General features: G+C 39.2%; 4 protein-coding genes and 1 long non-coding RNA gene across 15 annotated transcripts; 3 read left to right on the forward strand and 2 right to left on the reverse strand.

The window, feature by feature from the left end:
• The first annotated feature begins 1,465 nt into the window (after window positions 1-1,465).
• On the forward strand, window positions 1,466-3,711 carry LOC122884665. Its single transcript, XR_006379941.1, has 3 exons — window positions 1,466-1,572; window positions 3,118-3,248; window positions 3,365-3,711. It is a non-coding gene; the product is annotated as an uncharacterized LOC122884665 (long non-coding RNA).
• Window positions 3,712-11,277: 7,566 nt separating this feature from the next.
• On the forward strand, window positions 11,278-16,730 carry erlec1 (endoplasmic reticulum lectin 1). 2 transcript variants are annotated; one of them, XM_044214872.1, is made up of 14 exons: window positions 11,278-11,638; window positions 11,808-11,912; window positions 12,301-12,381; window positions 12,567-12,644; window positions 12,743-12,806; window positions 12,922-12,968; window positions 13,071-13,294; window positions 13,490-13,631; window positions 13,723-13,887; window positions 13,964-14,023; window positions 14,495-14,619; window positions 14,720-14,797; window positions 14,924-14,999; window positions 15,884-16,730. In XM_044214872.1, the coding sequence occupies exons 1-14, from the start codon at window positions 11,498-11,500 to the stop codon at window positions 15,953-15,955; spliced, it is 1,458 nt and encodes a 485-aa protein (XP_044070807.1). In that variant the 5' UTR covers window positions 11,278-11,497; the 3' UTR covers window positions 15,956-16,730. The 2 variants fall into 2 exon arrangements, with proteins under 2 accessions (XP_044070807.1, XP_044070808.1); XM_044214873.1 differs by lacking the exon at window positions 11,808-11,912 and having other exon boundaries at window positions 11,297-11,638.
• Window positions 16,731-17,538: 808 nt separating this feature from the next.
• gpr75 (G protein-coupled receptor 75) lies at window positions 17,539-21,271 on the reverse strand. Its single transcript, XM_044214193.1, has 2 exons — window positions 20,748-21,271; window positions 17,539-20,412 (listed from the first exon to the last, which is right to left on the reverse strand). Exon 2 carries the CDS (start codon window positions 20,303-20,305, stop codon window positions 18,647-18,649), a length of 1,659 nt encoding a protein of 552 aa, XP_044070128.1. The 5' UTR covers window positions 20,306-20,412; window positions 20,748-21,271; the 3' UTR covers window positions 17,539-18,646.
• A 493-nt stretch (window positions 21,272-21,764) lies between these two features.
• Window positions 21,765-50,329, reverse strand: psme4a (proteasome activator subunit 4a). Of its 4 annotated transcripts, none has more exons than XM_044214189.1 (48): window positions 49,572-50,329; window positions 48,214-48,354; window positions 47,880-47,996; window positions 46,591-46,647; window positions 44,998-45,042; window positions 43,720-43,869; window positions 42,782-42,845; window positions 42,622-42,696; window positions 42,094-42,216; window positions 41,910-42,002; window positions 39,225-39,490; window positions 38,880-39,066; window positions 38,675-38,764; window positions 38,511-38,575; window positions 37,674-37,824; window positions 37,460-37,558; window positions 37,084-37,153; window positions 36,924-36,991; window positions 36,601-36,816; window positions 34,523-34,680; window positions 34,270-34,365; window positions 33,759-33,814; window positions 33,586-33,642; window positions 33,367-33,422; window positions 32,853-32,951; window positions 32,625-32,687; window positions 32,447-32,542; window positions 32,158-32,289; window positions 31,817-32,026; window positions 31,273-31,409; window positions 30,919-30,972; window positions 30,704-30,833; window positions 30,521-30,602; window positions 30,256-30,436; window positions 30,091-30,160; window positions 29,853-29,978; window positions 29,609-29,761; window positions 29,283-29,387; window positions 29,083-29,174; window positions 28,871-29,002; window positions 28,546-28,754; window positions 28,324-28,409; window positions 28,050-28,178; window positions 27,281-27,436; window positions 24,263-24,425; window positions 24,027-24,160; window positions 23,696-23,836; window positions 21,765-22,866 (listed from the first exon to the last, which is right to left on the reverse strand). In XM_044214189.1, exons 1-47 carry the CDS (start codon window positions 49,766-49,768, stop codon window positions 23,702-23,704), a joined length of 5,571 nt encoding a protein of 1,856 aa, XP_044070124.1. In that variant the 5' UTR covers window positions 49,769-50,329; the 3' UTR covers window positions 21,765-22,866; window positions 23,696-23,701. The 4 variants fall into 4 exon arrangements, with proteins under 4 accessions (XP_044070124.1, XP_044070125.1, XP_044070126.1 ...); XM_044214190.1 differs by having other exon boundaries at window positions 30,256-30,409; window positions 49,572-50,328; XM_044214191.1 differs by lacking the exon at window positions 46,591-46,647.
• A 584-nt stretch (window positions 50,330-50,913) lies between these two features.
• wdr27 (WD repeat domain 27) lies at window positions 50,914-106,338 on the forward strand. 7 transcript variants are annotated; one of them, XM_044214675.1, is made up of 24 exons: window positions 50,914-51,476; window positions 51,695-51,850; window positions 52,121-52,245; window positions 52,464-52,577; window positions 52,730-52,781; window positions 53,130-53,200; window positions 53,300-53,387; window positions 53,552-53,654; window positions 55,562-55,653; window positions 61,916-61,980; window positions 64,316-64,428; window positions 65,453-65,526; window positions 69,929-69,998; window positions 71,822-71,890; window positions 71,975-72,078; window positions 72,708-72,797; window positions 73,616-73,737; window positions 75,590-75,723; window positions 78,445-78,542; window positions 79,648-79,769; window positions 82,322-82,419; window positions 91,076-91,178; window positions 94,221-94,319; window positions 105,436-106,338. In XM_044214675.1, exons 1-24 carry the CDS (start codon window positions 51,398-51,400, stop codon window positions 105,547-105,549), a joined length of 2,355 nt encoding a protein of 784 aa, XP_044070610.1. In that variant the 5' UTR covers window positions 50,914-51,397; the 3' UTR covers window positions 105,550-106,338. The 7 variants fall into 7 exon arrangements, with proteins under 7 accessions (XP_044070610.1, XP_044070608.1, XP_044070609.1 ...); XM_044214673.1 differs by having other exon boundaries at window positions 51,709-51,850; XM_044214674.1 differs by having other exon boundaries at window positions 51,709-51,850; window positions 71,978-72,078.
• Window positions 106,339-112,052: the final 5,714 nt, after the last annotated feature.

The raw sequence follows: 112,052 nt of genomic DNA on the forward strand, positions 1-112,052 counted from the left end.
GTAGTTTTGTGCTTTCTCGTCTCTCTCCTCTCTCCTGTCGCTTTCAGCAGCAAGCCATTTTCTGCACAACTGTAGCCAACTGTCCAAATTTGCCAAAACAAAATATGTACCTGCAAGGAGGCAGGACACAGTTTTATATGCATGTTAACAAATCCATAAGAGTGTTCTTTTCACCATGGTATTAGTACCTATGCGACACAATTTGCATCCCTTTCACCAAGTGTAAAGAAGACTTGTTCATTGGCTGAGGAGATGAGAAAGGCACAGTGCCACATGGCTTGCACTTGGCTAAGTGAATAGTGTCAGACCACTGTCGGCAGCCTTGGAGGAGGCAGCTGTCTTCCAGTCACTAAGGGAACAAATGTTCCTTCCAGATGTTCAGGTGCTCAGAGCTCAGTCTGAATAAAAGAAATTTGAATATGAATTGGACTGTAGTTGTTGGTAAGTTGGTTGATAATTGTCACATTGAAATTCAAGTATTTGCTTTCAATTTCAAATTGCTGTATTCAAGAAATTGAAATTCAGCTGCTCAATATAAGCTTGATCAATTCATATTTATGCAGTTCAAATTCAGTCTTTGCTCACACTGATCTCTGTTCATATTGAACAAAGTATAAAGTTGAATAAACCACATCATATCATATAAACAGACAGCATATTATTTAAACAGACAGCAGTATAATACAGGGGATTTTATGGCTGCTGTGTAGCGATTAATCTACATACGCAGCACCAGCCAGGATACATTCAGAATAAATGCAGTGCAATACACTTGAGAATTTGAATTAGTTAAGTCTTAATTGGCTTCAGTCTTAAAAAAAAATAATTAATTTAAAAAAATATATACTGTAAGAGAGCAAGAATGTTTCCAGTGAAGGAAGTGAGACTCTGAAATAGACCACAACATGACTTGTGGCTACATTATATTATGGATTTTTGTTTGTGGCTGTTGTCTGAATCTCCTCCTCTTCAACAATGGATTCCTGCCAGCATGACTGCTGAACAGTGGCGCAAATTGTGTTGAAAATGGGCATTTGGTCTTCCCTTTTATTTGGGTTTTCAAACATGGCATTTGCCATTTATAGTTTAAAGCATTTCTTTCATATTCCACTCCATTGCACATGGATGTTGCATATAATACCTTTTGTGGATGCTATTGTAACAAGATAAGGCTTTGTTTCAGTACCTTGTACATTATACTGTATGTTTGTGTAATGATGGGTGAATCATGAGCTAAAAGTATCCCCTCAGCAGGTCATCTGTCAGGGTTGCTGACAGTACCAGCTGGCCCGTTCTGGCTGCAAGGGGTACTGGCAGGTTAGAGGGTTGGCCTCCCACAATCATGGTTCTCCTTTCTATATCAGGGGCTGGAAACACAGCCAAGCCACAAGTTGTGGTGTGCCATCCTCCAGAACAGCAGCATAATTGATCCACAAAAAAAGAAAAACAACAGAAGGAAAGGAGGAGCAGATTGCCTACGCAGCCATTCATGTCCAGCACATTACTGCAGGTCCCGAGTTCAAACTGGGTCGAGGATGAAATAGCAGATTCACCAACGCTACAAGATCAAAGGTGTGCAAGTGTGTGTACTAGTGTGTGTGTGTGTGTGTGTGTGTGTGTGTGTGTGTGTGTGTGTGCGTATTAGCCAGTAAAGGTATTTTGTGGCAAAATGATAAAAGTGTTGAGAGATGATAATAAATTGAAAGCCTCCTAGACATTACTAGCAGGGCGAAAGATGAGTGTGTTTATGGGTGTTACCTGATTGGTTACCTGTGAATATGTCCTCAAATAGTCCCTGATATCAGCATGTGTGAGACAGCAGGACTAAACAAAGTTCACTGTTAAAGAGAGAAACAGGTCAAATAGAAAAAGAACTTTAATAAAATGAAAATACTTCACTTGTACTGCCACTTGACAAAGAAAAGTCATTTAAACACATATTAGCAAGTATAAGTAGATACTTTGCATCTCCCTTGATATACAGTTAAGCAATCACAAACATGAGTGTACTATTTTCAGTTTAGTCAAGAACTATTACAAGATTTCTTGAAATTTAAGTGAATTTACAAGCTAAATTTTGTTGTGTTTCTTTATTTGGTTTACCTTTTTTCATATTGTTTTGACTAAGATGTTTACTGATTTTAAGATGCTTAAAATTGATTCAAGAAATAGAATAAAATCTGGGAAATTTTCTTATTCACTTTCTTTCCGAGAGTTAGATGAGAAGATTGATACCACTCACACTTAGTACAAAGCTGGAGCCAGGAGGCCACTAGCTTAGCTTAGCTTAGTGTAAAGACTGGAAGCAGGGGGAAACAGCTAGCCGGGCTCTCTCCAAACTTTAAAAATACAAATGCCAGCCCCTCTAAATCAAATGTACATGTTATGTCTGTCAAAAAATGTTAAAATGATCATTTGTGGGTTTAGGAAGAGTTGCACGCTGTAATTTCCTGACAAACAACAGTGTTTGCTGGGGGACTGTGAAGACAATAAAGCATATAACTCCCCCTAAAATAACAAATTGTTGTTTCTACGCAGATTGTCTAGCTACTTCCCCTTGCTTCCAGTCTGTATGACAAACTAAGCCACTTAGCTGCGTTCTCAATCTTCTCACTTCACTCTTAATTGGAAATACATTTTCAACCATCAGCTATTAACCTATATTAAGTCAACATTTTCATCACAAATGTGCATGTTTGTGTGAGCACATTCATCTAACATCATGTAACCAGGCCTATAGGCAACAAATGAAAAATATATAGTGAAGAATCTAATTCATATCTCAGTGATATCCAAAAAAGATTCCTTCCCTCACAGAAATTAAATGTCATTGTAATGAGCCAAGGATGATAACCTAAAACCCTAGCAAGTCAAAATTACATCTTAAAAGCAGAAGTCACAGCCAAAGCTAACACCTTGAAGGAGGGCATGATTAAGTGTGTCCAAAAGTAAGGCTCTAATTTTCCAAGATAATTACCCGCCGTGAGACATTTTCTGGAAGATTGAAGGGCTGACAATTAACTTTGTGATGTAATGACTTCCTTCATTAGCTTTATCTGAGGATTCTCTCAACAGATAATTTTTAGAAATAGAATAATCATGTGAAGCACTTTATAGGTAAAACCTCCTGCAGAAGGTGAAATCAGTGAGCCGATCGGGGAGGCTGGAGTTTATTTTGGCAGCGTACCTCTGCATCCCAGCAGCGCTGAGGGTGAGAAGCCAAGCAGTCAGCTGTGAGGGGAGCCCAGGTAAAAACTACGGATGCATCATTAATTTATCCCAGTTTACATTGTGGCAGACACTTCAAGGATTGCTTTTTTGTTTCTCTGTGTGTGTTCTCTGTCTTCTCTCTGGCCCTGACCAGCCTGGCCTTTTGGACACTGGAGGCAGGTGAAGTAGCAGGTCAGGATAGAAAGACAAAGCACTGTGGATCCTACCAGTCACACAAGGCCCAGAAGACTGAGTGGCCAGGTCCTGCAGGACCAACTGGCAGATGGCTGCCTCGGGATAATGACCAGGTGACATCTGCAGAGTGAACAAGCCATCAGGCTAACAGACTCACCTTGACCCACCAGGGAAGCCAAGCTGCCCATTCTCAACCTCCTCTTCCTGCAATCCCCTCAGGTTACACCCACAAACTGTGGAGTATAACAGAAGTTTATTGATTTACTAAGTTTCTCAACTCCCCGAAAAAAGAGGTGTGAGAATGTCCTGAAAAAAACATTAACAGATTTTATGTGGGTGTTTGAATAGAATTTCCTTTTATTCACTAGAGATTCAGTCTCTGTCTCTATCAATGCTGAAGGACTGGGAGTAAATTTGTCTCTGAACTATTATTCTTTTTTTAATTCAAATTTTTTCTGTAATTGTAACCAAAACTCCTTAAGACACTAAATTATTACTCTTGGGAGCTGAATAACTTCTGGTAGTGGGAATATGATGAAGTCATAACATAATGCAAAATAAAATAGCTGTTTTTTTATTATTTTGCTCACAATGTTGCTATTGACAAGTGATTTTGAAATGCAAGATTTGTGCCTTGTCTAAAGACTCTAACTCACACACATTGACTACCTGATGCTGTGCACATAGGTCATGTTTTGACAGCGCTGAGATCATGAAAAGGTCAGATTCCTCGTGCCATTTGGAAAAGAGGCAGGGTGATACCAACCTGCCAATATAATTTCAGCATGTCTTTTTCATCTGAGTGTTAACACCATACATTGTTTACTAAATAGTTTACTGTGGCAGTATGACTGCCAGCACACTGATGTTAGAGATGAAGTTAGGAAAACTTTGAAGGCTGAAAAGAAAAAGGTGCAGTGTTGAAAATGAATTGAAAATAGCATTGCAGCAGCAACACTTGCACACACTAAGTGAAAATAAAACAGTGTCTGTGTTTTGTGTTCTAGCATTGAACAGAAAGTAAGTTAGAAAGTAAGTAAACATTGCATATGGTGAGAGAGAAAGAAGATTTATCAAAGGGGTTTTGGGCCCCTGGGGGGAGACCTTGAATAACTTACAACAGGCACAGTGCAAGACTGTATAATACTGGTATTTTGACTCTTATGAAGCCAAATACACCTGGATGAATATACAGAATGATGTACATTATGGACATTTTTTCGACTACCAACTTATTTTTTGTCAAGACACGAACCTCAATTTTTTATCAATTAGAGTCACTCTCTTAACTTGCAGTGGATATAAAGAACAGAACAAAGTGTAATAGAAGGGAATGTTCTGCACACTAAGCACAATGATCACTTATTGCCTACATTATTTTGTGACATGCATACAAATACATATTAAATGTGAAACCATCCCTAAGAGGAAATAATAATACATGCACCAGTGTAGTGCCCCGTGTGCTCAGTATTAGATAAGAATGCTTTGAACCCGGAGTCCTGATCCACACATTTTACAGTTGTATTTAAACATTGGAAGACATTTGTAATAATGAAGGTTACAAATATGCGCTGGCTTGCAATGCAACAACTACACTTTGTCTTCCTGGATGTTTTTATATTTTGGATGTTACCTTATATGAAGCATAGGGTTAGTTCAGACAATAACGTTGTGCTGCATTAGCTGTTTGGCATCAGCTGTTTCATTCATGCTTTACAATCATTGGCTCATTCATCAACTATTTGAGTATCAGCTGACTAGTAATGTCCAATCATATTAATGCAGCTCCCTGTTAGGTTAGATTAGGTTAGGCTGGTTCAATCATTTATGTTAAATTGTGTATTATGGCTGCTTTGCATATTTAGTATAAATAACTATTTAGTTGTAGCTTGTTTTTCATGATCTTTGAAGTATGAAATACACATTGTGAAGGTCAAATTCTATACATTAAACTATTGCCTTAACTTGTTTCTCTCAGTTGTCATCCATAGTGAATGTTTTACACATCAGCTAAGTGGTAGACAGTGTACTCATACATAAAATGTAAGAAGCCATCATCTCTCACATATCTCAGCAAATTAAACCCATCTGCGGTCCAATTTGGTGCCAAAGAAATCTTGTGACTGCATTCAAATGATGATGGATTGTGTAGGGTTTCTTTGCATCAATAACGCCAGAGCAGCCAATCAAATATAAATAATTCATTAAATGCAGTACATACTGTACTTCTCATCGGCAGGATAAAGAATTGTGTTATCACAGGAATTTGCTCTGTCAATAGTTTATGTGGCTTGTTGTGGACAGATCAGGATCATTATGTTAGATATGTGTTTGGAATAGTTTATTTTTTAGCAAATACCAACATGCGTTATAGAGTAGTAGTTGAACCTAATGTTAATGTTTTGTTTTAAGATTCCAATCAATATTAGCAGGATGTAGCATAATCTTTTTCACTTATCTGGCTTACTTTCTAATCCTGCTCAGATTTTCCTGCATACTGATATTGATCAAATATCCACAGAATCTCAGTTTCCATTCTCCGTCCAGTCCAACAAGAGCTCTGCTTCTTATCTTGCAGTATTTGTGCCGATCACTCTCAAACTGTGAAGAAACACTAAATGACTTTCACTCTCAAAGTCTCCCTAGCTTCCCTAAGCTCTTCTAGCTTATGCACACTGCTTAGGATGCATTTTCAAGTAGTTAACCCGCTTTCTGTTCTTGCTTATAGACAAAACGTACTTCTGGGGTTTCACAGACTTTTGTATTGAGTGTAGCGTCTCAAGACTCTCTGAAACAGCTTAAAGCTCAGACAATGCAAACAGTATTTACATAAACATTCATGGTCACCTTTGAGAATGGTCATGGTCAGATGGGCTGCTTTAGTTGTGATGAAGCTGTAATTGGAGGTTTCCCCAAGTTGTGAGCTTTTCAAGACAAAATATCACATCCAAATAACCAAGACCAAGTTTGTATTCATGTAAGGATCAACACACAAACACCCAAACATATACCCTAGAAGTATCGTAACCTAAACATTTGATTGCAATAAATCTTTAGCTACAGGTTTGTACTGTATACATTTAAGCATGGGCTCTGTGCCATTATGATGCATTCAGGGACTCAGGGGTGTTCTGTCTCCTTGACCCCCCTCAAATGTTCTCATATAAGAGCTAAGCCTCAATCACAGGAAAATATAGCGAGGACCAGCTCTGTTAATATCTGGAGCCTATCCAGATCCATCCAAACAAAAATACTCTCTCATTACCTTCTCTGCAGGGATGTGGAGAGCAGCACTCTGATCCACTGGCATGGTTAAATCCCATTTCTTTCATGTTTCACCGACTTTGTTGACTTTGTTTTGCTTCTTTGCATCATTTATTCAAACAGTAGCCCCCTCTATGGAGGACCAGAACTGTCAAATTCAAAAATAAATAAACAAATGACTCAATAAATTAATTAATATGCCATTAAATGCACCACAAATAATATTAAACTTAATTTAGGCATTAAATAATTTATAAAATGTGACAAAAAATGATATTTCTGTTTGAATTTGCTGTATTTATTTACATTTGTATTATTTCCCATATTTATTTACGCTCCCATTTAATTTCCCATTTAATTTATTTATTTGTTCATTTATGTATTTATTTATGTATGTATTATTTTCCCTTGGCATTTTCCCCCATTTATTTCCCCAAACTTATTTATTTCTGTCTCTTCTTTTTACATTTCTGTATGCATTTCTGCTTCATTATACAAATAATGGGGGGTTATGTGTCATGGGCTTAATTTTTCACTTATTGGATGATCGACATCAGAGTGTATAGATCGACTATACATGCCTTGCTGCCACAACGGTGGCTTCTGGCCACTGACAGTCGGCTCACAACTATCATACCGAAGAGATTTACAGCTAGTTCCGACAAGGACTCTGATCTGGATCATATTTTATGGAGGAAATATTTTCTGGTTTTCCCTTTGATGTCCTGCAGCTGCTCTGCCTCAACTCTCTGATTAATTTTAATATTATTTTTGGTGCATTTAATGGAATGTTGATTAATTTGAGTAATTTATTTATTTATGTTTTTTTTTTTTGGCAGTTCTGGTCCTCCATACCTTACAAGATTTGTTTAGCCTATACCACAGTGTATTAGTTTGACTAAAACACAACAGGTGCAGTGACAACTGCGTACATGCAGAACAGACAGAACTAGGAGAGTTTGCTCAAGCATGCTTTAAAATGCATATCAGGACACTTCAGTCCTTAGACTGTAAACTCATTTACCAGTTTGTTAAAGATTATTCAAATCAGAACACAAATTGAGTTTGTGTGATTTAGGCAGCAGAAAAAGGCATGATGTAATGTTAATAAGCTTGACACGTGTGCAGCATTAATGTGAACACTACAATGAACCATAACACCAAACACTTTTAGTAAGGGAAACCTAATGCTTCACCCAAATCAATATTGAATGTCATTAAGAAAATCTGGCAAAAGTGACAATATTCATCCAACATCTGATATATTCTATGTGTATTTTTGGGTGACAGCTCAGAAGATGTCTTAATCTCGCTCGAGACCTTCAAATGTCAAGATTCATTTCTCTCTGCTCTCTTTGGAATGATGTTATTATGGTTGGGGAGATGACAGTTGTATCAATTATGCATAAGGTGAGAGTGTGTGGAAGACATCTATGCAAATCAAGTTCACCCCATGGATGGCAGTGAAATAAATGAAAATGCTCATTTCAAAGTGGTGAGTTCAGGTAAGTTCCCACCAGTCAGGCTCTGGGAAAGTCTGAACAACCACAGAGGAAGAGACACTAAAGAAGTTTTGACTCACTTTGGCTGATTGTATCTCAAATACCCATTCTTTTTAGGTCTCAGGTCACTTATTATTGGCATTTTGAAGGACATTTGATACATAAAAACAGACAACAAAGATTTAACTGTGCTCTGCATGCTTTGGAAAATATGCAACATAAATAATTCATCATCTATTATTTGTAGCTATATGTAAACTGTAAAAATCAGTTTAAAGGAATAGTTCAACATTTGTGAAATACACTTATCTGCTTTCTTGTTGAGAGTTTGATGAGAAGATGGATACCACTCTCATGTCTGTACAGTAAATATGTAGCTGGAGCCAGAAGCCGGTTAGCTTAGCTTAGCATAAACAGGGGGAAACAGCTAACCTGGCTCAGTCCAAAGGTAACAAAATCCGCATATCAGCACCCCTAAAGCTCACAAATTAACACGTTATATCTTTTTTGTGTAATTAGTGCAACAACAGAAGTGTAAAAACTAAAATTAGCTATGTAACAGCACCAGACTAGCTGTTTCCCCCTGTTTATGCTAAGCTAAGCTAACTGGCTTCTGGCTCCAGCTACATATTTACTGTACAGACATGAGAGTGGTATCCATCTTCTCGGCAAGAAAATGAATAATCGTATTAAGCATGTATGTATTTCCAAAACGTTGACTATTGCTTTAACAAGAAAATCTCGACCCATGGTCCACTCACTAGCTTTTTTGAGAGCATTTCATGGTCTTCCTCAGCAGATGAAGTTTGCTCAGTTATTATGACAACTGACAACTGCGAGAACTGACAACTGAGCAAACTATGACAACTGAGAAACCTCAACTCCATCTGCTGTGGAAGACTGTGAGATGCTGTTGAAAGCCCCAGAATAAGCTAGTAAGTGAGGTAATATTTTTTTTTCTCAAACTACTTTCTAATTTTTCACACAAAATAAAAAATGTCTGGTTTTAAACACACTGTCTTAGAGGAATATGATCGCTCCCACCTACGTATGTTGTTTATCAGATAAACAAGAAACCATAACAGAAAAGGGGAAAAAAAACTGTTAGAATACATTATAATTCAAAATAATGGTTACCATGGAAACAAAATGTAGTCTGTCTATTTGTCTGTACTTACTTATTGATCTTATTTATCTAATCTATCTAGTCTAATCTATCTCACATACAGTACATATTATATGCACACAGGTACACATAAATATTTACATCCATATGTATTATGTACTTAGGAGACAGGTGTGAGTAGAAGATGTATGTATGTAAGCAGAGGGGAATGGTTGTAGAGGGTGGATGGTCTAATGGGACGTTCTCTTCCCTGTTCCTCCATATCCCTTTCTCCTCTTAATCCTCTCACTCTTTGTTTCAAAATCTCTGTTATAATCTCTCTCCTTTCTCCTGGCCCCTGTGCTGCACATTCTCATATCAACAGCTCCACCAACAGGTGGAAAAATGCCCATCTCAGGTTTACACTCTGTGTTTCCATCAGTCCAAGACGCTCTCTACATTTCCCCCCTGAATGCAACACCACATGTTTTCAAGGTCTATGTTCCTGTTAACTGAAAGCTGTTTCCATGTGAACTGTTCAGGTGTGTGTGTGTGTGTGTGTGTGTGGAGGGGGGGGTATTTATTGTCATTCAACACACAGCAGTGCTGAATCAACAGAGTCACAGGAAAAAATAGTAAGGACACTGCACATTGGCACAGAGCTGCTCTCCTCATTGCCTGTACACAAGTCAACCAACGTGATATCCAGAAAATGCTCAGTAAATCAGCTTCTCAGCTGTATCTTCATACTGCCTTTCATCTTCAGTTCTGCATGGAGTCCTTATAAAAATAATTGTGAGACACCCTAAAACATCAGCAATAAGTATTCAGCACACACACTGACACAATTAAACTTCCAAATCCATCCACTGGGAGGCAGAGATGAGGCAACCTGCCTTTATTTTGTGCTTACATGATCTGGAAACCTCTCTCAAGCATTTCGACTCTAAAGGAGCCAAATGCTTCAGGCAATCTGTGGTCTGCGTTCAATAACAGCTTTATGAGCACTGTTCTCAGCATATGAGGATGTGGTTAAGATTAGCAACGCATATCTTGTGTTTGGGATATTGTGTTTCACCGGTGAAAACAGTACAACAGAAGTAAATTTGCTTCTCAAAAGATCTCTGAAATATTTACAGTAATGACCTTCTTTATTGGTCACCTAGAGACATGATGATTTGTTTATGGTCCTTTTGCAAAACAGTCAGATGCCATTAATTGTTTTCGTTTTGGCCATCTACATCGAGTTGCCTTGTGTATTAATATGAATTTTGCCTTCATCGTCTCATACAATGTGGAATGATCTGCCATTCAAATTTGACACATATTTCTATACTGGCTTGTAACTGATACAAGTTATATTGTACTGTATTTACTATATTTTTGAATTAAATGCTTTATGGATGGAAAAAGCATCTGGTTCCACAAATTTAGCCTGACATATTTGATATTTTAGGACATTTTGGGATCTTCACTAGAATTTAAAATAAAGTTCTGTGGATTTGAACAATGATTGGCTTTGTAGCATGACTTTGTGTTGTACAATTACTTTGTAGCACTGCTTAACATGGATTGGCTGTTCAAATTACAACAGCTGTAACAAACAAATTAAAATGTCAGTGATTTTGCAAAGATTTTAGATACTACTGATAAGTAATATAGCCTGCACAGTAAAACATAGGCATTAAATAGCCAAGCTGAACTTTCATCGTAATTCACATAATTGATACAGAGTGAATGTAAGATTTATATTATATATGATTCCTAGGGGAAAACTTGTTGCCACATATTTGACTTGAGGCAGCATTGCCAAAGGATGATGGCACAACAAAACAACAATAATATATTACAACTGTTGTTTGATTAAAAAGTTTGTCTTAGTTCCGCTCCCATAACTTTCAAAGTTCAGTTTCAAGTCTTTAATTTGCTTTTGCTTTCCAGGTAGCAAACTGTCGTATCGCCACCAGGGGGCGCTGTTGTAATTTCAGCACGACGTGCGGGCGGAACACGACGTGGCAAGTAAACAGTTCACTTCCTGTATTTAGTCTGTATTGACATCAGTTTCACATACTCATATCTTACGTCTGTCATAACCAGACTTCCCCGGAATTTGCAGTAGCTTCGAGTCCATCACTCAGGCCAGTGTTAGTGTGAGGTGAGCAGGCTGTTATCTTACATGAGGAGCGGACTGTAGGAGCTCAGCAGCCGGACAGGAGAGATGACTGCTGAGGTGCTGATAGTGTTTCTGGGGGGGCTGCTGGAGGTCTGCAGCGGCGTCTCAGCAAACAGAGGGGGGTATCCCTCCTTTACAGATGAAATCCCTTTCAAAATCACCTGGCCAGGCGCTGAATTCACGCTGGTATGTTTCCTCCTTTAGTGACACCGTTTATTTAGGGGAACAAATGTACTGTGAGAGGTTGGGCAGATGTCAACTGTGTAGCTGTGAAGTGAACTTGCACTATGTTAACAGTTCTCTGTCTTTAATACCCGACGTTACAGTTAAAGTGACAAAGGTTTGTGCATTTCAGCCGACTTCAGGTGTACTTTACAAGGAAGATGACTTTGTCATCATGACAACAACAGAAAAGGAGAAGTATAAATGTCTCCTGCCTTCCCTGACATCTGGAGATGAGGTAAACAGGATTAACAATTGACGAAGAGTTTTACCCTTAATAGAGGTAGTCGTGAACGGTTTTTTATTGCTTCCACAGAAAATAATTACAAAGACATTACAGATATTATGTCACAAGTTATTAACACATCAGGCAACCCAGCTCAACGTGATCCCACTGGGTTAATGCTGTTAAATTATCTAAAGCATTTTCTCCCTGGTTTACATACTCTTACTTGCATACTCTTCAGGTGTATACATTCCAATGAATGTTATGTCATGTTACAAAAGATAATGAGAAACAACTCTGCTCCTTCATTCTTTAAACATTTCTGATAAGTGAACTCCTTGGACGCTGCCTTATCTCTCTCACCCTTCTTGCTTTTTTTTGGTGTCTTTTGTCGTCTTAGGATGATGATAAGGAGTACAGTGGGCTCAGTCCGGGCGAACTGCTGGAGCCACTGTTCAAACGAAGCAGCTGCTCCTACAGGGTGAGTCTTCTCAAGTTTCATTTTCATTAAATTTCCCTACTTCTCTGAAACCACGTTCAGATGGAGTTCACGCTATGTTAGCAGAGCATAACTAAACACTTTATTTTTCTGCTGTAGTGCTGAGGGTGTTTGGTGAACTCTAATGCATGACTCTAAACTTGCTCTTGTCTTGCATTACATTGCAGATTGAGTCATACTGGACATATGAAGTATGCCATGGAAAGCATATAAGACAGTATCATGAAGAGAAGGAGACTGGTCAGGTCAGTGTTCTGAGTGGGTAGAATCATCTTTAGATGACATGAATGAGAAGCCAGCGCTTACTGCAGTATGTACTGAAGGTAATCGTGTCTTTCCACAGAAAATTAGTGTTCAAGAGTACTTCCTGGGGAATATGGCACAGAAGAGTCAGTCGACAGAGACAGGTAAGTTTCTTTTTTGAATGTAATTTTCATGATATATTTTGTTTATGTTAGTATTTGTTATAGAGTGTATTAGTCTTTTCCTTATTGTGCTAAAGCTAGGAATTTATTCTTTCAGATAAAGTTGAAGAGGTAGAAAATGTCAAATCAGCAGCTGAAACAGAAGTAAGTATACTAATGAAACTTCAATAACCAAATTTGCTTGCTGTCAATTCTCACGTTCGTCGTCTCTTTTCTGCTTCCTTCACTCTTTCCGTTGGTGTCAAGGTGCCCACTAAGAATATAGAAGGTCAGCTGACTCCCTACTTCTCGTTGGAGATGGGGAATGGGACTCCTTGTGTGCTGAAACAGAACCAGGCTCGCTCCACATCTGTGCTGTACGTCTGTCATCCAGAGGCCAAGCATGAGATCTTGTCCATCGCTGAGGTCACTACCTGTGAATATGAGGTGGTGGTGTTGACACCGCTGCTATGTGCACACCCAAAATACAGGTAGATCTGTCAAACTGACTACATTTAGATATTGTGTTCAGAGGAGTACGCCTCAGTAGTAGAAGTATGTTGGAAATTTTGAAATGCTGTTTTAAGATTTCCTGTGTGTCAGGGTTCTACTGAAATGCATTTTCCAGCAGATGAGATTCCTGCTTAGATCTTACCGTTTCCAAACTTGACATATATTCCTTGCAGGTTCAAGTCCTCCCCGGTGAATGCCATCTTCTGCCAGGCTCTGGCAGGCTCCCCTCTGCGGCCTCAGCAGCTCGCCCAGTTGGACAAAGAACGAGAGGAGCAGCTTAAACCGCCTTTCAGCTCCACCTCCGAGCCCAGAGAGGTGAGACATGCACAGAAATGACAGAGGGGGAAAAATGGATACTGCGTATACTGACAACGCCTGGCTCAATTATATCTTTGACATGCTACAGGAGGAGGCACCACCACCAGTGAGAGAGGAAGCCTTCACCTCCACCCACAAACCCATGACTGTTGGAGGGCAGTCTCAGGTCACTGTCGGCACCACTCACATCTCTCGTTTGACAGATGACCAGCTAATCAAGGAGTTCCTCAGTGGCTCGTACTGTCTGCATGGGGTGAGACATGTTCTTCTACAACATCTGACCAGCGTTCAATAAACTATTCAGTGACATCCTATTCTGTGTGTTTCAGGGGGTAGGGTGGTGGAAATATGAATTCTGTTACGGAAAACATGTCCATCAGTACCATGAGGTAAGGGTCCCTCCTTGCTAAGTGTGAGCGTGTCTGTGTGGGAGCTGGGTCATTAATATGGAATATCTAAAAAATCAAATGTACTATAAGTATTAGTTTAAGCTGTTGAACTTGGCTGTAGGGGCTGCAACTAACAGTTATTTTCATTATCAATCAATCAATCTGCAAATTATTTTCCAGATTAATTGTTTGGTCCAAAACCCAAAGATATTAAGTTTATTGTTACATAAGAAAAGTAGCAAATCGTCACAATTGAGAAGCTGGAACTGGGAAACTTTTGCCATCTTTGCTTGAAAAATGACTGAAATGATTAATCATCCGCTAATTGATTTATGTTGTTGATGTTTCAGCTCTACTTGGCTGTCTAAAACGGGAAAGTTAGTTGACAGAAAATTTGTAATTGAGTATGTAAGAGTGTTGGTAGATTAGATTGCATTTGTACAGTGATGAAAATGTTCCTTGGTGCCCCAGGAAAAAGAGCAGGGAAAGAACATTGTGGTGGTCGGGAGCTGGAACGGCGAGGAGCATATTGATTGGGCCAAGAAGAACGTTGCCCGATCCTACCAGCTCAAAGACGATGGAGTGCAGAAAGTCAAGTAGGCCATTCATATTCTTGAACAACCCTAACCTGGACACAAATTAAACAGAGATTATTGTTGATTTTTCTCCCTGTTCATTTCCTCTGCTCCATGATAGGTTGGTTTCCCACTTTTATGGCCACGGGGATGTGTGTGATCTGACAGGGAAGCCCAGACAGGTCATTGTCAAGCTCAAGTGAGTGAACAGTCATTGGGGCAGTGAGTCATGTGTTTACTCACTGCCCTGAGTCAACACATGAGTAAGACAATAGCCCGTTTTCCCATTTGAATCAACCCATCTCATTTCTCTTCTCTCTGTCAGATGTAAGGAGTCTGAGTCTCCGCATGCTGTCACTGTCTATATGCTGGAGCCTCAGACTTGTCAGTACATCCTTGGGGTAAGTTCACTTGTAAAAGAAAAAACCACATGATTAGTAGCAGTGTATCAGGTATCAGGTCAAACGGAAGCTTAGCTAGAGTGCTAACCCCTACTTAAGTTTTGAGAGCTAAATACAAGGAAAGTGCTAAGTCAACTAATTTACATCTAGTTCAAGAGAAGAAAATGTGAAGTGAAACTTAAGTTGAATTGACCTTTTTCACAGCAATTTTAACTTGTCAAACACTGGTGTAACTAATAGCATTACTAATTGTTGCATTGCGTTGTTATAATTGCTGGAGCCAAGCCGTTAGTGTTTATTAGTTCCACTGGTGCGTTTTCCTGCATTACAAGTCAAAATGTCTTACTTGAAAAAGGTCTATGAATGTGATTTATTTATTTAAAGTTAGCAAGATTTAGGTTAGCAAAATGACGTACAATACAAGATGGACAGACGTTTCCACAAGGAAGAAAAAGAAAGACATGTCAGTCAAATCCACCATGTAAAAACTGGCTGTTTGGGCAAAGCTATTTTTTTTTATTTGTCCCCCAAAAACAAAAACAAAAAACATTTGAAAAGAAGCATGCAATTTGTTTTTTCTCCATTTATTTATTTAATACTCGTTTCTCCAGTACTGTTACTGATTGTGATCAACTGCTATCAATTTATGTGACATACATCTCTTTTGGCTCCTAAAGAGGGCGTGGGAGCAGTTTTGTCAAGTCTGTCTATCACACACAGTTTTTCATACCATATAACAATGAATGGCAAGAACTGCCTTGAAAATGAATAAAAGTGAGGAAGAGTAGAAGTTCTGATATCTAACTATACTGGCTGTGTGCAGACAGGAGGTCGGCCTAGATGATTAGCACCACATTTGAGGTGTTTTGTTTTTTTCCCCCCAGGTCGAGTCTCCGGTTATATGCAGGATTCTTGACACTGCTGATGAATATGGACTTCTGTCAGTCTCCAGCTAAACTGACAAAGATCACATGACAGCAACAGCGCGTGAAGGACAAGGAGAGGACAGACAGAGAGAGGTGTACTAGAAGAGAGAGGACACATCATAAGAGGAAGAGAAATTTCCATGACACTGTGCTAAAAGCCAAAATCGAGGTTAAACTGAGGTTAAACTTGATCCTGAGGCTGGACTTCATGTGGCCTAGGAGCACAGCCCCAGCCCCAGCCCATGCCCTGACCTGTGCAATGGGCAATGCTACATCACAGCGTAATTCAGCAGGCTAGCTCAGACTTTGTGAAAACACAGTAAAATGTGACCGACGCCTCACTCCACAAGGCAGTGGGTTTATTGCCTGTACTTCATATCTATGCTTCACTTTGTGTTGGTTAATTATAAGCAAAGGAGTAATGAATCAGGGGATTTGTTATCATCAGGGGAATCAACAATATTCATGGTGGTTTTATTGTCTTTAAGGTCTGTGTGTGTGCGTGCGTGCAATATGAAATATAAACTGCTTGACTGTGGCACTTGTAGATGGGGGGGGATAAAAATGTTTTGCAGCAGTGAGAATGTGTGTGGTGTTAATTTACAGGATGAGTGAGTGTAACTTATGCATTAGAGGGTGCTGTGGACTAGCAACAAAAGTGTGAATGTTTGAGTTTGTGGGATGTACAGAATGTCTGTGGTTTTATGAAGATGCACACTGGGATCCTGATCACTGCTGTATAACAGGGATAAAAAAAAAACCAATGCATTTGCAGCAAAGAATAAAACTAAAACATGAAACCTCAGTTATAGTGTTGCATTACCACACAGGAAAGAACATTTGGACTTGACTGAGATAAAAAGACATCATGGCAACAAATGTCTCTGGTTAATAATTATAGGGATATTTAATTAGTTGTCATCACCTTTTTTAAAAAAAAAATACGATTTTGATTTAGTGCTTTTCCTGTTATTCATTAAGTGACCTCACTTTTTAAAAACATAACGTTGGACTGAACCATGAGAAACACATGTAAAATAATAGGTATATTATTTCCCTCCTGGAAAGAACATAAAATATGTTGATCCTCCGTTGATGGACATCTACTGTATTAACCGGACAGTTCACCCCAAGTGCTGAGTTTCATGTAGGAACTATTTTCTTTCTACCGATAGTTCCTACATGAAACTGCTCACAACGATGTCTGTGGATTATCTTGAGTAACCGGGTCATGATTTGTGGAAAGAGATATTGCTGTTGAGTTTTTCAAATGTATTTTTTTGGTGCTTTAATCACCACAAGCTATAGTGTGCCATATAGTCCCATTATATTAAAAAAATGCAGACATCTCTACGGCCGATATCTCCAAAACTCGGCAACTCACACCAAAACAATCTCAATGGATAAATACCACTACAGGTAAGAGGAAAAATATGTATTTTTGATGTTGGGGTGAACTGTCCCTTTAAGCTGCTATGGTAAATTTAAGGCCACCAGAGGGTGCTGACACTATCTGTATTGTTTAATTTTAATAGTTTCCACTTATGAAAACCTCCCCCTCTGCGAAACTGTAACTTCACTGTATAATGTAAAGAATACAAGGTCAACACACATTTGAAATCTAAGCATGTGGATATATTCTGAAATGCTCTTTAAGGCAGATTTGCAGTTCAAATGCTTTTACATGAATATATCAAAATAAAATAATATTAGTGGTGAGACATAAAATGCCAATTCAAACTGTTTTGTTGCTCTGAGTTAACATCCCTTTATAGGTCTAAGATAACACAAGTGTGTTGTTTTCACATTCTTAATATCAGCACAATGACAGACATGAGGCCTGAGATACTGTCAAGCAACGAGCATCATTTCATTAGCCAATGACATTGCTGCCAATTAATGTTAAAACTAGGGCTGAAACTAATGATTATCATATTTTGCGAGCCCAAGGTGACTTCTTCAAATGTCTTATTTTGTCTGACCAACAGTAAAACCCAAAGACATTAAGTTTACCATCATATATGACAAAGAAAAGGATCAAAGTTCAAGTTTGACATTTTTGCTTGAAAAATTACAGAAACAATTCATCAATCACAACAGTTGCAGATTAATTTTCTGTCGATCGATTAATCATTTTATCTCTAGTTGAAAAAGTGAAAGCACAGATCCACTGCACTTGTCAAACATTTATTGTGTTGAAAAGTTTATGAGGTTCACAAATACATTTTTTTTCTTAAGAAGCAAAAGTCCATCAAAGTGCCATCCACATGCCATCAACAGCCATGTGTGGGCCTGTGTAGGGTTTCATAGCAGCCCAACACTACAGCAGCTGATATCAGTGCTCAGCAACCTCAGCCAGAGAGGAAGCAGAAGTGAAACCAGCAGCTGCAGTCTTTGGCTGCAATGAAAACCTACACAATCCTGGGTTATAATGGCACATGCGTGTGCAACACAGGGTCAGATTTATGTGAAAATGTCAGTAACCGTAAATAACTTTTTGGAACAGACACCTTCATTACAAATCTATTGCTTGTTCTTAGTATAATTCTGGTTCTTTCATTTTTCCACTCAAGAAAACTCAACATGTATTTCCAGTGTAGAAGAGAACAAAAGGTTAATACAGATTCCAAATACATAAAAATGGGCTGTTTTCATGTTCCTCTTTTGATTCACATTTGCTTTAAAGCCATGTCCAAACCTTGCTGCTTAGCAGCTCATTAATTAGACTGAGGGAATGGGAATCTGGTGCACTGAGGTGCTTTCAAAGTCCTGTAGTGCGTCTTGGTGAGTGTGGTAGTGCATGGCTACATAAGACTTAGCAAAAGCAAATGTCTGAGAGCTGACAGGCTGCAGGCTGGTGGGGGAGCTGGGTCCTGCAGAGGGACTGCTGTTGTATATACTGTAGTAGGGCTCGATGCGGGTGTTGATAGGTGTAGACGTACTCGGGGGGCGAGGTTTGCGCACACCCGTAGCCTTTGGACTACCAGCACAATCCCTGGAGTGACTGGGCCCGCAAGCCTGGTCCACCAGCCTCCTGTGTGGCTTGGGTGACAGTACATAGGCTGAGTTGGTCTCATGATGGGAGGATTTATTGCGATTGACTTCCAGGCTGCCCTTCCCCATCGCATGCAAGCGCGTCTTTTGCTTGCAACAGAGAAAGCCCAGTGCCGCCCACTGAATACAGCACAGCACACGGCGGCGAAGGCCTGCACTGTTGCGTGAGTACACAAAGGGATTGATGCCCGACTTGAGAAAAATGAGCACAAAGCAGCACAGTTCAAACTGGTAATGTGCAAAGCTACTTTCTGGTGACAAAACATCCTGTGCCAGTGAAACTCCCATTGGCAAGCAGCAAAGCAGCACAGAGAACACTATAACTACACAGGTGACAACTGCCTTAGAGTCTTTGGCTGTGGCCAAGTTGACTGTAGACACCAGCTGACAGCAGGTGGCTCCTTGGGCAGCCCCTGGAACCAGAGGCTGACTGGTCTTGTTGGCATAAGAGTGTGTCTGAACATTCTGCAGTTTGTTGTAAGTCTGGTTACGGTACAGAGAGGGGCCTTGAACAGCACACTGCATGCTCTCAAAGCCTGCTGCAATGAGAGGTGGTGGGGGTGGAGGGCACGTGGCATCTACAGTGATGATGGGACATTTCCTCACTTGTGCATTCTTCCTCAGTGTCTGAGCAATCATCAGATAGGACACAGACACCACAGCTACACAAAAAGCAAAGTCTGCCAGGTAGACATACAACACAACCCTGGCCTGTCCACCTCCTAGGCCAAAGTGGGGCAAGCAGGGTCCATCTCTACGTGGGTACGCTCGCATGGTAAGGAGGGCAGCCATGGTGAAGCTGGATGTCCACAGCAGGGCAGTGAGGGCCAGTGTGCAGGGGAAGGAGGCGGTGCGGTTGGGCTGCTGCCCCAAAACCATGCGCAGTCTGTGCAAAGCGATGACAGCTACCGTCTCCAGGGACATGATGATGAAGCCCGAGCTGGTCAAGTGGAAGGCAAAGCAGAAACTCTTTGACACGCCATCCCCTCCACCTGCATCCAGGAAAAGCACCAGTGCAAACATGGGAGCAGTCACACAGCAAATGAACAAGTCACAGAAGGATAGGTTGAGGATCATGAAGTCAAAGTTGGTGCGGAACTTGCGAAACACTGGGTCGAAAAAGGACAGGAACACTACAAGATTGCCATAAGAGCCCAGGAAGAAGATGAAGATGAGGAGGAGCGAGCAAAAGGTCAAGGTAGCAGTGTGGATCACAGCCCAACCTGATTGGGTCTGTGTGCCCAGGGTGCCATTGAAGTTCTGCTGTCTTGGCACATCCACCAGGTCTGATGGTGTAACAGTGGTGTTCATTGTATTATTAACCATTTATAAAGATCCCAAAGTCATCGATTTCAACATTATTCCTCAATGTAGGATTACATGATGATCCCAGTATCTGCTGCCTCCGCCATTGCTGCCACCTTGGTAGAGTGCTAGAAAGGATACAGTCATATATTAGCTATTATATTGTGCAGCAGATCACATTTAATACATTCATTTGATGCAAGGGAGCAATGAATAGTTAAATTACCATTGAGTATAAATATGTACATATTTAATAATAAGCTGTGATGCACTACATGTTAGACACAATCTACAGTAGGCTATAGCTATGCACCACTGCATTTGGCCAATTATACCTTACACCCCCCCCCCAACACACACACACAGCGTTTGCTGAAATCCAGAGGAAATATGTGTACATCATAGTTTTCCTAATGTGTCTAGATTGAAAAATTTATACTGGCGATGAGAAAATGTAACCTACCATATGTAATCGATCGTGCGCCCATCTTCATCATCATTTGATACAGCCAGTCTTCATTTTAAAGCAATGATTGTAAGTGAAGGCACCGCGGCTTTGAAAAAAAAAACGTATTTCAACAGCAAATCTTCAAAAGCAGAGCAGCCCTTTGACAAACATTGACATAAATACGTTTCCTTACATCTTTGTATTCATTTTTAACGCGTATGCGGCGCAAATGGATGATAGCATATTGGTTTTCTTGGCGATATATCCATTCTTATACAGGAGCGACGGCCACTGGACGTGCACTGAAAAATGAGTATGAAGTCACTGCCTACGTATCTGGGCATGAGCATAACCACTGCATTCAAGTAGTCCATCTGTAAAAACTCCCCTCACTTCTTACTACTTATAATAATTTAACAGAGTAAAAAAGGCCGTTTTTCCAGTTTTACTACAGTCAAAATATTTGAAAGAGACCGTTAGCAAACGTCATGGCAACAAACCGTAGTTTTTATGGAAAATGGTGGCCCCTATAGTATTTAAGCTGGACAGGGTGACTTAAGAGGGATGTTTACACTGATTTCACATCGGCTGAGGCGTTGTTCGGCATAATAAACTCGCAAAATAAAACAAATTTAATACTATTCCCCCCCCCCGCGTTTCACTGCCGTCCTTGGAAGCAGCAGGTCAACGTGGTTGCTAGGCGACACGTAGAGTGAGGATTCTCTTTGAACATTTAAAGCAGGGACAGTAATCATGTGTCATGATACGCGCTCAGCAGGTTTGTATTCATATGCTCTGATTTAGTGAAATAAATAATTTGTGAAAAATATCACCACATTGCAGTCAGTGTTTTCTGTAGTTTCTACGTTTGCAGTGTGACACAATTTTAAGTTGCAAAAGTTATCTTTGTCTGTTTTTATGATAGTCATTACTTTCAAAAATCTCTCCTGGAGAAAAAAAAAGTTGAATTAGGAGTTGGTCTATTTACTACATATAATATTTAATAATATTTAAGAAGAAAAACATCAAATGCAAGTTTTGTTACAAACAATTTATTGTCATCTCATTCAATAAGCAAACAGTACATCTAAAAAAAAAAAAAAAAAAAAAAAAAAATCACTGCAGTTTTGGCACTACACTATACATAAGTGAGGTACTAAATGCTTCAATGCTTAGACTGATTTCAAGTCATCAGGGGAAAACATACGCAAAACAAAGGAATTTCATCTCATCTCACTGGTTTTTAGAAAAAGGTAAATGTAACCGAGCATAAGAGGGAAGAGGTCACAATTATGGACAGGCGGTTTGGTTATTTTCTTGCACAGAGACACATGAAATGGTAATCAAACTGTGCTCAGGTCATCACAGCACACGTGTCACATAGCACAGCAGTAGGGAGCTTGCCCTCTCCTTTCTCTGCAAAGGTAGATGATAGTAGGCTCCATTGCTAAAAGCTCAGCCATCTACTTAATATCAGAAATACTTTCTATGAAAAAATTAAAACTTAGCACTTCAAAAAAGTAAAATATAAATAATAAATAAATATGTTTGTGCATATTTGCTATACCATGATATATACATACATGATGCATATAATCATATATAGATCAAACAGCCACACAAACATTGTGTGTTGCAGGTTTAAGTCTAATCTAAAGAGACCATTGTTCAATAGTCAATTCTCTGTGGCTTGTAACAAACACTTCACTATTGGAAGATAGTAAAGAGTGTGTCCTACACTGGACAGTGTGTTGGCTCAGAGTTGATACTTGGGATAGAATCCTGAGAAATGTGTGGGACACTGGCAGATGTCTTCAAGCATCCCATATACACGCACACACACACATACACCCGTGCACATGCACACAAACAAACCAAAAAAGAAGGGGGGAAAAAACTGTACAGTAATGTTACAAACTGCAGGTCATTCATCCCTGCTATGATTGATCCTTAAATATTAAGTATAGTAGAAATGTAAATGAGCTAAATACATAAATACACAACTTTTCAATCCTTCTGTGTGCCACAACTCAGTTGCTTTGTGTGCCACTCTTCTTCCAGGGTGATGCTGGGTCTTTCATCAGGCAAGAACTGGAGCCTCCTCCCCATTGCAGGCTGGTATCCCAAACTGATACTAAGTGAAACACAAACAAACGTAACTGTAAAAACGTGGCTCAAGGAGTTCTCACTTATCCCTATAAAATTATCCCAGCATAACAATAATAATGATAATAATAATAACTTGATAATCAAGTTAAATGTTTTTTGGGGGTGCATGTGAACACATTCAGTGATATTTATTAGGGTTGGGTGATGTGTACCAAATTGGCATATGACGATGTCCATAGTGAAACATTGTGATGGGGGGGGGGCGCAATCCTCACCTACTCACCCGGTCTTTTTTTACTTTATTTTACTGCTTGTTTTAAGAGTAGCGTGGCTCCTTTAAGGAACAAGGAAGTGCGTCGTGAGTGACAGGTGTTGGCGATCAGAGCAGAAGGAAAGCTTAGCAGTGAAGTTGTCTAGTGGCAGTAAATGTACAGTCGAAGTTACAGTTTTCCCATGCTGCAGCTCCTCAATACCGAAGATGTTCCCATGTCTTGCTTCCCAGCTGCTGGGTAAAAGTGAAGGTGGTTAGCCCCAAGGTTAGCATGAACTTCAGCCCTGGAGGAAAACAAAGTCTTCCCTGTGCTTCCCGACCACGGTCTGAAAGCTGCAGCAGGAATGGATAACGCTGTCCATAAGTTACCTCATTAAGCAGATCATATGAAAAATATTTTAAAATACTACACTATTAGCTTTTTATTTGCAAAGCCTTTACTGCATTTTCAGTAACAACATTTTACCCGCAAAAGGGGGGGGGGGGGCTTTTAAATCACAATGTTAGAGGACTCAGTGGAAGATGGCATCACCCAACCCTAATATTTATGTTTCAAGAACAGTGTGGTGCTAAAATGCCTTACCAGGTTTTAGGCATAGTAACAAGGGGAGACCAGCAAGTCAGTCAGGACCAGCAGCTGGTCATCTGTGAACTGCTGCTTATGTTGCTGCCAGTTGTCATGGTGAGTCCGTCGGAAGTTTGACAGAGTTTTCTTCACAGTCATCTGGAAGGCCACAAACACAAATTATGGCTATTTTTCATTTCTTATTCAGTGAATATATATATATATATATATATAAAATTTTTATTTTTTGCAACTCAGTAAATAATTGATATTGCACAGGTTTTGTTGACAGGTTGAAAGATACTCCCACTGCAATAATAGAAAGGTGATTAGTAGGTATTACACATACTTCAATGGGTTGTGTGTCATTGAGGTGAGCACTCAGGTCCATCAACAGCTGGGGCATCCAGGTGGGCACATCATATGGGCTGGAGAGAATACAAGCACTCAACCCGAGAACACCAGCATGGCGCCGCACCAGGTCTACAAAACAACAACAGGAGAGATTCCATTAAAATGACAGAACAGCGTACTGAGTGTGTCATCACATATTCTGGAGTGGTTAACTCTAGATGAGTTCCTTACCAGCAGAGGGTATGGTGTCCACTATAGAGCCGAGCTCCCTCTTCCTCTTCTTAGGCAAGCAAGTCTTGCAGAGAGCCTCAAAATGTGCCTGCATGGGGGCGTCCATGGACAGGAAATTGCACTGAAGAAAGCCACTGAGTGTAGTGGCAGCCATTTCTCTTACCTAGAAAACAAAGGCAGAAAGAAGAGATGGGTAGGCTCTCGCATTTATTACATAATCGCCTAATTGCAATTATTTGAGCTCGTGATCATTCTGCATAATTGTTAGAATCGTTTCCATTCACCTGTATAAGAACAGCTGGATGAAACTAACGGATATGTTACATTTCCATCACTATTTCTACGTTGTTTTCCACCGCAGTGTTTCCCACACAGACTACTTGGGCGGGCCGCCATTAATGGCATTAAATTTGTCAATTAAATAGTGGACAATCCCCCCTCGCTCTAGCCCTCCCATGTGGTGTACTGACAATCGCACATGCCCTGCAGAGAAACACAGAGAGAGAGTCTCCTGTCATGTAGGCCTACTTATGCCATTTGCAAAAGCTTGTAAGTGCACCTGTTGGTGCAGATGTCATTCGGCACCATGTTGGTTTCGATCGTTCGATAGGCTACATAAACAACAAGCCTCCTCCACACGTGGCTCACCTGCTGTTGTGAAAACGGAATCGCGCGTGAAAAAAATCCAAAACGCAAGTTGTGTTTTTTGGGTGACTTTATAAAACATACTGCTGGTGAAGAAAGTCAACAGTGCAGACACATACAGGGAGAGAGAAACAGAAAGAGGCAGGGCGGGGCAAGCCGGTGTGCGTGCAGGAGACCAGAGGTGTAAGTGTGTATGTGTGTAGGTGTTCCAATGTTCAGTGCCAATAAATGGCTTTTCTTCTTCGTAAGGTGTATGTGTAGTATTAAACTATTATTAGGCTTATACTATAATAGTGGCATAAAATGAACAGAAAAAGACCATTAAATTGTTAATTGCAATTATTTGTATGACAATTGTCAACTAAAATTTCATGATTGTGACAGCCCGAGAGATTGGAAGTTGAAGTTCAAAGTGTATTGTGTCACTACAGTGCAGTATTAATTACAACACATTATAATGGTCCAACTGAGCACGTGGATTAAAAAGCTGATTATTCTGGAAGCTGCCAGTAATTAACATAATAATGTCCTGAAAGGAACAAGGAAGTAATTGAAAAACAAAAGCAGACATTGCTTACAATTAATTGGAATTTGGCTTCAGGATTGTGTCTGTTAACTGGATAATTGAATTATATTTTATACTACACGGTAATTCCTAACTTTACAATGTAAAGTGTCACTTATTGAAACATTACAAATTAGCGTTAAGGCTGATATATACTAAAAGAGAACCAGGTTGAAGAGAACCAAGTCATCCAAAGGAGGAAAGGCTTGCATCCTCCCTCTGTGTGCATCATTACTGGTGCTCTATAGTTTTGTTTTTATTTTACCTCTCTTTTCCCTGTATACCAATAATTGTGCTCCTCCATCAAAATAATAAACGTTTGAAGAGGAAATAAACTTAATATACCCTCTCAAAAACCATATTGAGTCCTATTACAAAATTGAGTTGCATCTCTGTGTGGTCTTTTTACTGCCCATACTAACACACAAGCCCCAGCACCTTACTGACAACCTCTTCCTGCACTGTATAAGACACACCACGGCAGCAATGTCATTAGGCAGGGTGTTCCACTAGTGTGTATACTGGCCAGCTGGACAGAAATAGCAGCCAGCTGGGGACTGGGGGTGGATGAGTGTGTGTGGGGATACTTCTCTATAATGTGAGCTAAAATGGTCTGTTGCACATTTTATGTCTCTATTCTCTATAGTGAAATTCTCAGCAAAAAAAGGAAAACTTTTAAAGGGGTATTATGCAGATTTTTGAGCAGCGTTCTCCAGAGGAAAGATTAAATAGGACCACTAGGACAAACAGGTTACAGCCTTCCGCTTGGGTGCATTTTTAAAGCATTTTTGTATAAACAGATTTTTTTTCTCTTAAAAACGAAGGTACATTACTCATGAGTTAAGCTTGTTTTTTTGTGTGACATAGGTTACCTAGTAATCAAATAAAAGACAGGGGTCATTGCATGCATAAAATGTGTCTTGGTACCAGTGAACAATTAATCGAAATATTATTGAAATAGCAATATGGCCAAGACCAATATCCAAATCGCAGGAGCTGCAATTTTTTGATAAAAAGGTAAAATGTGTCACAACATACAGTTATAAATGAAGCATTGTGGTGCTATAGAGATGCCCCAGCCTACAAATCATATTCTCCAGATGTAGGGGAACATTCTTGTTTGGTAAAGACCCCATCATCATCATCATCATCATTTTTATGTTTTTCAATGAAATGCAAAAATGACCATTCCCACTAAAATTGTGACTCATATTGCAATCGCAATATCTGTCTAAATAATTGCAACACGATTTTTTTTGCTTATTGTTCAGCCCTAGTTGGTACCAGTGTCAGCTAGTTAAATTCTGTGAACATATGTATTTGTCTAATAAAAGGAGATTCTGAAGAAATGAGAGCAACGAAAGTGTCAAATAGCTTGTAGGCCTGTAAATCAGGCTTAGGTTAGTTTAAGAGGCCAAATAAAAATGGCTACTTCCATCCATCCCCCACTTCTCCTTTGTCTCTACTCCATCCCTCTCCCTCTCATCCTCCTTCAATCTGAACGTTATCTCCATAGCAACAGATTACTGCAGCCTGTGGTTTCCATAGCAACAGCTAGAGGGCCAGAGGGAGGGGGGAGTGGAGAGCCAGGAGGAGAGTGCTGAATCACTACAGTGAAGCTGAAAGGCAGTGAGAGTGCCTGGTAGCATAAACAAGCATGTATTGGCCAATAGCTTGGCGATTATTATATAATCAGACTGCCATGTTTGTTCCTTTTCCAACCATCTTCCAGTGACAGTTATGTCAGACTGACTACATGTTTCATATTTTGAATGGCTTTAATGTTGTGAATGAATGGTTGTTTTTACCTCTAGCTGCTCATCCTCCAGCAGTCGTATCACCAGTGCCCGGACATCATTCACTGCTTTCTGGTCACTCATGAAGGTGAACAGGTTGTAAAAAACCATAATCTGGAGGTATGTGAGCACCGTGTAGCGAGCGTGCCAGGAGCTGCTGCCAGCAATCTGCAACACACAACAACAAACCCGTCCCACATCAGTAACATATTCTGATCATTTGTTTCACAAAAGAAACAGACCGTGCCCTGGATGAGTACACCATTTAGGTTTTTTGTAATGGAGCTCCACTTTTGGGGAATGCCACTCATTTTGAAAATGTATACAATATCAAATGGGTTACAACAGTTAAATCAGAATTTGTGAGCACGAACAAGTCCAAGCAGTCGATCTCTGCATGTGTGTCACACCAATCCACAGAAAGGAACTGTTCAGTTTCCAATCATTAGTTAATTGACTTTGCATTTTATGTTGGTTATTTCTCTTTATTTCTCAAGTGAAATTAAATATTATATTAATACTACCAGAAAATCACCAGAGAATCCTCCAGAATATAGTCACAGTTATCTTTTCCAGGTTCTCTCATTTATTTTCTAGGAAGATGCACAGTACTGTACTGACACAATATATTATGTCACAGATTAATATAAGCGTTTTCAGCAAAAATCTCATTCAGGTGTCATTCCCTTTAAACATTTCTTCTTTCTGCTTATTAATCTCAAAATTAAGTTATAAGATGTAAGGTTCTGTAGAAAGCCCTGTCATGTGTGATGCAACTCACCTCCTGCAGGGCAGTGAGGACCATAGGGATCTGTTCTGTGTAGAGAAGTCCCTGAGACATCAGAGACAGGCAGGTCTTTGCATCCCTCTTCAGTTCATCGTAACTGTCATCATTCTCAACTGGAGCAATCTGGAGCAGAGGTCAGACATAGGTTAGCGGGAAGGCAGGCGTCATTTTATGTCCTTTTATGGTGTATACATTAATAGAAAAATTTTAAGTTGGTAGTGACAAAGCTAGTGGATCAAGGCTATGAATGAATGAGTGAGTGTTTCACTTTGAAGAGCAGGGGAAGCAACCGTAGTTGTTCTGGGACAGCCGTGGAGAAGGAGCGACCAGCACTTGCAATCAGCCACTTCAGCACTGCAGACATTTGAAGACAGGAACTTTTATGTTAAAAGAATGATCCTCTGCTTTAATTGTGAGTGTTTGACAAAAATAAATGTATTTTCTGCTTAAAATTAAAATTAAGAGTGATGGTGATAGATCCTCGACCGACCTGTTTTTAGTAGCTTGATGGCTTGCGTCCTCTCATCCTGCTCTCCCACCTCATTCTCCTCAATCACGTGGTTCTGGATCTCCTCATCACCCTCGGTTAGGGGCTTAAGCTTCAACAGAATTCGCTCTGTGAAGTCCGAGATGCGCGGGGACGTGGTTGGCTGAGTGTATGGCAAGCTGACATCAATCATGAAGATGTACGTGAGAACACTGGAAGGATACCAAATCAAAGAGGATAAGATGAGACACAAGAAAATACAGGGACAGTTTTAAAAAGTTAATAATAACAAATAGTACATTCACTAGGGGTGTAAAAAGGACCTCACCTGCCTATTCGTTCCCGTACATTCTTGTAGACCTGTGTGAGTTTGGGCTCCAGGTATTGTAGCAACCTGTGGAGGAGCTCTGGGACACGCCACTCCTGCTGAGCTAGGCCTCCTTGCAGCACATAGAGACGACTGGAAAGGAACAGAAGCACAATCATCACAGTTTGTCAGTCACATCAACATCTGCATAAGGCAGCAACCTTTCTACTCACCAAGCATCGACAAAGGAGCCCCCCTCTCCGTTGACTGGAGACTCCATTAGCATCTCAAACAGCCAGTGAAGCTTGCGTGGGTCTCTACTCTCCTGTACGCGACAGAAACAACAAAATCATATGGAAGAAAGGATGAGTGACACAAGTTTAACAAATGGAAGGATAAAAAACATGATGGATATAAATGAGCAAAAGCTTACACAGGCTGTGGCAATGCAGGTGCCCCAGTCTGCATACGTTTCTATTGTGATGTTGGACAGGGCTGTACGGAGCAGTGGACACAACAGCTCCCAAAGGCTGTCAACCTGTAAAAGAGCACAAGTGTATGTACTGGTTTGTTCATGTTGTAACATCTAGGGTCTGGAAAGCACCTTCAGAAGCCTATGAAATTATTTTAGTATTTTCATTCAATTTTCACTTTTCACTAAATTTAGATGACTTTTCCAAGAGAGGTATTGCACAGAGACTGACCCAAAGAACGTGGAACCTCTAACCACCTTACTACGTGAGAGTTTCAAATCCATACCTTTGAGTAGCTCCAGTGCTTGCAGCCTCTGATCAGTCCAGAGATGATCTCTGCAACACAACGCTGCTTGCTCTCATGGGAGTCGGCCACCAGGCGCTCCATGTGTGGCCGCAGTAGAGGAAGAAAGGCATCGCTGAAATTGCGGAACAATCCCTGGAAGAGCAGGAGAAGGGAACAAATGAATATCTTCACTGGCTGACTTTAGTTGTTTTCTGCATTTAACACTACTCTCAGGGAATCTCACCTTGAACAAACAGAACCTGCGAGGGCTGAACTTGTCCTTGCCCTTACGGTCCTCAAGAGACAGAAACTCAATGAACTGGTTGATGAATACTGGGTCTGAGAAATGGTCAAAGATGATCTGCTCCCGCTGTTAGGAAGGGCATAAAAATGAATTTTACTAGATGCAGTTAACATTAAGCCACACTATTTAATGTTATTAAATTTATGTTTAATTTTTATCAGTATGATTGTGCACAAACCTCTGTCATTTCCTCTCTGGTCAAGTTCTGTTTGGGTTGCTCCTCCAGTGGTGCATACATCATCATTTTTCTACAATAACAATAATGAGGTGATGTTAAATAAAAACAAGGTGAAAGAAAAAAATTGGACAGAACTGAGAAACACAGGCATTATAAAATGAGAACCTTGGCCAGCAGTAGTATCCCCAGTGAGTCTTTTCCACAAACACACAGCCATCCCAGTCCTGCTGTGTGCGTGGCAGGGTGCTGCTGTTATATTGGAGCCACTGGTTGTCTTGACGGTCCCCTGCTACAATGCCACTTAGCTCCTTCACTCCATCTACCAAAGATGAGTGTGTTTTAGAAACTATAATTAGAAGGAAAATGAGATACAAAAACTGTAATGTTAATACACAAAAACACTAGACAAACAAAACCTTATGATGCTTACAAAGCTCAGAGGCGCTGACAGGGACTTTCTTATGTGGTCTCTTTATTTGTTTCATTATCCCTGCCACAGCTGATATCGCCACCTAATGGAGAAAATAACACATTTCAAACAAGATGTCTGCAGGAAAGACTGGAATGCATCCACACGCTGTTTGAGAATCACAAAAATGTGTGTATGCCACACCTTGCGGACATAGAGGGAGTCATGGTTGAGGCTTTTGACAAAGAACATAACAGCAGGTGGTGGGAGTTCGTAGTCATCTCTCAGCAGCAATGACAGGAAGCCAATTGAAATGTGTTCAAACTTCCAAGGCCTGGAAGTGAAACAAAGCAGGTATTATGGACAGTGATAAATAAATATAAATGTGATTTGATGCAGTAAATATTAAATTAACCTACATGTTCCTGTTGTTGATGCAGTCCAGCAGATCACCAATGAGCTGTTTGTATTTCCTACAAAAATGTAGAACAATATTAGCATTTGCACCTGTATGTAACCAAACCTATCTTGCTCAAATTAAGGTTGTATGCAGAGAATGAGCATCATCTCAACAGATGGGTTATGTGTCACTATTCTGAAGTTGTGTTTAAAAGTGTTTTATTCTGTGAGGCCAAAAGACCACGATGTGAACTGGAAACTCCAAGCCATCTTATGTCAAAGTAGTTGCTCAAAGAAGATGAGCCATATTCAATTGAGCTACAAGGTGTTTTTTGTGGTGATGATTCTTTGTCTTGTTGCTGGTGTGAACTTACTCAACAGACTCGGAGTTCTTGAGATCCTGCCTCTTTAGACCCTCTGCTGCTTCTTCCTCTGAAAGAACTGGCTCCTCAGGAACAGGATTTCCAGTAATCATAAGTTGTTTGGCCACAGCACAGCACTCAGCAGGGATCTAAAGGGATGAAAAAGATAAAACAGAGTATCAGAAATAATTCGTCCAAACGTGGGAGGGGATGCCCAATTAGGAGGGAGTGCTTTGTTAAACTCAGACTGAGAGCAGACGCATGGTGGAGACTAATAAAATAAGTGCAGGCTCAAGCTGAAAGTACAGAGGAAGAGCAAATATTTTTTACTGTTTTTATGGCTTAAAATTTTTAAATCAATACAATTTCACCTCATATTTTCACTTAAAAAATGGAAATGTTACTATAATGACCTTTGATAGAGATTATACAGTCACTCAAAGCTAACCTACAATTTCAAGATATCAGTTTTTGAGTTAATGAATGGTAGGCAGACACCACAATTGCCTTTGATTCTATGATCTATTTGTGGAAGTGTGCTTAGTGTTTTTCTTACAGAGAAGTTGATGCCAATGGTCTCATACTGGCGATGGATTTTGTCGGCGAGGTCGTCGAAGAGACGCACAATGGAGGGCTTCTCCAGAGACATGGCTGAGCTGAGACCTGAGCGTACAACGGCAGGCCATGTCAGAGCAATGCAGTCCCAGTCGTGCAAATTGGCCAGGCACACTCCACTGTGATTCCCCAGAAGACAGTACAAGGCACCCTGAAGACGTACAGAGAAATGTTTGAGAAAATATGAAAGTTGAAATCTTGAAAATGTAAAATTTTGCTTAGTTTCTGTGAGTTTCTATGTTGGAGATCCCGACACAGACATGCCAGAGAGGACTGTCATACTTTGAACTGCTGTTGTGTGACACTGCTGTTTTCCGGGTTGAGAAACTCTAGAACATGGGGGATCAGGTCTCTGCAGCAGAAATTGTAGGTTCCCAGTGCAGAGAACAACACATTTTGAGCTCTGCTGCGTACCTGGATAGTAATAAAAAGTCTCAGTTACAGTATTATTTACTTAAGGTGCATTAAGCACACTAGTCAAATGTCTTTTTGATTTATGATGTGTAATGGCTAATCTGTGATTATATGATGAAGAAAAAAAGCTAATAAATGCCTTGATTATGGAACTCACTTGACTGTAGGTGCTTGTGGAAAGCCTCAACAGATCTCTCATCAGCTCCTGGTGAATGCTCCTGTACTGACATCCTTCCACTGTCAGCTTTCGCAGCTGATAAAACATAAAGATTCAAAGTTATAAATGGTAAAATACAATGATACTCGAAAGGGTCTTTTCTCTATTAGCAACTTACCTCATGCTGGAGCATGACTCTGTCTATTAGCAGAGCTCTGATGTGCTGCTTTCTGCCGTGAAGCTGCAAATACAATGGCAAGGCATTATACACTTTGAACTGCCGGTCAGTTTTAAACATAAAATGTAATATCAGTATCACTAATGCATGTAACGTAAGTTTTGAGGGAGCGTGGGCATGGTTTTAACGCCTTCTCAGAATAGTACAATAAAATGTCAGATTTCTCACTCTGTTTTCCATTGATTTCTTCACAAGGTTGAAGCTCTTCCAGCGGGAGTCAAACTCGTGTTTGTGAGAACCTTTGAAGTGCAACAGGTCGCTGATAATCTGAAAGGTATCAAAGACAAAAATATTGATTAGTGGTGTTGGGTGATAGGATCAATACATTAGCTATTGGTAATAGCCTGTGTAGAGACTTTGAGCAATTCAAGACGGCAAACGTGATTCAAATAAGGTCAGTGATAGCCTATGCCTACACAACGTGCCACACAGTATATAATAACTTACACACACTGCTCCACTGTGGCTTTCTTTTTTTAGAAGGATTTATAATCCAGAGGTATACAGCGGTTTTGTAGACACGAGACAAATACATCAGCAAATGCTGGTTAAAGGGATGGCAAAATGCAACAGGGCAATTTTGCTCTATAGTCTGAACCCTTATATTGGCATATTATTCAACACAAACAAATTAGTGTTAAGACTTAAAAGTATACAGGCTATTATGTTACTGCCTGCCTACCTTGATGATGGAGAAAAGAGACTTGGTGTCATCTTCAGAGTGCTCCAGGATGTAATCTGCAAGAAGGGGTAAAGAAACTCAGATGGCAGGACAGAGACCTACAGTATATTGTGAGCTTGCCTATTAAACTGAATGTGACTACAACTTTGTTAGGGATGTGACTGTAGAACAAAGAGAGATCACAAGCCTAAGACAGAGTATAATTGAGTGAACACTTACGCAGCAGCTGTCTCATCACACTACAGATAGCATCTCTGTAGTTCTCTCTGGATCCATCTGCAGGTAGAGATAATATTACAGTGTCAGATTATACTCCAAAAAACCCTATAATTTACATCTTTTATGAGCAAAACTTTTATCATCCAACGGTTCTTCAAAAGTGACTTACGTACCATACTCCATTCCTGTATAGAGGGTGGTCTCATCTAGATTCACAATGCTGTGGACCCTGGGGAAAAAAAAACAAGTTCGAAGCTTAACTACTTATTTAAAATGAAGTCTGAAAACAAATTTTGTAGAAATAATAATGAGCCCCAGAACATCTGTCCTATATTAAGTCCATCATACAGTCCTTAGCAATAACATTACAATGAGTAACTCATACATTCAATGGGGATTTCTCTTTGTTTTCAGTATCAGTCCAAATGTGCAAATTCAGTAGACCTTCGATCCATGTATTTTAATGGAATATGAGCCACCATTGGGGGATTTAGATGCTTCTACTGAATCTACTTTCTTATCAAATATGAAATCAACAAACTCCTTGCCCCCTCCCGCCAAAGAACTCAGCACATCCGCTAACAATTTTCCTAAAGGAGACTAACTGACATTTGTTAACCAACAGTGTCTTCCTCTGGTTTTCTTGGTCAGGACAGAGTTTAGTATGTAAATGCAACTGCTTACAGTTCAGGGACGGGCTCTCCTTTCAGTGGAGGCATCAGACCCCCAGCTCCTAGGAGGCAGTGCTGAACAATGGTCAGGCTCTGTAGGACATCATCTCTGAAAAACACAAAAGCAGCACCCATAATACATGTATTATAAAGCAAAACAAAATAAACAAAAATGGACTGAATCCAGTCTACAGCTTGTGACTCCAATAGAAATCTGCATGTAATTTCTGACGGGAGCACAGGTGAACACTCTTGTTTCTCCTTACCTGCTCATGTCCTGTTCTCCCTGTGCAAATCTCTGAAGACGCTGAAGTTCAGGCTGGAGGATCAGGTCCAGTAAATAAAAAACAAAGGATGTCTCCTCAACACTGGGCACATGCCACCGGATATCCAAATTCCACAGGTCCCCAGGCCTACCCCAATCCTGCATGGGATAAAAACAATGAGTAAAGCTTATACTTTTTATATATTACTTCAGCCTATATTAACACCATTTGATAAAAGTGAACTGATTTGGTTTTTTTTTGTTTTTTTTTTTGTCTGTGTGGACTAGGTTTAGCAGCACTAAACTCGTATGGCCAGACCTAATGTCAATGATCTGCATTGTAAAGATTACGCAAGTTGACGCCATATCCTTCTGCTTTGTCATTTGTAATTTACTACTTTGAATTTACACTCTGTATGAAATGTGTTATGTAAATACAGTTGCATTGCCTTGAATGCAATTCAGGCGACACTTAGGCTGCGTTTCATTAGTAGTTCCACTTTCCCTCAGCCCTTGGTATTACGTAACAGCATATGTCGCACAGAGGCCACTTGGAGAGCAGAGGGAAAGTGGGTGGAGGAGGAGCGAGGGGTTTAAATGGAACGCACCTGCCCTTGTACACTTTCAGACCAAACTATCATGGATCGACAGCCAGGGCATTGTGCTATACTGCTTTTTACAAATCATCAGAAATACCCGCAGACTCATTTCAATGAGGCAAAGACATACATCTTCTGCGTATACTTGCAATACTTCGGCACTTTGAAATTAGCTGCATCAGTTTCTGATTTAGAAATGTATGTTTGTGATCTGCATCATGATTATCATGACTATTATTGCCATTGGGTTTATGATATCTTGCAAAAGAGCCATTTTTCCATGCGTTTACATATAATGGTAGGAATAAAGAAATGACACAAGCTGAACAACAATCCAAGTAAATATTAACTGCAACTAACTTATATAACATTTTTCAGTAAAATATCAAGCTATCAATGAGATTTTCTTAATAAACTAACCAGGCAACAGGAGTATGCATAACTGCAATGCATTGTGGGTGATACACCTCTGGAGTGACCATCATTGTTGACTCACTCCCTCAGCCCTCCAAGGGTCGATCTCACTAAGTTCACTTCAGATTTTTTGACAAATGGAACGACACTTATGATGGCGGCGGGGATTCTCCCAAGGGGAAGTCAAGTGGACCCACTATACCGCTGTGAGTCACAGACAGTTTGTGTCTAGAGTGGTAACATTACTGGTAAACTGTTGACGTAAAAGGGAGTGGATTTAGGCCGTTGAAAAGAATCGGATTGTTAGCAAATGTAACATCACTAATTCCCAGCACTTAGAGAGGGACATAACTATATTTTTATTTATTGTAATACAAGTTTGACTAATAATAACTGAATTAAATCATGATTTACTGCATCGTGACTGACACCACTATTTGAGTGTTTAGTGGCCAAAGGTAAAGTTTTAACATGTGGTTAGACATACAGTATATCACTGCATTACATAGAAATCAATATACATATCTGGTATTAATTAAAGACCACTTAAAGATTGATGCAACACATAACCCATTCCCACAGGCCTGCACGACTGCTGGCAATGTAGTAACCACAAGTGAGACATCTCATCTCTCCTGTGGTGCAGGATACAGTAATCCAGCCAAGTGAGCTACTATCCATGCCTCTACCAAGGAAGAAACTTAATGGGATCAAAGTACAGACTGTCTTCACTGACTGTCTACAGTCAACAGTCTAAAGAGAGGAGCAAACAATTAATCAAACCAGGTCACAGTGAGCGCCACAGAGAGTTGTCTGGTTTAAGGACAAATGTCTTCAATTGCAAGTGTTGTCTTTGTTTCTAAAACACAATCTCTCACTGGTTTGGGGGGATGATAAGGGGAATATGCTGAAAACATCACAGGAGTTTGGTCATGAAGTTTCTAAGCAAAGATTTAACTGAGCACAGATATGTGGGACACCTACTACAAATAAAGCAAGACTGTTAAGTTAATTGAATACTGATTTGATTAAGCTTTTAAAATGTACAACTAATCAATATTAGTACCTTGATAGGTAAGTAGTCACTGATTGGTTGGTGGAAGCCTCCTGGCACACTGCAATACTCTGTGGGGTAGATGAGGGCTGAGGAGCGAAGGATGTGGTGCAGCAGGTTGCAAGCTAGAGTGTAGCCCTGCTTACACTTGAGGTGGAGCGTCAACTGCAAAATCTGGACCAGGTCAGAACGATATGGCAGGATCTTGTCACCATCCACCCGAGTCACCTGAGGTGCACATGGCAAAGAAGGAAAAATATAGTGAGGAACAGAATTATACGAGGTGTTGGTGAATATGGGGGTTAAGTCAGTTAGCCACAGGTGGTCTAAATCACCTCAGACAGTAGCTGGAGATTCCACAACAACTCCTTGTCAAGCTCCTCCTCATTCAACACTTCCTCATCTGTTTCAAATAAAAGTGTGTGTCAGGCAAATGACAAAGACTCACACAAATCATGCATTTGAAAACCTCTTATAGAAATGCTTATCCCTTACTGATAGCGATTTGGTTTATGGCATTGCAGCAGTGTGGCACAAACACCTTGAGTGACTCTGCAGGGTGACACTGAAAACAGAAGCACAGCGAGGATGAAGATAGTAAACTAATCGTAGAAAAGGTTTCAGTCGTAGTCATCTGGACACTGTTTTCAGAATCAAGATGTTTCAGCTCCCATCCTGAAATCATTCTCAATTGTTCCGAATGGGAGCCGAAACGTCTTGATTCTGAAAACAGTGTCCAGATGACTACGACTGAAACCTTTTCTACGATGGAACACTCCTGGACGAATGAGGGACTACAACATATAGTAAACTAATAAGCTAAGGTCGATGCTTTGAGCCTGCAGGAAAAGTTTGAGCGGACAAGACACACCTTGGTGGCAGCTCTGCACATGTCAGCCACCATTCTCCCAGCTACGCGTGTCTCAAAGATGTTGGTGGTTGCAAAGTTAAACACCTTTTCGAGAGCCACCTGTTAAAACAATGTGACAAATGTGTTCATATGTATACACACACACACACATATATATAACTTAAATGAGAGAATAAAAAATGTGGAATGAGACAAGTGTGTGATGAGTGTTAACCTTGAAGATGTCCAAGGAGCACTGTGTGAGGATGGTGCTAAAGGTGGAAGACAGGCCGAGCTCTACCAGACTTTCCAAATGAGTCATTTTCTCTGTTTCAGTTTCCTCCCGAGTTTGTTCCAGAGTGCTGCTGTCTATCAGGGCAAAGCATCTGTGCAGATAAAAATAAAACAACCCAGAAGTTAAAATACTGAATACTCAAATACTGAATAGAGAAAATACTGCTGGTTATGAGATGTGATCTACTTAGACATTTCTCATCAACGCTGTGAAAACAATATGTAAAATATTGGAATTTTTTTTTTACATCCAACAATCATCCAATCAAGTACCTGAATACACCAAAATAACTCATTTGAAACCACAATTTGAAAGCCACCACTTTGATTTGTTCCTGTGATAGGTATGAAACTCCTCCAGCAAAAATGATCAAGTGTTTTTTTTTTTTTCCTGGAGCCAGGAAGAAGTCATATCCATGTGTGTTCAAATATACCAGTTTTACAGAGCAGTACTTTCACTGTATCTACTTATTCTTTAACAAAAGAGGACAATATTTTACAGAGATTTCTTCCAGTTTGCCACGTTTAGTCACACTGATGTCAATCCAGCCAGAATTAAAACTAAAATGGAGGAACTATGACTAAAACAGAGATGTTCACATTAACACAATATAACATAAATCTCGTTTTAGCCAATACATTTTTGACCTGTTATTTTACTGTAGGCAGGTGTTAATCAGTTGACCTAAAGAGTGCAGCAATGTCATTGCTATCCCAGCTGCGTTACTAAAAGCAACTGATGCTGATGAATGACTTTTTCCTGATGAACTCCACGTACCTGTCCATGAACTGAAGCACAAAGTCTTCAAATTCAGCTGAGGCTGAGCACATCTCTCTTTCCACCTGAAAGTCGAATAAAAAATATGAAAAAGCTATATGCAAGGATCATTTAACACCCTGCATCTAATTATGACAAGGGGAGGAAAAAGAATAGTGACTGGCCTCTGTCAAGTCCGTTCTTTCATGTAGGGCAGACGAACAGTCCACCAAAGGCACAAGAGTCACAAATGTAGCAATAAACTGGAATGTGATCTGTGGGGACAGGAATGATGTTTTTATCAGATTTAAGAAGTTTAACAAAAACAAAACCACCAAAATACAGTAAGAGGGTAGTGAGAAGATAGATATGAATAACACTGGAGCGCACCATGCACTTGCTGAAGTCATTTGGGTCGACGCCTGGCAGAGCCCTCATGAGCAGGGGCAGCATGTGAGTGGGCCCTTCAGGAAAGCGCTGCCCTCCTGACACTAGGCTCCGTGCCACACCAATCATGCAGCTCAGAGTGGCTGTCAGCTGGTGGGGCTCAGTTAGAGTCTCCAGAGCAGGGTATGTTCTATGGTAGAGACATAGAACAATTAGCCCTTTGTGTTCATTTCAAAATGCAGCCTTGTGTTGCAAGCCAAAAACTAGCAACAGGGCTCCAGATTTTTTAGAAGCAGAACTTGGGTTAAGGATTTATACTTGAGATTCTCTAGTTCTGTACAAACTTACTTCTCCAGTACGGGGGGAATGACCAACTCAGGCCTCATCAGAGCGAGGTTTTGCAGGGCCTGGGCTGCATCAAGACTGCCCGTCTTGCTGAACATGGCCAGCAGAACCGGCTGCATCATACTCTCCACAAAGTCTGTGATGTCCTCCTCTGTGAGCTTGTGACTGTCTGGTATTGGTGTTAGCCATGTGGGCTTTCTGTAGCGCTCTCGGTGCAGCCGCCGTACCACACTGGCTGGGAGACGTTGGAGCAGCTTCATGAGCTTCATCTGGACATGAGGACAGAGGGACAGAAAGACAGATACATGACAAAGGGGTGACACACAGGTAGAGAGTGTGCCTCCATGTAGTCTGGACAAATGGAGAGATAGAGGGTGTTGTACAAAGCATCTGGAGACACAGATGACATAATGGACATACACAAACACAAACAAATACACTGTGAACACAGCTTTGTCTACTTGTCTGCATCTGTAAATTATGGGATCACTTTTGTTTGGTCAAATCACTTGAGTTTCATGAATAAAATTTCAGCAGACAAAGAACACTCATTTTGTTACACATTGTGACATGAGATTTATAATTTCCACTTTTCTTCCAGTGAGTGGCTAAGGTGAAGCTCTGAAAAGACATGAACGTTCTTGGTTAGCCATGATATAGACCAGACCGGCACATACGGTTACTTCGTAAAATGTCCCTTTTTGGGTGATAGAAAACCGAAGATCCTATAGATGTCAATGCAATTTGACTTGTGTGTGGAATTTTAACATGTTTGTATGTATTCAAATCGTGTTAAACAAACCTTTGTTTTAAAGACATGTCTTTTGCTACCTTGCCTACACCTGAGCGTTCGTGATACCTTAATAAATTAAGGTTGATCAGTCAGCCGTCATGCCCCTTCAGTCTTCCCCCATCCAAGTGGATCAAAACACAGTGGCCAGATACCGCTTATTCGGACATCTATACATATTTGATTGAATCACCAGGTATCGTTTGTAGATAACCAACCTGTTAATAGCCAACTGTTTGAGCTAGGCTAGGCTGAGATTTAGTTGGAGACGAGTCTGATGCTGCTATACTGTATGACAGTACTCCAGCAGCCTCCCACTCAAGCTATCATCAGTAGTAACTGTCATTTAGCGTCATTTAACTATTTACCACACTGACAGTGAATATTCATGTATCAGAAGTCAGAAGCTTATTCATATTTATTGTCATCAAAAAGGAATTTACAATGCTGCCAAAATGAAGAAATTATCGTTCTCTGGAGGATCATACATTCGTCAGCAGCGGATGGGTAGGTTATTCTACATATAAAACCTGAGGATTCAGACTGTAAAGATCAGGAAACGGAGATCCAGATTTGTATGTTTATTTATTTAACAACCTGCTACACAACAGCTTTTCGGCATTTTCGCTTTTCTCTCGTCAGCTATGTGAAAGCCATATGGTGAAAGCCCGATTCTTTGCCCCAAAAGGGGGCGCTGTCTTGGCGCTTGATGACGCTATGCCGGTCTGGTCTATATCATGACCTGACTTCAGTAGTACTTTTCACTCTTAGTTGATTGCAAAACACTGTTTACATGTAATAAAACTACAGCTAAGTGGATGAACATCTCATGTGTATCCAAGCATCCAAACAGCCTAGAATAGACACAAACTCATCCCCCTGCCAAAAATAATGTCTTGCGTATGAGAACACGTTGCTGCCTGTGGTGCGTCAAATCTAGTAGAGGGGGATCCTCCAAATAAAAAGGCATTTGGTCCTGCGCCCAGTGACCTTTAATAGCATTGCAACGGTCTTACTCACATGTCTTCTCGTTATTTCTGAAGTCAGTACTGATGTGCTGCCATGTACCCTGGTATGCTGTGTTAACGTTCCAACTATAATTCCAGTGTCACAAGCTGGACGAGTGATGTATGCAAACCATCATGACTCATTCCTGTAGATTTGAGTTGTTTATGATAATTTTCAGACGCTCAGTAAGTCACACACTCACGTTTATGTTTTACAATATCATTTTACATGTAAACTGCAAACGGTTAAACACATTCATTCACATGCTGTGTGTTTACAAGATCAATATTTTCATCCTCTAATATTGGTAAAAATACATAATACATACAGAATGTAATGTAAAGGCCCTGAAAACCTATTTTTTCGAGTGCCTTTTTCCTATGAGCGATGGGATCCTACATGAACACAAGATTTTTTTGCCACTTTTGGTTATTTTACTTTTGGTTGTTTTAAGAGATTTCTGTGTTTTTTGTTTTGTCTGTGCACTACTTAGTTTGAAATGGGCGGGCCTTTTGAAAAACATGTCGTCATGTATTTCTGTGCACCAATCAGAGTTGAGCTACATTTGACTCAAAATGTGATGACAGTTGTGGGGTTGTTTCCTTATCTTGTGTTGCTGCCACTGTCAATCAAATCTGATCAAACCAAGGGGCTTTAAGAAAATTACCTTTTCCTCTATTCATCAGCTATTTTTGTACTATATACACTTAAGAAAAGTAGACGTCTCACCTACTGACCCTATTGGGTCACTAAAAAGTGTAGCATGTTGAACTATCAACTATATTAAACTGCTGCTCCAGAACATTGAACTTTTAATGGACGGTCTAATGAAGCAGCCCACATTGTTTATGGTTTCTTCAGTCATCCAAAAGAAGTAAGAAGTGACTCACCAACCAGCGGCCATGGTTTGATGGGTGAAAGAAGGATGTAATACTGTTGAAAAGGCCACTGAGCTGTGCTTGAGCTTGCTTGCTGGGTCCTCCCTGAAATTGAAACATTAAGAGTCACTGTGACAATAATTTTTATACTAATTGCAGAGGCAATTAACACATAATTTACGAACAATGAACTAACCAGGAGGGATGAGACCCAAAGCACCACATGGCTGATGTCGTAGGCATTGGTGACATATCGTGGTACGATCATCTGACTGGTCCCCACAGGGAGATTCAAACTCCTCAAAATTCTTGTGAAAATCTAAAATGTGAAAAACAAAACAATTAGGGTCTAATATATATTTTCTGAGTATTTTGATGTGGTCTTATTTGTTGTAAAACTCATCAAAAGCCCATTTCATTTCATTGGGATTAACAGGTCAGTATGTTTATGTTCAGTAACCCATACTGGTGTTGTCAAAAAGCATGGACCAAAACAGTCACTCAGTTGAAGCGCAAACATTCACTTCCCATCAGTGACCAAGAGCAACATCAACAAGGAAACCTGATAGTTTGTTTCTCTGACAAGCAGCAGTGGCCATGACATACACACCATGAGCCAAAATCACAAAGGTCAGGCCACACATGAGTGTATGTGCCACAAATCTCAAAACAAACAAGTACTAAATTGTGCAATGGGTGGTGGAAAGAAGAAAGGGCAACAAACCTTAGGGATGTAAGGGTCCCAATCAATGTAGCCAATGTTGTCATTGGCCAAGCGAGCAAAGAGATTGACCAGATGCTGCAAAGATGTAGAACATCATGTTACACTAGGAAGACAGAAATACTGACTATTGTACATTCAGCAAACAAATTAATCTACTCACCACTTCCCAGCTTGGAAGATTTTGCACAGACACCCATAAGCTGATCAACTCATCAAACCACAACCTGTCAGACAAACAAATGGTTACAAAAGCAGAGCGCATTTATATAATAAAGTTTCCTAAAACAAATGAATGAGGAATGAATATTTACTTAAGTTTGAAATGGAGCAGTATTTCCCCTATAGTTAGTACCAAATCACGTAGTTCTTTCCAGGAAACTTCTGCCTCCCGAAACACCTACATTTTTCAAGGCATGCAAGATGCTTCAAACATTAGTTAGGAATTCATGTCCATGCTAACTCAAAGTATTGAACAGTTTTGGCCCAGCATTCCTGCTGTCAACTGCTGCTCATCCCAAAAGGAGCTCTATTGGGTTGAGAGCCGAAATGGACATTCATGATCGTGATCCTGGAAAAATTCAGAGATCACTTGCTTTGTTCCCCTGGTGGAAGTGTATGTTTTAGAAGGATATACAGCGGCCATGAAAGGATGCATCTGGTCAGCACTCTGCAACATTGTTAAGACATACTTAAGGGATGCTCCGCCAGTATTAAGGGGCCTAATAACTCACTCACCACATCTCTACACCATGGTGTAATGATGTGGGAGGAATGGAAAGCTATATAGACAATATGGTAATGAATACAAAAATGTGTTTTATGAATTCAATGTGTCACTATGGGATACGCCCCCTTGCATATTCATAGATGCACTTATTTCAATATGCTAGCCCTGAGTGGCTGGCAGTCATGACATCTGCATCGAGACCCTCTGCCTTTGGCTGACACATCGTTGCTTGTCATTCATTCAACTCTTCTCGCTTCAGAAGCCAAGCTATTTTATTACCGGATCTCAAGGCTAACTAGCTAAACTGTCTTCAGACTGGAGCGATATCTTGGATCTCAACCATATGTAAAAGGGGATGAGAAGTTTCTTACTTGAACCCCTTGTGGTGCAGCTCTGGAGGCAGAGTTGTGGGTAGAAAGAGCTCAAAGTAGCTGATTGCTCTTTGCATGGTGACATCAAAAGGACAGAGGAGTGGTCTCCACTCATCCAGCATCTCCTGAGTAGCAGACTCTGAAAAGTATCTGTATGAACAGAGAGAGAATGACAATTAGATTTTTTTGTAAAATTAAGCCAATGATAGGTGATGACAAGAATGTTATTAATATCACTCAACAACTTATGAAAAGCTATATAGTATATGGAGACTTGAAGCATCTCAACCAACAGAGCAGCTTAGAGAGCGCTACAAAGATGGACAAGCCTCTTAGGTCCTTTACAAATCACATCCTCACTCATCAGATGCCAGAGACTGACAACCCAACTTTACTGTCAGACAACAACCTAGGCTACATTCATGTAAATATAAGATAAGACCTTACGTTATAGCTTTAAAGCAATAGCATACAACTGTGAATCATCTGGTCTTTATTTTGAGTTTCCATTCATCGGGATCATCTGTATGTTTGTGTTATGGTCACATTACAGTCAGGAGACCAGCAGCTACTGCAATTTCAATGTTGGAGCGTGATTTTCCACAAACAGGAGATTACAAGTCATACACCTGGCACATTTTGAGCTGTTAGGGTAAATCCTGTGGTTCCACTGGGCTCATGGTCCCACAGGGGAATTTTCATGGTTCATTATGTGCTTGTGTAAACCCTGCAGGTTATTTCAGGTCACCTAACCTCTTCAGCGATTCCACAACCACTGGACGCCTTGAAAAAACAGTTACTTCCAACCAAGGCTACTTCCCTCTGCCCCAACGCTGATCCACAGTGTCACAGCAGATGACCACAAATCACTCTCCCTTCTCACAGAGGAACAGGAAACTCTCACACAAGACAGAATTAGATGAGATAATAGGATTATCTGCCTAAGTGCAAACTGAGGGACGAGTCCTAGTGCTCGTCCAAGATATCTGCACTCGCACAACTAGGGTGAACACAATCAGGGACTTGCTGGTGACAGCAAAGCTCTGGAATTATGAAGCTATTTAGTGAAGCCAAATACACAACATTGTGATTCTTCACCCACTACAGCATCCAAAATATCTCCAACATTTAGGGGTTTTGACATTTCTTGTCAAGTTACTAAAATCAATAAAAATTACAAAAATGTAATTCCTGGTATCTTATTAAAATCCTCCAGGAGCCTACATTTAAAAAGAAGAGACAGTCATAAACACATAAATGTTATGAAGATGTACTTACGGTCTGCAGCTTTTCACAAGTGTTTTCAGCACATTTTCCACAGAGCTGTAATAAACAAAATAAAAGAGGAATGTCATGGCATGTCAAAACAACCACTGAGACACTTATGTTAAAGTTAAACAATCTTCACACCAATGCAACTTGACTTTGATTGCATGCACACAGAAACTTCTTTAAACACCTGGCCGGTGTGCAGTGAACGAGAAAAACGTTAAAGGGCTATTGTGTGAGGAAATTGTAATAAAACGTAATGAACAGACTGTAATCACTTCACTGAAAATAAACATAGTAATTGTTGCCAATAGTGGTTGACCTTCCTGGCTGACCTCGTACAGATATATACAGATTTATATGTTAATAGTTACACTACCTGTTCATTCATAACAAGTCACTATGAATTAAATCACTGCTTTAACGTTTATTAGAGGTAGTTTTGGATTTACAACTAATAACAAAACTTCTTACACATCAGAAACTCCTGACATGATTATCATACAGACTGCAAATGCGGGACTGTGGTCACATAACAGTGTTGAAAGCTCGGGACAGATATAACCACAGCTTTTGAGCTCCCCACCCACAATCCCACCAATCTGCTCACATGCAAGCTCAAGCCATGCCTTGTTGGAAATGCCCTGCCAATCCCACTCAACAACTGGTCATTTATCTCCACATCATTCAAATATTTTTGTAGCGGACATACTCCACATTTAATACTCTGACAATAGCTGAATTACGGGTGACACTCTGCAAGCCAAACTGCAACTATCTAAATGCATGGGTCCAGCCCAGTGTTTAGCACTGTAATCCCACAACACACAGGCCACAGACCAGGGTCAAACTCATGCACTGCAAATCCAACAAGAACCAGTCAAACTGAGTGTCCCATTACAAAGCGCTTAAGACACTCAGGGAGAAGGAACCCCAGACTACACTATATGACCTTTGTATATGATTTGAAGTGAACCCTCACATTCACTTCAACACATTCCAGGAGGGGAGGAAACATGACAGGAGCTTTCGCTCCTCCATGACCCCTGAAAATGCTGTGTAGTAGTGCAGGTATGGCTAACTTTAAAGCAAGCTAAGAGGGATATGTAACAAACACTCCCCTGAACATAGGCCAAAATATCAATAATTGTTAAGAGATCATTAATTTCATATATCAATATCACTGCTAAGCTTATGGAATAATAAATGTTATCGTCATAAACTGTATTACTTCCTAATATAGTCGTCGTCATTTTGTAACTATATTGCTGCCACATAATCCACTATAGATGGAATACTGTGAAACACAACATGACAGAGTGAAAGGAATCCAAGAAAAAATATTAAAGAAAGTACACAGTCTATGATCACTCTCATAGTTGATATGGGGGATATAAGGGTAAAAAAAAAAACTTTTAGCTGCAGTGCGACAGTCTCCAATATGAGTGAAATGTTAACATTGATTAAGTCTTGATTTTTTTTCTGTCACAAGCTGCTTATGGGGTGTCCAGTTTTTTGTTTTCACATGCAATGTATAGAATAAAAAAAAGTGCCTCAAACGATGAATTCAAAGTAAAACACAAAGAGAAGTATTGTCCTTACCACCTCTGAACCAATTTTATCATTATGAGTTTAGAGGATGAGCGAGGCCGTGGAGAACTGAATGTGAGAGGAGACAAAGGCATAAAGAACACATTCAGCACACGACAAAGTGCCAATCACTCAAAACATGAACATACTATGCATCAACTTGTACAATTTATTATGTAATCAGAGTATCATGTTTTGTGTGCATTAGTATAGTTTTGAAAGAGGTGAGCTGGTAATCAGCCAAAGCAGCTTGCTTTGATCAGCTGTAATGTAAAAGAGATGTGCTACTGTAGCAAGGCATTTACGTGACAAACATACAATGTTCCCATAGCACCATAAAAGAGCACCTCGCACTGCTTGCTAAGAAGAATTTCTAAGAGCGTTGCATAGGGTAAACCGACATTTCCAAAACTGTGTAAATGTCATAAAAAGTACAGTTATGAAGGGTATGTGGCGTAAAAAAAAGTTTTCCACTTGTTCTCCAACAACTGGTCCAATTACGCAAAAACAATTAGATTTTATTCAAACTACTGAAATGCATAACCTAAGAGTTACCTAAGTTATAACAAAATTGTCTTGTTAATTAACAAAGTGAACAATGTACAATTTTGTTTTTAACATTGGTTAGACTCTCAAAATATTCAGTTAAATGTTTTAAGTCATTAGTGGTGGATTATTTACATGAAAACATTTGAAAACAACTTGGAATAGGGCTTTATGCTTTGAATGAAAAGGCAGCTAACCAAAGTTAAAATGGATGGGCCTTTGTGTGATAGTCAGCAATGTATAGGTTAATAGTGTAAGCTAAACAAGGTAGTAATCCCTATTCATGATCAGTTCCAAGATTAAACAAATCTTACCCACTGTGACATTTAATTTTCAGTGATTTCAGTCTTACTCATATCAACATTTTCAGTAACAGGAATTCTGTCACTTGTTCTGTTTTCTACAGTATTTTTCTTCAATAAATAATTTTACTGTCATCAAAATCTGAGACATGGAATTTGCAGGAGAAAAAAAAAGAATATTAGATGTGAACACACTCCAGAGGTTCTGCCGGAGCTTGATGGCTACTGAGGGTGTAATTAAAGGAAATAAAAATTAAAACACTTTCAATTGCAAATGTGGCTACTAAACATTATCTGATGTCCCACACAACCACCAAAATGTGTACCATTTAAATGTAGTGAATGTGCCCTCCTAATTGGATATAGCAATAGCACTTCCTAAATTCTATGGTTAAGCATGTTTTAAAAAAAAATTAATAATATTAACAGCAACAGTAAATAACAGAGGCATACTTGGGAAACCAGTTGAGGCCCAGATGCTCTGTCTTGGAGAAAAGAATCCTGTCATGTAGCTCGTACAGTGGTCTCCAGCTCAACTCAAGATCGTCCCTTGACAGTAGTTCCCTTTTCCTGTTAGATGAATCAGATATACAGATAGATGAGAATAAACGCACAGATCCTAGCTCATCATACAGCCTTACGCTATGGAAAAAATCTGAACTTAACTCTTGGAGTTAACAAAAAACACTCAAAATGATCTTTTACTGTGAAATTGTAAGTGTGAAATAATTGCGTGTTTAACACGTGTACAGTTGATTTGAGTAAAACAGATGGGGCCCATTCTTACTTGAGGAGGTTGATAAGAAGCCGAGCAAGGCCCTGCATCATGCTGACCTCCAGTTTGGGGATCGTCACTAGCTCATAGAGCAACTTGATGAACAGCACATGGTCTTCTTTGCTGAATTTCCGCCCATACAGTCTCATGTACCTAAATAAGAAGTACAGATTTAGTACAACAAAGTACAGTAGACTTGACCCTGTGAGCAGTATGAACAACACAAACTTGCACAAGTTCTCTCATGTGTAAAACAAAAAAAAGAATAGTATAACAAACTCAGACATCCAAATTTTAAAAGCAAATATAAGTTCTTTGCAATTGACCATTACAAAAGTTTAAATCACTGTTAAAATTCCAAAATACCAGTGAACAGAAACTGGGTCAACCCCACAGTAAACTTTCCATCTCGCTGAGCCAGCAGTGACTCACTCTTGGACAGAGCAATACGCCAGCATTGGGGACTGAAACGGATTAAAGACAGCCCAGCAACCCAGTACAACAAAATTAAACAGCACTCTAAGTAAAGTTAATCCACTGTCATATTGACATTTTTTTGCTGGCGCACTGTGACTCATTACTAAATAACTGAAAGATAAATACAGAAGGGGGTACAATATAATGCTGTGATTTCTTGTATCCAGTAAAGTTCTAATGAACAAGTATGACTTGACTTATCTATTGGCAGTAATCCTTCAATAAATAACAGATACCAAAACCAGGAGAAACACTGCAAATATGGTCTTCTCTACAAGCATGACACTGCATATCAAAAGATGGGTGTACTGTATATAAGAATCCCTTGAAGCAACTTTTCAGGAAACTCATAAATCAAATTACAATTTGTTATTTCTATTTTGATATTTGTCAACTGAGTCGCTGCTTCAAAAAGAAAATGTCAAAGGCGGAACACAAGCAAAACAGTAATGACACTATTGTGCTGCACTGGCTGGGTCAGGTTGTGTATTTTACACTATTGTCCCGATTATAAAACCCAAACCGCGCCTAATCAGATACACTGGGTAGTTTGTTGTTTCTAGGCATAAACAGCTAACGTTAGCTTAGCTAACACTTAATAACGCATAAAAACACACCAGGCTATTAAGCAATACAGGTTTTCACCACCTTAGCAGACAAGCTGGAGAGTTTCTGAGCCAGCCATTGACCAGAGTGTGTACAGCTGCAACAAGAACTGTTAGCCTAGTAAACAGTATATCTTCAATGTTGCCCTACAGCCAAATTCATAAGTTGCATAATGTTACACAAAAGTTTGGTTAGCACAAGAGACTCAAGATCGAAAACATTGTGAAATTAGCAACAACTGTTTGTGTTACGATAGGATATCAAATATTAGTGTCAACGTCACTTACGTGGAAAGTTTCCTTGTCCAAAACAGAACACCGGGCCATATCTCTCTGAGGTGAACAGCTCGGCCCAAGTTTCCTTTTATTTTACTCAAAATATCATTGGATTCATCATCTAGCCTATCCGAGTACGGCAGAAGTTTGTTGTATACGATGTCTTTTTGAGGAACAAATCCCAATGTGTCAGACTGTGCCTTTTTCATATTACAAAATTCCAACTGGCTAACTTCCCTCTGCTAGCAAATGTTACTGTTTAACTTCGATCTGGTTCCCAGTGCACGTTGATATGCTACCTGGCTAATATAACGGCTAGCAATTTCCCAGCTAGCTACCCTCTCTGATGAATCGTAAGGTTGTTATGGCCCACACAGTGACTAAGTTAAGTTATGAGATTCACAAGTTGATGACACGCTAGCTAGCCATCTAGCTTAAGTTAAGTTGGATTTCTTTACCAGAAATAATTAACATTATCAGTGCCATCTTAAAAAAATATTAAGGCTAACGAAAAACACGACTTTGTCTAAAGAACGCGTTGGCACTCAAATTCCCCTCTTTCGGCTAACGTAATCCTAAAAACCTGAAACCAGCTAACGGTCTAGCTAAAGTTAGCTTTCTACTACAAAAGCAGAGTCATATCCCAAGGACTGTCAACGTCGACTGATTCATCCAACTACGGCGAAGCAGACGACACCCAGCTACAAGCTACACAACACATCCGTCATATCCGCTAGCTACTGAGAGAACTACACTTCCCAGCACTTCCCTCTCCATTCAATGCTTATCCTTTAGCCACTCAAACAGGATGACTTCAAATCCACTTAAGTGTCCTCGGATGCCTTTTCTACTGCAGTGACGTTAATTTGATGTTCGTTTAGGCCAAAATAACTACTCAAAAAGTATTTATTATTTTGTACAAATATTTTACCGAACATTTTACTTATTCATGAATGACTTATGCTATTACTATATATTATTAATATTTTTACTAATTGCCAAATTAATCACAAAACACACATAGGCCCTGCATAGGCTTTACATTTTCACACAAGCAAAAAGGCCAGTACATTTATATACAAGTAAATAATTGTTAAAACGTATTTATCTTTACTTTCATTATTTCAATCATTCATTTTGGAGTGGGGATTTAATCAACTCATGATCAATATTTTCTAATGAATTCTATTTTTAATGAAACATGTCAATGATCAGTACTACACTCTTTAGGTTCTTTGCCACAGATGAATAGAGACCGCCATCTTGCGGTTAAACGCAGAGGTACAAGAAGCAAGAACTCGTGGATGTATATAGAGAGGTCCCACTCAGACCGTACTTCCAGGTACCACTGCGCTCAAATATTGTAGTCAAAAACGGATACACGTACCGCTTACGTTCAGAAAAGTGTAGTCCGAGACGGTTTATAGAGTATTTTTGGTGTAGTGTTCATAGAGTTTAAAAAGAACGGAAGCGTTGGTGATGACTAGCGCATATTTAGGTCTACCTGACCAAGGTTACAGTTTTTTAGCTGCGTGTGAAACGGAAATTGATGTCGTGTCGGTGTCCTAGCAACCTGCAACATTTGTCCACCTGAAACTTCTGCGTCGAAGAAACTCCCTTTCCTACTAACGTTAGCCCAGCATAGCCAAACTTTAATGCAACTGTTTTTGAAAAAAAAGTAATTGAAGTACAGCCTGTGGTTCAGGATGACTCCACGTTTATCGGGAATTAATTAGCGTTATATTCGCTCACAAACGGTTTGACCTGACAGGAGCAAAGATGATGACTGAAAAGCTCCGTTTGACTTGTGATAGACTCCTGTCACATCGGCAGCTCGCATGTTGTCACTATTATTGTGGCATACCACTTCATGGAAAGGAAATGCTGATTTACAGCAATGTGGACACAGAGCAGAAGGTTTGTTAATGTTACTGCTAGTGTGCAGAAAACACCTTCCAAGTGTTATTTCATTAGGAATGTCATTCATTAACTAGTTACACTGTGCAGGTGCAAACAACATTGTGTCTTTAAGATGTAAACCACAGGGCTCACAATTGCATAAGATTTCTTTGTAATGTAAGTAGTAGTCTTCATGTGAATGAATTTGTTATAATGCATTGTGTATTTTATTGGAGTTGTTTGTCCACAGCCCCTGCTGCTAACTGGCCACTATGGTGAGATCAGTGCCATGACTTTTGGAAAAGGAAGCATGCCTGTCCTCCTCTGCTCTGCCTCTGCTGATTATATCATCATCTGGGATATTGAACTGTGCCAAAGGAGAACACAGGAGGGTAAGGAAATAGTTCTGCATGTGCTCAAGTTTGTGCAGTGCAAGCTACCTTTGCTGTTACATTGCTTAAAATGCTGAAATCAACATTTTCCCATAACCCTCATTACAATGGCCTAACAGTTTAATTCCCTACTTAGTTATGGAGCGACCTGTTGCTCATATATCCTTTGTTCTTCACAAGCCTGCCATCTAGTGAAATATTAACAGATATGTCATGTCTACTATGGGAACTTCTTTTGCTTTGAATATAAACTAATTGATTTGTTTGCAGGCAAAGTTGCAGCTGGAACGGTTATCGGGACTTTAGTGGGTGAAGTTGTCCATCTTTCATTCTGTTTCTCTGATGAACGAGTGGCTGCATGCTTGGGAACAACTCTATATATTCTCAGCTCAAAGGTACAAGATGATGCACATTTCCCTTGGTGCACATAAACACTTTCTGAATACATTTGGGCTCATTGGTTCATTTAATATGTTACTTTCTATAGTTCATATGGATTACAAATACTGTACTTAAAGAGTCTACTGTACTTTGTTGTACTATTGTTTCTTCATGATGGTTTAAGGTCATCACTTTATCTTATCCAAGTTTCATTGTTGTTTTTCCACATCAGAGACATGAAGTAATTTCTACCTTGACCGGCCACCTCGGACCTTTAACATCAGCAGAGTTCTGTCCATGGAATAAAGACGTTCTTGTCACCACATCAGAGGATCGCACTTTTAAGGCACTGGCGTCACAAATGATAGAGTCAAAAATTATCACGCATTTGATGTAGTGATGATGATGTGTATTTGTATACACAACAAAAACCAAATATTACACACATTGTAATTGAGTTTGAATAGCTATCAAGTACTTTACTTTTTCTCTTTTCAGGTGTGGGATTTAAAAACTGAAGCTGTTTGCTACCAGTCTTTTGTGCTTTCAGGTATGATATTACTATTCAAAATCTTGTTGGAGTAAGTTAATTTCTTTGCATGGTACATGCAGTAAAGTTCTGAATCCTCCCATTACATTTGTACAGTAAAGGTGGTAGAATCACAAGTATTAATGGGATCTATTTAAAATCAGGATCTGTTATTATATAAATTAGCTACGAGTATCCAAATATAGGTGTCAAGGCTTAAATTCAAGCACTTTAAACTTTACGAGTAAGAGTAAGTAATTTTAAATGTTTTGTATAGTGACTGCTTTAAAGGAATCAGAGCCTTGCAAAATAATTGAACATATCATATTTTCTGCCAACTTACCTAAAGCAAATTCTTCAATTCTTTAGCCTCTCCACTGCTCAGTGTGTGCTTCTTGGAGGAGAACAGGCAATTTATCACCGGCTCAACTGATGGACAGGTTAGTGACTGAGGCACACAGCCCTTAACAGCTCATAATCACCATCAGAGACTGAAATTTCACATGCTGTGTAACACACTCGTATAATGTTTGGTTTAGGTGTGGTGCTTTTCTCTCCCTGGTGACCGCAAGTGTCACCTGGTGACCAACATGGACCTTCAGAAGATGGAAAAAAGACATCAAGCAGGTGATGTTACTGTTTTATCAAACAAACAGTGACAGAGAATATCAAGTGCAGTCTTTGTGGATGATTTTGATCAATCCTATACCTCTTTTCAGCTCCCTGACTGAAAGAGATAAATTGTTTAGAATTAATTACTTTTACACTACTTTTTTGACATTTTCTTCCAGGGGTTGCAGAACAATCAGCTGTAGATAATGTGGAGACTTCAAAACCTGTTCTCAAAATGGCTTTATGTAGCTCATTCACTGACACCAGTAATGAGCATAACAAGTAAGTGAATAATCTTCATAGCATTTATAAACAGTGTTAAATGTTTATAGTAGGAATATGGTTTCTGGGCCTAGTTAATAGGAGACTCTTGACTCGGCACTGGGCTAATGTTATTCCAGATAGGCCATGTTTAGCTGGGGCAATTGCAGAAGTGATAACCTGATGCTGAAGGCCACATCTTTTTAATGTTGTCTGACTTATAGGAGCAATTCCTTTGAATTGGCAGACCTAGATATGCATTTACAAGATGGATGGATAGTGTGCTGGATGTTTATGACTTGTTTACTTACATTCATTAGTCACAGGAAATCACAAGGTCCAAGGTGGACAGAGTGTCAGCATAGAGACCAGTATCTATGTGGATTAATGGACCTTATAATGTGACTTAACCATGAGGAAGAACTGTTTTACTTCATTTGTGACAAGGAATCTTAATGTTGAAACAAGACATGATACTGTCAACACTTTGCCCATTCTCAATGGCTCAATTTTGTTCTTATTTCCACAAAGTAAAAACTGAACGTGATCTAGGAAAATATTACAAAAGCAATTCAAACACAGTTGTCATAAAAAAATCAATAAATAGCTGCACATTTCTGACATTAACAAAATATAGATTTCATACTGTCACAAACGCCTGGAAAAAAACGCTACATCTTTATGAGCTAATTGCTGCACGTGTCCACGCAGTTACAGGAAACTTCACACATCACAGGAAATTTTGCAGGATCATAGCATAAACGGTTTGAGGCTGTTAAAACTTGTGATGTTATGACAGGAAGCAGGCACTTAAAAAGCACAGACATAACTGTGTATTTTGTGGGCCACTAACAATGAAATGGACGTTGATTTCTTATTGCTCCTTGCAAATATGATCTCAGAGCAGTATCGGCATCATCTTTTACCCAAACAGACGCTTTAGCATAAAATCTAGTTCATCAACTGCATGATGTCTGTCTGCAACCACTGTTTTACTGACTTCCATTTGATGGGCTTTAACAAACAAACCAAATTTTGCTCAGGTGTATTATGGGATAAACTTGCAGCTGGAAGAGTTACTGGCTTCACACCCCACAGAAGCTGCCTGTTTACTGTTATGTAGTATAACAGAGTATCAGTGTATGGTAGTTTGGGTATGCTCAATGATTAAACATGGATCTGGTGCTTCAAAGGAATAATTGTTTTTAAAACAATGATTTCTTTGTTGAATAAAAGTACATTTCACCATCAAATAACATGACATTTTCACTTGAGCATTTGACATGTCATCTGTGTGGGTCTCTGTCATCCAAACATGTATGGCACCTTTATTCAAAATACTAAAAAGTCCATTGCTAATGTTAGTATGTTAAAACCACTATGTGTTGAATTTAAAATTCAAACTTTGACGCCCCCGAGTGGTAGAATGAAAAAGACACTGTGGCATATGGCAATGAACGCTGCTCTTTTTCAGACGAATACCTTCAGAACAGTTTGAACACAATGCAATAATCACATAAAACTTCCACACATAATGGCTTTAATTGTCTCCATCCTGTACAGAAGCACATGCTCAGCATGAAAATAATGATGCACTACAATGTAAAACTTGTCTAACAATATTATAACCTCAGCGTGTAGCTCAGTGCAGGAAGTGGATAAAAGGATCCATCAGACTCAACTCCCTCTCCTGTCTACTCTGTGACTGTGTGGCAGTAGTTTCCATCTTGCTGGATGTACATAGTTTAGTCTACATGATGTCAAAGGAAACTTGAATATGGTGTCGTATGGTGTGCATGCCTTCCCCATCACATCAGTATGTTTTTATTTAGTATGTGGTTACATTGTCCTTCCTCAAATTATCTGAAAAGAATTTTAGGGGAAATCCTGTAACCATGTTACGTATGTTTCTGTGTGGGCCCCTGCAGGGACAACAGCTGTTTATGTATTGGAAGCTCTGATGGCCTGTATGTGGTGGATCTGGCTACCTCAGAACTCCTAACAGCATTATATTTCAAAGGTACGCTGGTGGTGGTTTGACTTCTCCGATTGCTACTGTACTGCAGTAACATGTTTAAGCATTTTTGCACAACCATTGCACCATCACTCTACTTTTAGTAGAAATTTAATCTTTTTAAGAAACACTGTGATTGACTTCAAATTCTAAAGGGATTTTGCTGTTGCTTTCTTTATCCCACGTCCTTTCTGCTTTGACATAGTTTTGGGGATAGTAAAGTTTCTTTCAGGAGAATGACATGACCTCCTGCAAAAGGCAGTACAGTATATCTCAGCTAAATAGGTTACTTATGTTAGGTTCTCTGAGTAGCATGAGTGAGATGTGTTAACATAAAAGTTTAAATCGGCCAGTTGTGCCAGTACTTTGCCTATGTGCATTACAGCCTTCTGCTCAGTGTGTGTCAACAGTAGCTAGTCACCCAAATAGGTAGCCTTGCAGAAGCTCTTGGGCTAAGTGACCCTCTAAATGGCAAATGGCATAATAAATATATATATATATATATATATATATATATATATGTATGTATGTATGTATGTGTATATATGTATATGTGTGTATATATACACATATACATATATATGTATATATACATATACATATATATGTATATGTATATACACACACATATATATATAAATATGTATGTATATATATGTATATAAATATGTATGTATATATATGTATGTATATATGTGTATATGTATGTATGTATATATGTGTATATGTATGTATATATATGTATATATGGATATATATGTATATATATGGATATATGTGTATATATATGTATATATGTATATATGTGTATATATGTAGATATGTGTATATGTATATATATGTATATATGTGTATATATGTATATATATGTATATATATATATATATATGTATATATATATATATATATATATATATATATATATATGTATATATGTATATATATATATATATATATATGTATATATATATGCATATATATATATATGTGTATATGTGTATATATGTATATATGTGTATATATGTATATATGTATATGTATATATATATATATGTATATGTATATGTATATGTATATGTATATATGTATGTATATGTATATATGTATATATATATGTATATGTATATATATGTATATATATATATGTATATATGTATGTATATATATGTATGTATATGTATGTATATATGTATATATATGTATGTATATATGTATGTATATATATGTATATATATGTATGTATATATGTGTATATATGTATATATGTATATATATGTGTATATATATGTATATATGTATATGTGTGTGTATATATATGTGTGTGTATATATGTATATATGTATATGTGTGTGTATATATATGTGTGTATATATGTATATATATATGTGTGTGTATATATGTGTGTGTGTATATATGTGTGTATATATATGTATATGTATGTATATGTATATTTATATATGTATATGTGTATATATGTATATATATGTATATGTATATATATATGTGTGTGTGTGTATATATATGTGTGTATATATGTGTATATATGTGTGTGTATATATGTGTATATATATATATATATATAATCAGAATCAGAAATACTTTATTGATCCCCGTAGGGAAACTCTTTGTTACAGTAGCTCGTCTTTACGTCAGTGCACACAGGAGAAAGTTCTAGAAAACGATATGATACACTATAAACACTATAAAACAGGTCAGAAATAAATTAAGTTTCATGTCGGTATAAGTATAAGATAAACTAAGTGTCAAGTACCAAGTGGGTTTACTGGTTGATGATGAAAGTACAGTCTAACATACAAAATAAGTACTTATGTAATAAATAATATTAATAAGCGGAGGTGCATGTACTGTCGAAGAGTAATTGAGGTATATAGTATCAGTAGCAATAAATAAGAAAAAACTAACAAGGGAAAACTAATATTGCACGGAAGTAGTACACAGAATATTGCACAATTATTATTAATTATGGCGGCGATGTAATGCTCAATGTCCAGTTTAGTGACCTAGGGTCAAACAGACTAACCCTTAGAGGGAGGAGTTAAAGAGTCTGATGGCCACAGGCAGGAATGACTTCTTGTGGCGCTCTGTGGTGCTTTTTGGTGGGATGAATCTTCCGCTGAAGTTGCTCCTTTGCTTGACCAGCATGTCATGGAGCGGGTGGGAGACACTGTCCAAGATGGCATGTAGTTTACCCAGCTTCCTCCTCCTCCTCCTTCCTGACACCACTGCCAGAGAGTCCAGCTCCACCCCCACAATGTCACTGGCCTTGCGGATCAGTTTATTGAGTCTGTTGGCGTCCGCTACCTTTAGCCTGCTGCCCCAGCATGCAACAGCATACAGGATAGCACTGGCCACCACAGACTCATAGAACATCTTCAGCATATATATATATTTATATATATATAGTTATATATATATATAACTTTGTCCTTCACCCTCCGCGGGTGGTCTCATCCTTCGAGCTCGGGTCCTCTACCAGAGGCCTGGGAGCTTGAGGGTTCTGCGCAGTATCTTCGCTGTTCCCAGTACTGCACTCTTCTGGACCGAGATGTCTGGTGTTCTTCCAGGGATCTGCTGTAGCCACTCCTCCAGTTTGGGGGTCACTGCCCCGAGTGCTCCGATGACCACGGGCACCACTGTTGCCTTCACCTCCAGGCCTTCTCCAGCTCTTCTCTGAGCCCTTGGTACTTCTCTAGTTTCTCATGTTCCTTTTTCCTGATGTTGCCATCGCTTGGTATCGCCACGTCAACCACAACGGCTTTCCTCTGCTGTTTGTCAACCACCACGATGTCAGGCTGGTTCGCCATTACCATTCTGTCAGTCTGGATCTGGAAGTCCCACAGGATCTTGGCTCGGTCATTCTCTACCACCTTTGGAGGTGTTTCCCACTTTGACCTCGAGGTTTCCAGTCCATACTCAGTGCAGATGTTCCTGTACACTATGCCAGCTACTTGGTTATGGCGCTCCATGTATGCTTTTCCTGCCAGCATCTTACACCCTGCAGTTATGTGCTGGATTGTCTCAGGGGCCTCTTTGCACAGCCTACACCTTGGGTCTTGTCTGGTGTGGTAGATCTGGGCCTCTATTGCTCTGGTGCTCAGGGCCTGCTCCTGTGCAGCCATGATGAGTGCCTCTGTGCTGTCCTTTCAGTCCGGCCCGCTCTAGCCATTGGTAGGACTTCTTGATATCAGCCACTTCAGTTATGTTCGGTGGTACATCCCATGTAGGGGTTTGTCCTCCCATGATGGTCCTTCCTCCAGCACGTCTTCCTCTGTTCCCCATTGCCTGAGACATTCCCTGAGCACGTCATCTGTTGGGGCCTTATCTTGGATGTACTTGTGGATCTTGGATGTTTCATCCTGGATAGTGGCTCTCACACTCACTAGTCCACGGCCGGCTTCCTTACGGCTAGCGTACAGTCTCAGGGTGCTGGATTTGGGATGGAACCCTCCATGCATGGTGAGGAGCTTTCGCGTCTTAACGTCTGTGGTCTGTATCTCCTCCTTTGGCCACCTTATTATTCCCGCAGGGTATCTGATCACTGGCAGGGCGTAGCTGTTCATTGCCTGGGCCTTGTTCTTGCCATTGAGTTGACTTCTTAGGACTTGCCTTACTCGTTGGAGGTATTTGGCCATTGCCGTCTTCCTTGTTGCCTCTTCGAGGTTGCCATTTGCCTGTGGTATTCCAAGGTACTTGTAACCATCCTCAATGTCTGCTATTGTTCCTTCTGGGAGTGAGACCCCTTCTGTGTGGACTACCTTCCCTCTCTTTGTCACCATTCGACTGCACTTCTCAAGCCCGAATGACATCCCAATGTCAGAGCTGTAGATCCTGGTGGTGTGGATCAGTGAGTCGATGTCCCGCTCGCTCTTAGCGTATAGCTTGATGTCATCCACGTAGAGGAGGTGACTGATGGTGGCCCCATTCCTGAGTCGGTATCCATAGCCAGTCTTGTTGATTATTTGGCTGAGGGGGTTCAGTCCTATGCAGAACAGCAGTGGGGACAGAGCATCTCCTTGGTATATGCCACATTTGATGGATACTTGTGCAAGTGGCTTGCCATTGGCCTCAAGGGTGGTTTTCCACAGCCTCATCGAGTTCGCAATGAAGTCTCTTAGAGTCCTGTTGATGTTGTACATCTCCAAGCATTCAGTGATCCATGTGTGCGGCATTGAGTCATATGCTTTCTTGTAATCAATCCAGGCTCTGCAGTCTTGGGTGACTGTTCTGTCAACCAGGAGTTGGTGTTTGGCTCCTCTGGTTCCTCTGCCAATGCCCTTCTGTGCTTTGCTCATGTATTGATCCATGTGTCCACTTATCTTAGCCGCGATGATGCCTGACATGAGCTTCCATGTTGTGGAGAGACAGGTTATTGGCCGATAGTTGGATGGGACTGTACCCTTTGCGGGATCCTTCAGGATCAGGATTGTGCGCCCTTCGGTAAGCCATTCAGGGTGCGTCCCATCTCTTAGCAGCTGGTTCATTTGTGCTGCTAGGCGCTCATGGAGTGCAGTGAGCTTCTTTAGCCAGTAGGTGTGGATCCTGTCAGGGCCCGGTGCTGTCCAGTTCTTCATACCTGAGACTCTTTCTTGGATGTCTGCCGCTGTGATGGTGACTGGATTCTGTTCAGGAGGTTGCTGTGGTCCTTTCTCAGGGCGGCAAGCCACTGTGCATCGCTGTTGTGTGATGCCTCCCTTTCCCATATACTTTTCCAGTACTGTTCCGTTTCCAGCCTTGGTGGGTCTGCTCTGCTGTTATTACCCTGCCATTGAGCGTACACTTTCGCAGGTTGAGTTGCGAACAGCCGGTTTATTCTTCTGGCTTCATTATCTCTCGTGTATCTCTTTAGGCGGCTGGCCAAGGCTTGGAGCCTTTGTTTGGCAGTGCTTCAGGTACTTGCTTTCTCATTGCACCTCTCTCAGCCTCTGTCAGTTGGCTCACTTTTCTCCGGGCCTCCTTGATTTTTGCCTCCAACCTTTGTTTCCATGGTGGGTATTGTCTCTCATGGTTCCCATGGTTGCTCTTGTAGCCAAGCATCTCTAGGATCACTGCTGCTGAGGCGTATATCAGCTCATTGGTTTCAGTGATGGTTGTGGTAGGGATCGCTCTCAATGCTGCATTCACATCTTCTAGGAGACTTTCTGATGGTACTTCACTTAGCCGTTGTAGTTGGCGTCGGGGTTGCCTTGTATTCATCCTCGCCATGATCATATCTTTCAGGTCAGTCGCTGCCTCGTTCAGCGTGATTTCTCTTGCTTGGGCTTCGTACCCAATCTCTGGTTGGGGAGCTGCTGGTTGCTCCCCTCTGACCTGTAGTCCTGGCTCCCCCTTGCCGTAGCATTTGTGTTGTACCTCGTCAATCTCAAGTTGTGATAGCAGTTGCCGCTTGTGGATGTTGGAACACTGAGCTACTAGTTGCTTCGCCGTAAGCCTTGATTGTGGGTTTCGAAGTAACCATTCATCCCACATCCTGTGCATGTAACCCCTCTGACTAGGGTTACTGGAGTAGTAGCATTCCAACAGAGCCTTATTATCGCATCTCGCCCATCTCCGTCTTGTTCCAGTAGCCCATTTGTCGTCTCGATGACCTGGTTCCCCAACACCTGACGCAGACCTTGTTTGGCCGGGCGACGTCTGAGCCGGCATGTCATGTATTTCATTGTCCCTCATCATCATCATCAGGTAGGCAGCAGCGTGAAGGGTCTTGCCTAAGGACCCACACTGGATTATGGGTCATTGCTCATTGCGCTCCGAGGGGGATTCGAACCCTTGTTCCCCCGTGAATGTATATGTATGTGTATATATATATATATATATATATATGTATATGTGTATATGTATATGTGTATATATATATATGTATATATATGTATATATATATGTATATATGTATATGTGTATGTATATATATGTGTATATATATATATGAATATATGTATATGTATATGTATATATGTATATGTATATTTGTATATGTATATATATGTATATGTATATATGTATATATGTATATATGTACATATATATGTATATATATATAGTATGTATGTACATATATATGTATATATATATACATTATGTGTATGTATGTATATATGTCTTCTAATGATATGTATAGAACGATAGCATATGTTTGCTTATATTGATTTTCCAAATAATTTTTTATGTCAATTTCTTTGTATAATGTACAGCAACTGATACATATGAACTGGAAAATGAATCCAGCCTAACCCATAACTGATTCTTATAGATTACCCCAACCTGAGCATCACAATGGCAGGGTCGTGGTCCATCTCTCCATGGTGGGATAACTCTGTGAGTAATTCCAATAATATCTTGATAGACCTGAGTAAGACATTGCACTGAATTGTCCTTTCAACTGGACCTCTATCATTCACTTGGCCTATAATATAGTATGGACTAAGGAAGCTTGTTCAGTAATTAATCCCTAATCAGATTTTTCTTGTGTTGCACGTGATCCTTTGTCAGACCACTTGCTAAAGAACGTGCAGGCCTGGCTGCTTTTGCCATTTCTAGTGAGTCTTGTCAGTTTATGATGATAAAAGTCACATAAAAATGAACTACTACTGAATTTATAAAAATCCTTTTCACTATAATATGAACCACTGAAATCAATCCCTAAGTAATTGGATCTTTGTGGAATTTTTTGTTTATTGTGGAATTTGTTTTCATATACTAATTTTGACTGTCTTAGGGGCCGTTCAGATGTCACGTCTAAAATTGCATGGAGAACTCCAGCCGTGCTGCTTTCATCCTTTTATCCAAGGTGCTTGGGAAGTTGTGCTACTATCGCACCTGTCGTTACTAAGCAACTGGTCCAAATCACAAGTAGTCTGCAGCGGTCTGAATGAGTATTATTAGTCGCTCATCCATCTTCAGTTACTTCAGTTTGGCTGACCTTTCAACTGGATGTTGTTACATCCTTGGACAGACGGTGAAGCAAGTCCTGTGGAGCTGATTGGCTAATTATTGTCACTTGAGCTGCGGTGCATTTGAAAAAGTAGAGATTTTTCCATCTTGGTGCGCCACGGGCACACCCGAAAAAACTGCGCGTCATGTGAATGCATTGCTTTCAGTTTTGAATTCTGTTGTCGCGGCTCTCCATTGAAAATAATGAAGTTGTGCGTGCAAAAGACGCAACGTCTTAACGGCCCCTTAAGGTGCTCCTGTACTTAAACTTTGGTGTTTTTTTACGCTGCAATTAGCAATTTATGGAATCCACTCTAGCATTAGATTTGACTGTGGTTTGCTTCCTGAAGGAAAGTGATATTCTTTGGTTCCTACAGAGAAACAATTATGTGTTATGGCCCTGTTTACACCTGACATTAACATGTGTCTTGGGTGATCCGATCACAAGTGGACAGCTCCAAGTACGTCGGTTCACACCTGGCATTAGAATGCGTCTTGACGTGCGTCTCGAGTGACTACTTGTGATTGGATCTCACTTCCCTGCTCTATATATAAACAAATACGTACATAATTTCCATTTGCAAAGACTGAAATGTTGTTGTTTTTAACCTGAATTTGATGAATTTACTGTTACTGAATTAGGTTGGAAAAACGATCGACGCCACCGGAGCAGAGCATTTCTTGGGGTCGGCCTCACTGATTACTGTACAAAAACACAACTTTATAACTTGTACAAAAACACAACTTTAAAACTTTATTCAATGATTTTGGTGAAACTGGATCATATTTTACAAAAATAGAAAATATTTTTTGGTTTTCCCTCTGATTTATGGAGTTTCCTGATGGACAGATAGCTTTACTCGTTGCTTAAGTAATCGCTCATTGCTGCTAACTGTGACTGCCGTTAGCTAGTTAGTTCACTTAGCTCAGTTAGCCATGCAGCTAGCCTATTAGCGTTAAATCTTAAATAAAGCTTTTTAATTAAACTTCCTCCTCCTGGCAGTCCAAACCTCATGTGCTAGCGGTGTAAACACCAACACTCCTCCGGTGCTCTGAGCTCCCAGTTTGGAGCACAGTGTTAGCTAGTGTTAATAGGACTGCTAGCTGCACGGCTAACTGAGCTAACTAGCTAACGGCAGCTATAGTTAGCAGTTACTTTAGCAACAAGTAAAGCTATCTGTCCATCAGGACAGATAGCTTTAGGAGAGATAGCTTTACTGGCTGCTTGCCGGAGGACATCAGGCAGCGTGTTTTGTGTGTACTCCATCCACGAGAATCCATTTTGCCTGTTACTGGGGCTTCTTCTTGTTGTTTCACACTTTAATATGATGCTTTTGGTGCGTGAATGAATAAGTACTTCAGCTTATGCAGAGGACGTCAGTTGAGTAGGCGGTCCTTCAGTGTGGTCCAGGAAACATTTGCGTACACACTGCTTAAAGAATGTGGCCATATGTATATATCTCCATGCATCCTCAATGCGTCTTGGGTGCATTCACACCTGTACTGTAGCTCTCCACTTGTGATCGGATCACCAAAGACGCATGTTAATGCCAAATGTAAACAGGGCCATAGCGCAAGCTAAAAGCACAACACCCTTACTTACCTTTATTTTCCTGAACACTATTCATAAATGTATATTTTTCATTTCTCTTATTAGAACAATTATGGACTAATACAATTGTTTTGATATTCATTCAATCTTGAATCCCTTGTCACACAGATGGTGTTTTTAGTGACCTCTTTGTTTACTCCATGTGTGGTCCTGTTGGAGTTACGTCTGTGTGACCTAGGGAGGATCTGGGCTTGTGGTAAAGGCTTTTCGGTGTTCCCGAGGTAAACCTGGAGTTAAAGGCAAATATTTGGTGATGCTAAAGTATGCTGACCCCTTAGAGGACAAATATCCCTTCAATATAGCAAAGTAAAAAATCAGCTCCTTAGTAAAAAGTCTGTATCTTGCTCAGGGACACTTCGGCCCGGCATATAGCATGCAGGGGCTGGAACCCCACTACCTGCTAAATACAGCAGTATGTATCTCAGCTGATTGCATTGTAAATAATATTCTGTTATTCTGTCATTTGTTTATTCAGTGGCAATAGTACATTCCATATCATGAAACAGTCAGAAGACACAAGTAAGAGAAAACAACTGCTTTTCTGTAGCTCACGTAATCATTTGGTTCCAGTCTGGAACTGCTCTGCTCAGTGAATGACTAAACTCAGTGAAAATGTTTTATATGTCTAAGCTTTTCAATCTGCATGAGTTTTAATAAAGCAGTCTGTACTGGATGTACTCCTTAATCCAGAAAATCATATTTATTGCTCTCACAATAACATCGCTTTATAAATGCCAAAATTTTAAAAGTGTCCTCTGGGGAAGGAATGAAATACATTCAGGTATTACCTGTACCTCCATAAATGATTATTTAGCGAAATCCAGCAGCACCAGTAAATAGTGATAATTTCATCAGCGTTATGTGTTTTTCTACTTTAACAAATTTGCAATTTATGAGCCGAAGCATCATCACGTCAGCTTGTTAAAATTTGCAAAAACAGTGCACTTGTAGACTTGTTTCTTTCTTTCAGACACTGGTCACCTGACCTCACCAGCAATAGGACATATGAGTGTCGCTGACGAATGTCAGTTTTTCAGTTGGCCTCCTGCCTGTAACTCCTTCTGACTCTGACATTTCCATATTAACTTGGCCTGTTATAGCCATTCTTGCCATCTGGTTTTTCATGACTCAACAATATCATGGTACTGAGAATTAGGACTAGTAATCCATAATGGTGGAAAATGCTGTGCTCCTTCTTTTCCAGTAACTCTTTTCCTCCCCATTTCCCCCCTCCCTTGTTTTCAGTTCTCCTCCACTGCCTGAATCTCCTCTGAATGTTGAGTTAAAGAAGAAGGAGCCCAACCATCCTAAAAAGAAAGGTCAGCAGCCCTGTTGTTGTCTGAACACTCATTCACCTCTCACTTATGCTCATGCACATAAAATAAAAAAGTGAGCTACTGCTGTTTGATGTCTCTGGGTTTTAAAAGTATGACCCATTTTATAGTTTCCATTTTATGTCTGGCTCGTTGTCTGTTTTGCTTGGACACAGACGGTTCTCTTAAATTGTACTTATTGTAGGTTTATAGAACGTCTGTTTGGCTATTACACGAGCTACTGAGAACCTCCTCATTATCTGTAAATATAGAGGATGGAAAGGATTCCATCCTTTGCATTGTGGGATGTGTTGATGTGGCATTCATAATTAGATTTGCTTCAGTTTTCATTTGCCACATAGGCAGTTACATCAAACAATGCAACAGTAAGAGTACAACGCATTTAGACTGATAAATTCTCACTTATTAGCCCAGTTTGTTGTACGGTTGCTTCTTGCAGTAGTGGATTCCTAGGTAAAGTGAGCCTATTTGTGGTTCTTTGGTGTATCATTAGGATCTGGCAGCTTGAAACTCCTCTGCTGGAGACTTAGAGTACAGTAGACTGTGGTTTAACATGTTGCTCTTACAGAGAGTTAGTGCTGAGAAAGCCAGCATTAGCCGGACTCCCTGCAGCTGGAGTGAAGGGAGCTGCCAGTGCCAGACTATGTAGGGGATCTTCAGGGGAGTCTAGAGGTGCTGCGTGACTGCAATGTTAGACCAAAAACATGCCGCCATGCATCACTGTATTCTTAAGGATATCTGCAGAATTGTATACAAATTACAACATAAACCTCTGAGACTCCTGGAAAGGAAAATGATCTTCCATTGTACATCTTGCACAAGTCTGACTGAGCGTTTAAAAAGGACTGTGAGTGCAGATTAGATATCTGCTGGCACGTCACATTGCCATATAACACAAGCATGAAGTGAACCAGGACTGTTGGCTTTCTGAGATGATGATAATCAGCTGCCATTACGTTTTGCATGATGTCACTTGTCTGAAGTGTAATGCCTGAGTCTTGTTGCCTGGATTAAGTTGTTTTATAGTCAGGATATCAGGAACTACTAAAGTAGCAATTAGCGTTGAATGGCCTTGATTGTATGTTTAGAACTCACTTTGAATGTATCTTTGTTTTCCATAGAAAGTGATCAGATTAGTAACAGTAAACATAAAACTACAGAAGAAATTGAAACATTGACATTTCAATGTTTTTATTTGTCAGGAACATCTAACTTTTGTTTAAAAAGGGTGCCTTAATTTGTCCTTAAATATCACCAATGTCTAAAAAATTAAACAATTTCAAAAGGAGAGACAGGCGATTTATGTAAAAATACAACATCTACAATATCATCTGAATGACTGCTGCAAGACATCAGCCTACTTTGACATGATGACATAGTGCATTAAGCATCAGTGTCAGTCTTATTAGAACCCCTTTGCTAGTTTTGGGTAGAGTGAGATGGGAAAAACAATCTGTGAGACACAGGGAACTGTGAGGCCTTGACTAGTCGAGTTTGAAAGTGAGGAAAGTGTTTCACGCTTCTAACTATTGTTCCATGGCTTTACAGCCACTACAGTACAGAGTACCTTATTGAATCTACTTCACATCTAGCCCTCTATTAAAGTTTGATATTGTGGTTAGTATTTTATTCACATAGCCACATGTAGTAGTACATTCTTTGTCTTCTTTGTACATTTCCCCCCAGTATGCTACACACATGGCCAGCATATTCTTCAGGTGCTACATGAATTCTATTGCTGTCAGACCCTTAGTTTGACTCCATATTGGTGGTTCCTGTCAGTCTTCAGTTACTGTGCCTCTGATATCTTTTTACTGCTACTTTCGCTCCTTTCTCCTACTGTGTGCCCCACTTTTCACAATTCAGTGAGGCAATAACTCATGCCAGAGACTCTGGTTACAGTCAAAACAATATCTTAGAGACATATATGCCTGCTATGGTTTATACAGTTTTAGAAGCTTGAATTATTTAGTCTTTTTCTTGGGCCACATTCAATAGCAAACTCAGAGGGAGGTCTGAGTTTTGCCATCTCCTGTTCTCTGACTCAGAACAAGAGTTAGTGGTTTATTTTAGAATAAACTCTGTGCCTGGCCTGAGCCTTGTCCCTTCTAATACAGGCAACCCAAACTGTAAGACAAATCACTGTCACTTCTTAAAATCACAGAAACCACTAAAGTGATGTACATTTTAAGTCTTGTTAATCCATCCATCCATCTATCCATCCATCCATCCTAACAACCACTTTGGTTGGTTTTTAGTCCTATAGGTGCAGACCCGAACGCAGAGAGTTAGCCTACCTCATGTACTCTGTGACTGCAGGCATAACCTTATTGTAGCAATTGTTGCATTCAAAGCTAAACATCCTAATCTTTTGAGCTAGATTGAAAAATTTAAGTATTATTAGACTATTTTTTCTGTAATGGTTAAGACAACATAGACTAAGTCTTACATAATGAGAGCTGTAAATGGAGCACACAAACCGCTGTCATTTTACGCAGATACGACTCAATATGGAAATTTGTCTGAAACTCAAATAGCGTCTAGTCTAAAGTCAGCGTAAATTATAAAGTTTTTACTGCCCCATAAAACTAAATGACCAGTATGCCAAGTATGCCAAGTGATTGTGATGCCAGGTAATTAGATTTCTGGCCTGAAATTAGTTTCCTGCATATAATCTGTTCTGGATCAAAGCTACTTCCAGTACCCCACCTCACACACAACACAGTGGAGGAATGGACGAAAGGTCTACATGGTTCTACCATGGTTCTACATGTGAGCAACACTGGTAGAACCATGTAGACCTTACGTTCTCAAGCTAAAAAAGCAATAGCACATTTGTTATGCACTTTTTTACACTGATTGATACTATACAATAGCAATTTGACCTAAGTGGACCAGGTTCACGGAAGATTTTACATTTCCTTCATGGAAAAAATCTTAAATTGAATGAAGGAAGGAAATAAGACTGTTGTTGTTACAGAAACAGCACAGCATGAATAGTATCAACAGAGATATCCTTTGGGGCAGATAAAGAAACAACATGTACCTAGAAAAACTCAAATTTCAATTCAAAATCCAAGGAAAAGGGAACAGAGGTTGTCAAGTGTTCTTTACAGAAAAATACTCTTCAAGCCAAAGCTGATGTGAACATTGGCGCTGCTGATCAAAGATGAAAAGCACTCCCAGATAAGAGAGGACTGAAAAGATCCAGATGTGTTCCTTTTTTATTTTGACTGGTTGGTTTCACATTAAATTTATTATTGTGTTGGGACTGTGCCTACACAAGAGCCTAAGAACTGATAGCACCTAGCACTCAAACACTAGGTAAATGATTCACAGTCAAGTGAGCCTGTTTACTGTATAATGTTGCTGGGTTTTTTTGGATGATATAAAGTTATTAACCATAGGTTTGCTTATGGTTATTGATTGCCATCAGGGATTCTGTTATGGAGTTTCCTTTACAAAAGACTTTGAAGAAAAGTTCAAATGCCATCTGTCCTTTGACATATGAAATAAAGTTTCATCAGTTTCATGAGTAAATAAATTACATCACTGTGACTGAATCACACTGCAGCACCAATCAATCTGTGTTTTTCAGATTCATGTTCAATAACAATCTGTCACTAAACTGCAGAACCTTAGAAAATGAATTGCTGTCACTCAAAGAAACAATAGCTGTGTAAAATATATATCTGCATGGAAAGAAATTCACAGTAGACTATTTGCCCAGATTTACTTGTAGTTTGGTTAGTCAACTAAATTCATTGACAAATTAATGCTAAACAAATCCTGGGGAAATTACATTTTTATAGGTTAATCTTTGCTTAGGTGATAGACTAGTGTTGTGAATTGGACTCAAGGCTGTAAACCAAATCAGTATTTTTTATTCTGATGCAACTAAAGTCCTAAATTGCCACTCAGAGATGATGTGACTTTTTCTTACTTTGCCTGTATTTGACAGGAGAACAGTTTTTGGAAAAACTCACACATTTCAATGGTTGTGGAAAAAGTGAGCTCATTGTAATATAGTAAAGGCACTGACAGCGAACAGAGAGCAGAATGAACCATCCCACAGTTTGTGGCTGATGCACGGAGTAGTCACCCAATAATATTGTATCTTCCTTTCCTAGTATAATTCATGAAAAGCCACTACAGTATAATGGTCAGTTCTATCCTAATTATGGAAAATAATGACTGAATAAGTCTTTTTTTTTTCCTTTAGACCTTTGACTCATATTGTAACATCTACTCATTTGTAAATGGGACTCTTTCTTTTTAGCATCTTTTGTCTTTGTTTTGGACATACATACTGTAGATCATTTATACTCATGCGTGTGCTTGTGTTTGTCAGTCTGTGTCTAATTGACCACCTTATCTTTATACAAAGGAGGAATAAAGGAGCAGCCTCTGGTTTTCCATTCGAAAGTGAAGTCATCTGGATATACCAGTGCCCCAAGGTAGGTTCACAAAGTAACCTTTTTGCCTAATAGAAAATCTAATTACAGTTCATTGCATTGTCCAAAAATTGGATGAGAGTATAGAGCAACTAAGTAAATTTTCCTTTTTCTTGGATTTCTTTATTTTCATAAATGGGGGTACTTCAATAGGTGCATTACACTAATGTTATGGTTTCAATGTCTCCCAGGACTGCCCATATTAAAATGTATCACACATGTTACTGTAAAACACTTTAGATAAAACATAATATAATAATAATAATAATAATAATAATAATAAAACTTTATTTATAGAGCACTTATCAAAACAAAGTACAAAGTGCTTCACAACAAGAGAAATAAAATATCACAGTCTTCTTTTCCTTTCGGCTGTTCCCTTTCAGGGGTCGCCACAGCGAATCATGTGCCTCCATCTAACCCTGTCCTCTGCATCCTCTTCACTCACACCAATTAACTTCATGTCCTCTCTCACTACATCCATAAATCTCCTCTTTGGTCTTCCTCTAGACCTCCTGCCTGGCAGCTCCAACCTCAGCATCCTTCTACCAATATATTCACAGTCTCTCCTCTGAACATGTCCAAACCACCTCAATCTGGCCTCTCTGACTTTATCTCCGAAACTCCATAGCACTTGACTTATAGGTCATAGGGCACTTAACACTCATTCAGATCAGGTTAATGGGGGTAGAGGGGCAAGCAGAGCAGATATTCTTTCCCCAGAATTTTTTGGTTAGCTTCTTCTGGGGATTTTCAGGCACTCCAAGACTTAGCTATTAGATGTACTTCCTGCAACTTCTTGTCCTTGGTGTCCAGGATCCACTCTTCCCAATGGGTCATCCTCAGTGCAACCTCAGGAAGGCAACCAGGAGGATCACCTCCTGGTGACTGAATTACCCCCTCAGTCTGAACTAACAGTAATGTGACTCTGGGATCCTTCTGGTCTGACTGGTTGTCACACATTCATCTCCTTCATTGCCAGCTTTCACCAGAAGGTTCTAAAGTTTTTACCATGATAAAGCTGGAGTGCGGGACTTTTACATATAAATGAACATCTGTTACATTCAAGCCCTTGACAAACAAGTTCACACATACTGATAAGCCTATAACCGCCAGGTAAATCTCTCTGTATATTGCAGTATACTGGAGTCTACATGGCTCTGGAGTAACCGTAGAGACGGAGTAGGCTACAGCAACTAGCAGTGTGACGGAGCCTATGGTGGAAAAACCTAAGAAGCGTCCAAGAAAAGTTTCTGATGCTCCAGATAAAAAAGAAACTCGGCATTCAGAGGAAGGATTACAGTAAAAAAAAGAAACCGATTGACGGCGAGAACAAACACAGATTACCATTGGTGTAGCTTTTCCTTGTTGGAGAGACACGGGTGTTGAGTTACTGCTCTTTGACAGGTTGGTATTTGTTAAATATTTGGAGTAGGCTTTTTATGCAGCTATTACATTTACCTGCCTAAATAATGGATTATTGTCTTGGAACTGTGGAAATGTCTCTGTATTTTTGTAACTATTTCTGAACGTCATAAGCACGCCTCAACAATTTTTTCAGGGTTTTTGAATGGGGTTTATTTAACCTCCGCCAGGAGACACTTGGAAATGATGGTTACAGTCTTTGCAGTCAGAGTTCTCACTCCACTAGGCATTCCTAACAAACCCTGCAGGCTTGTTTGACATTTAACTCAACACCAGAGGTTGATCTGTTAATAGCTTGGCTTGTTTCTCAATGCAACAATCCAAAAAATCTAATAAACTGATACATGAAACATCACAGGGATTGTTTCTTTCTTCTTTCTTGTTTCTTTTTTGCTTTTCAGAAGTATTATGTTTTCACCTAAAACAAATATTCAGAAGAATCCTTCCTCTAAAAAGACTACCAGAAATACGTAAGCATTCCCATCATTTAAAATACAATGTTGAGAACATTTTCAAATGTTGAAATAATACTAAACTTCTTTTTTGTCATGTAGCAGTTTACTCCTCAGAGATTATCCAGCAGATAGTGCAGCACCTACTGTTCCACACATTCATCTAATTATTGGCAAGAAACCAGTCTACTGCCTTCAATATTCAGGTGAGACAATTTTGCTGCTGCAATACTGACCATAATATGTAAAACATAGTATAATAATATAGTAAGGTTGTGAAAATTCTAAAATCATAATGTATTACCTTCTTCTCAAACATTACAAATCAGAAGTGAGTACAGATAATGATAACTCTCAGGCAAAGTAGTAATAAAAAGAAGTGTGAGTAGACAGGGACAACAGTTTAAGGATCTGAGATTTACAGTGAGAAATGGAGACTGTACATTCTTCAAAACTCTAATAGAGATGGCCTGATGGACACTGACTGGATTCACAGTAAGTGTCATTGCAACTGCACTATTCGGTTTCTCGCAGTCTGAATTCCTTATATTTTAACAGCAGTAAAGAACAGAAAAGAGTTATATACAGCATACAGTTTTGTCCGTCCTTTACTGGAAGGGTGAATTAAGGTAAAACAATAATTTGGCAATAAATTAAGAACAGTGCATTGTTGTCGTTAGAGAATTATATTACATTTTAAGATAAATGTTCCTGTTTCAGAAAAGCACTTCACTTCCCCGCTGTTTAAAAAACGCTTTCATATTTTCGGTAATAATAAATCAGCTGTTGACTGAAAAATCCTAATAAAACAATTCTGTTTCCTTGTCTCTCCCAGGTGACGGAAAACAAATCCTGTGTGGTCTTGGCGACAGCTCAGTGTTAATGTACAAGTCCTCTCTTACTGGCAATCCAACTGTCTACACAGGTGCATGAAGTGGACATGAGTATCCATACCTTAAAAACCTCTGGGTTAAACAGTATTTGCCCTCAGCCACCTCAGTGTTTTTGTCAGCAGCGCATTTGAATGTTGGCGTTTCATTCACTAAAAGAATGATTCATTTTATACAATATTAATGATGTGTTTTATTATAGGGCTTTATTAATTGACTCCTCACAAATTCCGATCACATTTTAGAGCTATTCAAGGTTAAGATCTTACTCCTGATGTTTTTAGGAGACAAGGAAGACATTGATACTAAGAAGTTTATCCTCAGCTTGGATTTAGTTCTGCCTTATTTGGGCTAATCTGATTAACATACTTTGAAATGGGTCCATAGCTAAAGATGAAAGACTCGAGGAAAATCCAAATATTCACTTACTCAGCTATCACTTTTACCAGAAAAGCGTGGTTTGATAATATTTCAAAGCAAGAATTCAAAACATGCTGTCTTTGTTTTTGTCAGACAGTAAAACCTAGGTGATGGTAGAAAAAGAAAGATGAAAAGGACACATTGTCTTTTGAGACCAACTAATATAATTTCTCACTATTCTGCACTACACTGTTGAAGTCAACACTGACAGGCAAAGAAAAGGACATCCATGAATGTCAAGCATCTGCAGGAACACAGTCTCCACAAGGGGGCAGCAGAGATAAGAGGACAGAAGTTGAGGTGACCGGTCGGTCACCATGAGCCTCTTCGCTTCACTCTGCCTGCCTGACTCTGAACAGTACCATAAAAGTAAATGTTACAGCCACACACTGTATTTCCAGGTTGATATTCAAACCTCTCTCTTTATATGCAGGGCATGAAAAGCCAGTGAGCAGTGTGAGCTGGAGCCTCAACAGACAGTGGTGGCTGAGTGCGTCAGAAGACCAGTCACTACGAATCTGGACCCATGGCAGCCCAGAGCCTGCCGTTATCATGGTAAATGTCCCGTGAATTCACTCTTGTACTCATGTATTTTTTCTTTTTTTATGGATTTCATTAAGTCCCTATCACTCTAATCTTAAACATCACCACTACATGCCCTACCTTAAGCCTCAATCAAACCTTCACTCACTCATTATTTTAAGCCCATGTCCTAACAATAAAAAAAACAGTGAAATGAGGACCAGCCAGAGTGGCCTAATTTTTTGCACAAATGTCCTCACTCTGAACATCTAAAAACTCCATTTGGTTTAGAAGTAAACCAAAATAACTACAGACACATGGTGTACACATTTTTCACTCTCACTCCTGTCTTTAAAGACGGCTGTGATTGCTGGAAGGATTTTGTCCCTAATTGCAGTGTTGTAAATGAGGCAATGATGCCACACTTAAATGAAAAGTGGTTGCTACTGTATCCACAACGTTTTGCTTCACATTTTCATTTGTTGTTCTCAAGAACATGCTTTCAAAGTATAACGTCTCAGGTTTGGATTCTGCAATAAAGTTGCATACTGTATTAAGAGATGTATAGTGTATTAAGGGTAATGGAAAAGGTGCACTGTATTATTAAATAGAGGTGTAATGCAGGTAGGAGATGCTATGATGAAAATGATCTAATTTGTTGTGTTTGTAATGCATTAGCACCTATATAACGGGGGGATTTCTGTGTAATGTTCAAAGTATATCTTTGACACATTGATATAATACTTGCTTCATTGAATGTTTCCTTTTTCTAATAAGAATAGCTCATGGAATTAAAAAAGAGGAAGCCAAATGAATTGGGATGATGAAATAGTGTGTTTCTTGGCTCAAAGAGAGTGACTTTGTCATTTAAAGCATCTGCTGGACTCTGAGCATCCAAAACTCTGATCATATGCAGACCCTCCTTAACTTCATTGGGTATCACATTTAATGGGACAGTCAGAAGTGTGTCTACTTCCCCATGCCAAGTGAAAACTCTGGGGTCTCCCCATAGCTGATGCTAACCATCCCTGCTTTGCTCCACTCAGTGAGATTGTTTTGAGTTTGGCCTGCAGCCTTTGACTGCTTGGTGCTCTTGTGAAATAACTTGGCTATAAAAGCAAGTATTTTCAGGGACAAGAGCTCTGTTGGGGTGAGCCAGAATTACAAATAGCTTTGCACAGTTATACTTGAAAACTCTAGAAAGAAATAGCCTCAAATGACCACATAGTATTCTTAACATTTCTTGTCAGGGCAGAACGATGTTAATGTCCTACACAGTACGTTTCTGATGCGGATACTTTTTCTTGAGTTCACTCCCTCCTTTTTTGGAACAGATTTTCTTTGAGTTCTTTCTTTTCTTTTTCCACATGGTGTGAAAAACTTCTCTATGAACTATGAAGAGACAGAAATGAGGAGACATTGGTTGTTAGAGTGTGTAAGGGATATCTGAATTGAGCAAACATTCAAGATTTACATGCTCTACCATTAATGCCAACAAGTTTATTCTTCTGGGTTTAATTGTGCACAGGCAATACAGTATTTGCAGATTATGTATCATTTGAGCAATTAAAAAGCTATAGAGGTGTACAGCACTTACTATTACAGCTTTTTATTGCTATCAGAATTAAGCTATGACTTTGCTTTAAATCACCTTCAGGCAATATGGAGCATGTAGTTAGACAAAACTGTGTCTTTGTTAGCATAAATGATGTTCCCAATAAAAAAAGACAATTAGAAGATTGATGAAATGTATTCTTATTAGTTATTCTTCTTATTAAATAAAATTATATTTTTTTATTTTAGTAATATATTTGCTTGCATCATGAATGTCTCAATAATTTCAAGAGATTAGCTTGATTTTTGTCTCTTTTCTTTTCTCCTTTAGGGCGACAGTATGTTCTCCAAACCCATTAGAAGTGCTCAGTTTTATTACCTTGACAAATTTCTGCTTCTGGCATCTGGACCCTATCTATATTTGAACCTGTATAATGTGGACATTACACGTGAGGACATCAAAAGGTAATTACAAGTGATTGTTATACTGAACAGTTCAGCGTGTATACTTGATAGTGATGCATAAACTAGCTGTGGGTTTTGGATTGGTCTATACAATGCAAAGAAAACACTCATACTACTAGAGTTTGGGCAAAAAGTTCTCTTTCTCATTTGGTGAATCTTGAAACATGAAACACAATTGAACACCCTGGCCATAGCTGGGTGGTCAAATGAAGCTATTTGTCTAATCAGATGAATCAGAATCGGTGTTAATGCCAAGTAGGTTTACACATACAAGGAATTTGCTTTGGTATTTTGATGCCTGACAATAAACATAGTAGAAATATAAAGAATTATAAAACTATATAAATTGACAATAAGATATTAAAGAATATTAAACAAAAATATTATAAGATAATAAAGATAATATTCTTTATAATGATAAAGAATATGTACAATATTACGACATGTTATTTAAATTACAGTATGTGCAATGTGCAACATATTTACAAGTAACTGTGAAAAACTTTATAGGGGGTCTATAATGAGTCAGTGTCAGTGGGGGTCCCGGGCCTTGTTGATGAGGCCGGCTACAGACGGAAAGAAACTGTCGGAGGGGAGTGTCTGAAACAGTTTGTGTCCAGGGTGGGAGGGGTCAGCCACAATCTTTCCTGCTCACTCAGGGTCCTGGAGGCGTACAGGTCCTGGAGGGAAGGTAGATTGCAGCCAATCACTTTCTCGGCAGAGCGAATGATACGCTGCAGTCTGCCCTTGTCCTTGGCAGTGGCAGCAGCGTACCAGATGGAGGAGGAGAGGATGGACTCTGTGATGGCGGTGCACCATCATTGTCTTTGGGAGGTTGAATTTCATCAGCTGCAGCAGGACGTACATCCTCTGCTGGGCTTTCTTGGTGAGGGAGCTGATGTTCAGCTTCCACTTGAGGTCCTGGGTGATGATGGTGCCCAGGAAGCCGAAGGACTCCACAGTGTTGACTGGGGAGTTACTCAGAGTGATGGGGGCGGGTGGACCTGGGCTCTGAAATCCACAGCCATCTCCACTTAAGAGCATTGAGCTCCAGATTGTTCTAGCTGCACCAGGTCACCAGGTGTTCAATCTCCCACTTGTAGGCAGACTCATCCCTATCAGAGATGAGCCCAATGAGGGTGGTGTCGTCTGCAAACTTCAGGAGCTTGATGGACTGGTGACTGGAGGTGCAGCTGTTGGTGTACGGGGAGAAGAGCAGAGGGGAAAGAACACAGCCTTGGGGGGAACCGGTGCTGATGGTCTGGGAGTCAGAGACATGTTTCCCCAGCCTCACATGCTGCTTCCACCTGCAGGTGGAGTCAGGCACACTCAGCTGGAAGAGCTTGTCCTGTAGCAGGGCTAGGATGATGGTGTTGAAGGCAGAGCTGAAATCCACAAACAAGATCCTGGAGAGGTTCAGGAGTGGGTCTGTGATGGCTTTGAGGTGGGACAACACAAGGAGTTCAAAAGACTTCATTACCACAGAGGTCAGGGCGACGGGTCTGTAGTCATTAAGTTCTGTGGTCCTTGGTTTTTTGGGTACAGGGATGATAGTGGATGATTTGAAGCAGGCTGGCACATGGCATGTCTCCAGTGAGGTGTTGAAGATGTCCGTGAACACTGGAGACAGCTGATCGGCGCAGTGCTTGAGGGTGGATGGAAAGACAGAGTCTGGTCCAGCTGCTTTGCAAGGGTTGGAGAAATTTTTCACTGTTAACAGCAGAAATGCATGTTTATTAGTGTTTAAGACAATGTAGCAATGGGGAATCAACAATAACCTTTACTGCAATATACTGTATTTACTGCTTGTACTTCTTGTTTTCTAATATTTGTTAACTTACAGCTGAAAGAAATGTAGGGCATGGTACTGGCCTCACAGATTGTGGTTGTGTCCAGGCAACTGCAGTTTCTCTATTTAGGCTGAAGTTTTTTGTTAGAGAAGCATCATAACATAAAACAAATATCAAATTGTGTTACACAATCACAATGGCATACATTCAAACCTCAAAGCTGCACAGAAGAACCACAGTCTGGTTGGCCTCTAAACAGCCACACTGACCTATTGGGGGTTAAGTGCCTTTCATTAGAGAACATTAACAACACTTGCACGGAAGGGGGGTTCAAACCAATCATCTGCCATTTTTCACCTCCAGTCACCCAACTTTTGTAATAATGACTACTAATGCAAATACATCTATTGCAACAACATTGAAATGCAGGTAAAAAGGGGAATATACATCAAAGGACTGATCTTTTTTAAGACTTATGTGATCTATTTAGGAAGCAGGCTTTGTTGCTGATTTGATGGGGGCCTGGCTTTTTTTCACTGCTACCACAGACACTGCTGACACTCATTACCACCCAAACTGCTTGACTTTTTACTGTAAGCTGTCATGGCTTATTCTGGAGGCCAGGGAAATGACAATAAAGGCCCCCCATACCTTCTTTTAGCAGTGCATGTTGCTTATTCATCTTTTTCCTTTTTAGGTAGTTATTTGTGTGATGTGTCTTGTGAATGGGAAACACTCACTCAGTCAGTAAAAACAAAAGCAGAAATCAGTTGTGAAGGGTTGTGCCTCTTACTGAAGTCTCTCCTGCAGCTGTATAGCTCAGACTGAGATGAAGAATGATAGGTGTGCAAAGGGATTAGTTAAACGTTTTGATCTTATAGTTACCTTTATTGGTTTAGAGAATGATGCAACTTCTTCTTTTTCTTCTTAGATATCAGCAACGGAGTGTCGTCAAATTGGCAAGATGCTTTACGACGACATCAGCAACAGACATCACTGCCTTGTCTGCAATCAATGATTTCTTCTCTTGTATCCTTTTTTTGTCATTATTGTTCTTGCAGCAGGAATTGTTGTAGTTTAGACTGCATTGATGCTGTGGAGGGCAAAGTGAACCTATCCCTTAAGTAGTTTTGCTTGGAGCATCTCGTTGGACCGCTCCCATGTCAACCACAGCAATCTGTGCTTCATAAAGTCTTCACATGTTGCCTCAAGGCTTCCACTGCTGACTCTACCTGTAAATCATTTAGGTGTCTTTAATTTTTAAGGATTGTCTGCATTCCAACCCCTTGTTAGGGTTTACAATGCATTTGCTTTCCAATAAATCCACTGAACTGAGCTGCATTGAGATGAGAGAGATCCTGTCAGGAGTTATTTTGCACCACTGTGCTTGGCGTTGGCCAAGTGGAAAATGGATATACAGTGATTACAAAGGTTTTTATATTTTAAGTCTGGATTTTCTATATAAATTAACAATTAATTTGTGTGTCATTCAAAACCCCACTGAGATTTATTTTAGAGAAGTAAACAGAGTATAAATGAACACCATGTAAAAGGAGACTCTCACTTATACGTATAATATACTAGAATCCACATGAATTTAACATGGCATTAAACTGATTAAATAGAAATTATTATTATTATTATTATTTAGAAATATTAATATTTTATTTTTATACATTTCTTTTTTCCATGTAGAGACAGATATTGTGTCAGAGGTAAGCATAAAAGACTCTTTTGAAGGCTAAATACAACAGTTTGCAAATGTGCAGACAACTGCTGACATTTAGCTATAGCTAAAGCTATATACTTTTGCATCACAGCATGGAATGATAGAAGCTGTCTGCAAGAAAGCAAACTGATGTATTCAGCTATCTACTCAGCTCAGCACTAGCTTCTAGTGCTGGCCCATGACGAATGAGGGAAAGCTGACATTCTTTACATAAGTTATTGATCAGATATATGTTGTTGTTGTTGTTGTTTTTTTCTTGGAATGTTGGCCGCATAGATACACGTCATAAAAAAGTGTTTTTAAACATTTTACATCATAAACACTTAAATATCCCGCAGCTCATCTACAGCAGACCTATAGTTTGTAAATAATACATGTTGTAACTTTTCTTAAAAGCTGTCTCAGACATCGTTTTGGTGTGTGGTTCAGATCGGTCCATTCAACTATTTGACATGAACAAGGGCACAGTTGCCTCAGAGCTGCCTGATGCCCACAGCAGAGCCATCCACTGCATTACACTGAACAAGGTGAGGCCATTTGAATGTTCCTGTGAAAAAACAGACTGCCCAAATAGGAATTTAAAAGTCTACTATGTATTATATTATCTTTCTTTTTTTCTTAAAAAGATGTAACATCAATAATGACAGCGTATGTGAAGTGACATACAGTATATGAAGTTTGTTCAATGTGTGGTTTATATGCATTGATTCTTCAGAGATTGTAAAGTACATGGAGCAGCATCTGATGTGTCTGATTATTTCTCATAAATTTAATAAGCATGGATATTGGAGAAATAGTTCTAGATGGCAGTTTCCCATGGCTTGAACAGAATTCAATAACATTTTAGGAAAACTGGAAACCATTGAGCAAGTTTTACCTCTATTGTGACTGTTACTGATTAGAACAAATAACCATTTAAAATTTAAAATATCAGTATTGTTTTTAATCTCACAATCTGCAGCTTCTTACACCATGAAGACAGCAATTGATTCTTAAAATGCAAAGTTATTTCATTACATTTGTTCCACTGTTTCTTCATTCTAATCTTAAAAGTTTGCCTTAACCCCTACACATTGGTATCCTGAAAACAGCACTTTAAAATCATTTTAATTACTGAAAGACAAATGTTTATTATTTTCAAAAAGTCACACATATAACTTTCTTATACTTCTGAGTTTTGTCAAATCTGCTTCACAAACTTTTTTTTTCTCATTTGTAGTTTGACTAAAACATACGATAACCTCTAACCTTTGTGAATGGATAGAGGCAAAGACATCTCGTCCCTCCACAGACAGACTGAGTGACGTTTAGACCTGACCCGTACAGCAAAGAATTTGCATGGCTTGGCATCAATTGGTAGTGTGAGCCCCATCTTCCATCTTACTCTTAAAGGGTCTACTATTTGGCAGATGTTATAGCGTTACGTAAGACATCTATGAGCGTTGCGCGAGTTGCATAAGGCACAGATTGTCTTTGAGGGAATAAAAGTGTTGTGTTGTGGTGTGAATGAAAAGGTCATGGTTAAAAAAAAATATGTCATGGTTACCCAAAAATTTCCATGACAGACAGACAGGACATGCCATCATCAGTATCATTCGTCTTGCTGAGTGTTTGAATGTGAATCCCTGGTGCATCAGGATTAAGACTGCCGTAGGAGATGGCAGGAGGAGATTGTGTGCTGGATGATGGCCTTGGAGTAATGCTGTTCCATGATGCAGTTTGGGTTTATGTGGCCTTACTCCCAGATCACTGTCTTGGACCAATGTGGGCCCAATTTGCTGGTGTCTAACAAGTAGACAGCTTGGGCCTGTATCCATATCCATTATAGTGCTATGAAGAATGTAATAATACATCACTCAAAATGAAACTATAAATATCAGTAATAAATTCATGCCTTCAAGTCTGGGTTTTCTGCATATTATTTACATTTCTGTGTAACTATCACATTACATTTTACAGTGAAATGAAGGTCCTGGTTTCTTTCCATATATAGTCATATGAATGTTTGCCAGCTTTCTAATAGCAACAAAACCATTAATTTTGATCACAAAAATTATGGAAATTTTGAACTATCTTACAGATGCTTATATAACTTATTGGAATACAGAAAAGTGTGTATTTGTGCAAGAGAGAGGCATATTCCCATTGACCCTGGGGTGTTAACTTTAGTCACTTCTGCGTGTTGACCTGTGCATACTTGACACGCAGGCCAGCCTGGATTAGCTGGACACACTGCAGCTAGTGCCATGGATTAAATGCATTAACCCATTCAACTCCGATGCACTCTTACACACAGCTGACTATACTCCTTCAACCCAGAGGTGCCTGTTCTTTGTCACGCCAGCTATTGTGTGGCGTACATTGTGGAAAGCCTGCAGTGTGTTGTTTCAGCTTGGCTATTGCGTCAATGTGGGTTCCTCCGCCTGGGTGCCTGAGGGCCTTTGGATGCCCACAGGGTTAATACCCGTGGATCAGAGGGATTGCTCCTGCCTGGAGACTGCACACACAACATCACTCTTCCCCCCTTCTTGCTTTCTCGTCCTGAGGCGGACCAAACATCAGGAACTACAGCATGTGAAGCAGCTTTTACCACTTCAAATTTCCATCGCCTCTTCTGCAAAATTCACCTGGAACTCATCAGAGCAGAGGACTTCTCGGAAAATGGAACTGGAAATGCCCTCTCAGACTCCCGTTCTCACACTCTCAATGGAAATCTAAACAAAAAACACCCTCCCTGCTGCTCTCTCTCTCTCTCTCTCTCTCCATCTCATACACACACTCCACCCATCATCTGATCCCTTGGTGTGAAAGTCATATATGGAATTTATGTATAGATGTGCAGTGGACACTATGTTTATAGCTTAAGCCTATCTCAGTGTGGTACATAAAAGATGGAAATTGAAACAAAGACAACAACAATTTTGCTTCCACTCCAGTTTTCTTTCCAGCTCCAATGTGCTAAGAATGTCACCAGCAACAACATTTTCCAGTACTGGACAATAATAGAAGCTGATTTACAACCTATTTCAGTCAAGCATGTGCTGACTAGTTATTTTTGTTTTTTGTGTATATTTCACAGGGCTCCATGTTCAGCACGCAAGCTCCCAATTCATACAACCTCTTCCTTACCAGTGCAGTCACGGATGGTGTGAAGATTTGGGACCTCCGTACACTTCGGTTGGTATTAATACAGTCTATTCTGTTGGATTTGTAATCACTGTACCTTTATTGTGAAATTCAGGCAAGAAAAGTGTGATTAAATGTCTATGTCTGAGTAATCACATTTGCTAAATACTCCTGTACTGCTTCAGTTTCTTCAGGCTTTTCTGATGGAAAAATCTGCTCAAAACCCCTGAGCTCAACATTGGTGGCATTACATTACATATTACATTTACTGTGATGAGTAACTTTCATGAAACTGATATTTGTACCCCATTTGTTTTGTGCCTGCTTTACAGTCTTAATCTCTACTCAGGCCTCAAACTGGCTGCAGGGTTGCTTCCTCAAATCTGTCGAAACCTAAGAGCAATAAGTGTTCGAGCACATTAAGGAAGAAACCATTTATGTTTTTTATTTCTCTGCTATTCCGGGGAGTGCAAAATTACCTTATATTCCAATTGCATCAACATTTTTTCTTAAACAAACATTCCTCAGTTGATGAGTGAATCGGCAATTGTTCATTTTCCAAAGTATGTAGCTGAGAATATTTTTCTTTGGCCCTTAGTAGCAGATATCCATATAAGGCAGATAATTCAAGTAGGTTCTCTTGGATTTCAAAATGTTCTTTTTGGCCCGGTAGAAGGCATTATTGAGTATTTCATTCTTTCATGTCTGAAACTGCTTCCATGTTTAACTCCTCATCCCAGACTCCATCAAAACCTTATTGCTATCTGATAAATATTTGTGCCTGGTTTCCAGGTCAACTTCTGGTTCTGAGAGCTGTCATCAAGCATCCCTCAGCAGAGGCAGTTCCTCTGAGGTGAAACATATGGATGTGTGAAAACAATATGTAGAAGAATTTTTTTCATTTTGTCGACCCTGTTAATTTTATTTCCCACTTTGATAAACCTTATGTTTCTGTTTCTGTAGCTAGTACTAACCACAAGAAGAGTTCCAGCTCCCCTAAATGAATGCTTCTATGTGTTTCTTTTTATGTGTGGCTTTCAGCTAATGCAAGTAGTTAAGTCAGTTCTAGGTTTTATGTTCATCATAATCTCCTCATGATATAATAAGGTAATTCTAAGGTAAATTCTTGGAACAATTTGTGGCATGAGTAAAGCTTATATAAGGTGCTCATGTGACTGCTCTTTATGATAATCTGATTACTTTATTCAGTGTCACTTTTTCTTCTAAATGGAACAATGCTTTGAGTGACCATTTCATATATTTTTTTGTTCATGACTGAACAACAAGAGAATGTTTTATCAGTTGTGAAAAACAAATCTTGACATTATAGTCACTGAAACTCTTACGGAGCCCCCTCACAGTAAGAATTTTCTTGAGGACTACTTTTGCATTCCCTCGCAATATGTTTTGTGCACAGGGTCCTCTGTTCTTTGCACAAAACAAATTAAAGTAACCTTCAATGCTGAAACAGGTTTTGGTAGAAGTCATGTTGTTCTTGTGGAGCAATAATTGATGTTCCTTATACATACAGCTCCTACCCAGAAGTTTGAAAATGTTCTATCTGATAACTTCTTTGCAATGGACATCATATAACGTGAGGTGTCCATAAACAATTCTAAATGCATTAACTTGAGAAAAAAATTGCAGTGACCTTTAGGGGGCTCTGTAAACTCTTCATAGATGAAATTGATAAAACAAAATATAAGTAGCTACAGTATAATAACAGCATACTTTTAGTATATTAACAGCAAACAGCAAAATCTCTTAATTACCAGGAGTAACTGGTTTGCGTTCCTGAAAACACATTGCAGTTATATTTTTCCAAATATAATTTTTTGATTCTTTGAGCATCACAAAGAAAATTCCATTTTCCTCATTGTATTGGACGTGTGGCAGAAGTTTCTGAAGATAATATCCCTATACCTCAACACGTAAAACCAAAACTATTAGAATGGCTTGACATCGTAAGCGGTAAGAGAGATAATATGTTATTTGTGATTTTGCTGAACTGAAGCTATTGAATGAACTTCCAGTAAATATTGAGATATGTAAAGATTATGTTGTTTATCCCTAATCGTAGCTATTGTCATGATGTTAATCCAATCAGAAGCAAGTTAAAGTTAAATTAAACATAAGTGTGTAAAAATGTGGCTGGCAGGCAGAGCTTAACATAAAATCACTGAGGAAATCAATGAGACCACGCATTCACTCACAAAACCTGACTGATTAAATAAATAAGATTAAATAAATAAATGATTAAATAAGTGTCATGTTTAGTTTGATATCCATAATTTTGTCAGGTCACTGCCATTTTATCAAGAAAAATGTAATAAATTATTTTGCAATCAGAGTTATTAACAGTTATTTTATGACCTTATTGGGTTTGTCCATAAACACTGCTGATGAATGACTGTCTGGGTAAAAGCTGAAGTTCTTTGCCCATGGCCATACCACATATGGCCATTGTACAGCACAGTTAATGGACCCATTAAGTTAATTAGACCCATTGACAGAAGCTGTAAGTTGGGACAAAATTGGGGTTAATGCTGTATTCTGTCTTTGATCAAACTAGAAAACTTCCAGAAAAAAAACAACGGGAAATGTACATTTCTCTCAGTGGAAACTCTGAAACTCAATCTTTTAGTTTGCTCTGTCACCTGAGAATCCCGAGCACGTCTTGCCCCTTCTTTTTCAGACAGAAGCACAAACATGCATGACACCCATGTGTATCCATAAAAGAATGAGGGTAATGGTTTTTGAAAGTTAGCCACACTTAAAGAAAGAGTTTTATAAGCAATGTAAACCACTGGATTGGTTACTATTTATTTTTTAAAGTATCCTCCCTTCACTCACCCCTTGTATTTCCAAATGATGTGTTTAAGTGTGCAAGGTTCCAGTTTCCGGGTCTGCACACCAGCATTTAGCATAAATCAGACCCACTCAGACACTGATTCTAAAGATAGAGTGAACAGATGGCGATCTGTTTCTCTTTAGTTCAGTGATGTATTCCCCTTAAATCTGGTGGAATTTCCATCATCTGATAAATGAATACTGAGAAATACATTCTGTGACTAAATAGATCAATAATGTATTCATTAAATAATAATAGTAATAGTACAAGAAAAAGCAAGCTTTCACCTGATTTGCCTGCTGATTACCTTGATGGCTGACACTGAATACCCAGGGGGATTCAGTAACCGAATAGGCTCCCACTCAAGAGGATCAGACCCTCCAGTGCAGTCTGCATTAGTCATCAGGCAAACACTGGATAGTCACCACTCACACAACACAGTGTGTTTGAGGGGGGGGATTCAGCCCAGCATCTCCTCTCCCTCAGTCAAAACATTAGATCCACATTCTGACCTAGCAAACCAGCTGAGTGTTTTCTCTTAACGTGTTAAACTGCTTCTTATCGGCGTGATAGTGACAGGTTTTGTCAGCTCTGCTGCAGACCTGAATGTACCGATGGGGATTTAGAAACAGATACTTCTCATCCATCTTGCTTTCCATCGAAAGCAAGCTCTCACACAGAAGATAATATAACCCTGTTGGGTATAAGTGTATTATTAAAGTCAAGCTAACCTGTACACAAGAAAAGTAGTCCATCATCTCCACAGTCAAGGCTATGGGTTGTCTTGCATCGTTTATCTTGTTTATTTGGCTTCACTAGCTGTCAGTCATGCCCAGTTTTCATTTGTCAGCATCTGTTTTCTCTGTTTAAAAATCTGTGGATAAACTCTCAATACTGTTAAAGATTTTTGCACAACATACTCCTGTGTGTAAGAGTATGGTCACAAACTCTTGCGAGCATGCACGGCTAGATTTTTCCAGTGCTTTCAACTGCATCTATTCTGATGTGCTGCGGTGAGCATATTGTCTCATTTCCGGTCACCAATGTTTGTGTATTACTAGTAGCGTATTTCTGCTGCTCTAGCTCATCACAGTTAATTTTGTTCGATTCTTCATTAGTGACTAATTATCTGCTATAGATTTAAACGTACACTAGTTCTGCTCAAGCACTCATAGCTCACTCCTTTTAAACAACTTTCTCACTAATCCCACAGTTTATACGCTATTCATTTTTGCTAGCTACCGTTCTTTAGCTTAGCAGCTAGCAATGGCTTCTCTCTCTCCCTCTCACTCTCCTGCTCTCTCTTGTTCGGTGTGTCAAATGTTTAGCTATTCTTCTGCCTCCTTTAGTAATAATGGTACATGTAATAAATGTAGTTTATTTGTAGCATTGGAGGCTACCCCAGTAGCCGGTGCGGACCGACCAGAGGTAGCTCCTGTTAGATGGGGTGACTGTCTGAAGGAGGCATAGCCCTAAGCAGAAGCCCACAGTTCACCACCAACCTGTTCACGTTTCTAACAAGTTCTCCCCACTCAGCGACAGCCCCGCTGAGAATACAACTCTGATTATTAGCAGCTCCATTTTGTGAAGTTAGCGACACCAGCGACCGTAGTCAAATGTATTCCTAGGGCCAGAGCGGGCAACGTTGAATCCTATTTAAAACTGCTGGCTAAGGATAAACGTAAAAACAGTAAGATTGTTATTCACATCTAATGTTGAGTCGGTGTGTACATATGCAAAAACAATGTCGTACTCCATAGTTTTCTCTTTGGGCCCTTGCCAAACCTGACCAGTGATGACATGTTTAGCCGCATGTCTTCATTCCGCCGCTGGCTGTCGAGGTGGTGTCCAGCAAATGATGTGGGCTTTGTAGATAAGTGGCAGACTTTTTGGGGAAGCCCTGGTCTGATTAGGAAAGACAGCATTCATTCCACTTTGAATGGAGCAGCTCTCATATCCAGAAGTCTGACTGATTTTATTAATGGACCTAAACCATGACAACCCAGAGTTGAGACCAGGAGGCAGAGTTGCTGTCCTACATGCTTCTCTGCGCTTCCAGAGCAGTTACCCACCCAAAACTCCTTAGTTACGGTGTCTGCCCCCCGACCACTTAAATTAATAAAACCAAAAGTTAACAGAAGAGGCGTTATACATAAAAACCTAAACAAAAACACTGAAATAGCACAACAAAATAGGATAATTAAATGTGGATTCTTAAACATCAGATCATCTAAAGCTGTACTAGTGAACGATTTAATATGAGAGTATCATATTGACTTATTTTGTCTTACTGAAACCTGGCTGGGTCATGAAGAATATGCTAGCCTAAATGAATCCACTCCACCCAGTCATATTTATACTCACGTTCCTCGAGGCACCGGGCGAGGAGGTGGAGTTGCAGCCATCTTCGACTCAAGCCTATTAATCAACCCTAAACCTAAACTAAATTATAACTCATTCGAAAGCCTTGTTCTTAGTCTTTCACACCCAACCTGGACAATACTACAGTCAATTCTATTTGTTATAGTGTACCGCGCTCCTAGTCCATATTCTCAATTTTTATCTGATTTCTCGCGAGCGACACTTGATTCTATCGCTCCTCTAAAAAAGAAGATAATAAAACAAAGAAGGTTGGCTCCATGGTACAACCCCCAAATTAAAGCAAACATCACGAAAACTTGAAAGGAAATGGCGTTCCAACAACCTGGAAGAATCTCGGTTAGTCTGGCAAGTCTTAAAACATACAGGCCCTCCCTAATGCCAGAGAAGCTTACTACTCATCATTAATAGAAGAAAATAAAAACAACCCCAGGTTTCTTTTCAGCACTGTAGCCAGGCTGACAGAGAGTCATAGATCTATTGAACCATGTATTCCTATAGCCCTCAGTAGTAACGACTTCATGATTTTCTACAATAATAAAATTTTAACTATTAGAGAAAAAAATCATCAAGTCCTGCCTTCAACCAATACCTTAGTAACAACTGTAAAACCTGATATATATTTTGACTGCTTTGCTCCTATCGACCTTCTTCAACTAACTTTGACGATTAATTCATCTAAGCCATCAACCTCTCTCTCTTAGACTCTTAGACCCAATCTGTCTTTATTAACAGGCTATGTACCACGATCCTTTAAAGTAGCTGTAATTAAACCGCTTCTTAAAAAGCCCATTCTTGATCCAGGGGTTTTAGCCAACTATAGACCTCTATCTAACCTTCCCTTTCTTTCTAAGATCCTTTTGTGTGACTTTCTAAATAACAATAGTTTATTTGAGGATTTTCAGTCAGGATTTAGAGTGCATCATAGCACAGACACAGCACTGGTGAAAATTATAAATTACCTTTTAATTGCATCAGATAATAGACTTGTCTTTGTACTTGTCTTGTTAGAGCTTAGTGCTGCGTTCGACACCATTAATCATCACATCCTATTACAGAGACTGGAACATGTAATTGGCATTAAAGGAGCCGCACTAAGCTGGTTTAAATCCTATCTATCAGATCGATCTCAGTTTGTACATGTTAACGGTGAGTCCTCCGTGCACGCCAAAGTTAGTCACCTACAATTGACCAATACAATGACCTACAATTTTCTGATATTAAACTCAGACAAAACTGAAGTTATTGTTATACTTGGCCCCAAACACCTCAGAGACACATTATCTAAAGATATATATTTACTCTAGATGGCATTGCCCTGGCCTCCAGCACCACCGTAAGGAACCTCTGAGTTATCTTTGATCAGGATTTATCATTTAACTCCGACATGAAACAAAATTCAACGACTGCCTTTTTTCACCTACACAACGTTGCAAAAATCAGGCACATCCTGTCTCAAAATGATGCCGAAAAACTAGTGCATGCATTTGTTACTTCTAGGTTGGACTATTGCAATTCCTTATTATCAGGCTGCCCAAAAAAGTCCCTTAAGACTCTTCAGTTGATCCAGAATGCTGTGGCACATGTACTGACAAGAACTAGGAAAAGAGATCATATTTCTTCAATATTAGCTTCTCTGCACTGGCTCCCTGTGAAATCCAGAATATAATTTAAAATCTTTGTCCTCACCTACAAAGCTTTTAATGGTCAGGCACCATCATATCTTAAAGAGCTCATAATACCTTATTACACCACTAGAACACTGCACTCCCAGAATGTAGGGTTACTTGTGGTTCCTATAGTCTCCAAAAGTAGATTGGGAGTCAGAGCCTTCAGTTTCAAGCTCTTCTTCTGTGGAATCACATCTCAATGTGGGTTCGGGAGGCAGACACTATTTCCACATTTAAGAGTAGGCTTAAGACTTTCTTCTTTGATAAATCTTATAGTTAGGGCTGGCTTGGGTGAGTCCTGAACCATCCCTTAGTTATGCTGCTATAGGCCTAGACTGCCGGGAGACCAATGATGCACCTCTTTCCTCTCTCCTTTCCCTCTCCATCTGTATGCATTTTTATTCCATTATTGCATGTTACTAACTCAACATTTTCTCTCTCCCGTAGTTCTGTGCTTTCTTGTTTCTCTCCTCTCTCCTTCTGTCGCTTTCAGCAGGCATTTCTGCCTCCGGAGCTGCAGAGACTGGATCTGTGGTTGTGGGCCACCTGCTGCCCCTGTGCTCCTGCTCAACAACTGCTACTACAGTTGTTATTATTGGCTCTGTATTTTTCCTATATCTGTCATTCCTATTATTATTAATTTATTAATATTAACACTACAATTACATTTCTACTATTTTAAAAATTCTAGGTGGTATTTGCATTGTGCCTCTCTTTTGTTTTTGTCAGGTGGCCCTTTTTGCAGAATTGTCAAGACACTCTAGGTTTCTCTGGGTGCAACTAAGTCTAATGAGGTGTTCAGTTGCAGCCAGTGAGGCTTTGTGATGTACTCTTTTGAGGGCTGTATGAGCAGGAAAAATGAGATGGAACACCTTACATACAGTAATGCCAGTCAATACAACATCACAAAAAAAACAAAAATTGCCATAGAGTTGAAGCAAAACTCTCTGATACAGTCTTAACAACAATTCAACATAATAAGCTTCATAAAGTTTGTATTTATTGCTTGTATTAACATGCTCACTGGTACTAGGTATATCAACTTTCTTTATGGTCACCAGTGAATATGACCTACTTTTAGTCCATCTTAATGACATTAGCATGTGAATGTCAAAGACATGCTCTCACCAGATCCTGTCAAAGCCCTGCCCTGCCAACATGCCAGTCCATATGGAGACCCTCGCTGAGCTAGCTGTTAGTGGCATTGTAAAGACATTACATGCTGTTGCAAACCAAAAAACAACAGCATAGAAGTTGAACGAGGGGGCCATTCGTCATCTACTACCTTCTCTTTCCTGTGTTTTGCTTGAGTCATGCTCATTTCCTTGTCCTTAGTTGGTTCAGATGTTTGTAAAATATGAAGTCTGTTGGGTGGCATTCTGCTCCTTCGTTATTCATGCCAGAGTTCTTTATACTAATAGACTTTGCATTTTCATTTAACATGTCTGCACTCATGCGTACACTATTCATGCCCATGCGATATCTCGCTTCTCAAGCATTGTTGTTTATATTCTAATATTGTTTTAATTAAAGATGTCCCTTTCTATCTCATGGTCTTTCTTGGCGCACAGAGCTCAGGATAAAATAATTTGTAATGAATTCAATTATATTATTTCACATAAAGTATACATATTATGTGCTTTTAATAGGACTATTGCAATGAGACAAGTCAGAAAGAAAGACAGAAATTATATATATTGATTTAATCCCACCGGGACCCAGTGAAACAAATATTCAGTCTCCTTCACATCAGTTTGGTTTAGGTTTATTAATTAATTTCTCACCACTGTGTGCATCTACTCCTCAGGTGTGTGCGGCGTTATGAGAACCATCTAAATCGCTGCCATCCATGCGCTTCAGCCATCTCACCATGCGGCCGGTTCATTGCCTCAGGCTCTGAGGATAACTGTGTAAGTTGTAAAACTCTGGGTTTCCATATACAGTGTGTGCGTCATTCTCCCCTGTATGCATTTCTCTAGTTATACTGCATCTCAGACAGCCAGGTTGGTTGTAAGCATATTTTGACGAGATTATTATGATAATCAGTTTTTTCATTTATGGAAAATTTGAATGGGGTGACTAAGTAATTAAGGAGTCCATCAAAGCCACATACTGTATATACAATGTTTGGTTTTATTAATTCAGAGCAGTGATAGTCACAAAGTTGCAAAAAGTTGATGGCTAATGTCACATTTGAAAAGCTTCAACAAGATTGAATATGTGCTTGATCATGTGTCACTGTATATCAGTGTCTGGCCAGTTTACAGAGTCTTTGGTGAATCTGCTGTTAAGAAAGCAACAAAATATAACAATTTGAGATATTTTCATAAGATTTCGACAGTTAAATCACACCCACAACACCATAATGCAAAGGGGCAGATGAGGCTTGTATGAAAATTTGAATCTTTTTTTTGTATCTGCTACCATGTGTGTTAAATTGGAGTTGCAGTTCACCAGAGGCAAAGTATTCTGACTTACTGCAGTAGGTTAGTTTATATATACTTTGCATTGTTTATGTCTTATTTGACCTTGTAAAGGGGAAGAACAGCAGGAAAACAGCAGCATATATTTATCAGTTTCATCTCCATTTAAGGTGAGGACTGTTTGTGCTTGACTCAGAGATTTTTATTTGGACTCAAGCCTTTTTCCGTACAAGTCAAATTCAACATTCATGTAGAAGCAGAACTGTTTAATTGCTTTTCCAGTCTCTGCCTTATACTTGCTTTAAAGACGTTTTCAGAAGACTGCCTCCCTTTTCCTTATCCATCTCTCTTTTCTTCTGCGTATGTGATTGTTGAAAGCAGTGGAATAATATATGCATGCTGCTGGTTATTATTAATTATGGGGACTCAGCACAGCACGGACATTTGAGAGAATCTCTGTCGAGATTGGACATTTCCAACGTTTCTTGGAAATCAGGAAAGTGTATGGTAGTGAGCTACACCGTATTTATTTGTAGCTGCCCTGAGACTTCTATAAGCCAGACACATTTGTACTTGTCTTAATACATCAAAAAGCAATCATGGAAAAAAATATCCTGAATACTCTAAAAAGACTCCCTAGATCATATTACACATTTTCCAAAAAACATAAGGCCAAAAACAATCTAAGTGGAATGGGATTTCAGTGTAGTCAATATTAACCTGTTGTATGTTAAGTTTAAATATGTATTATTTTCACCCGTTTTAACTTCCCCTCTTTCCCCTCGTTCTTCAGTTTTCATACCCCAGGCTCTATTGCCCCTGCTCTCTGCTTCAGCTACTATTGATATAAACTGATACATTTTGGGATCCATGTGATATTTTCACATTCCTGAAAGAACTTTTTTCTTCCAATTATCTATCTGCCCTGTTAGGCACCACACACGTCATATGCCTTAGACAGCAGACACTCTACTCATGGACCATTTGACAGAGCTCACTTGAAGCGTTTTTCAGGGAAACATAATACAAAACAGCTGCAGGAATCTGATGAGTCGCCCTCTGGCAACAAACATCCCCACATCTGTTTTTATTTGTGCTCATGGCACTGAAGCAAACAAATGGGTCTTAAAACTCACTGATTGTATTTAGAAAAAAACTTTGCTAACAAGCTGATAACATATTTGTATATCTATTCTAAGATTTCAAATATAAGTGTTGATTCTAAGATGTCTGCACAAGCAGTATGCAAATGTATTTTTGTACACCCAAGTGTAAAATCCACACCTACTTAACGCCCACAAGTAAAGCGAAGATTAGCATGGCTTCTACCACCTCAAAGCAGAAAATAACACTAATATATCTGCATCTCCATTGAAAGAGCAACTTAATATAAGCTGAGAATCTTGTTTTTGCTCTCCAGTTTCTCACCTTGCTGCAGTGATGTAGAAATGTACTCCAGGGTGTGTCAATACACTGTGGCATCACCGTTGGGCATGGTTACAGGTGTAACCAAGCAAACTTTTGACCACACCCAACCATGCCCATCAGTGATGCTGAGTGCTGGATACAACTCACTTGAAACTTTTAACCAGAGAGTGCAGTGAAACACCGCTTTTCAGTCTGGTATTAAGTTTCTCTATGCCAAAATGAAAATGCTTTGTGCATCAGTGTTTAAAGTTGACTTAACACAAGCAAGTTGTACAAGCACTTTGATCAGGGAATCAGGAAACTTTGCTAATTTTAAAACAAAAGTGAGAATCTGGCATCAAGTATTTGATGCTAACTTTTGATATCCGATGTGACAGACATATTTTGTTCGCTCACTCAAAAAGTATTGAAGTTTGATACCCAACCCTGATTTTTTTTTTTTTAAATACACTGTTGAACTTATGTCCAGAGTCATTTGGGTTTAGTCCAGCAGTTGGGATAACTGATTCTGGCACAGTATTGTATGATGTTTTGTATGTGTTACTGATATCAACAAAAGCCAAGTCTCACTGTCTACTCAATCTCTGAACATAATCACAAACTCCTGGTAATCATCAAGAAAACTTTAATCAGTGTGATAATATTTACAGTAAACTATGATGTATTAAGGTATTCAGAATACTCTGTTATTCGCCCCAAACAACCAATGGACGTTAGCTGGACACACACTGACTGCATGTGTATGAAGTGTGCCTTTGTATGTTTGTGCTGAAGCGCAAACTCGTAATGACTGTAAAACTTCAACAGAGTGAGCACAACATTTCCCCTCAAAGTTGAAACGAGCCCTAAAGCAAATGTGCATCTGTTTGTGTATGCTCGTGTCTTCCCATTGACTTTGTATGCAGTTGTACCACATCTAATATGTGCTTCTTGTTCAGTCTGAACACACTTGTGTATTATAAGTACTATATACCTACAATGAGCATCACTAGGTGCGTCAACTCATTTTATATATGTTGATTGTGTTGTACATTGGTACATCACTGCATGGTTACAGTTCATGCCTGCTTTTGTTCATATAGTCCATCTGATTCATTTCAGGCCTATGTCTATGACATCCGTAGCAGCAGCTACCTCCACAAACTTCAAAAACACTCAGACACGGTGCTCAGTGTGGCTTTCAACCCTGCCGCACCAGAGGTAAGAACCTGTCTTTACCTTTTGTCTTTGTGGTTCTGTTATTTCCTTTCTCTTGTTACTCCTCTACCATGATTTCAATGCCCCAATCATCTTAAATAAAGTATCATTCAAGTTTCTCTACATCCCAGTAAGCTATTGACCAGAGTAAATATTTTGTACAGATTCAGTAAATGTCTTACTTTCACTTTCACTTACTGACATCAAATACCTAAAGTAAACCCAGAGATTGTTTTTACTTTCCAGATATTGACCTATGTTTACTCTGCATAAACACCCCAGGGAACATGCATACAGGCAACAGTGTTAACATGTGTTTACCCTCCACTCCATCCCTGATGATAATGCATGCACAGCAATAATTTAATCTCTGCAGGCACACAAGGCCTGCTAATTGCAGTATAAGGATAACGTTTTCCAAATTTTGATTTGGCAATTTGGATGTTTTTTCTGCAACCCAAACAACAAACTGACCTCAATAAGAAGTGAGGGATCACCGCTCCCCTCCCCAGCCACTACAACACTACTAATCAGTGGATTTTGTTCAGATTCCAAATATTGTTCTTTATCTCAAGCATCTTGAACAAGTATGAAAGAAAAATGTTTAAAAGCAAAGTCATAGTGAAAAGCAGTGTCAGTCAGAGGTCACGTCGTCTGCAGTCCAAGAAATTGCTTCACCTCTTGAATTTCACTTTGGAAATGTTGTAAAATACACATTTCCAAAGTGAATATAGGTGCTCAGGATACAGTACAAACACGTAGAGCACTTTGTGATAATTAACAAATAGAAATACTGGTATATTGTTTTTGAGTCATCTTCATGTGATGTGATTAAAAAAAGTCACAAATATTTCAGATTGAGTTGGTTACACAGGTCTGCACCATCTCAAGTGTTTGTATAGAAGAAATGATACCCTGAGGCTGAGGTCACATAGCAGGGCTTATTGAGACCATCCTGAAGTTCAGGATGGGTGGACTTTTATGTCAGTAACCTGACCTGACCACAGAATTTCTACTCTTAGCCATGAAAGAATTCAATATAACAGTTGAGCTAGAAATAATAAAAAGCTCAACTCTTTTTATCTTTTCATATGTGTGGGATGGGTGTACTTGTATGTAATTGTGTATAGTATGTGTCTTTCAGTGTGTGGGTGCATACCCTTGTGTCTTTGTCTACCTATTGCACATTATACTAAAATTGCTAACAAAAATTGTTCTCACACAAAAATGTTAACACCCTAGAATTTCAATGTGTATAAACCCAAACTAAATGTGTTGCATCTACAAACACTACTGAGACAACACACTTTTTTCCTAAATGTTAGCCTCCTGGACCAATACCATTTTTATTTATGAATGAATATCCTCCAAATCACTCTGTGGGTTTAACCAGTGGTGGCCAGTTTATAGTCCAATCAGATAATGACTACCGCTCTTCCGTTCCATAACCCTGTGGGATCTAGTGACTTGCTTTGTGCACTGTGCTGATCCACTTTTATGACTGGCTGCCTGCAGGGTTGTTCCAGCCTGTGATTGGCTGCACAGTTCCACAGTCGACAAAAGATGTATACAGGGTTGTGCTTGTTCAGTTCATTAACTGCTTTCCAACTTTTCTGTTGACTGTTTATGCCATTTTTTTACTGGATCCCTTGTAGTTTATGCCATTTTGTTGCATTCTGTCTAAAAGGATGCAAGGAGACAAAATTCGGTATTCATGGTATTGCGTGAGTTTTCACAGCAGCTTGGTGTGCTAGTGTGACTGTCCACTAGTTAATCGATCGTGGATGGCGGCATTAATATACTTGGGCGGCCCGTCCAAGTAAAATCTATGTGTGGGAAACACTGCTTGATCTTTTGTAACCAAACCACTTCCACTACTGAAGTAGCTCCCCTTTTTGGAACCAACTCCTCCACCGTCGCGCTGGTAGCAATGTTACTTTCGCTTTCAGCCATGCTTGTTGTTGCTGTGCATAACAGTATGATGTCATTACGTCAACAAGTTGGAATGTTGCCATTATCACAATATGATTTTTTAATCCAGTATTATCGTGAACAATATTTGTGAACAATAGTGTGAGTGTCAGATGTCAAAAATGCTTTGACTGCTTCTGTTTGTTGCTGTGATCTCTTTATTTCAGGTTGTCCCCATAATGGATGTAAAGTTGTTTTCTTGGTCTACTATCAATCTGAACTGGTAGATATCCATAGAAATTCAGGGACTATAGTCTCGCCAAAGAAAACATAAAGTAAAGCTTAACACAGGACAAAGACCTTTGTCTATCTTGAGCTGCCATTACAGGAAAATAAGAAATCAAAGTTTACAGTGCTTCTTCATACCAGTATCCTTTCAATGTGTCCAACAAAATCTCCAGAGCATTTCTTGCAGAGCAACAATTCTCTTTGGAAATGTTTTATTGTCCAGTTAATGATTTTCCTTTGGAACTGTTCAAAGCAAGCAGATTTGCGAATGAAACCTTTTAAAATATAATATCACATCCTCTGTTGGACGTCTCATGAGACTTCTTGTTGACTGTCTTTTGGACTTGAAGCACATGTTTTAAATCTGCATGTCCATCTGTGTAACTCCATTCAGTTAAACTTTGCAGCACAATGATACATTCAGATTTCCAGATTTTTTTCTTTTGAAAGTGGAAAGTTTGATCCATGGCCATTTACTGGCTGAATTACAGTAATCTGCAGAGTTTGAAAACACACTTCATCAGTCAGAGCATGCTCGCTTCCCATCAATACTTCTGCACATTCTGTTTTGTTTGATACAACATGCGGTCAAAGCAGAAACTCTTAAAAAAAAAAAAAATCAAGAAAGGTTGGCACCTTTATTGTATTTTCCACCACAGGTAGGTGAATAATTAAAATATTGCTTTGATCTTTATCAGGCTAAACATTTATATGATAAATTAGGACTATGATTTTAGTGGACTTCATGCTTTCAATACAGTTTTACTATTTTTTTTCAAGTTTTATGTTTACTTTGGTACTGTAGTTGTCTTTCTCATTCAAATTTTAGTTTTAAGCACAGAAATAGTTGCTCAGAAATAAATAAACATGTCTTGTTATACTAACCAATAACCAGTAATACTGTAGTGTATTGAATTACAGCTTCTTATTAACCAAGCAATTCTGTATTGGCAAACTGTCTGCTCCACTGTTTGTCAAGCAATTTTCTGAATGCAATTAGTCTGCCCACCCGAAGGGAAAGAGCTGTTCTTGATCAGTGACTTAAATCAACATTCACTGTGGCCTATTTAATCTTTCTCAGGACCTCTTAGAGGGAGGAAGACCTCTGAAATTCTTATCAAATTGAGATAAAACTGTATGAAACTGAAAGATTCACATGCTTATTTAAATAACAGTTTTACCTAATTCATTTCAGGATGGTTTGTCAAAACAGTCACAACCTGAGGTCTACTTACAAGCTTTTAACCGTATTATACAGTCTTCATTAGTGGAGGGAGTTTGCTCAGTTGTTATGGAGATGGATCTGTTGACATGCGAGCTGAGTAAATGTTATGATTTCATCCATAGCACTTTTGTGACTTCTCATTCGTGTTAGTTTAAAGTTAAGAATGGAGGTTAATTCTTCAGCTCATTTGACAAAACAATCTCAAGTTGGGGTCCACTTATTAGCATTTTCCAGAATTGTATCACTAGCTCTCCATCAGCAGATGCCGTTTGGTCACTTGTCATGCTGTTGGAATCTCTCCTTCTGACACATCACACCTATAATGAAATTATGTAAAAACTCCTACGATTGACATTTTGTTTCACTCTGAATAATACTCATATTATTCACATTACATTTACATAGTTATAATATTTGTATTACAATAGGTAGCTTCAATTACTCAATGTAATTGGTCAAGATGCATTATTATGCTAATAATTCAAATATTTACATAGATTTGACATCCTGAAATGTTGACCGATACAGTATATAAAAACAATGGATCAGCAGAGCAGGATCAATTGTGTAGGTTTCAGTTTGTAATCATTTTTTGAATATTATTAACGTGGTTGCCCTACAGCCTACAGGTTATGATTTTCCACTTGGTTTAGATGGGTATAATACAGTTGTAAAGAATTGTGTAATGTTGCTGAAGTAGTTAGACATGGGAAACAATAGTTCAGTCTGTGTCAGAGAAAATCTTTGTACAGTATCTATGAAAACGTGAGGATTTAGTATGTATTTAGTAAGTATTTCAAGATGCTCAGGAGTTTAACTCTACAGAATCCAGAATCTTACACCTTCATCATTTATATGAGCACTCTTCTTAATATTACTGAGAGTGTAAGATTGCTCATACATACATACATAGAGTTACAGAAAGCTCTCCTTCACATGAACTGAAAAGTGTTTCTTTCCTAGTCTTCAAATAGTTGATCTCCTACTGATATATTGAGTGCCTGGCACAGCTTTGTGAGGCTGCTTCTAGTTAACCTTGATCCAGTTGATCTAATGTCTGACTGGAATGGATGCATACATATCTGAAAAAATAAAAAATTATTGGAAGTTCAAGAAGTCCTGGGAAATTGCTGGTCAGTCTTGCAGTGAAAGCCATTTAATGTCATAATGGTAACATCGCTCTATTTCCTGATCATATGCTTTCTTCTTACCAAGACATGAAAAAATACTGACAAAAAGTGTCCCCAGCCTGTGCTCACCTTAATTTTTAGCCACATTTGAGGGCCAGATGTTCTCCATATTTACTGCTGTGAGAACCTTCCGATGCAAGGCACAGACAGATAATGCAATGCATATTTTCCACTCGTTTTTCACTCATGTTTTCCACCCAATACTTAAAAGACCATCAAGCAGGCAGATCTACCTCCGAGGTTCATTCCCTCAGGTTTATTCCTGTACTTTAGTCTGTAATGAGAGATCCCAGCTTTTACTGTCACTTCACTTTGTTGTCTTGTAAAATCTTGTGGGATTTCACATGGCATACCTCTGTAAAGTTTTGTAAGCTCCCCTATGTTGGACCTACATGTGCTACCGTAAAAGTTGACTTGCAAATTTTAGAATAACTATTTTCACGCTTTCGTCTCTGCTGGCTCAACACATAAGGATGTTCTCTTTCTCATTTCTTTTCAGATTAGTCCAATTTGAGTAGTACCTGAAAACAAGGCAGTGGTGATACTGTATCTGAAGTGACGTCTTCCAGTGATGTTTGGCATTTAAAAGCTTTAGGATCATAAGTAAAGGCAAAGAAAAATGCTGTAGCCAGTGGTGAGTGAACAGTGACTTCAGCGAAAGGGGTTACTAGGTCAGACTAGAAAAATAGACTTCATGGGGCTGCGCTCTATTTGGGTTACACATATTTCTGTACTGTTTCATCCCAAGCTGCTGATAGCTCCAGTTACATTGTTCCACATCAGCAGTGGAAACGTCTTTGTGGGATTTGCCAAAGATCAGCTTATTAGTGAAGTGGATTTATTTTAAAGGACAAAGGAATGTCCTTTTTTTCCTTTATTTTTTTCAGTGGACTGTTTTGAATGCTGATAAACCGACTGATTTACGCTGAGTTTTTCTATTTTTTATCCATTATAAGAAAAGTTGTTGAACCCCCTGTATGTTGTTACTTCCACTGCTAAATAATTGTTTCTTCATTCAGATACCTTGGAGTTTTAATTTGTGCCCTTTCCATTTGATCCTCACAGTGAGCAATTTGTGAAAAACTAAAGTTGATATTGCGTATTTATTCTCTTTTTTGATTAAAAAGGGCTTGTTTATGCCACCTTTGTGTCTGTGATTGAGATAGATTGAGATTGGTCAAAAATAGCAAAGCCCTCATCTACCACTGTTCTCTGTGTGCTCTGGTTCTTGAGTTTCTACCACCTTGTTTGTATAAGAGATTTTTAATCTTGTTCTGTTGTTAAATTACAACAAAAAGAACTAGAAATTAGAGTGAGACACAATAGGGAGTGCTTGTTTCAGGCAGAGTTTTAAACATACTTACATTTGAGTTTTAATGTTAGCTGAATCAGCTAACGGCCAAGAGCTTGCCATTTGTCGTCGTCTTTATTGTGTAATTTCAGTTGACTAAATGAGGCTAAAATGACAAAAAGATCAAATAAAAAAACAAAGAATGTTCTTTTTTGTTTTTGGTTTAAAAGAGAATTTAATGATTGATGATGTTTTGTGGTTGAAAACATACAAACTTAAATAAAGTGAGCAAGGTTTCCTGTTGTTTAACAAGTGTGTTTGTTTCTGTGAAAGTATCCTCGAGCAAGACGCTGAACCCGCTGCACTCTGACATATCTTGTCAATTTTTAAATGCATATGTGTGTGTTTGTCAGAAGGGGATATGAAAAGAAGTATACTTATTATTTGTTTTATTACAACAATAGAATCAGACTGAAATAAGAACTATTAAATACTGTTTTCAGTTTCAGTCCTTTGATTAAGTGAGAAGTCTCTGAACTCTTTCCCTCAGATCTCATTTGCAGTTCATGTGTTGGAGTTAGTGCAGGACTGTGACCTCTTGCTGACACAAGCAGCTGTCTCTAAAAGTTAACATATTCTATCATCCCAACAAGGAAGATGAACAATGAGTGAATCATCTCATTGGCTTTCAAGCTCAGTGCTACTCTTGTCTCCATATGTCAGCATGTATCATCTTTGCTCTTTGCAGGCAGGCAAAAAAATGCAGCTGGCGTCCCACTAGACCTTTTTACTGTATCTTTTAATTTGTGGCCTTTTGGCATTTGAAAAGCTATTCACACTCCTTAGTCCCTTTTTTTATTTTATTTCTTTGTTTCCTCTTTGCCTGACTCCAGAGAGCAAAGTGCTCTCTTCTTACTAAAGTGGCCAGACAGCAAATACAGAGCTGGGCTCTGCCGTCTGCTCCAGAATGTCACATTTGAGTGAGACGCAGACTGAGCTGAGACATCCTCTCTGGAATCAACTGGCCTGTGTTCAACACAGCTGGAAACGGCAATGAACAGGAAGTGAGAAAATAAAGAGGTTGGGTCCAGTTGCAAAGTCACAAGAGGCATTTTTAAGTGTCAAAACCTTTCACATGTAGTGGTCTCAGTTGGCTGTGGTGTTAATAGTGTTGTCCTTTCTTTGCCTGAATACCCAAAATATGAAGGGCACTGTAAATTGGAATGACTTACATAATTTTGTCTAGTCTGTGCAGCTTCAGTGCATTAAAGTAGCTCAGATATGCACACTAGTTGGCATGAACATAAAATTATTATCTAATAACTGAAAATTACATGACCTGGTGGTTTTTGATTTAAATGCACAGAGATCAAATTTATATCTATCCTATCATCTAACTCTGTGTAAGACAGCAAACAAGCATACTGTATTTCCCAAAATGTTTGTTTCTTTTGAAAAAAAACACAAAACAAAACAGATAGGAGTTTGGATTAAACAAACGGGATATGAAGTGTTGATTAATAAACTTTAGAGCTGCTGGTAGGTGGATTTTGTGACCTTTGGACAGAGCCAGGCTAGCCATTTCCCCTGTTTCCAGTTTTTATGCTAAGCTAAGCTAACCGGCTGCTGGCTGTAGCTACATACTTATCGTACAGACATAAGTCTTTTTATTTAACTCTCGGCAAGAAAGCAAATAAGCATATCTCCCAAAATGTCAGTTTTTGTAACTTGAATGCATTTCTCCTTTGGTAGCTTCATTATGCAATCATTTTGGTGATGGCATTAAACTTGATTTTAAAATGGCTGAGATATTGACGGGGGTAGCTCTCCAGCACTGTCACATTGAACTAATAATGTGTTCTGTGATTGTGTCAGCCTTGACAAGCATTCACTATCCTTTTCATTTTTGGGTGTTCCCTGCATTTTTCTTCAAGAAAGAAATTTCACGCACGGCTTCTGGAGCAAACACATGGAATGCTGGGAGTCAGATTGTATCTGTGTTTCTCTGCGTTCTGCCACATTCACCCAGATGGGCCTGTCCAGGGCCTTCTAAATGAGATCTAGCTTTGCAGACTGTCAGAGACCAGCGAGAGGACAGACGGATGAACAGACAGAGAGTCTAAGCTGGACAGATATAAATTTACTGTTACTTCCATTATTTGGATCATTTTAATTGCCATCAATAGTAATAAATATAATAAGAGCTAGGGTTAGATTAATGCCAACTTAATTGAACATTTATGGGGAAAAAAATCTTTGAAGAATTTCACGTCTCCAATGTGATGTGAGTTTCATTTTCTTGAAGCTTCTATTACAATTGAACAGTTTCTGAAAGAAAAAATATTTTGCAGCATAGCTGGGCATTGCCTTATCAGTTACCAATTTTGACTACAGTTTCCTAATTGTTAAGTGATGAATAATTGATATTTATAAGAAACAATAGAGAGTGAGGCTTAACAGCAACAGAAATAAAACTTAGCTGAAATGTAGGTTTATATAGAACTTTGTATATGAATACTATGAATGCAAAAAGATTAATAGAAAGAAATCTCCATGGAATCATATACATAAATCACTACCAATACTGTCACCGACAACAGACTATACACTGCTTTCGCTGACAGTTCATGTACTTGTAAGCTCATCAAACAGGTGACCCTGGTGACCGTCTGCTCCTTTTCCCATCTCTCATGTGGGTTTTCCTTCCCCTCTCAGCATGTACAGTGCAGAACATCCTGGTATGTTGGCATTTGTGAAGCCAGTGCTTTACAACTGATGAATGATATTCTTTGGGAGGGAAAACACATCACTCCTCATATCTTCAAAGCCTCGGCTATTGTTCATACCAGTTTGTGCATACAGACACTTTTTGTTGTTCAGAATGCCAATGTTTGACAGAAGTGTTCACCACTGAAAATCTAACCCACATTGCATTCTTAATGGTCATTTTTATTCCTGCTTTGAACTATTGATTTGTGGGGGTTTTTCCGCAGTATGGAGCCAGCATGCCTGACTATAACTTAGATTATGTAACACGCGTGACACATCATGTGAATTCTCAATCTGATTTACAATCCCAGAGTTCCTAAAAAAATTTGAACAAGACTTTAATATGCTAAACATAAAAACAAATAAACAAAAAGATCATAAAAGAAGATGCAGCCCACATGTACAACATTGTTTCTCAGGCATGACCTATGTCTGAGATTATTAAAGGTCAAATTTTTAAGAAAAGTGAAAAATATATGCTTGTGAAAATCTATATATCAGTGGTGACAGGATTGCATAAGGACTCACGACAAATAAATCTTTAAACAGAGATCAAATCTATGAAAACTGTTTCGCAACAAGTTCTGACTTCTGATCCTGAAGGTCGCCCAAAGCCTTCAGTCCTTATCAGCTTAGCTTTACTTCAGCCTCAGTGAATAAAGGTTGAAGGTTGCAAAGATGGAATGTGTCGGATTATAGATGTTTGCTGCAAGTGCATGACGTGAAAATTCCATTAATGTTATCACCTTTTCAGAAAGTCCGTGATACTCTACACTGCATGTTTACGTGGAGGAGTGTAATGCCTAGGAGATTACACAGTCTAATGGTTTTAGATGGCAGTTGATGAAGAGAGCTGTGGTTGCTAATGGAGCTGCTCTCTGACCCTTGTAAGTTTTAAGTAGCTATTTTTGCAGCCCAGGGGCAGGGCCCAGACATATTGGCTATTGTTGATTAAGGTCATTGTGCAAGAGGTCATGGTGAAAGAAGACTCCTTGAAAATTGAAGAGCTAGTGAAATGAGCTGTCAAACTGTTTGTTTTGTGGGAGAGAATCAAACATTTGTATATGCTAAAAACGCTCGTACAACACATGCTTATGTAGATGTGATGTGTTTGTGCTTACTTGTCTGCCTTTTTGGAGAAATCCTCTTGTCTTTGGGCTCCTCTGCGTGTCTGCAGGAGAGAGGCTGCAACAATCACCCGTCAAAGGAAGATTGAGTCCGCCCCAGTTTATGTCATTGTATGTTTGAGTCATCCTCAGACCTCAGCTATTGTGACTCCCTTTCCCAGCACAGGCATCTGCTTGCTAGTAAAAGCAGATTTCTCCTGCATAAAGTACATGGGAAAAAATGTTGGACTGTTGTTGTACCAAATGTGGTTTTTATCATTGCTTGGCAAATCATTGTTTTCCAATATTCCTGCTGTTAGTATACCTTAAAAAGATACTCTGTCTTCACATATCAACCACCTAAAACTCTTTGAAATCACCATAAATGGCATTGATCCTCCTCAGCAGATCTGAACATTCATCCAAGCATTCCCATTTAGTTTGCAATTTGTTGGGTTGTTTTCACTTATTTTTCATCGTGTAGGATTTTTGAAGTCCTTTAAGACTTTAAGTGGGATAAAGGGTAGTTCAAATAACCTTGTCTTGAAGTAGTATGAAAAAGATTTGAAATGGTTTGTTGCACGCCCTGGTCTTACACATCACGTATGCTTGAAAATAAAGCGAAAATAGAGCCGTTTGTGAACAACTGTCTTGAATTATGATTGTTCCATCATATCATAGACTCTACTTTAAGCAGCTGCAGATATGAATATGTATCATGAGCCTCATTCTGAATCCCAAATGGAGGGTTTCCTATTGTTATTGCTGCTGATTGGCTGTCAGAGTGTTGAGGTAATGCTCCCTCACCCTCATCTGCTCTACTGGCTGAAAGAAACAGATGAGATAATCCTCCCTTTCTTACTAAGAAATAAAGTGTTTGTCTGTGTGCCACATCCACATGTTGGTGAGAGTGTGGTGTGTGTGTGTGTGTGTGTTTGAACATGTATATGTTTAAATGGGTGTGCAGGGTGTGGGTTGATGTTTATTTGATGTGTGAGTGCCTTATTAATCTGTAAACCGTTGACTCACCATGACTAGCACTGGCAGGAACCTCAAGCCCCACTTCTGATTAAACAATGTTATATAACAAAGTTCAGGCCAGGCGGCTTCATGTTTTTTGTGATAAATGGCAGGTATGGAAAATCAAGAATTTTTATGAGAAACAGTACGGATCTTGATCTCGTGATGCTAGTCTTTTTTAAGGAAGCAGGTGCGCCATTATGCAACTTGGTTCTCTAAATAGAGAGTCGTAAAAAGGAGAGTGATGTGTGACACAGTTCCTGGGAAATATCATCCACAAGCTGAACGTGATGTCATTTTTTTTCTCTGTCTCTCCTAGCTGCTGACTGGGACCCTGGATGGGAAGCTGAGACTGTTTCAGTCCAGCAGTGGGGCCCGTCTGTCTCTTGACACCAGTGCTGCTGTGCATAGCGTCCCCAACATGACTGCGTAATTACAGCAGGCTGCTGCAAAGACCATGCAGGTTTTATTAAAGCAGTTCCAACCCCCTGGCTAGGATTTTACTGGGAAAGGAGAATGTAAGGGTTTTGTTTTTAGTTGTTGGTTATGTGAAGATCAAAAATAGATACAAGTTTAAAGAGGTTTTGTTTTTCTTGTTATATGCACCTTTTGTGGTCTTCTACTTATGTGCTTGAAAGTATCAAAAGGAGCCACCCATTCCAGCTCACTCATCTTTGTTAAACTTTCAGTATGTATATCATTAGACTGCTTTTCTTTTGACTGAGCTTCAAAGGGATATCATTGGTTTGATTAAATACCTTTTCATTTAACCACATTATGGTGATACAATATTTACTCAATTGCAGATAGTTACAGCTAAACTTGCCAAAAACAATTTTATCAGCAGTTATTCCCATCCGTTCTGGATGGTCAAGCATCAGATTTTGTTTGTTCAGTGTGTGGAACAGATGTACTTCTATATCACTGGCTGTGACCACTACTTAACAGATCAGCACACATAGCTATGACATCAACTGGGTGCAACCTCTTTGGCTGCCAGACACACAGATGCTACTACTGTTCATACTGACACACCCATCCGCATTGTTTGAGCTGTACATTTACTCTTCTCTGCCTCAGTCACCACAAAATGTCAGCTACACTCAACTGTAATCGAACAGAATAAAAATGTAGGACTCTGACACTGAAATGTATGATTTAAAAGGGCTAAATTGTTGGTAATGTGTATGTCAAGTATGAATAAATTGTTACATCTTGTTTACATGCCTGTGGAAATTCTTTCTTGTAAAGTTATTTGTTGTTATTTGTTTTCTACACAGCTGTGTTACTCTATGTCTGTTTGTATTGGATGTAAGGTGTGCCTCAAGGTTTTACTTTAGGACACTTCTGCTTTCTGTTTTTATTTATTGATCTTCTGTTGATTTTTTTCTGTTTGTTAATAGTTACTATGATACTAGTATATATACTATGATATATACATGGAAACTATTATATATACATCAAAGCCTCATTTACTACTATTATGCAGTAATATGACCCAGACATCCCATACTACAGTATATACTCTTATATATACATCAAAACCCTATTTAGCACACATTGATCGTATTATAAAATTGGTCTTACACAGTGGTCTTTGGTATGAGACATAACCTCAAATCCAACCTTCTGGTTTTAGTTTGTAATGACAGCTCATCTTTCCAGGGAGTTGATAAAAATTAAATATTTATTGAATGAATCTGGATTTACTTTTAAACCACACATTGATCGTATTATAAAAAATAGTTAATTTTGATATTCTGGTGTTCTGTATCCTTCCAGACATTTTTTATTGAATTCAATGTCTGAAAGAGACTTGCTTCACAACTTAGATCACCAATACTGGACTATGCTGACATTGTTTTTCAAAATTCTTTTAAAACCAGTCTTCTTCCTCTCAATGTCATCTATAATAGTTTCCACAGATTTGTATTAGGATTAACTGATTTTTTTAATAATGCTTGATACACTCTAATTGCTCCCTCTTGATACAAGACGACAATTTCATTGGCATCACCTTCAAATGCATTCATTTTAATTATCCATATATCCATATCTATATATAAAAAAATTAATTGTTCATTATACATCAAATTACTCATTAAGGTGCTCTGGTTTAATATTAAGCTTTTTCTCTCTCAGCTTCACAAGTATAATACCACAGTTAATAATTAATTAATATATCCTGAGGACATTTCACTGGAAACCACTTCATTATCTTTGATGTTCAAAGATTGGGGCACAATTTTCACTTTTTCTTGCCCAGAAAAAACTATTTCCTTCTGTGCTGCCATTATCACTGCCGACATGTTCTAACTCACAGCTGTCTTAAGAGAGACTGAAAGTAGACTCTACCTATCTGTAATGGAATGAAATTTCAAGGGTCACTCATCCCCCGTCCGTTAGGAAAAGAGATTGTATTTGACGCATTATCTGACGCTGACGCTGATGATAGAATGATAAATCCACTGATAGGCTGCCTTGTCTTAACTCCCTCAGACGGGGGCGAATTTTCAGGAGACTGCTCATCTCTACCTTGTCCCCTTTCCAATATTCTGCATATGATTTACTCTGTCTCTGAGTGCTTTAATTGATACCGAGGCAGACTGCCTGTGAAGATTGTTCTCTGTGCACCAGCAGCCTCAGCTAGGTCAGATGAAATATAGCTTTGAAGTTGCACAATATCAGCTGCCAGGTTTCCTATCACAAAAACTGATGTTATACATTAAAGAAAGCAGAGCTGAGGCTGCACAGGATTGATGGGGTGGTACCTGTGCTTTTGTCATACACCACATTATGTCTGCATGTGTGTGTGCGTGTTTTTTATGCCACAAAGAAAGGTATGTACTGGCAAGGTTGAGTCAGCCCTGTCACAGTGAGCTTTAGTGTTCCTGCAAGCAGCAGAGATGTTCTACTGGAACAAAACATAATAAATTGTCTTTGGAGTAAATTTATGTAGCCATGTTCTTTCTCCATTTTATTGTGCTGGAATGTGTGTGTGTGTGTGTGTGTGTGTGTGTGTTTAGTAGTCAGTATCTCTTGAATGAATTAACCTGCTACTCTGAAATTCAGTGAGCACACATTCACAAAGCAAAGTGATATATTGGTGTACACGCACATTCCTTGTCTGTGTGAGGTCGTTTTGGGTGCACTCCCTGAATTGATCTCACCAGTAAAGAATGAGTGTTTATACTTGCAAATAAAAGGATTTTGAGGATAGCCACACCCGTACATCATAATGCAATCTGGTCCAAAGTTTGATCTCTCACAATACTTTGTCATTCAATTTGACAGAGAGAAGAACTTAGTCTGCGTCCAACTTTGCAGAGTACTAGGACGCCGGATATGTGACAGCACTGAACAGAGCAGTGTCACACTGGGGGAAGATACAGTACAGAACTCACAATCTAGATGTTCATTTTGGATCTCAGCATCATCTACAACTCAAACAGTCATGCCTGCGACATTGTCTCTAAAGAGTTTTGGTAGTTCACTGTGCCCTGAGCTCTGACTGCAGGCCTTCACTTTCCCTCATGAGTACTTTATATAAAGAATACCAAAATATACATCATGAGGCACGTGCAGTTTAATGATCCCCCAAAGACCTCTGAGCATCTCTGCTCTTTTGTTTTCATGAACTCAGTGCAACTCAAAGTCAAGGGAGGGGAATATTTGTGCACATGTCAAAAACTGCTGTCATATAGCTGTGACTCATGCAAGTCTTTTTCTGAATATCATATGATGTTATATGAATTGTTTAAAAGAAATAAGTAGCCATAATGTGATAATCTTCTACATAAGTACTGTTTGCTTTGCTAGGTTTTATTGCTAACTGGTTGCACATAACAGTGATTCAGCGTATGTGTGACCTTCTTGATGAGGGCTTTTAAATACTGCCTTAAACACCTGTGTAAACTAATGTCAGGATTAGACTGCATCATATCAGCCCGATAATAGCCTGTCATGAAAGACATGGAGCATCAGGAACAAACATTAATGATGGGTGCCTGCTTATTTTATCCCATGTAGTGTGTTGTAGTGGAAGTCAGCAGAGGCAGCACAATGTCACCTCACAATGTCCCAACAGTCCCAAAGACTAGCATTTTTTGCTAAAGTTTGACAACTTTGACATGTTGCATGAGGCTGACCCACAGGAGCACAGAGCACTAATGCACACACAACTGTAAACATGGTGAAGCAAAAGTGGTATAATGTTGATGGTGCTTTCAGGTGGAACAGTAAGTACACTGGAATATAGTAACATTTACTCAAGTACTGTACTTACAAACAATATAATTTTTAGGTTCATGTTCTTTATTTGAGTATTAAAGTCAATTTTCTTCCACCACATTTCAGATGGTAATAATGTACTTTTTACTTAAAATTAGGTCAGTCTTGACCAATTTCAGTATTAAAATACTAATGCATAGTTAATACATCGATTATAATAGCATATATAATACTCTGATAGGGTCTGTTCAGCATAATGAATACTTTTACTTTTGACACTTGATTTCATAGCTCTAGCAGCAGCACCAGTAATTTGCTTGGAAACCAGTAGTTTGTGCAGTTAGCATGAGCTGCAATAGCCACTAAGGCTAAACAACAAAACAATGCCACCTGCAAAAAAGGAAGAAAAGGAAAAGCTGTACTGTAGCAGCCAAAAGAAATATTTAAAGAGGTGTGCAAAAACACCACGGCAGTGAGCAGTGCATAGTACCAGTGATGTCACCCAAAGCACAGAAATAATTGCACCTTATTTAGTGTATCATTGTACATCAATTTACATTAGTAACAGGGAGATAAAAGAACCACTGAATATGAAAACACTGTCTCCTTATATGTCTGCATGTGGAACATTTTCCCTCTTATCATACACATGTTCATGTTACTATTCACACACATTTCTGTGTGAATATGTTGAAAAAGCTTTCACGTCTTGAAGAAATGTGTTAGCCGGCCTGTGTTTCTCCTTATGTGGTCTACAAATTACACAGTCATATTTTTGGCTTGAACGAAACAGCACATGTCCCAGGGTTCAGTAACTCTTTCAGTAACTCTTTCTGACTACAGTGTACAAGGTACCTGTAAAGGCTAAACATGGATGGTAAGCTGTAGAGTGACTAGTACATATTGGTGAAATATCTAGATGGAGCCACACAGGAAGAACCAGACAGGGAAATCAGTGTCTTTATATTTGACTCTGTCCCGAGACGTTCTGGGCTGCTGTGTGCAGACAACGACGGAAATACCAATTAGTAGCAGATGGTGTCATCCAGGGTACAAGGCATAAACATTCGAATGCTTAACACTCCGATAAATCAACACAAGACCCTCATGGAGTTAACGGGAAAAATGGAGAAAACAGGAGCACATAACACAAGGTGCCAGATAACTGAGCGAGACTGGGGCCACTTAGGAACCCTGTCGAGCTTTTGAAATCCCTTCAAATAGTAACTCTATCAATAACAATCTTTATCTTTTAACAATTAAAATATAATGATCAGTTTCCTCCTTTAATTCCTCTTTTAGTCCTCTTCAGCAAATACCCATTAAAGCCGCATTTGAGTCCAAACAAATGCTGCAGGATGAGATTTTTGCTGCAGAAAAGGTCATTCCATGTTTTTATTTGAGTCGAAGGACCAGTTTGCTAAGTGCACAGTCTTTCGTCAAGGTCTTCATAGACTTCGTCATCTCCATTAAGCCAAGGTGCAAGGGTGAGATGAGCTGATAGTTTGGCATCTGAGTATAAACCATCAAGTCTCTGCACATTTCTCAGGTTCATTAACTCACCCCATCAACCTAAACTCCAACCTTTCACTGACACAAAGATAAAATTTCAACATCAACCTCTACCATTAGCAAATTCTTTTGTTTTTATGACTGAATTTATTTCCTCAAACAGGCAATTTTATGTTTTCCTCTTTAATCATGTTTAACCAAGCTGGAGAATTAACAGCACATGTGGTTGAGCTCCAATTCAGTGTATGGATGTGGTTGGTACGCATGTCTATGCATGTAGCTTGTTAATCTTTCTACTATCAATTTGTGATTACTGTTCTTACATAAAACTTAGCGTTGGTTCTTAATCTTTTACTTTTGCCGTAAAATGAACAAACAAAAAAGCTCTGAAGGGAATGATGTGATCAGAGTTACTGCTCAGGTTTAGTGTGCTGGCAGTGTTTGAAAACGCATCAAAGTGAGCAATATAAAAGCCCAAATATATCATCTGTCATTCTGTACTTAGTTACTTAGCTTTCAGGTTGTGTGGTTGCCAACCAACCATGGCTATCACCTACCTGACTAACTTAAATTCGAAGAATAACTTCAGGTTGTGGCATTACTCTATTTCATATTGTGCCAGGTTTTCATACATAACTCCAATTCAGCAGCAAGGAAAATGTCTGAAAATCTAGTTTGCTACAGCACTGAACGCAGGGATGCAGACAAATGTTATTCCTGCACCATGGCTGCATCACACTCATTTATCCTGATTGCTTACAATTTTCGGTGTACAGACAGAAGCAGGATGCCAGCTACAAAAGCTGGAGTCAATAATGAACAGGAAATTCTCCTCAGGAACATTTGGTATTCTTCAACATATCATTCCTGCTAACTGCACCTATCCTCAGTGTGTTTTCAATGAGTGTGCTTTCTCTTCTCAACTTGACAATATGTAAAACTCAGGTGCTTCATTTTATAACTGTGCAAGCAGCAAAGGATTATCCCATTTTGCTGTTAAAACAATATCAATATAACATAATTTGCGGCCATTTCTTCCTTTAAAGGATAATTCTGCATATTCTATATTTTTCTTATTGTCATCAAATCATGAGAAGACAAAAACAACAATGAATAAATCCTACTAACAAGTATTGTCCGTGTAGCTAAAGCTTGATATACTATATCTTATTCCTCTGTGCCTCCATTGTTTTC

Source organism: Siniperca chuatsi, linkage group LG11, assembly GCF_020085105.1.
Source record: "Siniperca chuatsi isolate FFG_IHB_CAS linkage group LG11, ASM2008510v1, whole genome shotgun sequence".
NCBI classification, from domain to species: domain Eukaryota; kingdom Metazoa; phylum Chordata; class Actinopteri; order Centrarchiformes; family Sinipercidae; genus Siniperca; species Siniperca chuatsi.

Coding starts and splice junctions, on each gene's coding strand:
- erlec1 (XM_044214872.1), top strand. CDS start 11,498: ATGACTGCTGAGGTGCTGATAGTGTTTCTGGGGGGGCTGCTGGAGGTC. Junction 11,913..12,300: donor CCCTGACATCTGGAGATGAG/GTAAACAGGATT, acceptor TTGTCGTCTTAG/GATGATGATAAGGAGTACAG. Junction 13,632..13,722: donor CCACCTCCGAGCCCAGAGAG/GTGAGACATGCA, acceptor GACATGCTACAG/GAGGAGGCACCACCACCAGT.
- gpr75 (XM_044214193.1), bottom strand. CDS start 20,305: ATGGTTAATAATACAATGAACACCACTGTTACACCATCAGACCTGGTG.
- psme4a (XM_044214189.1), bottom strand. CDS start 49,768: ATGAAAAAGGCACAGTCTGACACATTGGGATTTGTTCCTCAAAAAGAC. Junction 42,217..42,621: donor GGGACCCTTACATCCCTAAG/GTTTGTTGCCCT, acceptor TTCACATTTTAG/ATTTTCACAAGAATTTTGAG. Junction 37,825..38,510: donor GTGCTTCAGTTCATGGACAG/GTACGTGGAGTT, acceptor TTATCTGCACAG/ATGCTTTGCCCTGATAGACA.
- wdr27 (XM_044214673.1), top strand. CDS start 51,339: ATGATGACTGAAAAGCTCCGTTTGACTTGTGATAGACTCCTGTCACAT. Junction 71,891..71,974: donor AAAAAGACTACCAGAAATAC/GTAAGCATTCCC, acceptor TTTGTCATGTAG/CAGTTTACTCCTCAGAGATT. Junction 91,179..94,220: donor CAGGCTCTGAGGATAACTGT/GTAAGTTGTAAA, acceptor GATTCATTTCAG/GCCTATGTCTATGACATCCG.